Consider the following 117,269-nt stretch of genomic DNA (forward strand, 5'->3'; position numbering starts at 1 on the left):
AGACCAGCCAAAGACCACCCAAGGACCAGCCAAGGACCAACCAAAGACCAGCCAAAGACCAGCCAAAGACCAGCCAAGGACCAGCCAAGGACCAACCAAAGACCAGCCAAAGACCAACCAAAGAGCAGCCAAAGACCAACCAAAGACCAGCCAAAGACCAACCAAAGACCAGCCAAAGACCAGCCAAAGACCAGCCAAGGACCAACCAAAGACCAGCCAAAGACCAGCCAAGGACCAGCCAAGGACCAACCAAAGACCAGCCAAAGACGAACCAAAGACCAGCCAAGGACCAGCCAAGGACCAACCAAAGACCAGCCAAAGACCAACCAAAGACCAGCCAAGGACCAGCTAAGGACCAACCAAAGACCAGCCAAAGACCAACCAAAGAGCAGCCAAAGACCAACCAAAGACCAGCCAAAGACCAACCAAAGAGCAGCCAAAGACCAGCCAAAGACCAACAAAGGACCAGCCAAGGACCAGCCAAAGACCAGCCAAGGACCAGCCAAAGACCAGCCAAAGACCAACCAAAGACCAGCCAAAGACCAGCCAAAGACCAACAAAGGACCAGCCAAGGACCAGCCAAAGACCAGCCAAGGACCAGCCAAAGACCAGCCAAGGACCAGCCGAGGACTAGCCAAAGACCAACCAAAGACCAGCCAAAGACCAGCCAAAGACCAACAAAGGACCAGCCAAGGACCAGCCAAAGACCAGCCAAAGACCAACCAAAGACCAACCAAAGACCAGCCAATGACCAACCAAAGACCAGCCAATGACCAACCAAAGACCAACCAAAGACCAGCCAATGACCCATCAAAGAAAGTGGGAACATTTTGAATAGCTGTTACTATAAGCTCTCTATTGTTCACAGTTTCTCATCAGATCCACGTCCGTTACGCTCGTGTGTCACTTCAATCCTCTCTTACTAATTCAGCAACTAGAAGGATTTATTTCAGCTATCATAGGGAGCCATGCAGGTTCTGACCAATCGGGGTCAGGATGGGTTTGAAGAAGCAACAACCTGCCTGAACTCTTAGCTTCTTGAAGCTAAATGTCTATTTTATAGATCCTGCTCTGGAAAAAAAATCGAAATCTAGATATAGATATAGGTAATTTTTTCTTAAAATAAGTGCATTTGTTCTTGGATTGAGGAGGTAAAATAGGCATATTACCAAAGGAACAAGACTATTTAGATTTAGAATAAGAAAACACAATTACAGTGTCTTATTTCAAGTGCATAATATCTAATTATTAAAATACCAAATCCATTGGCAAACTATCTCATTTACCTACTCAAATTAAGGATAAATACACTTAATTTAAGTCTTATTTCAGGTCATTTTTCCAGCGTATCAGTTAGATCTGTGGAATTTAATCCTCAGTTTGCTTGTTTTTGCTAAATCTCCTCTTTTAAAACCTTTAAAATGGTCCAAACAGCCTTTTATTGAAGCAGCCTGTTAAATACTGTTACTGGCTGTTGTGGTGCTGGTTTACTATTTCCAACTATGTCAGGTATTCTGTAATTGTGTTTAATTTCTCTAATCCCTCCCTGTTGGTGGATGTAGGGGTGATGAAGCCCAGGCCTCAACAGCAGAAGCAAACTGCTGCGGTTTTGGAAGGAACGCGCAGGAGAAGTTCTGCCTGTAAATAACTTCCCTAAAATGCAGAGGAAGCGTAAATCATGTGTGCTGGGGAACCGAAAGGAGAAGGACAAGAGTTTGACATCAATGAAAACACTTCTAAGAAGAAAAAAAAGAAACGTGTAGAAAGAAGATCCTCGCTCCATTTCCCAGATAATCCCTTCATTCAGATCAGTGCTGGCGGTCTCCTCTGGCGGCGTCGTTAAAAGTGATCCATGGGGTGATTGCTGGTAGAAACCTCTCTCAGCCCCGGCGGCGGGGCGGGGGGGGAGGCTGGGGTCCAGGCGTGCTGCTCTCCATCGTCCTGTCTGCTTTTAGGAGGTGCTGGGTGATGGCTGAAACAGGAGGAATGCTCGCTGGAGAAGACTGACCCTCTTCAGTCCACCTTAACAAGACACCCAGCTCTTCATTTAATCCTCCTCCTTCAGACCCGCCGCCCCCCCACTTCAGATCCTGACTCGGGATGCTGAGACAAGTACCTCAGTCTTTCCAGAACCTTCTCACCCCACAGAGAAACTTCAGGTTTTTCCGGTTCTACCTTCAGAGGTCAGAGTTCACTCTGGATAACCAGCCTCTGATTGAGCCTCGGAGGAAGTTCAACTGAATAAACTGAATACTCACCTTCATCCGCCTCCGACACCAGATAACCAGCTGTTAACCACGTCTCCATGAAGCCCAGTCAGCATCTAAAGTTCATCTGAACCCCTTCAGCCCTGCGGGCGTGGTACAGCGCCCAACTGAGGTCTAAAACATGTTTCAAAAATCATTTTTTGACAAATACTTTTAGTTTTATAGCTGCGTAAACAAATAAAATGAGATTTAAAATCCCACCTGACATGTGTGACTCTGCAACAGCAGGTATTCATCTTTAGCCCCGCCCCCTAATGGCCGCCATCATTGGAAACTAGGGCTCAGACCTTGTTGGAGGTCATTGTGCGACCATTTCAGGTGATGGAACCGGCATGCGTTACATTAGCTGCTCTGTTACTCTTATTTTCTATTCAGTTTGGTGATTTTATTGGTAAATTTCAATGAACTAACAGCTAAAGCTAAGGAGCAAAGCTTTGCCTCATGCAGAAGGTCTCCTATAATGGAAAACAGCATATTTGTCTGACCAGATTCCCTTTTATGAGTGGAAAAATGCATTTATGCATAATTTTGGCCTCTTTTGGCGCCATTGTGCTAAAATCCCATTTCCTCCTAACTCTCTGCTCACTAAAACCTTTGTGGAACAAACATGCTTCAACTGATTCAGTCCAGATTAGCTTGAGTTCTAGTCCAGATGTGGATCTTTTTGATAAAGCTTCTAGTTAGAGTGGCTCAGGTTATCCTGATCTATCTCTATAGTTCTGCTGCTATAGGCTTAGACTGCTGGAGGACATAGGGACCCCTTTTTCATCATTCTGCTTCATTCTAGCGCTATTCACTCCCATTTTGCTTGAGTTCTAGTCTAGATGTGGATCTATAAAGTCTGAGGGTTCATCCAGAGTTTCAAATGGGCTTTCAAGAAGTTTATTTTGGAAAATTTGCTAATTTTCTTTTTCATTTTTTCTTTGTTTAATCACCAATAAATCAGACCTGGTGACATTTAAAACAGTTTATTATTACTAAATGTCTTTCTGTCAAACAAATACAAACAATTTTATTTCCAATGTGTAGTTTGGGAGCTGAACTTGCTTTAATTCACAGATGGAATTTCAGGTAGAATTTGCTCCTAAGACCCTCTGAGCTTAAGGGGTTAAAGGTCTCCAATCCAAGGTGCAGGTAGCGGTTACGGTACGTCTGACTGTAATTCAGATGACCCTGATTCAACCCTCCTCCACCATCTTAGCTAAAGCTTCATCGGTCGGCAGCAGACCGCCATGTTGAGCCTGGTTCTGCCAGAGGTTTGTTCCTATGTGGAGTTTTTCCTCTCCACTGTCGCTCCATGCTTGCTCATCATGGACAGGTTCTAACAACCTGTGTTATCCATCTTCCATCTTCCAGGTCCCTGAGTGAAGCTAAATGCAGCTCAGCAGACCATCTCTCCAACCAGCAGTCTATAGACTGACCCAACATAGATCTCCACTCCACCACCAGTTTCAGGCCTGGGGGGGAAACAGCCCCGTTCTTTAATCCTGTTCATGCAGATCAAACATAATTCAGCGCTAATGTTTCCTGCCGAGGTCTGAGCGCCAAACACTAAAGTAATTGTATCAATAAAATTTTCTTTCTGTGTGAGTTTAAGTCTTTCTTATCGAGCTCGTTTTCAGCCTCTCAGTCCGGTTAATTCGTTGAAGATAAGGACACCGTTAAGACCAAAGGCTGATGGTTGGAAGAAGACGCAGGAAACAAACATAATGTTTGTTTAAACGAATGATTAGAGCAGCAAAGATCTTCTAAGCAAACAGCTGATGGAAAGCAGAGGAAACCTCTGATAATCCTTATCTCCACCAGATTATAAAACCTCCTTCTGCTGCAGACTGGAGGCGTCTGGACCACGTATGAACATCATGTCCTAATCTCACAGATTAAGAACCTTTTCTGCTGAGAACCTCTGGATTCAGACTTTATCTCCGTCTCCTGCTTCTTCTTCATTCCCCACATTGGAAGACGTTGAAGATTAACTTCTGTTTCTGGGACCCAGACTGAAGACTCAGAACCAGATGGCTGAGCTCCAGTTAGGACCGGGTCAGACGGGGCCTGGAGTCCATCCCGCCTGCTTTGAGATGCCAGCGGCGATGCGGACGCCGGCCCTCGAATGGCCCATCTGCTACCTGGAAGCGTTTCTCCTTCCAGCTGATCCTCTGAAGTGTTCGCTGACACGCGTTACAGGATGTTCTTGTTTTTTGATGTCTGTGCACGCTCGCCACAGCAGAGCCTCTGACTCAGACCCAAAAAAGAGCGGTGCACCATCAGAAGCTGCGGCTGGAGCCGTTCTTCCAGAAGAACGTTTTCCCACATGGCGGCGCCTCTGATGTGAATCTGCAGGCTTTCATCTTTGGTTCCAGCAAACAGTTTTCTCCACGACAGAAGCCATGATCAGCGTTAACATTATCAGCGTTCTGATGGAATTTTAGCAGAATGATTTTTATCCAGAACCAGGAACTGCCTAGTATGGCCTGATGGTGAATCGTCCAGAACAGGGCTGATTACGTGCAATAAGATGAACTGTTCTCTCTCTACCAAAGATTAAATCCATCGATCTTCGTTTAATTAACAGGAGCAAACAGTTAAATAATCTTTTCCCACTGGGAATAAAGATGAAGGCAGCTTTAACCCTAAAATCCGCCTCCATCCAGCTGCTGACCGTGTTCAGCTTATATCATCTGCAGCTCAAACGCGCTGCAGGTTCTTATCTACATGTCTGCACCACCTCATCAGTTTCCTTCCTGGACCCTAACTGCTGTTTTCCTTTTAGAGCCACTTGGCGGAGCAACATTTCTGCTCCTAGCATCAACATTTTGACAGGCCGCTCTCTAAATCTGCGCCGGTGGCCGGGCCGACCGCCGGGCAGCTGGACGCCGCAGAAGGTCGTGGGTTAAATCCTGCAGAGGGAAGGAACTTCTCTACAGGCTGCAGAGCTCCTCTGTTCCTCAGACAACAAATATTTATAATTTTTTCTAAATAAAAGGACATTTCTTTCTGATAAAATGAGGTTTTTGTGTAAATGGATCCTAAATCCCTCCAATCCAAAGCAAAGTAGGATAAAATCTGATTTAAAGTCAGAGGAACTGGATCCCTACAGACGCAGGCAGGTGTGAGGGGCTGCAGGGAGGTCAGGGGTCAAGCAGAGGTGGATGGGCTGGTTAAAGCTCCAGAGATGGGTGGAGATAACGCCGCTGATCCTGCCTATGATACGGTGCGTGGCCCCGGGGTCAGCGCTCTCGGGTTACTCGGCTTGTTTGAAGGTAAACACCGACAGCCTTGGACGTGGACTTGAAGCTGCTGGATTGTCTTTAATGGCGTCTACTTCATCAAGGAGAAACCATTTCTGTCTCTAGACAAACATCCTCTGCTGCTCCTTTGTTCTCCAACCTGATGATCTTTAAAAGGCTCCAACATTTCTATACAATCTGAAACTAAAAACATCACAATTACCACAGAAGTCCTGCTCAGTAGGATGGAGGTCAGGGCTCCTAGGGGCCCCTCAGATCAGTCCAATGTGTTCCTCTCTGACCTTTGACCTACTGCTGAGACCCTCTACGATCCCTGATAGTCTGGAGATTTCACTGGACCCTGCAGAGGTCCAGAAGATGTAAAAGGGCCCTGAGCATGACAGAGCCTCCTCCATGTTGAAGGGACGTCCAGAGGACGTTCTCACAGAAACGTGTTTGTTGTCAACAAGTAGTTTGGTTCCTTCCAGTCTGGTTTACATCAATGGAGACCAAAAAGCTAACGCTACGTTCAGAGACGCTACGATCAGAGACGCTACGTTCAGAGACGCTACGTTCAGACCAGAAGCAGCAGGAGCAGCTAAAACGCGTCTGCTGCTTCGTTTTTTATGCTTTTACCAGTTTAGTTTTGATGCGCGACTGAAGCATCTAGCTGCACGGTGGTAAAGTGGGTCTGATGCACGGTGGGCGGAGCTACCTACCCTTTCTCTGCCTGGAACAATGGCGGCTATATTAGCTGTGATCAGCGGGTAGAAAGTAGTTAGAATCTATGTTGAAGTGAGAAAGTCCTCCTGAAAACATGGTCTGTGCAGTCAGTTCATCCAGATTACCATCCTGCCTTCAGAGATTATTTCTCAGACGCGCGGCTGGACCTTTTGTTGCGCCTTGATGAGCGTCAACCATTGACTTTGGGTGTAGACTTGCTGCCTCTGCTGCGTGCGGTCTGAACGCAGCATTAGAGGTCCGTTCCTTAGCTGTAGGCCGATTGTGGCTTTAGATGTTGAGAACATCAGGCAGAGCTAGCTACTCTGAGGTTATTACATCCCAGGAGACCCAGTTGGTGAGGCCAACCTCCTCTCTGCTCTTCATCAGAACCTCTGACCTCCATGTTGGACTGACTGTGAGCTAAAGTGTTTCTCCTCCTTGTCCTCCTGAGAACTTGTTCCTTCTCTCTGAACCATCAGAGCTAACATCTCGGACCTTCATCTGGCCGAGATGATCCACTGATCCACTCAGGGGAAAACTTCCAGAAAGAACCGCCGTTAAACTCCGATCCCTGGTTCTCTGCTCATCTTCAGACCAGGCGCAGCTCTCCCAGTCCTCCAAGTTCAGACGATGGATTCATCCTCCTACTTTCCATATCATGTGTCCCACAGGTGAAGCAGCGATAAGGTGCAACAGCAGCTTATCTCTGACCTTTGACCCATGCTCCTACCATTTGACCCTCAGGTTAAATGGTAAAGCAGGCGGGGTGGCGGCCAGACGACGTTGACATGTCCGAGTGGCGTGCTGCAGCTGCCTGTCATCAGACACATCTATCAGAGAGGAAGGTGGGGCCGGCGGGGGCCGGCGGGGGCCCAGCGCCTTCCCTTCAAAGCGACCTCCCGTGTGAAGGTGATTCATCACCGTCACGGCGTGGGAGGAGCAGGACAACGTGAGGCGAAAGAGAAACAAAGGAGGCATGCTGACATTTTCTCTGCACAAACTGCCACCTACTCCTTCCAAACATCCACAGCATCTCTGCAGCGCTTCCACTCATCCTGGACCGCAGCTTCTTCACAGGAATGTTTCTGTGTTTGTTAAGCCTCTCAGCTCTGACCTATGACTCAGCCGGGCTGAAATAGAAACGCAGAGACTCAACCAGTCCTGCTGTGTCTCATAGAAAACCAGTTTGATCCCCGCTGTCAGAAAGGACGACAGGAGGACATCAGCGACTGACCAAACGACAGGAGGGTCATAGGGAGACCGCTGAGCTGCCATGCCTTCAAACCGCCACTAGAGGGCACATTTAAAAACCAGAACCCAGAGGAAGCTCGATGGGTTTCCCAGAGCATCAGAGTTGGTCGCCACCGTCTTCTGATGGGTACTGATGCATCAGATCCAGAACCTCAGGTGTGTTCAGACCCGCTGCGTTTCTGGCGTCAAAAAGGCCTCTAGTGATGATGATGATGATGATGATGAGACGCCCTGTTCCTGTCGTTGTCCAGATGAATCCAGAGTCAGAACCTGGTGAGACTTTGGTGAATTTGCTCTAGAAGCTCCCCGGTTGGCGTCTTCCTCTCTGGATGCAGGTCAGATGCCTGAAAGAGCTGCACCCGACACGCCAAACGCAAAAATGGCGCAGTGAACACGTAAACTAGCCTGCGGGACCTCGGACCGCCGTACATTCAGCCTGCAGGCCCCACCTAACAGAACTAGAACCACCATCATGTGCTGATGTCTTTCAGATCACTGCGGGTTGCAGCATCCACGCCTCCTTCGGTCCGGGCCATCGAACGGCGCCTCCTCATGGCGCGGTGGGGTTCCATTAGTTTGGTGTTTAAGTAGAAACTCCACTGAAGGAGGACGGGTCCATCAGGTTCTGGTTCTGATTTGGATCAATCTGGACAGCAGACGGTACCAGATGTCCACTTACCTCATTTCTAAGTCAAGAAAGGAAAACCAACCATAAACGGAGGAGGTGGACTTTTTAAAACCTCCAATGCAGCGATAGAGTTGATTCCTTCCCACAACCCCATACAGGAGAACAGAAGACCTCACCTGTTCAGCCAGGCCAACAACTCCCTCTAACGACCCCCCTTTCAGAGACATAGACAGGTATGGGGCATTGCAGGCTAACAAAGACGCCAAACGACCCCCATTCCAAAGGGGGGGACCCGTTCATCCGTTTCTATTTGCATGTTTTCTAAACTAAAACCAGGCTTAGTTGGGCTGCTGCGGAGGATTAGCGGACCGCGGTCCAGATCCGGACCCAAACTGATTTAAAACATTTATAAATCATTGCATGTGTCTAACAACAGTGTCTAATTTCCCTTGCTCCTCTTCTCCTGTTAATACGGTAAAGCCCTGGGGAGCGTCCGGCTCCAGGCTGCACGTGATCCAAATGAGCCAATCAGCTGCTTTCTAGAAGACAATGAAGTCTGACACCGCTTTTTGTTTTGGGAGAGAAATTAGTTTTGGGTTGAACTCAATGTATTAGTCATTAATTTAAATTCTATGCAGTTTATTTCTGTAGCTCCAATTCACATCATGTCATCTCAGGTCACTTTCCAGTTCACCAGATCATCCAGTCAGATTGATTCAAAGTTTTCTATCTAAGGAAAACCAGCTGATTGCATCGACTCCTTGACTCTTCAGCAATCCCTCACACTAAGCATGCTTGTAGCGACAGTGGAGAGGAAAAACTCCCTTTGAACAGGAAGAAACCTCCAGCAGAACCAGGCTCAGTGTGAGCGGCCATCTGCTGAGGCCCACTGGGGTTCAAGGAGACAGAAGCAGACATAGAAAAAGGAAATGGGGGTCCCTATGTCCTCCAGCAGTCTAAGCCTATAGCAGCAGAACTATAGAGATAGATCAGGATAACCTGAGCCACTCTAACTAGAAGCTTTATCAAAAAGGAAAGTTTTAAGCCTAGCCTTAAAAGTAGACAGGGTGTCTGCCTCACGGACTAACTTTTATTACAATAAAAACATTTCCTTCATTAGTAAATCTGTTCTTTAAGGTCTTCTGGGAAGAATCAGAACTTATCAGAACTTCTTCAGAACCACCTGAAAGGGAACCTTTTCCACATGTTCTACCAGAACCCCGATTTGTTCTGCAGAAACAGGAGATCTGGAAGCTTTGGGTTCATCTTCCCTGTCGGTTCTGATCCGTAGAATCCTCCAGAACCCCGGAGGGATCAGAGGACTGACTCGTCCTCCTCTGAGCCGCCGCCACCGCCGTCCGTCCGGGTTTATGGGCTCCAGAGGAAATGCCTGGACCTTCCAGGCCTGGGCTGGATTACTCCATGGTTGGGACACATCTGGACGGACGGGTCGGTGGGCGGTTCCGTCTCCTCTCTCCTTACAGAAACATCTGCGCGGCGCTTTACTGGCAGACGTTCCTCGCACACTGAGCCTCTGTGCTGCTGCGTCTGGAATGCAGAGGAAGCTGCTAACAGGACAGCTGCAGGGTCAAGTGTCTCAGGATAAAACGCACATGATCCGCGGCGAGGCAAATAAAACCCAGAGACTTTTATGAGTGTCCAGGCGCGGCTGGGAGTCCTGTATAAATAAAAGCTTTTTTATTTGGACACGGGAACACATGATTCTGCACTGAGGCGCCTTTATTGGAAGCACCGCGAGGAGGAATGTCAGGAGAAACATGGCCGCTCCGCTGCTTCCTGATGAAGGCCTCCATCTTTGGTCAGACTGAAGCCAGCCCCTCTGATCAGCCACAGATCCTCAGAAGTTTAATCCTCTCCAGGAGGTTTCTGGGTTTCAGATGAAAGGACGTAAACAGAGCCACTCTTGTTGTTCCAGATCTATGAGGACGTTTGTTTCCTGCTTTCAGGTCCCAAAGCAGAACAACCCGTTCAGACCTCAGAGGCTCGGATGGGACGTCTGAGAAGAGAACAACATGTCCTCCTGTGGTCTGAACATCCCAAACAACAACGCTCGGATGGCATGAGTGACATTCAGAGCAAAGGATTCTGGGAAAAAAGATGAAGGTCCTCAGAGATTCTGGAGACTGGCTCCAAAACCACTGAAACCAGTCTGCTCTTCACCTCCTGCGCTGGTTGGAGTCTAAAGCTTTTAACTCATGATTATCTAGGCAATAAATATCTGGAAAACCTTCAAATAAAACCGAGTCTTTAAACCAGGTTCATTAAAAACTGCTATGAGGCTGAGATTGAATGATGAAAAAGGGGTCCCTATGTCCTCCAGCAGTCTAAGCCTATAGCAGCAGATCTATAGAGATAGCTCTGGTAATCACTGGGGAAAATAACCAGTCATAGATCTACTGAGCAGATCTATAATCTGATACTTATTCTCCGTTTCTCCTCAGAGACGTCGCCTCCAACCAAACAGCTGCTTACATCTCGTCAGTTTAGATGTTTCGTCCACATTTGTCTTCAATTAGAGGTTTGATCATTTGATTTGATCTAAATTATGTTTTTATTGGTAAAGAAGGAAGGAACTGTAAATGTGGAGACGTTCGGGGTCAAAGTTCGGTGTCTGAAGAAGAGAAACGTCTAAAATATGACGGACTGAACATCATGGAGCTCGTTTCCTTCACATCAATCATCCTCTTGCTTTTGTTTAGACCTCCTTCTCCTGCTCCTCTCTCCTCGGGTCGTGCATCATAACTGACCGCTGAAGGTCACGGGGAGATCTGGTTACATCTGCTGACCTCTGACCCTTCCGCTATTAGTCGCCTGTAACTCTGGAATGGAAATAAACGGAGGAAATGAAACCACGGTTCTGTCTTTGGAGGGAACGCGCTCCGTCCTCGCCGTCCGGTGATGGATGAAGGAGGCGGTTACATGATCCGCTCCCAGACAGGAGGCGCAGCCAGAGGGCTCCTCCCTGGGTTGGCTTTGCTCCAGGCCTCCATCCTCCTGAAGGAGACGCTGGTGACAGCGTGTTGCTTGGTTCTTCTGGAGTCTGACCCGTCTGACCTCAGGAGGCGTCTCTTCTGGACGATTCCAGCCATGAATACGTCCACCTTCAGGAGTCTTCTCCACTCTTTGAACCTTGTTAGTCTTTACCTTTTTCTTTCCTTCCTTCCTTCCTTCCTTCCTTCCTTCCTTCCTTCCTTCCTTCCTTCCTTCCTGCCTTCCTTCCTTCCTGCCTTCCTTCCTTCCTTCCTTGAGGCTGGATCTGTTTGAATTCACAGCCTAAACTCTTCTGTCTCCTTATTTTCATGGACTTAGAAGGATCCAGTCCAGGTAGAGCGCGTCGTTGGAAGGATCTAGTCCAGGTAGAGCGCGACGTTGGAGGATCTAGTCCAGGTAGAGCGCGACGTTGGAGGATCTAGTCCAGGTAGAGCGCGTCGTTGGAAGGATCTAGTCCAGGTAGAGCGCGACGTTGGAGGATCTAGTCCAGGTAGAGCGCGTCGTTGGAAGGATCTAGTCCAGGTAGAGCGCGACGTTGGAGGATCTAGTCCAGGTAGAGCGCGTCGTTGGAGGATCTAGTCCAGGTAGAGCGCGACGTTGGAGGATCTAGTCCAGGTAGAGCGCGTCGTTGGAGGATCTAGTCCAGGTAGAGCGCGTCGTTGGAGGATCTAGTCCAGGTAGAGCGCGTCGTTGGAGGATCTAGTCCAGGTAGAGCGCGACGTTGGAGGATCTAGTCCAGGTAGAGCGCGACGTTGGAGGATCTAGTCCAGGTAGAGCGCGACGTTGGAGGATCTAGTCCAGGTAGAGCGCGTCGTAGGAAGGATCTAGTCCAGGTAGAGCGCGACGTTGGAGGATCTAGTCCAGGTAGAGCGCGACGTTGGAGGATCTAGTCCAGGTAGAGCGCGACGTTGGAGGATCTAGTCCAGGTAGAGCGCGTCGTTGGAAGGATCTAGTCCAGGTAGAGCGCGACGTTGGAGGATCTAGTCCAGGTAGAGCGCGTCGTTGGAAGGATCTAGTCCAGGTAGAGCGCGTCGTTGGAGGATCTAGTCCAGGTAGACCGTGTCCTTGGAGGATTTAGTCCAGGTAGACCGCGTCCTTGGAGGATCTAGTCCAGGTAGAGCGCGTCCTTGAAGGATCTAGTCCAGGTAGACCGCGTCCTTGGAGGATCTAGTCCAGGTAGACCGCGTCCTTGGAGGATCTAGTCCAGGTAGACCGCGTCCTTGGAGGATCTAGTCCAGGTAGAGCGCGTCGTAGGAAGGATCTAGTCCAGGTAGAGCGCGACGTTGGAGGATCTAGTCCAGGTAGAGCGCGACGTTGGAGGATCTATTCCAGGTAGAGCGCGACGTTGGAGGATCTAGTCCAGGTAGACCGTGTCTTTGGAGGATTTAGTCCAGGTAGACCGCGTCCTTGAAGGATCTAGTCCAGGTAGAGTGCGTCCTTGAAGGATCTAGTCCAGGTAGAGTGCGTCCTTGAAGGATCTAGTCCAGGTAGAGCGCGTCCTTGGAGGATCTAGTCCAGGTAGAGCGCATCCTTGAAGGATCTAGTATATGTAGAGAACGTCCTTGGAGGATCTAGTCCAGGTAGAGAACGTCCTTGGAGGATCTAGTCCAGGTAGAGCGCGTCCTTGGAGGATCTAGTCCAGGTAGACCGCGTCCTTGAAGGATCTAGTCCAGGTAGACCGCGTCCTTGGAGGATCTAGTCCAGGTAGACCGCGTCCTTGGAAGGATCTAGTCCAGGTAGACCGCGTCCTTGGAGGATCTAGTCCAGGTAGAGCGCGTCCTTGGAGGATCTAGTCCAGGTAGAGCGCGTCCTTGGAGGATCTAGTCCAGGTAGACCGCGTCCTTGGAGGATCTAGTCCAGGTAGACCGCGTCCTTGGAAGGATCTAGTCCAGGTAGACCGCGTCCTTGGAGGATCTAGTCCAGGTAGAGCGCGTCCTTGGAGGATCTAGTCCAGGTAGACCGCGTCCTTGGAGGATCTAGTCCAGGTAGAGCGCGTCCTTGGAGGATCTAGTCCAGGTAGAGCGCGTCCTTGGAGGATCTAGTCCAGGTAGAGCGCGTCCTTGGAGGATCTAGTCCAGTTAGAGAACGTCCTTGGAGGATCTAGTCCAGGTAGACCGCGTCCTTGGAGGATCTAGTCCAGTTAGAGAACGTCCTTGGAGGATCTAGTCCAGTTAGAGAACGTCCTTGGAGGATCTAGTCCAGGTAGAGCGTGTCCTTGGAGGATCTAGTCCAGGTAGAGAACGTCCTTGGAGGATCTAGTCCAGGTAGAGCGCGTCCTTGGAGGATCTAGTCCAGTTAGAGAATGTCCTTGGAGGATCTAGTCCAGGTAGAGCGCGTCCTTGGAGGATCTAGTCCAGGTAGAGAACGTCCTTGGAGGATCTAGTCCAGGTAGACCGTGTCCTTGGAGGATCTAGTCCAGGTAGACCGTGTCCTTGGAGGATCTAGTCCAGGTAGACCGTGTCCTTGGAGGATCTAGTCCAGGTAGACCGTGTCCTTGGAGGATCTAGTCCAGGTAGACCGTGTCCTTGGAGGATCTAGTCCAGGTAGACCGCGTCGTTGGAGGATCTAGTCCAGGTAGAGAACGTCCTTGGAGGATCTAGTCCAGGTAGAGAACGTCCTTGGAGGATCTAGTCCAGGTAGAGAACGTCCTTGGAGGATCTAGTCCAGGTAGAGAACGTCCTTGGAGGATCTAGTCCAGGTAGACTGCGTCCTTGGAGGATCTAGTCCAGGTAGACTGCGTCCTTGGAGGATCTAGTCCAGGTAGAGCGCGTCCTTGGAGGATCTAGTCCAGGTAGAGCGCGTCCTTGGAGGATCTAGTCCAGGTAGAGCGCGTCCTTGGAGGATCTAGTCCAGGTAGAGAACGTCCTTGGAGGATCTATTCCAGGTAGAGCGCGTCGTTGGATAAAAGAATCTGAACACAGATCATTTTACTAACTGTAGCAACATTTTCACATGAAGCTTGATGAACTGTGGGATCATTGAAGCATTTTTGCTTCATCTCACCATCACTATCTAGGACGGTTCTTCATGATGTTCTCTGGGAAGGTGTCGCTGTAGGGTCTGATGGGGGGCCCCGGCCCCCTCCCTGTGGCCCTCCGCTGCTGCAGCAGAACCAGAGGAAAGTCCAGAACTTCTCAAGACGACGGTTGGAGGCGGAGCTTTTCATTCTCACACCTTTGAAGGAAGAAGATTGACTGAAAACAGGATCTGTGGAAATGTGGATGTTTTCCTCATCAGGTGGAACATCTGGTTCCACGGCGTTCCCAGGATTCCTGTCCCTGCTTATAAAAAGGCGACCTGATGTTTAGCCCGTCTGTGGGAAGCCGTCCACATTCCTGCTGCTGTATATAAAGCTCTAAAAGGCTCATGTTTGCTCTCAAACTATCAGACACTTAGCTCTGCTGCTCTCCACATTCTTGATGCTCTCCTATGTGTATAAAAAGCAGCGACTGACGGACGGAAATATGCCTCTCTGTAAACAAGACGCCGTCCTGTGGCGAGGAATCCACTTACGATAATGTCCCCGATTCCTGCCAAATACCTTGGAGGAAAACATGGGAGCGGATCGTCTGGGAACCTGCAGGAGAGAAACATCCAGAAACCTTCAGCCGGCCAGGAGCGGCGGAGAACCGCAGAAATCCCTGTTTCCAGGGGGAAGGGATACACCGTGACACCGCCGCCTTCATTAAACCACTGTTCCAGGTTAAAAAGCAAAAACTAACAGGCTGGGCAGCCAGGAGGCCATAGTGACTCTGGAGGAGCTGCAGCTCCTTCATAGAGGAGGAGAGGAGTCCTGTTAGCAGGTCTACTGGCAGCCAGAGAGACGGACAGTGGCAGCATCATGCTGTGGGACAGGAAGCTGCTCAGGGAAGATGGATTAACCCCTTAGCTTCCACGTTTATATACCCTGTTTACAAACATACTGCAAACCCAAATGCCACTGGCCAGTAGATATAATAAATATATAAATCACACGTGTGATGCATCTCATTTGAAAGCTAAGATCTTCTAGTTTCTACAGAACTTGAGCTAGTTAATTTCAAACATGTCCTAAAATATCTTTTTTTCTTCGCTCATATTAAATAAACCAATTTTTTATTTTCTATATCTTATAGTTTAACTCTTTAAATCACTGCACTTCCTGTTCATGTTGTGGAAAACAACTGTGTAAAAACTCATGAATCAGAACCAGAACCGGAATCTGAACGAGAATTTGAACTGAAACCAGTTTTGAACCTAAATCAGAACCTGAATTAGAACCTGAACCTGAATCAGAACCAGAACCGGAATCTGAACGAGAATTTGAACTAGAACCAGTTTTGAACCTGAACCAGAACCTGAATTAGAAACTGAACCTGAATCAGAATCAGAACCTGAATCTGAACGAGAATTTGAACTGTAACCAGTTTTGAACCTAAATCAGAACCTGAACCAGAACCTGAATTATAACCTGAATCAGAATCAGAACCTGAATCTGAACGAGAATTTGAAATGAAACCAGTTTTGAACCTAAATCAGAACCTGAACCAGAACCTGAATTAGAACCTGAACCTGAACCTGAATCAGAACCAGAACCGGAATCTGAACGAGAATTTGAACTAGAACCAGTTTTGAACCTGAATCAGAACCTGAATTAGAAACTGAACCTGAATCAGAATCAGAATCAGAACCTGAATCTGAACGAGAATTTGAACTGTAACCAGTTTTGAACCTAAATCAGAACCTGAACCAGAACCTGAATTATAACCAGAACCTGAATCTGAACGAGAATTTGAACTGAAACCAGTTTTGAACCTAAATCAGAACCTGAACCAGAACCTGAATTAGAACCTGAACCTGAATCAGTACCAGAACCGGAATCTGAACGAGAATTTGAACTAGAACCAGTTTTGAACCTGAACCAGAACCTGAATTAGAAACTGAATCTGAATCAGAATCAGAACCTGAATCTGAACGAGAATTTGAACTAGAACCAGTTTTGAACCTGAACCAGAACCTGAACCTGAATCAGAATCAGAACCTGAATCTGAACGAGAATTTGAACTAGAACCAGTTTTGAACCTAAATCAGAACCCGAATCAGAACCAGACGGTCAGACTGATAATGTGAAGCGTTCAGGTTCCATTCTATGCATCATGATTCTAGGATCCCAGTGACCCTGATGTGGGACGTTCAGCAGAAGCTTAGAGCTGATTGGGCGAATAGATCCATAGATCCCGCCTACCGAGGTTTTGGGTCGATCTAATATGGATCCCGGCGCGTTGATGATCGCACAAACTCCACGAGAACTCAGCTTAGAGTTCAGGTCACCAGAACCTGCTGGTTCCAGAACTTACAGTGTAGATCTACAATATTAGAAACAGTAATAAATCTATAAATAAATCTCACAGCTGCACAGCACTCTGTGTCGGTCGGCCATGATGACGTCATGAAGGCAAATAAAAACCTTCCTTATAGAAGTTTCCCACCAGGAAATGAAGCTCGTTCTAGAAAAGTAGCTCTACATTTTTCTAAAGATCATCCTCATTTCCAGGTAATGATGCAAATTAGGTTAAAAATCCAGATTAACTTTTTTTATTTTTTTATTCTCTATTTGTGCGACTTTCTAGACGCCCAGCAGCTCTGCTAACCCGATGAAAATTAGAAACTTGATCTTATTCAGGGATATTTGGCTGATTTCTGTATTTTTCAGGACCGATTGATGCCATAAATCTGGAGGAACTGCTGAAAACTCTGTAAAACTCAGCAGAATCATGAACATCCAGAGCTTCCATGACCTTCAGGCCCCACAGTGAGGCTCCTTCTCCATGGATGCAGGAGGAATAAGATCTGAACTTCAGACCACAGCAGCTCCTCGCTGACCTCTAGTGGCGGCGCTGCTCCTCTGCCTCAGGTTGACCTCGCCTTCCTCTCAGAGGATGAAGCTGAGCTCCTTCTCTCCCTGCAGAGCATCAGTTTTCTTGTCTGATGTCATCTGCTGGGCGGAGCTCCAAGCTTTCTTTCTGAAACGGGTTGTTGTATAACGACTTAATTCTCGTAATATTATGATTTTATTAACGAAATACAAAAAACTCTCCATCCTGGCCCTAATACTCCGTTGTACAAATGCATTTAGAATCTGCATGAAGTGACGTTTCTATTAAATTAGGTGTATTAATCGGCCGCCGCAGGTGAGCTAACGTTAGCGGCGCTCTCTCTGCATAGCCATGTTTGAAGTTTTTTGTTTTATTTAGTAAAATGTTCATTTGGTTTGTGTTTATCCGACTGTGTTCAGTATTATTCCCGCAATAAAAGAAAAAGTTATAATTTATTATTATCTAGAGACTTTTAATAACAGGACATAATTAATAACAGGCTCCTAGCTCTGAATGTGGTGATGTCACAAGGTGATGTCACATGGTGATGTCACTTGGCGAGGAGTCCGTACTCACGTTCCGGTGAATTGAGAAACATTAATTCACTGATTCACGCAGCAGATGAGTGTGATTCAGTGTGACATCACAGGCTGGTGGATCTGGTTAAGAAGGGAAAAAAAATCCCTCAGAATCCAACATGGCCGCCGCGGTGCGCCGTAAACGTTGCAGAAATGAACGTTAGTCCCGCAGTACTAACATGTTGCTGTTAAACCGCCATGCTAGTAATGCTAACAGCATTTAGCCTGCTGGCTAACCAGCAGCTTTACTGCTGTGATGCGACTTCATGAACCTGGTTCTGATTTTTCAGGATTTTCATGAAGGCATCGTTAAAAAAAACCTGCTCAACTTTATGGATTATTTTTGCAGAAACGATCTTCAAAAAAAAAACACCTAATGATCAACATTTGAGGTAAAACTGGACCTGAGTGACAGTCAAGCTCCAGCCCGACCTTTGACCCCTGAAAGGTAAGGCTGTAAACGAAGGCAGCGGTTATAAACCCAGAGGTTTCCTCAGCAATTCCCCGCAGTCGCAGCACAAAGGGACCAAATTCCTCCCAGGACTCTAATCTCCTTCCTTCCCTCCTCTCAGCCCTTCATTCACACCCAGAGCGCGGGAGCGCCGGCCCGCCGCGCCGCGCCGCGCACGGGTGGCACAAAGGCGCCGGCTCCTGACCGCAGGCCTGAATAACAGATCTAATTAAAACACAATGCAGCAATTACTGCACTTCCTGCTCCCAGCGGGGCGGACCGGCAGGAAAGGCATCGACTCACAGGTGGGGATAGAATAAAAGAGGAAAAATGAAACCTTTTGGCTGCTTTCACTCCAAACGAGGCGCCATCTTTTCTCCGTTTAATGCGCCTTTATTTGATAACTGGAATCATTTCTACTTCGACCCTCTAACTTCCTGTTGGCTCTGCGGCTCAGAGCTGGAAGAAAAGGATCGTTGTTCCATCAGGTAGCTGAGAACCACGGACAGCCAGAACCGACCCGATGGGACCGCTCAGTGTGAGCCGACCTCCGCCGCTGAATCCCGCTCTGCTCTTGACATTCATCTCCTCTCAGATCACTTGAGCGTGACTTTCCCTCGCCTCGGCCCAGCGTGGAGCCCGAGGGGGGTCCTGGCCAACCGCACTGACATGCATTGTTGGCGTGTCAGCGCGTTCTGGAGAGGGCCACGTGCGTCCAGCCGTCTGGGATGAGAAAAACACGCCGCAGCGCCTGACGGCCTCAAAGAGACTTATCTGGGAGTCAGATTAGAGGCTTTGTGCGCGGAGTGACGTCTTGCTATTCTCAGAGGAATTAACATTTTTCCAGCTCTCTCACAGCGAGAACAGTTCTGCTCAAGGACACTTGAGCAAGAAAAATAGCAAAGGCTGAAGCATCTGCAGGATTATCCCTGAATGCAACAACTTTAGCCGTTAGCATCTAGCACGGCAGGGAGGAAAAGCTGCAGAGAGGAAACGAATAATTTCTGAGAATAAACCAGAAAACATTCCTCACCGTCTCCATGGACAGCTACCTGTTAGTAATCCCAGTCTAAACTGGTTCCCAGTTAGCATCCTGGTGGGGCTGCCTCTTCATGCAGATGATGGAGATCTGGTGCCTTCAAACCCTGAAGCTGAAGGTCTTATCTAGTCACCCAATGAAGCTCCGCCCCTTTTCTGAACAATCCAAAAATGGGAGGAGCCTGAAGGTACAGTCCTCCTGAGTTCTGGGTTCGGTTCGATTGATGTGACAGGAACATCTGGATGTAAGAGTAGAAAGGTGGATCCAGTTACTGATCTACAGAAATGTTCCCTAGATTGTATCCTGCTGACGTGCTAACAGTCCTTCACTGCAGCGTCTGGTTTTGTTGCTCTAATAATCGTTCAAACTAACTTCCTGGTTTTTCAGGGACTGAGCAACCAAAGCAAAGCTGCAGTAATTAAACCCTCAGACCACACAGGGAGCTACATCCACCGCTGGTTTCACCTTCACTCTACTTTTGATTTTCTTCTGTAGATCCATGAACAACTGAAAGACGCTAAGCTAACCAGAGACAAACCATTGGAGCAGCTGCTGTCAGTGAATGGATGACGGACGGCTGCATTAGTGAAGCAAAAACCTCCATCGTTTATTTCTCTTTTAAAAACACTGTTAGAGGCTTTTATTTTGAAAATATATGTCGGAACTGCAGAGGACAATCTGAGAAAACCGTTGGTCGGATATAATTTTTCCTCTATTGGGATAATTTTGTAGATCTGGAACTTTTATCCACTGGTTTCCTATTTTCTAATGATAAATAAATTGAGGATTTTCTTATGAAGAACCTGCTTCTAAAGCTGCATCATGTGACAAAATCTGCCTTAAATCCATAAAGTTTAAAGCAGTAAAGAAAAAAAAATCATTTTTGGCAAATCAAGAAAATTAAAAACAAAACAATTCATGTTTTTTTAATTAAAGATCTGATTCAATTTCTTCTGAAAAAAACAGCAGCTGATTTACTGACTCGACATAAAAAGCTTCATTTTCTGATGCTGAATATTTAAAAACATCTTTAAAAATACAGAAAAAATTAAAATACCAGGATAATGACGAACTATTGAAGTTTGCCTAAAGTCAAGAAGTTTGGATCAGCGATAGTTTTTAAAAAAATAAATACTTTAAGAATCTAATGAAACAGATCATTTGTTAAAATATTTAAGTTTTTCTAAAGAACATTTTTTTTTTATTTGATGATTTGATCATTTTAAAAAATGTAAAACCTAAAGTAAGCTTAAAGAAATAAAAAAGTAGCTTAACTCCCTTGTTATTTATAAAATGACTGATAACTTTAAATCTATGAACTGCATTCGCTTGTTTGTTCCAACGCATTTAAATGCCTGAAATGAATAAATAAATAAAAACAGTGAATAATCCTTCGTTTCTTCAGAGACATGAACTCTTCCAGCTTCTGACTGAACTCAATTGTTGGTTTTAGTGAAGAACCAAACATCGGACTGAGGAATGTCGCTGCTCTGCCTCTGCGTCTGTTTTCCTCTTTAAATCCGATAATAATCTGCTCTCCTGTATCGGGGTCACGAAGAAACGGGCGTCTAAATGAATTTAGAGGGGAAACCTGGGGGTCAGTGGGGGTTAAGTAGGGCGGCGTTGCTCATACGGTCAGCATATCTGATTTAATACGCATCAGAGGGGGGAGGTGGGGGGAGCAAATAAACTGAGCGGATATTAAAGGTCAAAGGTCAGGGAACACATGTTCCTCTGCTGCAGACGTGATGAAGACTTTAGCAGATGAAGGCAGAGGTGCAGATTTGGAGCCGATTCACCTCAAAACATCCCAGAATTTAAACTATTTTACTTTTTAAATCAGCTTTTTATTATTAAATCCTGATTTGGTTCAGATTGTCTGTTAGATACTTTAATCATTCCTCTTTGTTTTAAGCTAACAGTAGATTTTTAGGTGATAGTCACATTAAGCTAGCATGTTAGCTGCAGGTTAGCCTGATTCTTTCATAAAACTTATATAGTATTCTATAGAGATATAGCTGACAAAATAAAGAAAGACTGATCATATACGTTTCTAATAAAGCTCCGCCCCTTTTCCTCCCCCTCCAAAACTGGGAGGAGCCTAATTTTACAAGACAAGTTTAATCAGTTCTGACAGCGACACACAGAGCTTCAAGGGAAGTTAGCTGCTCACGCTAGCATTGCTATAGCCATTAGCAGAGCATGACATGAGCAATCAATAATACTTAATTTGTTTTGCCACTTGTGTCTTTGCTGTGTGTGTTTGTATATATATATATTCTGTATTTTTAAACAAGTTATTAATAGTTATATCTGGCTTTATTTTTTTTATATTTCACTGTAAAATTCTTACTGTTGTGTTTTTAGGTTTAGATCATTTTAAGGTCTGTCCAGGAAAAAACAGATGAAAAGTAGCCTTTTGGTTAATTCTGGTGCCTGTGAAATAAATAAATATATTTATACTTTGAACGTACTCAATTATTGGATGTCATGGTAACCAAACTGTCTGAGTCATCTCCTATTCAGCTGCTCCGAGTTTAATCGTGTGAAAATCATAATAAAATTAAAATGTTACTCAAATTATGTTTAAAGTGAAAGAAATTATTTGTGAAATAATCCTATCGACTGTGAGAAAACGGAAACTTTATTCTCATAATTTGGTCTACTGGCTTTTATTAAAAAAAAGAAAATCTTAATTGGTCTTAAGGAAAAGAAAAAAAAGGGTTAAGACTCTTTAATGTCAGGGTTTGGTTGAGGTTTGACGACCCCGATGCAGAGGCAGGTGAGTTCTTGAAGGCTTAATTGAAAAGACTTTGTACTCACAGGTAACTGAGGAAGGAATCCAAAAAATCATCTTAAAATGCAACACAAACCAGAACCATGGAGTCATCAGGGGAAACAAACGCTGGGAACCAGGAAAAGACGAGGAGAGACGAGGAACCAGCCCTGAGGAACTAAACGGAGAGAATTTATGGCTGACTGAACAAAGAGAGGATGAACGAGCTGATTGGGAGCAGGTGGGAACAGAGGACAACACCAGAGGGCAGCAGAGGGCAACAAATAAAACCTAAGAACTCAAATACGTCCAAAATCGCAACAAAAAAAGAAAAAAGAAAAACATGATTCGAACTGAAAACTCAATGAAAAATTAACAGAACCAACTCTGTGACATTTAATGATCCGTCTTTGTTAAACCATTAATGTTCCTAATTAAGGTCAATAAAATGCAGGTAGAAAGAAAGAATATTTCGATTTTTTTTAATCATATTTGTTGATGTATTCCAATAAAATATAGATTTAAACCCTGATCAGTCTGATTTCTTCCATTTTCCTCCCTGGAGACCGAAGGGTTTAATGAGGATCAGAGGCCCAGTGATTCTCAGGTACAACTTTTAAAACATTTTCAGTATTATAGCTGCTTGGGGCAGAGATGAGATCCACATGGCAACGCTTTAACCTTCAAATCCTGGTTTCTATTTTCCTTTCTTTAAATTATTTTATTAATTTTAGCTGAAGCTTTTAAGCAGAAACAAGAACATTGTTTTTTTCCACTATGCATCAAAATATGCCTCAAAATAACCCATGAAAATAAAACTACTGTGGAAAAATGTAGAGCTGAGATTCTCCCATTTCTCCAGGAGGGGGCAGCAGATACATCTTTATGCTTCATTTAGGTCTTAGAAAACCAAATGAATCAATAAAATACATCTAGTGGTAAATTAAACTAAAATTTAACAGATTTTAAGTTGCTCCCATATTTAATCATATTTGCTTAAATATTTTCTCTGCTTTAAACTTAGAACTTTTACCAAAGTTTTAAAGTTTGATCAATTTCTGAAAAAACTCAGCAAAGCATGAAGTCTAAAATTATCTCCTTATCTTTTTACCCGGTAGTTTAAATTTTACATTATTCTTTATATCTGTTATCTTTTAATACATTTCATTAAAGTGTTTAGTATTTATTTGCTGTCATGTAAACACTGTAATTTAAACCCACTCAAATGAGTTTGAATAAGATCCCATTGCGCAGCCATGCTTCTGTCTATAAAAAAGCATGGCTGCGCAATGGGATCTCCAGTGTCACCAATTGTAGCCAATCTTTACATGGAAGAAATGGAAAAGAGAGCTTTAGACACTTTCAATGGAATACCACCAAGCCACTGGTTTAGATACATGGATGACACTTTTATCAAAATCCAGCTAGAGGAAGTGGAAGATTTCACCAAACACATCAACTCTGTTGAACGTAACATCACCCTTTCTAGACTGTCTGGTGAGCATGGAAGGAGATGGAAGCCTAAACATTGAAGTGTATAGGAAACCTACTCACACAGACCAGTATCTTCTTTTTGACTCACACCACCCACTGGAACACAAACTCTCAGTCATCAGAACCTTACAACACCGGGCAGAACATGTCCCTACTAAAACAGATGGGAAGCAAAAAGAACAGAAACACATCAAAGATGCTCTCCGAAACTGTGGATATCCAAACTGGGTTTTTGTCAAATCAGCAAGGAAATCCAAAAGACACGCAACAGAAGACAGCGATGGGAAAATTAAACGCAAAAACATCACAATCCCTTATGTTGCTGGAGCGTCTGAAAAGCTCAAGAGGATTTTCTCCAAACACAAGATCCCAGTACATTTCAAGCCAAACCAAACCCTTAAACAGAGGCTAGTGCATCCGAAAGATAAAACCCCCAGACCGAATATGAGCGGAGTGGTATATGCTGTTCAGTGCAGCGAGGAATGCTCTGATCTTTATATTGGCGAAACAAAACAACCTCTCCACAGACGCATGGCCCAACACAGAAGAGCGGCCGCCTCTGGACAAGACTCCGCAGTACACCTACACCTTATGGACAAAGGACATTCTTTTGAGGACCAGAATGTCCATATTCTGGATAAAGAAAATAGGTGGTTTGAGAGGGGCGTGAAGGAAGCCATCTATGTTAAGAGAGAAAAACCTACTTTAAACAGAGGTGGTGGACTCAGATTCCAGCTTCCAAAAACATACAATTCAATCATAGACATGATCCCTTCCAGATATCAGCAAACCCCCCACCCCATCACAGAGGAACGAGGGACTCACCCGCCCCAGCCGGTGAACAATACCTCCTTAACGACCGACCCCTAGAATCATAGACAGGTTCAGGTATTACAGGCTAACGATGGAACTAAACGACCCATTCATCGGTTACCATTGCATGTTTCCAAGCGATACAAGGCCTTGTCCATATAAGACTCAAACTCACTGCGGATCCAGACATTTGAATTGAGAAAGCTTCCTGGAGAGGTGGAGAAACGTCTTCAGATCTTGGAAACCAAGTCCAGTGGATATTTTTTGAATTTAGTCATTCCTTTTTACGGAATGATTATGACCTGGATGACTGAGAACCTTCATCAGCATATAACAAAGAGAGGACTAATGAGCTGATTGGGAGCAGGTGGGAACAGAGGACAAGACTAGAGGGCAGCAGAGGGCAACAAAAAACCTAAGAACTCAAATACGTCCAGAAAACACAGCAAAATAGGAATTAAACCAATAAAAAATGGAGCAAGGAAAAACTGAATACTCAAAGGAAAACCGAACAGAACCATCAGACTGGAGATGCTTCTTTAACTGTTAATCACTTCCTGATCAGTGAGCCCAGAGGGGAGCAGCTGCCTTCTGTAACTCTGAGGAACTTCTCTGATCTGAGAAAGATTATAATTCCTATCAGAATCTGTTGTCGTGTCTCCTGGTTATTTACTATAGAGTTTTAGGGCCAGAGATTTTTTATTTATTCATTTATTTATTTTCATTTTGAGAATATAGTCGTAATATTATGTGAATTAAGTCATCATTCATCAACCCAAAGATTTCCTGATTTGTCAAACCGATGCTAAAGTATAACTTCCCATGATGCTCAACATTCCTCATTTAGGGAAGAAAGGGATTCTGGGAAGAGTTGGTATAAAATATGACTTGTTTCTCGTAATTTTAGGACTTTATTCTCATAATTTTATGATTTTATTCTCGAAATAGAAAGCAATTCTCTAGCTTTGCCTAATACTACATCGTAGTGATTTAATGCGTTATAAAGTGTTATTTAAAGTTTTCTTTTCAGGAAATCGATGCAGAGAGAAGGAGCTTGAAGGTGGAAACACAGATTTCTTCTTTAACTAATTAAACATGGAGAGTTTTTCTCCCTCATGAATCCAACCTAATAAACTTCTAAGTAAAATTTTTTCTAAACTGCTTCAAATTGCTAAACTATTTGTATTACTATCATATTTTAATCTCTTCTCGCTTTTATTTTCCTTCTATTTTACTGTTTAACTCACATAAAGCGCTGCAGAGAACAGCTGCAGTTCAGCCAGTCCTCCGCTAGAGGTCAGCGCTGCACAGGACTGAGAGGGGGGGCAGTGAGGATCCGCAAAGCAACCGACAGGAGGAAGTTTTCCAGGAAAGCAAACAGATCCAGTTGATCATCAGCTGCTCAGGTTCTAGATGAGCGGAGCTGAGAGGTCAAAGGTCAAAGATTCTGCTCTGATTTTCAGCTTTTTGCTCAATTTTCTCTAAATAACTTTAGAGGCTTTGATCTTTAGGAAACTGCCGGTAAAGAAGAAAACTGCATTTATTGGTCAGAGGAGGAGCAGGAGGAGGAGCGGGAGGAGGAGGAGGAGCAGCCCCGCATCCTGGAAGCTCCGCAGCAGCATCCCGGTGAAACTTTCTCCTCCTCTCTGCTCCAGTCTTCAAACTTTCCCTCCTCCTCCTGCTCCTCCTCCTCCTCCTCCCCCCCAGGCTGCGCGGAGCTGCGCCTCTCGGAACTTCTCCTCACTTTGCGTGTCTCTGCGCTGCGTGGAGGTGAAACTTTTCTCCCTTCAGCCGCCGCGCGCCGCGCGCCTCCGATGGCTTTCCACGTGCTTGGAGGCGCTTCTCCTCACTGAGAGCAAAGTTGAGGAGCTGAGGAGGAAGGAGTCAGAGAGAGGAGCGATCGGGGTGAGTCTGCAGACCATGTGCTGTTTGCTCTTTATTTCTATCACCTTTTTATAACAAATTTATTCAATTAAATTAAAATTTTAATCTATTTATGTTGGATCCATTTGAGAAAATGAGAAAAATTTATCCTTAAAAATCCATCAAATCTTTTCATATTTTTAAATTTAAAGGATAAATTTATTTTTTTCTTTGTCATTTATATTTCTGCTTATTTTAAATTAGCTGAAAATCTCCAACTGTTATAATAATTAAAACCTCCTTTATCTATTTTAACATTAATTCAGAATTGTTTTTGCAGCAGTTAATTAATCATCTTTTTGTATTAGATAAATCAGCATTTTTAAACCTTAAATCCGCAGAAGAAGAAGAAAGTAAATGTTTGCAGTTTTATTAAAAATGAAGCGCAGCCTCCTTCCTCTCCTTTCTGGCCTCACTCTGGATTTTTCTTTTTTGTTATTTCTGATCCTGAATGCTCTCTGCGTTCATTTGCATCAGAAGAAAAGTTTTAGTGCGTTTGCTTTTGTGCGGGATGAAGAGTTCCAGCAGTCAGGAGGAGGAGGAGGAGGAGGAGGAATAATGGGGCCCTCCACATTATTCACCGTGACATTCCCAAACCTGGGATGGGGATGTCACTTTCATCCTTCCCCCACGAGCGCCTGTCACTTTCACACATCCTGGCGGGAATTTCTGGGAAAATCACTGCAGAGTGTAATGAGTGAAAAAGAAAATAAAAGTCTGGAAACGATGGATCTACTGGGGGGGGCGTGGGGGAGCAGGCATGCAAGCCATGAAGGGGGGGGGGGATTTAAGAGAGTAAAACTCCCTGCTGTGAGGACTCAAAAGTCTCTTATCCCACAACACAACAAGTCCACAGCAATTACAGCTCAGCGTGGCCCCCGGGGGCCGCGGGTGCTTTCTGAGAAAAGGCCCCAAACCTGCTTCAACATTAACTAAACAAACCCGTTTAAATGTTTTTCACTTCTGGAACCAAACATCCTTTAAGTTTTTCATTTTAGGATTTTCGGCTGGTTTTCCAGCTGTCTGGGGGGGGGGGATGATTAAACGCTGCTGAGCTTCCAGGCTGCAGCTGCATCATCATTCAGTTATTCAGAGTTAGAAAATTAAAGCCGATTGTTTCCGGTTCTTCACTCTTTATAAGGAAATATCTTAAAAAATGTAAATTTCAGCCAATAGTTTTATTGGAATCCAGGTTAAAAATTAATATCAGTGGAATAACAAGAACTTCCCCGAATAGATTAAGAAAAATAACCAAAGTGCTTCTAGAAAAACACTCAGAGAGAAAGAAACACATTTTATTTTGTTCCAACATTAATGCTGATTCTGACAGTTTTTAGTTTATAAACATAAATAGAATTGTTAACGAGGCTTATTCACTTTTTAATTAGCTTTTTACCTTTTTTTCTTGAAAATCAATCAAGTCATTTCTTCTCCAGATAAGTGTTTTTGTTCTTGAATTGAGGAAATAAATGAGACATTTTGCCAAATGAACAAGATAATTTACATTTAAAATAAGGAAACACAATTACATCAAAGTGAATTTTATCTAAATATCTTATTTTAAGAGTAAAAATCCTCATTCCATTGGCAGATCATCTCATTTACCTGCTCAAATTAAGGGGAAATACATTTAATTTAAGAAATGTTTACTTGTTTCTACATCATTTTTTTTCAGGTAATATATCCTCAATCTTTGTTAAAATAAGTGAATTTTTTTCTTGAATTAAGCAGGTAAGTGAGACAGTTTACCGATGTGTCTTATTTCACGTGCATAATATCTTATTTTAGGAGTAAAATCTTCTATCAGCAGATCATCTCATTTAGCTGCTCAAATACTTTTAATTTAATACATTTTTACTTATTTTTAGATCGTTTTTTCAGTTTAATTGATCAAATGCTAAAATCAGACGTGCAGCCATGTAGCAGCATCTTTGCTGAATAGCTGGATATAGATCTAGTGCTTCTAGTTTCACTGAGGGACGGGGGGCTCCGTTTGTAAGGGGGGTGCAGGTGATCTAAAACGCTAACTTGTCCTTTAAAGGGTTAAATATCTTTGTTGAAGCTTCGTCAGGTTTAATCTGAGACGCTCTGATTGATGGAAACGTTAAAGAATAAAAACATTCTAGTTCTTTATATAAAATGATTTATTTTAATTTATTTTTAATTGTTAGACTGATTTAAATCAAAGCTTTAGTTGTAATTTAGTTATAATCACTACGGTATATTTCTGTGAAAATTTTATAAATTTCTCAAGATTTTTTGGTGATTTAATGAAAGTTTTAATTTTCTAAACAGGTTAGAAATGTTTTTATTTGTTAGTTGGATTTTTTTTTAATCGGAAGCGTGAGGAAAAAAATCGGGTTCCTGGGTCTGAACGGCGTCTCTCCTCTCGCTTCCTGTAGCCGGTTTGAACTCTGACCTCTGCGGCTGCTAATGTGTGACTGGATATCACTGGCGGCTCCAATAACCTCGGATCCTTTGGATGGGAACACGGGGCCGTGGAGCTGGGGGGCCGTGGGGCCGTGGTTAAGTGATGTCACGCGCGGGGATGAACATCCTCCTCCAGCAGATCCGCCATCAGCAGCAGTAATTAAACTGGATGAGAACAGATCTGAGTTCAGGGAAACCTCAGCAGAACTGACAGGAGGAATCAAAGGTTTGGGGAGGGGGGGCCCCCACTGGGGGTCCACTAGGGGCCCAATGGGGGACTGCAGTCCCTCCTCTGTGCCGTGTTGGGATCAGCTTTGATGGGGCTGTTAATTAACTCCTGAAGGGGCGGCGGGATCGCCACCGTCAGGCCGCTCTCTGATCTGAGGGAGCGGCGGCGGCGGCGATGGGAGGATCAGAGATCAGGGACGGTCTGAGGGGTCAGAGCCGCCGGCGACCCGGGCCTTTTCCCGCCCCCCCCTCTGGGACGGAGCGGACCTTTCAGACCCCCATAGGGTCACACCGAGGGGGGCGTTTATACGCTGCTCTAACGGTGTTTTAACGTCATAAAATCGGACAAATAAATAAAAAACATAAAAAAGTCTCTAAACTTCACACATTTAGAATAAAAAACTTATTGAGCAAAACTATAAAGCATATATAAAAAGCAAAATAAAATACGGCAAACTAACAGAACCGCAGCAATCAAGCTTTACCGAGTCGTTCCAAAACTATTCATTCATTTCCTGCTAGTTTGATGGATTAATTAGATTCACATGATTCTATTCTATTCAGTCTATTTCTATAGCTCCAATTCACATCATGTCATCTCAGGTCACTTTCCAGTTCACCAGATCATCCAGTCAGATTGATTCAAAGTTTTCTATCTAAGGAAAACCAGCTGATTGCATCGACTCATTGACTCTTCAGCAATCCCTCACACTAAGCATGCTTGTAGCGACAGTGGAGAGGAAAAGCTCCCTTTGAACAGGAAGAAACCTCCAGCAGAACCAGGCTCAGTGTGAGCGGCCATCTGCTGAGGAATTTTGACAACAGCAAGTCAAATGGTTACTAGCCAAGGACCAGCTAAGGCTCAACCACTGACCATCCAAGGATCATCCAAGGACCATACAAGGACCAGCCAATGACCAGCCAAGGACTAGCCAAGGACCAGCCAAGGACCATCCAAGGACCAGCCAATGACCAGCCAAGGACTAGCCAGGAACTAGCCAAGGACCATCCAAGGACCATCCAAGGACCATACAAGGACCAGCCAATGACCAGCCAAGGACTAGCCAAGGACAAGCCAAGGACCATCCAAGGACCAGCCAAAGACTAGCCAATGACCATCCAAGGACTAGCCAAGGACCAGCCAAGGACTAGCCAAGGACCAGCCAAGGCTCAACCACTAACCAGCCAATGACCATCCAAGGACCAGCCAAGGACTAGCCAATGACCATCCAAGGACTAGCCAAGGACCAACCAAGGACTAGCCAATGACCAGCCAAGGACCAGCCAATGACCAGCCAAAGACCAGCCAATGACCAGCCAAAGACTAGCCAATGACCAGCCAATGACCAGCCAATGACCAGCCAAAGACTAGCCAATGACCATCCAAGGACTAGCCAAGGACCAGCCAAGGACTAGCCAAGGACCAGCCAAGGCTCAACCACTAACCAGCCAATGACCATCCAAGGACCAGCCAAGGACTAGCCAATGACCATCCAAGGACTAGCCAAGGACCAACCAAGGACTAGCCAATGACCAGCCAAGGACCAGCCAATGACCATCCAAGGACCAGCCAAGGACCATCCAAGGACCAGCCAATGACCATCCAAGGACCAGCCAAGGACCATCCAAGGACCAGCCAATGACCAGCCAAAGACCAGCCAAGGACCATCCAAGGACCAGCCAAGGACCATCCAAGGACCAGCCAATGACCAGCCAAGGACTAGCCAGGAACTAGCCAAGGACCATCCAAGGACCATCCAAGGACCATACAAGGACCAGCCAATGACCAGCCAAGGACTAGCCAAGGACAAGCCAAGGACCATCCAAGGACCAGCCAATGACCAGCCAATGACCAGCCAAAGACTAGCCAATGACCATCCAAGGACTAGCCAAGGACCAGCCAAGGACTAGCCAAGGACCAGCCAAGGCTCAACCACTAACCAGCCAATGACTATCCAAGGACCAGCCAAGGACTAGCCAATGACCATCCAAGGACTAGCCAAGGACCAACCAAGGACTAGCCAATGACCAGCCAAGGACCAGCCAATGACCAGCCAAAGACCAGCCAATGACCAGCCAAAGACTAGCCAATGACCAGCCAATGACCAGCCAATGACCAGCCAAAGACTAGCCAATGACCATCCAAGGACTAGCCAAGGACCAGCCAAGGACTAGCCAAGGACCAGCCAAGGCTCAACCACTAACCAGCCAATGACCATCCAAGGACCAGCCAAGGACTAGCCAATGACCATCCAAGGACTAGCCAAGGACCAACCAAGGACTAGCCAATGACCAGCCAAGGACCAGCCAATGACCATCCAAGGACCAGCCAAGGACCATCCAAGGACCAGCCAATGACCATCCAAGGACCAGCCAAGGACCATCCAAGGACCAGCCAATGACCAGCCAAAGACCAGCCAAGGACCATCCAAGGACCAGCCAATGACCAGCCAATGACCAGCCAATGACCAGCCAAAGACTAGCCAATGACCATCCAAGGACTAGCCAAGGACCAGCCAAGGACTAGCCAAGGACCAGCCAAGGCTCAACCACTAACCAGCCAATGACCATCCAAGGACCAGCCAAGGACTAGCCAATGACCATCCAAGGACTAGCCAAGGACCAACCAAGGACTAGCCAATGACCAGCCAAGGACCAGCCAATGACCATCCAAGGACCAGCCAAGGACTAGCCAATGACCATCCAAGGACTAGCCAAGGACCAACCAAGGACTAGCCAAGGACCATCCAAGGACCAGCCAATGACCCATAAAGGAAAGTGGGTAGATGCTGAATGGCTACCACTGTAGCGCTCCACCTGAATAGCATTTAAAGCTTTAATTAAAGTATCGCGATCTTTCGTCTGGGATCCTGATGATCAAAGACGTTCATAAAGTTTTCATCCATGCTGTGACTTTAAGTGGCGAGTAGCAGTGGCGTCTGATGGAGGCTGGTTTCCCTCTCTGTACGTGAGGAGGTGGCTAATAATGATGAAGGAATGCCTGGAATGCCTTCCTGCAGCCACACAGGCCTGGCAGGAAGCTTTAGGCTACCTCAAAGAGAGGTCAAGGTCCGCTGAGGCCCACAGGTGGGCGGCGCTCATTCATTTCACCCCATAGGGGTCGGAGAGGGGGGGCTCTGAACCCACCCGTCACATCTGTTGGCCGTTGCAGAGGCCAGGAGGAGATCAGCCACAGGATATTGAACATCCAGGCTCATTCCTCTGAGGGAAATCAGCCTCTTCGTCTTCATGGAGGAGCTGAAAGCGTTGAAACTCCAGGCTGGATCCAGTTCTCCTGGGACTACCTCCCGGTTCCCCCCTGCGTTCTGTTTCTTCCAGCACATACATCAGGGACGTTGGGTCTCATTTGCTTTTCTTGAAGTTTAGAGGAACCCGTTGGTATAAATTCAGATGTCACCGTTAGCCTCTATTTGTGCCTCCTTGGCTCGTACAATAAACAACCCCGTCTCCACTTGAAGCCGCATTCTATTTTAGAGTAACCACCGACCCGGGCTGCTTTTACACCACGGCTATTATTCAAAGGGAGAATAGGTGCGAGGCCCCGCCATAAATTCCAGCAAGTGGTCCTTGGTAAGGGGGTGCCTCACCGAGGAATTGACTGCGTGCTCCGTGATTTTACTCGGCTATGCGGTGACCTTTCAGGCTTAGACAGAATCGTTTGTTTGCTTGACAAGAGCCGTTCTAAAAAACAGGGAGACACTTGCTGCCGGTTGTAGCCGTTGATGAGCCGAGGTCTGGTCTGTTACACCTGAGCACCTGACGGAGGGGATGTCGTCACCCTAACAGCTCTGATATCAGGAGCTGGTTGGATTTCATCACGGACACACATCCATGCTCCCTCTGAGCGTTAGCTGGTCTGTCATTAACATCACGTACGTTTTGGACCTTCAGCTACCTCAGATCAGCGCGTCCATCAAACCTACGGTTGAATCAGCGATCGGCTGCTTAATAATTCGGAATATGTTTCGTTTGATAAAGCAGCTCCGACCGCGCACCCGGGGGGGGCTACTTAAACATGCATTCATGCAGAAAAGTCTTAATGAACAGCTGAGAGGGTCGAAAGAAGAGAAGAAGAGACTGAAGTTGAGGCAAGTTTCTGTGAGCAGAAACATTCATTGACTTCGTCACAATGAGTCAGCAGAAAGAGGTGGGGGTGGGGGCTTATTGTAGAGCCCTTTGTCATCTGTTACCCCCAGATAAATGGATGTTAGGGTTTGTGAAAGGATCCTCAGTCAGCAGCAGGAGGCCTGGTTAATGCACTCAACTATTGACTTGCTAACCGGGTTGTTAGAAACTCCTGCTGGTTAGTTTATGGAGGTTTGAACAACCAAACAGGAACAGACCAGATGGAGCTACTATGAGGAAAAGCAGAGAGAGCAGAACGTTAGAGATTGAACTAACAGATTCTGCAGAGTGGGAGAATAGAGATAGAATGAAGCAGAATGATGAAAAAGGGGTCCCTATGTCCTCCAGCAGTCTAAGCCTATAGCAGCAGAACTATAGAGATAGATCAGGATAACCTGAGCCACTCTAACTAGAAGCTTTATCAAAAAGGAAAGTTTTAAGCCTAGCCTTAAAAGTAGACAGGGTGTCTGCCTCACGGACTAAAACTGGTAGTTGGTTCCACAGGAGAGGAGCCTGAGAACTAAAAGATCTGCCTCCCATTCTGCTTTCAGAATGGCTAAAGTTGGTTAGAGCTTTAGGAAACCAAGCGTCATAAAATGAGCCGTTGTTTCAGGCTGCAGGCAGCGCTCTGCTAAGCAGCAAACGTTAAGCCTGACTAATATTGATTTGCGAGGACAGATCAGAGAGCCGTAGGCGTGGAGGACGCCCATTATGGTCCTCGTATATCACCTCCACTAAAAGCGGCGTTTTGAATGCGTGCCTGCGTGCGGTGAAGGGCTTCCCAGGAGGCCGCGGCGCCGGGCGCTAACACCTGTTCCACCGATTCATCCTTCGGCTATAAAGACAACGGCAGGCAGGAGTGTCAGTCAGACGTTCTGCTTTGTTAGAGGCAGTAAAGATGGCTTCCAGTCACTCAGCAACTCAATGAACGGGGGTTCATCAAAGCTGGAAACCGTCAGCTGCTGAACTCTAGGCTGGTGGCGCTACTTGGGAGGGGAGAGGGGGAGGGGGGCAACTAGACCTGAGGTCTGGATGGAGCTCTGAGCTCCCTGAGCTTTACTTCAGATTAATAATTACATCAAATCAGGACAAGAGTAATGAATAAAAAGGCGAGGAAGTAATCACCCCCCTAAACCCGACAGGCAGGCAGCACCAGTGGTGCTCTGTGAGCGTTGACTTTGACTAGGCCGTTCTAAAGCAATCATTCTGATTCTTCTACTGTCCACATAAGATGCAGTAAAGCAGCCCACACCATCACACCACCACCTCCATGTTTGACAGTTTTATCGGGATTTAAAGCCTAAAGGTGTGAATTTTCAGTCCAAGGAGTAGAAACCTCCCCTGGCCAAAGGCGGAGCCTCCTGTTAGATCCAAACGCCAAATTAAAAATCTATAAAAATACCAAAATAAAACCCTTAAAAGTACAAAAGAAGAATTTATATTCAGTTAAATGTTATCTTGTTTTAAAATTTCCGCTCAGCTGGTCCTTGTTTTTAATGTCGGTGCATAAACTGCTTTTATTTTGAGGAAAACGGCTCCAAACTGGGATGTAATGGTATCGGACCAGTATGAGACCCAGCCTCGTGAGACCATCCTGATCTTGCGAGCTTTCAAGGTTTCACTCGCAGATCAGTCTGGAGACTCTCCGTTAAAGAAAATTTGGAGCCGTTCACCAAACGAACGTCCAATCAGCGTTGGCTTTGAGGCGGGTTGAGGTGTGACGCAACGAAAAGCGCGACAGTTCAGTCTAAAGAACATGGCGGCTTCAGCCGATGAAACTAGCATTAGCGTGGCTATCGAGCAAGTTATATCGGAATTACAGAGTATTTCTTCACTGAAAGAAGAGCAAAACACTGCTCTGGAGGCTTTTCTCAGAGGAAAATATGTTTTTGCTCTTCTCCCGACTGGTTTCGCCAAGAGTTTGATCTATCAATCGGCTCCTCTTCGTCGTCGCTCTGTTAGTACGTCATATGCTTCGTTGATCTGATTGGTTTATTTGGCCCGTCTATCACCAACATAGGCCAATCAGCTAACCAGCATTTTCCCCCCTTCCCAAAATTACTTCAACAGAAGGTTTTATGAGACCATGACACAATCCCAAACCCACCCCTAAACACTAACCCTCCCTTCCTGTGGAGGCAGTGTTGTCACCAGGGGGTGGCCACCTCATTGACCCCCCCACTGGCCAGTGTAAATTGCAGTTTCCCTAACCCTGAGTAGGTGTTTACGTAAGTCTTTCTACTTTAAGGATTTCTACTGGTAGATTTACCACAATATTAGATCCAAACCCTGAAATTATGGTCTGGATGTTCTGGGAGCTCTGGGAGGCTTTGGGTCAGACCAGTGATGCTTTCTGGTTCTCAGGCAGGAATCCGATCTGGTTGTCAAACTGAACCAGTTTTTACTGGTTTAGCCAGTGATTCCATGTCACATGTCCACATACGGAAAGCATGGTTTGGAGAATATGCAGTCATCCAGGTCAGAGTCACTCTAAAAAAAGTTAAAATCAATCCTCTGGACTTTGTTTCCAAGTTTGAAGACGTTTCGCTTCCCATCCAGGAAGATTTTTCATTTCAAAATGTCAGAAATAGTGTTTTAGCAGCTCAACAAAGCCTAGCTTTGGTTTAGAAACATGCAAATTGAACCTGAAAAATGGGTCCATCTCTTTGGAATGGGGGTCGTTTGGCTTCTTTGTTAGTCTGCAATGCCCCATACCTGTCTATGTCTCTAAAGGGGGGGTCGTTAGAGGGAATTGTTGGCCTGGCTAAATAGGTGAGGTCTTTTTCCCCCCTTACTTAGAACCATTTTTGTAAGTAAGGTGGAACGAACGCTGCCCAGATCAGAACTGGGCTGATTACCGCGCAATAAGGACCGTACGATGAACTGTTCTCTCTTTGCAAAGATAAAATAAAGCGCCGACTGAGTGAAATCCATTGATCTCTATTTATTTAACTAGGGTGAATACTGCTGAACACTTCCTAAAACTTTATCTTTTTATCTCTGTAATGGTAAAGAACCTTTAAAGGTTTAAAGTCTGATCCGTTGGTTATTTCTGACATTTTAAATTTAAGAATCTTCCTGGATGGGAAGAGAAACGTCTTCAAACTTGGAAACAGAGTCTTTTTTTACTTTTTTGGAAGAGTTTGGAGAATGTTTCTGTTTGAGATCATGAGTAATGCAGGAAAAACTACTTGAAGGTAGAAATAAAAACTTTCAAACCAGCTTTCATTTGTTGCAGCTGCAGAAAACATGAAAGAAAAACGATGAACTTCAGCTTAAAAAATCCAAACGATAATTTTCCAGGTTAGAAATCAGAAAATGCTTCAGTTCTTGGTTTTTTTTAAATGTTTCTAATTGCTTTATCTGCAGACTTTAGAGCAGAAGGCTTTGAAAGGAGAAACTTTAAAGATGCTCCTCCTTATCTCTACTTAGAGAGTCTTCATTTCCCTCCCAGCTTTGAAGATCAAGTCGTATTGTTCTAACCATTCAGGCCCCAAAGCCTCCCTGAATGGCGGCGTGGAAAGGTCAACAGCCAAATAAACTTTGATGACATGCAGCCAGGACCCCCACCTCCTTATCCCCCGTCCCCTTTAACCCCTGTAACCCCCCCCCCCGCCGCTCCCCCTGCAGCGGATTGAGCTGTGAGGGGCGGCGCTTGCAGCAGGAGAGCAAACTGCACAACAAGGTTTGCGGTTTGTGAGCAAATCCTCCGACATGTTTGCTCAGCCCTCCAGGATAATCTCCCAGATTCCTGCAGAGTGAAGAGGTGCCAGCGGGCCGCGTGCCAGGCGGGAACCGCACCGAGGTTTCAGGTTCACGCCAAGTTTATGTAAATACAGAAACCACGCTCACGCCACAGACGCTCAGCCCGTTCTGATGATCTGATGAAAAGGAAGATCTAGTCTCAGTTTTAATCGTTTTAATCTGGTTGTTCCAGATCAGATTTATGGGGATTTAAAGCCTGAAGGTGCGAGTTTCTGGTCCAGGAAGTAGAAACCTGCCCTGGCTAAAGGCAGAACCTTCTGCTGGATCCAAAATTAAAAAATCTATAGAAATGCTAAAATAAAACCATTAAAAGTACAAAGAAGAATTTATATTCAGTTACATTTTATCTTGTTTTAAATTTTACGCTTAGCTGGTCCTTGGATGGTCCTTGGATGGTCCTTGGATGGTCCTTGGCTGGTCCTTGGCTGGTCCTTGGATGGTCCTTTCGTCTGTGCTTGGCTGGTCCTTGGCTAGTCCTTGGCTGGTCCTTGGATGGTCCTTGGCTAGTCCTTGGCTGGTCCTTGGATGGTCCTTGGTGGGTTTCTTGGCTGGTCCTTGGCTGGTCCTTGGCTGGTCCTTGGCTGGTCCTTGGATGGTCCTTTCGTCTGTGCTTGGCTGGTCCTTGGCTAGTCCTTGGCTGGTCCTTGGCTGGTCCTTGGCTGGTCCTTGGATGGTCCTTGGTGGGTTTCTTGGCTGGTCCTTGGCTGGTCCTTGGTGGGTGCTTGGCTGGTCCCTGCCTAGTCCTTGGCTGGTCCTTGGCTGGTCCTTGGCTGGTCCTTGGCTGGTCCTTGGTTGGTCCTTGGCTGGTCCTTGGTTGGTCCTTGGCTGGTCCTTGGCTGGTCCTTGTCTGGTCCTTTTGTCGGTCCTTGGCACGTCCTTGGCTGGTCCTTGGCTGGTCCTTGGCTAGTCCTTGACTGGTCCTTGGCTGGTCCTTGGTTGGTCCTTGGCTGGTCCTTTCGTCGGTCCTTGGCACGTCCTTGGCTGGTCCTTGGTGGGTGCTTGGCTGGTCCCTGCCTAGTCCTTGGCTGGTCCTTGGCTGGTCCTTTCGCCGGTCCTTGGCTAGTCCTTGGATGGTCCTTGGCTGGTCCTTGGCTGGTCCCTGCCTAGTCCTTGGTGGGTGCTTGGCTGGTCCCTGCCTAGTCCTTGGCTGGTCCTTGGCTGGTCCTTGGCTGGTCCCTGCCTAGTCCTTGGTGGGTGCTTGGCTGGTCCCTGCCTAGTCCTTGGCTGGTCCTTGGCTGGTCCCTGCCTAGTCCTTGGTGGGTGCTTGGCTGGTCCCTGCCTAGTCCTTGGCTGGTCCTTGGCTGGTCCTTTCGCCGGTCCTTGGCTAGTCCTTGGATGGTCCTTGGCTGGTCCTTGGCTGGTCCTTGGCTGGTCCCTGCCTAGTCCTTGGCTGGTCCCTGCCTAGTCCTTGGCTGGTCCTTGGCTGGTCCTTTCGCCGGTCCTTGGCTAGTCCTTGGATGGTCCTTGGCTGGTCCTTGGTGGGTGCTTGGCTGGTCCCTGCCTAGTCCTTGGCTGGTCCTTGGCTGGTCCTTGGCTAGTCCTTGGCTGGTCCGTGGCTGGTCCTTGGCTAGTCCTTGGCTAGTCCTTGGATGGTCCTTGGCTGGACTTTGGCTGGTCCTTGGCTAGTCCTTGGCTAGTCCTTGGCTGGTCCCTGCCTAGTCCTTGGCTGGTCCTTGGCTGGTCCTTGGCTAGTCCTTGGCTAGTCCTTGGATGGTCCTTGGCTGGACTTTGGCTGGTCATTGGATGGTCTTTGGCTGTTTTTAATAAACTGCCTTTACTGTGAGGCAAATGGCTCCAAACTGGGATGTAATGGTAATAGACCAGTATGAAACCCTAACCAGTCCTAAACACTAAAGTCTGGTTTATGCTCAGAAACCAGGTGGTCTGCACCCCCCTCCCCCCGCCTCCTTCTTGTAGATGATTTCACACCTTTGTCTTTACCGCTACTTCTAGCTGCAGCTCTTTTAAAGCATTTTACCGCCCCCTAAAGGACTGGAGGGAGAAATTTAGCGTCTTACTATTAAATATAGCATGATAAGAATCTGCACCTCTGCGATTTGAAAATTGCATTTTGGTAAACAGCAATCATATTTCAAATGTAATTATTGCCCAGTCCTAGGTGTCACTGTGTGGCTATAGATAGGACTACTGTCCTTTATTCTCGTTTACACCCCCACCTTCAATCAATGCGCCTTCCACAGCTGCCAGTGGGACTTTATTGGGAGTGACACTTGATGGTTAAAGGGTTAGTCGTTAGGGTTAGTTCTGCTGAATCGTCGACCATGATCCCCCCACAGCGCCCCCTCTGGCCACCTTAGCTGCACGTCTTTTCTGCCGTTAGGCAGGCGGCGTTTTTACAGTGTTTCACAGCAGGAAATATTTACACATAATTCACTTCTTCTGTGTTTAGTTGACGTCTGTTAGCCAGCGGTTTACAGCAATAGGTCGGGGAGGGGCAGCCCGTTACTCTATGCTCCAGAGAAACAGAATTTTATGTCCTCCTCAGAGCGCTCGGCTTTAACGGCCTATCTTCTTCTCCTCTCACAGCGCCGAACCGGCCATGGAGACCCCGTCACCGAGAGCTACGGAGAAGAAGGACAAAATGGACGGCAGCAGCTTCAGCGACGTCCCAAAGAAGGCCTCGCCCTCCGAAACCAGAGGTAACCTGATGTTTAAAAGTTTCTGCAGACCCCCGGACGGACGCTTCGGGTCCGTCCGGGGGTCTGCCCGCTGTGACCTGTTTGACAATGAGTCCAGGTCTCACAGGTGCTCAGTCAGGGGGCAAAAGGGGGAGGGACTATGAAATATACATGTCAAAGAAGGTGTGCCGTCCAGGGAGCCAGGTCCCAGCTCTCCTCGGGCCTGATGAGAGACCCTCAGCAGTCAGAGGTGACTCACCGTAGGCGTCTGCCAGGAATCCTAATGGAGCCGGAGCCATGAAAGAATCATGAATGCAGATGGAACCAGTGCGAAGGCTGGGCGTCGTTCCGGTGCCGTTCGAGCGCCTAAACGGCGTGCAGCAGAAAACACGGCGTGACAGCAGAGCAGGGGGGTCGGAGCAGGTGAGGTTTGGTGTTGTTGAACTAAATGCAGAGTAGCAGTGATCCTCACTGGCTGGCAGGAAGAGAGAATACATGTTTAAAAGATGTCCGCCAGCGTGTGATGAAAGCCGGGCATAATGAGGCTGAAAGACCTTGTTCTTACCTCCAGAGTATAGAGAAGAAAAAGCAGGGAAAGCGTCTGGGGTCTGATGGAGCCGAGGACGACACGGCGCTTCAAAAACCCACAGAGATGCAAGCTGATGGGCCTCTTTGACATGCAAATTAAACGTGTGATTTAGTGACATTTTTACTCATTCATGGAGGACTTGGTGGCCTGCCATTACAAAGAAACGCTCATTAATTGGTAAAGAGGAGACGGCCTCGTTCCAAAGGAGCAGCAGAGTTTGCAAAAAAACTCACAGGCGTCAACTTTTAGCTTGTAGGAGAAGATTTCTGACCAAAACTAACCGTTTTATCGCTTCTTACCCAGAAATGTCTCCAAGAAAGTCAAAGAAATAACATATAAATACCAGAGGAAGCTTTCATGTGACCGTTGCCGTTATGGAGAGAGCAGAGCTGTAGGAAAGTCTGATCAGAACTTCCACCGTCCGCTTCCTGGTCTTTGGCTCCAGGCAACCAACGTTTGCAGATGATCTGAAGCTCTGCAGCAATACAACAGGAATCACTCAGAGCGGCCTAATCAAAGTCTGTCAGGGGTTTTAAACCCCAAAAAAGTCCAAATGGACCCGGTTCGACCCGAGTGGACCAAAATGGATCAGAATGGACCAAGATAGACCAATTTGGACCAAGATGGAGCAAATTGGACCAAAATGTACCAGGTTGGACCAAGATAGACCAGATTGGACCAAAATGGACCAGGTTGGACCGAGATGGAGTAGGTTGGACCAAGATGGAGCAAATTGGACCAAAATAGACCAGATTGGACCAAAATGGACCAGGTTGGACCGAGATGGAGCAAATTGGTCCAAAATAGACCAGGTTGGACCAACATGGACCAGCTTGGACCAAGATAGACCAGATTGGACCAAAATGGACCAGGTTGGACCAAAATGGACCAGGTTGGACCGAGATGGAGCAAATTGGACCAATATGGACCAGGTTGGACCAATATGGACACTGGCAGATTGTTTGGAAGTTTATCCCCCATTTAACATCTAAATAAACTCATCCTGTGTGTTTAATCTGTTGATCTTTGGTCTGAGTGTTGGAGATGAAACATCTGAGCCTGATTCTGAAGACAAACACGTCTACTGGGTTTTTTTTTGGTTGAACAGCTTTATGTTTCCTCACTTTCAGCTCGAAGCTGCAGAGTTTTCCTTTGCTCAGTCAGAAGGCGTTTGATCTGGAGGGAACGGTTCCCTTCACTTGGTTCTGCTGTGGTTCTGATGGACCGCTCCTATCGTTCATTTCACTGGAGGCAAAGGAAAAGCGACTATAGTTAGAACCACGATGCGACCACAATCCAATTATGATGCAGACAAGATAACAGATTATTTATTTTATTAAAAGCCTCAAATATCATTTCCTTCAATATTTAGATTTACTAAACAATGATTTATAGTTTCAGATGCTAAGATGCTACATTTTTATTTCTTTCAATCAGCCATTTCAGCTAAACCTGTTACTTCATGTCATTTAGAAACTATAACTAGAATAGAATTCAACTTTATTGTCATTCCACTGTCACAAGTACAGAGCAATGAAATGAATTCTCTGCAGCGCCGGGGAGCAGTGTGGGGTTAAGGGTCTTGCTCAGGGACCCAGAGTGGCAGTCTGTGGGAGTGGGGGATCAAACTCACAACCTCAGGATTCAAAGCCCTATGCCCTACGCTAGGCCGCCACTTCTAGCAACTAAATGCATGAGAAGAGATTTATGATGGAAAACTACAAAAGAATGAAATAGATGCTTGGCTTTTATGGAATGAAAAAAATAAAGATTTGGGTTTTTAATCGATCTGGATTCATGAGTCAGACTTTAAATTCCCTGAAAATAAACTCTTTAGTTTGATTTAAATTTTGGCAAAGGTCAAAGGTCAAAAGCAGCTCCTTTTGTTTCGACGATCGCTTTAAAAAAAAACAGATCTTTCCATCTTTATGTCTCAGGTTGGTCTTGATAACATCCGTATTTCCCAACTTTCTGCTCGTGTCGTTGGAATATAGAGAATTAAAATATGAACAGGATCAATGTTTGATGGAATGGGGTCCGTCAGGATGGACTGAAGGTTCTGTTGTTCTGAAGGGTCCGGTTGTTCTGAAGGTTCTGTTGTTCTGAAGGGTCTGGTTGTTCCCAAGGGTCCGGTTGTTCTGAAGGTTCTGTTGTTCCGAAGGGCCCGGTTGTTCCGAAGGGCCTGGTTGTTCTGAAGGTTCTGTTGTTCCGAAGGGCCCAGTCTTTCCGAAGGGTCAGTTTTTCCGAACGGTCCGTTTGTTCCGAAGGGTCCGTTTGTTCCGAAGGGTCCGTTTGTTCTGGAGGGTTCTATTGTTCTGAAGGGTCCAGTTGTGTCCAAGGGTCCGATTTTTCTCAAGGGTCAGGTTGTTCTGAAGGGTCCGTTTGTTCCAAAGGGTCCGGTTGTTCTGGAGGATTCTGTTGTCCTGAAGGGTCCAGTTGTTTCCAAGGGTCCATATGTTCCCAGGGGCCTGGTTGTTTTGAAGATTCTGTTGTTCCGAAGGGCCCAGTCTTTCCGAAGGGTTCGGTTGTTCGGAAGGGTCCGTTTTTTCTGAAGGGTCTGGTTGTTCTGGAGGATTCTGTTGTCCTGAAGGGTCCAGTTGTTTCGAAGGGTCCAGTTGTTCCGAAGGGCCCGGTTGTTCCGAAGGGTTCGGTTGTTCGGAAGGGTCCGGTCCAGATGTTGGGCCTAGTGTGAGCGTCCCAGCATGGAACTGAGGCTGACAGGCAGGGAGGCCGTTTGTTTCAGAGATGTCAGCGATCCTCTGATGAAAGGCGCCTTTAATGAGGTTAAAAGACCTCGTTCTCACCTCCAGAGTAAAGACGATGGTTCTGACGGAGAGGACGGCGCTGAAGAGTGCTGACACGGATGCAGAGCGACAGGCCACTTTGAAATGCAAATGGCTGCAGCGGTTCTGTGGCAGACCTCCAGTCTAATGAAAGTTGGTGGCCTGCCACGCTGCAGAACCAACGCTAATTGTTCAGAGGAGAACATCAATGTGGGACACGGCTCTGGGTCCGGAGCTGCCACTGCTCCACCTCTTTCCTCGGCCCTCTTCAATATTTGAACAAAGCCGACTCTTCCCGGCTCCTATAATAATTCCCACAGAGCCTCTGCCGCCTGATTGGGTGGACTTTCCAGATGTTCTGGTTAGCCGCTCGCCTCAGAACCATAAGATGTCGGAGGCGATGGAGTCGCGCTGCAGGCGGTTTAAGGACGTTCTGGGGAGGTTCTCCAGAACCAGCTGATTTGGTCTCCAGGAGGACCTGGGTGGTTCTGGTCCCGGTTTTATTTGATGGAACCAAACTTCCTTAAAACTGTTTTTGAGTCAAGTTCTTGCACCATTTTTCTCCCTGAAGCTGATTTTTTATTTACTTTCCCGTTTCATCAATGTTCGACCCTCTGCCTCTGGGTCTGAATCTCCCAGCAGCTAAAACTAAGAGCCTCTCCATAACTCTTCCTCCCTATCGGCACCGACCGCTTTAATCTGAAATAAACAAGCAGCGTCGTTTGGCGGCGGCCGTCCCAGCCAATCAGATAGCGGAGAAGCTTAAAAGCGTGTGCCACGCCGATGAGACAAAGCAATTACTTATCTCCGTAATATGCATTATTATTCCAGTTGCCCGCTCCTGATAAGTCAATCTGCAGCTGAGAGCGAGGCAGACCCAGAAAGGTCCTTGAACCTGAAGGCCTTTTTCCATGGAAAAGTACCCAGTGGTGATATACGGCTGCAGGCCCCGTTTATTGTCTGGCTTTGGTTTACTGTTGGCTGCAGGATTCCCGTCACCTAAGTCATGCCCACCTCTGAGCCCCCGACAGCAGCTGTATAACAGCCCGCCCTGTTTTATATTCCCGTCCGGCTTTATTTATTTAGAACAATTTCCTCTCTATCAAAGGACACGGCTAATGCAGAGTTTTAATATGTTATTTACACATAAAAAAACAAGCTATTTACAGCAGCGTCTGTGTGCAGAAGGAGGGGGAAATGAATGGGCCCCGGTTGCACCTCTCCGATCGGTTATATCACAGTTTAACAATCTGGATTGCTAATAGAACCATTTATCATGGAGCGGTCATTTATTTCACGCGGGCAGCGCGGGGTCCTGTTCCCAGAGGCCTATGGAAATGGGCTGCGCATATAATGAAGCTGGAGTGAGACTTGTTTAAAACACGGATGCGTCGCTCTACGAGTCAATTAGAGGGACTCAGGTGTTCCTGCTGCTCCTATCTGCCGCGTCCTGATCCTCCTCCAACCTCTTTGTTCAGAACCTAATGGTGGCACGCTGCTTTTTGGACGCGGATCGCTGTCATTTAGCAGGAAATCAACCCCAGCAGCAGCTTTTCACCAACTCAAGTCCTCCATCCTCCCCTGACCGAGCTCTGCCGCTCTGCTAATAGATTCAAATGAGCGCTTGTATTTCCTCTGACAGCTCGCATCTGTCTGCTTATGCCACAGCGCTGCGATTTACGCCGTGCCCGGGACCTTGGTGATTCCCGGCCCATTGGCAATAACCCAGGGTATTTAGATGGAAAATATTATTGGGAAAAGCAGGAAAATGACAAAGAATCCGCTGAATCTTATTGATGCGCGTGTCAGTCTGCAGACGTCGGCCGTGGAGAAATGATGTCGCCATGAATTAGGGATGAAGCTTTTCCCCTCCGATTTTTATACATATGCGTTCAGAGGATTGATTCAAATCCGATTTATTCTGGATTAGTTAAATTTAGAGTTATTGCCTTTTTTTAAAATAACCTTTCTTCATTCAGAGACTGAAACACATCACAGGTGATCCTTAAAGGCAAAGCCCTTTTTCTCCATTAGAAACTTTCACACATTTGACTTGAAGGAAAGTTGGATCAACAATAAACTGAAAAAAGAAACGTTGGTAGAAAAAACACTTAATAAAAAGAAAATCTTTTTTTCGGGTCAATTATACAAGAGGATTAGGGTCACTGAAGAAATAAAAAAAAACTTAACTAATTTTTAAATATTTCAGTTTAAGATGGAAATACATTCTGACTTTAATCTCAGAATTTTGATTTTAATCTCAGAATTCTGACTTTTTTCTCAGAACTTTGATTTTAATCTCAGAATTCTGACTTTTTTCTCAGAACTTTGATTTTAATCTCAGAATTCTGACTTTTATTTCGGAATTTTGATTTTAATCTGAGAATTCGGACTTTTATCTCGGAATTCTGACTTTTTTTTTCAGAATTCTGACTTTAATCTCGGAATTCTGACTATTTTTTTCAGAATTCTGACTTTAATCTTGGAATTCTGACTTTTTTCTCAGAATTCTGACTTTAATCTCAGAATTATGACTTTAATCTTGGAATTCTGACTTTTTTCTCAGAATTTTGATTTTAATCTCAGAATTCTAACTTTAATCTTGGAATTCTGACTTTTTTCTCAGAACTTTGATTTTAATCTCAGAATTCTGACTTTTATTTCGGAATTTTGATTTTAATCTGAGAATTCTGACTTTTATCTCGGAATTCTGACTTTTTTCTCAGAATTCTGACTTTAATCTCAGAATTCTGACTTTTATCTTGGAATTCTGACTTTTTTCTCAGAATTCTGACTTTAATCTCGGAATTCTGACTTTTTTTTTCAGAATTCTGACTTTAATCTCAGAATTCTGACTTTTATCTTGGAATTCTGACTTTTTTCTCAGAATTCTGACTTTAATCTCAGAATTCTGACTTTAATCTCAGAATTCTGACTTTAATCTTGGAATTCTGACTTTTTTCTCAGAATTCTGACTTTAATCTTGGAATTCTGACTTTTTTCTCAGAATTCTGACTTTAATCTTGGAATTCTGACTTTTTTCTCAGAATTCTGACTTTAATCTTGGAATTCTGACTTTTTTCTCAGAATTCTGACTTTAATCTTGGAATTCTGACTTTTTTCTCAGAATTCTGACTTTAATCTTGGAATTCTGACTTTTTTCTCAGAATTCTGACTTCAATCTGAGAATTGTGGATCTTACTGTAGATTGGCCCCATGAAGGCAGAGATGTGGAGCACTCAGCTTCACTGACAAAGATGTGAGATGTTTGAGAGAAACAGGAACACATTGGTGGAAAATTATGGAATTAGGAGACTTTTCCATCCCTGAGGGTCCCTGCTGATGCTATTTGATTAATGGAAGAGCTGGAGATTAAAACCAGAGAGCTAGACTCTAAAACAGACATGGCTACGGCTGGATGCTAACATGTTTGTTAGCTGTCAGAATTCAGTCAGAATTCTCAAATTAAAGTCAGAATTCTGACTTTTTCCTCACATTATGCTGAAATAAAATTAAAAAATCGGTTAACTTTATTTTTTCAGTGGCCCTAATCCTCTTGGCGTAGTTTATTGGACTGTTTTACCGGATGAAACCAAAGCTCCATTTTTCATCCAGTCGCTAATCTTCTAGTCGGATAGATATTCACACACAATCAGGTCCGTTCACATTTAATTAGAAACTGAACAAAAAAGATAAACCTTTACACAAGATGAACTCTTCCGATTCATTTAAATGATACGGCTACCTAGCTATACGGCTAACTGTTCCATTACAGATGAAAAACAGCTAGCGAATGCTAAGCTACGTAGCTTTTACAGTTCTCAGCTGTTTTTTATCAACTTTAACTACTTTTATTATTCCAATTTAAAATAAAATATGATAAATTTAGCACTTTAGTCTACTTTGCCTGTTTGATGGCTTATGATTATAAGTGAAAGGTAAAAGAAAAGAGGGCTAACTCGGAGGAATTTAAGGAATTAGTGATTTATATAAGGATTTTTTATTTGAAGTAAAATTTAGATAGTTTTAGTTATTAGATACAATTTCTGTAAAAGTTTTAATTCATTTACTTGTTGATTTAATTCAATAAGTCAATAAAAAGGCCTAAAATCTGATGCTAACTAGTTAGCTTTGGCAGTTTGCTGTAGTCAGAAAATTTGTTTTTCTTTAGATTAAATCCTTAGTAAACTGGCACAAAAAGTAAAATCCTTCATGGTTTTCACTAGCTGCTGTTTATTTTATGCTTTTGTTGAAGTAATTTGGAACAAATTGTCATATTTTCTACAATCTAAATAAAAATACTATATGGTTTATTTTATTAGTATTAATCAATTAATGTTAGCTAGCCTGCTAGCTTTGGTCATTTTAAGCATTTTCTTTGAGTTTTAGCCAGAAAAAACAGTCGGCCATCTTAGTATTTACATTTAATTGTGTTTAAAGTCACAGAAATCACAGAATAGATCATATCCTTTATCTTCACTGAAAACCTTCAAAATAAATGCATTTCGTTTAGTTTTTATTTTTATCTGGGTTGCATTTTGAGGGATATCTGCTAATGAACTTGGCTTCCATGCAGATGATCTCATGGTAAATGTTTGACAGGAGGTTTATCTTTTCTCTTTTTCTCTCTGCTTTTCGTCAGCGTGTGTAAACTAGGCCAGAGGAGGCTGCCGCTAATGATTTGATTAACTGGCTTTGGTGGCTCCTGACATACATCTTGCTGAGAGTGAGTTTGTCGTTGGAGAAGGAGATTGATGAGGGCGGCGCTCCCCGACCCGCAGTTCCTCCCTTTTTGTGCCTCCCAGGTCTTTCTGCTGAGTCTGGCCGGTTCGCAGGGGAGGACCGAAAGTACTTAGCACCTCCGAGGCTGTCCCAGGACACAATAAGTGGGGGGTTGAGACCTAAACAGGCGTAGCATTCCCATATATATCAAAAGAAAGAAGAATACATCTGATCTGAAAGGAAAATGCTCTTAGCTGCAGCTTTGGATCCAAATATGGGAAGTTTTCTTTATTGAAAAAGGATGGAGGTTCTACAAATACCTCAATATAAATCTACTAATTAATACTAATTCATTTTCTCAAGGTTGAGCTTCAAACTGGGAGTCAATTAGAAACTGGAAAAATGCTGGGATTAGCTGGAATGTGGCGACTCCTGTTAGCATGCCCTGTCAGACCAGCATACATATAGTCAATACGCATTCGCACGACGTCAGATTTGAGTTTATCCCTTTAGTTTTGTACAAAAAATAAAAATTAAACTACCTCAACGGGCGTGTATCCCTTCAGTAAGTAATTAAATAGTTTTTTTGTACATGATTAAAGGTATACACGCCCGTTAAGGGAGTTTAAAATCTACTTTTTGTACAAAACTAAAGGGATAAACAGGTATTAACTGCGGGTTTGCTGGTCTGACGGGGTATGCTGGTCTGACAGAACCCAGTAAATGGTATTTTAGGCGCAGCAGATCAGCGATAAGGACAGATTTCTTTATCACGCAGGTGGACAGTGAGTAATTGATGGCGGCCCTCTGTGTTTGTGTGTGTGGGGGGGGCTCTGTGGGGGTCAGGGCCCGCTGGCAGAGAAAAATGCCGCCGCAAACGGCTCAGCGTCCACCTCCCGACTCCAAAAGGACGGCCACTAATCTTCCTGAGAAGGAGCGGATGAAGAAGAAGAGGGGGCGGTGGTTCTTTTCTCCTTTCCTGCCTTTAAATGAGGCCCTGCCCGGGGAGGCCTCAGAGGGCCCCCCCCCCTACAGATTTAACACAGGCTTTTTTTTTCCAGACCCAAACTGGCTTTTAATGCTGGTATTTCAGAAGAAAAGAAGGATGAACTGCTGAAAAAAAACATCTTTGGGTTTCCAAAAATAAACCTAAACCCAGTATTTAGATTTTAACGTTTCTAAAATGTTTTTTTTTTAGCTCAGACATTTTTTCAGATGCAGACTCGGTTTTGCTCCATTAGCTCAGAACTGCTCTGATGCCAAAAAACCAGCAACAACTGGAACCAGTTAGGGCTGAATTACGGAAGATGACGATGATGATGATGTTCGTTTTGATGGAGTCAGATAAACATGTTCAGAGGCGCATTTAGGAAATGTGGGGCCCTAGGCAAAGACAGGCAAGGGGGCCCTCTAAAACTGAATACACATAAAACAGCCCCGTTATCCAGATAGAGAAATGTTAATAGAATAGACATCCACTCTCTGTTCTAGGTTTTGTCCCTCTCTTCTTGTCCTTCTTCTCCATTTTCTCCATAACCGGCCCAAACCAGAACAGGGCTGATTAAATGCAGTAAGGGCCGAACTTTATTTCTTTGCAAAGTTAAAAATAAATTTCAGACGGAGTGAAATCCATCAATGTCCGATTATTTAACGGGAGTAAATAGTTTTCATTTGGATGAAATAATAGCTGCATGAATCATGACAGCAGACAAGATAGAGGAGAGCAGGAGGCGGGGTTACCAATCTACTCGCTCTGGAGAGCAGAGTTCGCTGCTTTTAGATGTTGTCTCCAAAGTCTCCAGTAGTGTTTTGATGGCATTGTAGCCAAAGGATTTTTATCAAAAATATAATTAATGAGAATAAATAAGGAATAGTTGTATTAACCATACATAGAGACAGAGTTTTATGGGGCCCCAGAAACTTGGGGCCCTAGGCACCTGCCTAGTGTTGCCTAATGGTAAATCCGCCCCTGTCAAGTTAAAGGTTCAGCCATTAAAAGCTTATTTGGTCCCAAAAAGTTTGATTATTGGTTCTCCTCTACTGGGTGGTGTTTACTGGTCTAGGGGGCGCTACTGGGTCGCCTTCCTCTGAAACCACAACAACACAAACATTTTAGTGACTGTTGCTGAATAAGAATGTTGGAAGAAACAAACGTCCTTCAGATTCCCAGAGAAAAGGAGGAACCTGATCCGTCCTTCTGGGATAAATTCATCTGAGGAACAAATATTTCCCTGTAATTGAGAAAATTCCTCCTAAAACCCTCTGATCCAGGAAGTGTTTCATCTTTCCAATAGAAACATGCATTTCCAGCTCTGATCCGTTCGCTCCGGGATGCGTTTCTTTCCCGGATCCTGAGACGTTCCAGAGCGTCCCAGCTCGTCGGACGTTCCCTGATCTCCGATGTTTGCTCAGTTTCCGCTTCATTATTTCTTCCCTCTGCGATCAAAGAACAAACATTTTATTTACTCTGGGCGTGCAGAGACGTGGATCAGCATGAAGTGGTCGTTTCCTCCTGTTGTCCGGGTTGCTCCTCTCGTTGAGTGCTTCAGAATGTGGCCCCTGCACGCGGCCCCTGCACCCCCCCCGTTATCGGAGCGTCTCTCAGACCATATGTGAGACACAATCATCCTGGATAATGGGCTTTCTGCAGCTCTTTGTAAACATTTAGCTTGATGACTTTCCAAGATGCCCTGATCCTGGTTTATCTGAAGTTCCTCCTCAAACGCTCAGATTAGACGGACTAAGTGAAAACAGAACCGCCGCTTTTCCTAAACCTGCTCTATTTATAGCGGCTGGTAGATTAGAGGAGCTTCGGCCCTGGGACTCTGCTGCCTTGTTAGTAGTTTTCAGGCTCTGAGTCATTAGAGCGGCTCCCACTAACATGGCCTAAATATTTCAGATGAATCACACAAACAAACATGAAACCTGAGTTCTGGACGGCGAGATGTGAAGAGGAGCTAAAATGATGGCGATTGGGAGCAGATTTACGGAGTAAATGTTTAATCAGAGGAACACAGATGGAGTTATTGTGTTTGGTTCTGCAGCTCGCCGTTGGCCGAGCTTCAGCGGCGTCCAAAAACAACACGCTACATTCCTGCAGATTTACAGCGCGGCGTTTGGGAGCCATGAACGAGTGTTCCTGAGGATTACTAACTCCTCTCCTCGTCTTCTTCTGCAGCTTTGTCCTGCACGCCGTCCCTCCTTTACCGGTTGGTAAATCAGGCCGGGGCTGCAGGCTCGTGTTGAAATAAACCAGATTTCATTCTAAATTAGATGAATCTTTCTGCCTTAAAGTTGCAGATTTGAAGCAAAGAGCTGAAACGTGAAGCTGCCGCGGCGTTTGGAGCATCTTCCATGAGGTTAAATGTTGCTGGATGAGTGTGAAGGAAAACTGTGACGCTGTGTGTCGGAGTGTGTGTTGGTTTAACTTGTGACCTGCTGAGCAAACAGAGGAATGAAGGAATAAACCAAAGCCCAGATCAGGAGGGGAGGCTCTATCCTCCGGATCAGATCCCATTCAAATGGCCCTTCCCAGTCAAAAGCCATGAAATGGCAGCAAAATCCCCTCCAACTTCCAGCCACTGGCCTTCTCCTGGGCGTGCATATTTTTTTACTCTGACTCCATCCTTTCACTGAATTACAGGGTCTGACCAGGAGATGGCGCTTCCCTTTAGATCTTAATGTCCACAAATCAGGACAGAAAGAATATTTTAGTACAAAGTTTGATGTTTAAAAATCAATTGTAGGGGACCAGCCAAGGACCAACCAAGGACTAGCCAATGACTGCCCAAGGACCAGCGAAGAACTAGCCAAAGACTAGCCAAGGACTAGCCAAAGACCAACCAATGACCAACCAGGGACTAGCCAATGACCTGCCAAGGACCAGCCAAGGACCAGCCAAGGACCAACCAATGACTAGCCAATGACCAGCCAAGGAACAACCAACGACTAGCCAATGACCAGCCAAGGAACAACCAATGACTAGCCAATGACCAGCCAAGGACCAACCAATGACTAGCCAATGACCAGCCAAGGACCAACCAATGACTAGCCAATGACCAGCCAAGGAACAACCAATGACTAGCCAATGACCAGCCAAGGACAAACCAATGACCAGACAATGACGAGCCAAGGAACAACCAACGACTAGCCAATGACCAGCCAAGGACCAACCAATGACTAGCCAATGACCAGCCAAGGACCAACCAATGACCAGACAATGACCAGCCAAGGACCAACCAATGACTAGCCAATGACCAGCCAAGGACCAACCAACGACTAGCCAATGACCAGCCAAGGAACAACCAACGACTAGCCAATGACCAGCCAAGGACCAACCAATGACTAGCCAATGACCAGCCAAGGACCAACCAATGACTAGCCAATGACCAGCCAAGGACCAACCAATGACTAGCCAATGACCAGCCAAGGACCAACCAATGACTAGCCAATGACCAGCCAAGGACCAACCAATGACTAGCCAATGACCAGCCAAGGACCAACCAATGACCAGACAATGACGAGCCAAGGAACAACCAACGACTAGCCAATGACCAGCCAATGACTAGCCAATGACCAGCCAGGGACTAGCCAAGGACCAACCAATGACTAGCCAATGACCAGCCAAGGAACAACCAACGACTAGCCAATGACCAGCCAAGGACCAACCAATGACTAGCCAATGACCAGCCAAGGACCAACCAATGACCAGACAATGACGAGCCAAGGAACAACCAACGACTAGCCAATGACCAGCCAATGACTAGCCAATGACCAGCCAGGGACTAGCCAATGAACAGCCAATGACCAGCCAATGACCAGCCAAGGAACAACCAACGACTAGCCAATGACTAGCCAAAGACCAGCCAAAGAAAAACCAATGACTAGCCAAGGACCAACCAATGATCAGCCAGGTACTAGCAAGGAAAGTGGGGAAATTTTCAATGTCTACTTCTGTAGCTCTGAAAGCTGAGCGTTACTAAACTCAGATCCCTGGTAGAGATGGATAAAAAATGATGAGCAGAGGTGGAGAAGCAGAGCAGATCAGACTGGAAGCGGGTCGACCTGCGTGGGCAGAAGTAGGGGGAGCCCACCTCCATCCTAATCAGATTGGAGGCTGCCATGATGGTTCCTCCTCACCAGGTTGGAGCTGCAGCCTCCACCTGACGGTGAAATTAAAGGAGGCTCACTAATTGCCTTGTAAGTATTGCAGAAAGCAGCTGGAGATTAGCAATAACAGCTAATTAGCTGCTCTGCAGAGGAAACCAAAGCTCAACACACAGTCTGCTGTTTGTCTGCCGTCATAAATCCTAACAAAGCTCCAGGTTGTCACATTCATGGATTTTAAAGGCAGGAGAGACGTGTTGTGTTTCATCAAGCTGCAGACTTTCCCCGTAAGGCTGCCAGTGGCGCTGCGCGTCTGCAGCGACCTGTAGCCGCTAATAAACCGCTGCGACGTGCGGCCGGGCGGCGTCCGAGGAGCGATGAGGAATATTTTCCCTCATAAACACGTCGAGCCGGCCCCGGGCCCCCGGCCCCGGCGCTCTGCAGGCCAATGAAAGCCATTAGAGCCTCATTAGGAACCGTTTCTGACACGGAAAGCACAGCGTCTACATCAGCAGAGCGCCGTTACAGTGATGCTGGGAAATTCAGACGCCATTAAATCTGGTTTTCATCAAAGTTTTTCCTCTAAATAAAAAATTTATTTTCAAACCAAGATTTGAGTTTTTAACCGGAGAGAAACGTTTAGAAGACCCTATATGTCATAACCGTATAATCTGCACTGAATCTAAACACGTCTTTTTGTTTTGCTTGGTTTTTCCTGATGACGGTTTTTAGAATCGCTGCGATGACGCTTTGGAGGAGAGCTGGTTTGGAAAAGCATCTCCAGTTGAAGCTGGTGGCACTGGTTTGGGTTCTGATGGTGAATACGGTAACAAAGGGCAGCGCTCCGAAATAAGGGACCAACGGACCAGACTGTCCTTTAAAGGTTGTTTATCATTAGAGATAGAGAAATATGATGTTTTATGAGGTATAATGGGGGAAAAGTATTCAACTATTTACTTAATAAATGGATTTCACTTTATTTTATCTTTGCAAAGAGAGAGCAGTTGCTGATTATTTCATGGTGATCAGGCAGTTCTGATCGGATCAGTTCACCAGCAGTCATGGTTCATGTCATCCAGTAATATTCAGCCATTGATGGGAGGTCGTTTTAACGCGATCAGATCGGGAGCCTTTCTGGGTCTGCATTTCTATCTGATTGATGTTCCTGGATGTTTTCCTCTTCATGCAACACGTCTGAGCGGCGGCGTGGAGAGCAGAGGTGACTCTGCAGGTGTTCTGACGGCGCTTCCAGCCCCCCGCAGCGTCGGCATAATGCATGCAAACTGTCAGGATGTGGGAGTAATGACACGTCTGCGGGGGCCTTGCTCTGAAAGCGCCGACGGCTCCGGCTGTAACGTGAGCCTAAGTGACGAACGGGGCCGACACGGATCCTCGGCGGGCGGTCGCCCGCTCGCCCCCGCTAGCCGGGGGAGGGAGGCCTTCAGCCGAGCTCTGGTTTCCTGGTCAGGGGCTTCCCTGTCTGCGGCTGACTGAGGAGCAGTCAGGAGCCGCCGTCTCCTGATCATGGAGACGCTGGAGCTTCAGAGCTGAAACTTTCCAGGCGGGAAGAAGTTCAGCAGGCGGCTGAGCCGGTTGGAGGCTGATGAATTCCTCAGGAAGGAGGACGCTCTCCGACTCCGGCCGGTTTATCTCCGCTCTCCTCCGGGGGCTAATGGCTCCTGGAGACTAATTGTTGTTCGGATGCTCTCCGTCTTCCAGCCGCCGTTTGCTGAAGGTAATCAGGCCAAGAAGGACTGGAATAAGGTCAGAGCAGACCTGCTCTCATTTATTCAGCGTACCGGACTCTTCTGAGGAAGTTCTGAGGCTCTGCCTGCGCCGCTCCAAGGCGGCTCATGGGGAACGTTCTGGAGCAGAAGGTCCGTTCGATCTGGACCCAGTTAGACCCATGAACCCTCCTGATGCTGCATGGAGGAAAGAGGGGGAGGAGCCTGAGGCTCCGAGGTGGAGCAGCAGACGGCGAGGCCCAGGTCCTCCAGTCGAGTCCAGAACCGATTATATGAAGTGTTTATTATAAGAGCAATCAAATGTTTTTTCTTTAAGAAGAAAGTTAAATTCATGAGGAAAAAGTTTATTTTCTTTTGGGGTTTTTTTATGATCAGTCTATCCAGACCTCGATAGATCAGAACAAAGACATATTTCCTCATCTCAGATTTTAGCTCACAGTCAACACTTGCTTCCAGCTTTATATTGAATTTAACAGCGGACTTTAGGGATGCACGATATTGGGATTTTGGCCGATATCCGATATGCCGATATTTTAAAACTCATGTAGCCGATAACCGATATCGATACCGATGTTAAAGCTGGACAAAAATAAGTAGTCATTGAAAATAGCAGTTTTGTTATCCATTTCTGACACTTATTTAACTAAACTTACTAAATTATAAACTCAAATATATTTTCATATGCTGATATCAAATAGATTTTTAAAAACGCGGTATCGATCTATTTTACTTTCAAAATCTGGTGAAATTTCATCTTTCTGTTACAAACTCTCGTGATATTTTGCAAATTCTTGTGAGATTTTGTTAGTAAAATAGATCGATACCGCGTCAATATATCAACATATAAAAATATGGCAACATTTGGTGAATTTTCGGAGGATTTCGTAGCATAACGATGACATATAGCAATATTTCATTAGTAAAAGAGATTGATATGGTGTTTTTAAATGGCAATATATCAGCATATGAAGATATTGGGATATTTTAATGGATCAATATTTTTTCCCTCGTCTTTAGAAGTTTTTAAGTCTGTAAAAAAGAAGTTTTTGAGGAAGAAAAAGAAGTATTTTATTTATTTTTTTTTTTAGACTTTAGAAACTCAGAAGCTGATCAAATATCGGGTTAAATATCGGTGGGGGGGCCGATGTCCGATATTCATTTTTAAGGCCGATACCGATAGGGGGCCGATTATATTGCGCATCCCTAGTGGAGTTGAGTGTTTTAGACCCTTTAAGTCGGATCTCAGTGATATTCCGTGTTGGACGTCATTTAGGCTCCCCCCCCTAACCTGCCTCAGTCGTGCTCTTTGACCCCTGATTGTTGTGAACAGCTGTTCTGGTCCGTTCCCGCCGCACGCTTCACCTCCCATTAAAGATCAGCAGTTTGGACTCAGCTCTGTCCCTCCGGAGCAGCTGCTCCTCCTCTTCCTCCTCTTCCTCGCTTTAACCCCGACTGTGATCCTCCTCACCTGCGCTCAGCTTCTATTCTTAGCCTCTGATTTTAGGAGAGAAACTGGGTCTCTGGTTCCCCCCCCGCCCCGGTGTCTGCAGGGCCGAGCTGTCCTCCCAGAAGCCCTCCTAGCAGGGGGGGGGGCTGTAAATGGATGTTAGCCCCAGTAGAGACTCTTTAATTCGCTGCATGTTAATTATGGATCATATCTCCTTCATCAGAGGGAGAATAAAGCTCAGCTTTGAGGTGATCGCTTCATCCGGACAAACCTGGGTGTTAAGCAGAGCTATTAGCAGGCAGGGCGATAAATCAGGGCGATCATCATCCGTCTCTGGACCCTCACCGTCTTTATGGGAGCTAAATTACCCAAACAGCGTGCAGCGAGCCGCAGAGACCGACCTACTGCTGCAGGGAGGCCGTTAGGATAGCAGCTGATAGTTATAAAAAGATACTTTTAAATAGAGACTTCTCTGTTTATTAATGCTGTTTGGAAATGTTTGATCCAAGCCTCCAGCTGAGCTTCTGAAGCCGATATTCAGGAACCTCCCTGCAGGGATCTTCTACAATTTAATTTTCTTTGTTTATGCAGAGCAAATTCACAACACTTGTCATCCGAAGGCTCCTTAGAGACGACGAAGAGATGCTGACGATGAAACGCCACGTTATCCAATAGAATAAGTTTTCCTGATCTATCTCTATAGTTCTGCTGCTATAGGCTTAGACTGCTGGAGGACATAGGGACCCCTTTTTCATCATTCTGCTTCATTCTATCTCTATTCTCCCACTCTGCAGAATCTGTTAGTTCAATCTGCTTCTTTTTCTATGTCTGTTTCTGTCTCCTTGAACCCCAGTGGGCCTCAGCAGATGGCCGCTCACACTGAGCCTGGTTCTGCTGGAGGTTTCTTCCTGTTCAAAGGGAGTTTTTCCTCTCCACTGTCGCTACAAGCATGCTTAGTGTGAGGGATTGCTGAAGAGTCAATGAGTCGATGCAATCAGCTGGTTTTCCTTAGATAGAAAACTTTGAATCAATCTGACTGGATGATCTGGTGAACTGGAAAGTGACCTGAGATGACATGATGGGAATTGGAGCTATAGAAATAAACTGAATAGAATTGAACTGGCCGTGGAACCGATGTTCTGTCAGACCAGCATAGCCGTAGTCAATATCCGTTTATCCCTTTAGTCATGTACCAAAAAAAAACTATTTAGCCCCTTAAGCCCAGAAGGTCTTAGGAGCAATTTCCACCTGAAATTCCTTAAGTGAATAAAAGCAAGTTCAGCTCCCAAACTATAAATTGGAAATACAATTGTTTGTATTTGTGTGACAGAAAGGCATTTAGGAATATTTTCCAGGTGGAACCACTGTTTTAAATGTCACCATGTCTGATTTATAGGTGATTAAACAAAGAGAAAATGAAAAAGATTTAGTAAAATTTTCCAAAATAAGCATCTTGAAAGTCCATTGGAAATTCTGGATGAACCCTCAAACTTTATAGATCCACATCCTGACTATAAGTCAAGCAAAATGGGAGTGGAAGAAGAGAGATAGAATGAAGCAGAATGATGAAAAAGGGGTCCCTATGTCCTCCAGCAGTCTAAGCCTATAGCAGCAGAACTATAGAGATAGATCAGGATAACCTGAGCCACTCTAACTAGAAGCTTTATCAAATAGATCCACATCTTGACTAGAACACAAGCTAATCTGGACTGAATCAGTTGAAACATGTTTGTTTCACAAAGGTTGGTCAAGCAAATTTGCTTATTTCTATTATCTGAGACCTTCTGCATGAGGCAAAGCTTTGCTCCTTAGCTTTAGCCGTTGGTTCATTGAAATTTACCAATAAAATCAGCAAACTGGATAGAAAATAAGAATAACAGAGCAGCTTATGGAAGGCATGCTGGTTCCATCACCTGAAACGGTCGCACAATGACCTCTGACCCCTCCTTGGAAAGGTCTGAGACTCTAGTTTCTAATGATGGCGGCCATTAGGGGGCGGGGCTAAAGATGAATGCTTGCTGTTGCAGAGTCACACATGTCAGGTGGGATTTTAAATCTCATTTTATTTATTTACGCAGCTATAAAACAATTTTCAGATCACCATTTGAAAGGCGTGAGGATGAAACACCATGTGACTGTGCTTTTAGATAAACAATGGTGTCAGTTGGGCCCCGTACCGGGCCCGCCAGGCTCGCTAAAAGGTTCACGCCCATAGAGGTAGTTTGAAATTTACTTTTCATACAAAACTAAACAGATAAACGCAAATCTGACGTCTTGTGAATAAATATTGACTATGAGTATGCTGGTCTGACGGGGTATGCTGGTCTGACGGGGTATGCTGGTCTGATGGGGTATGCTGGTCTGACGGGGTATGCTGGTCTGACGGGGTATGCTGGTCTGATGGGGTATGCTGGTCTGACATGGTCTGGGGCATGAAGCGCCGTCATCCAGATGAACGTGAACTCCGACTCATCGGATGCTGTATTCCACGGATTTAAAGGCCGCTGCTGAAGCGCCACTTTAATGGATTTCCTGCTTCTGTCTGGTATCGTTAGGAACCGTTCCTCTGTGATAAAAAGACTTTGCTGCCCTTTGAGTTCGGGACCAGATCCAAGTTTTCAGGCTGCAGATTCCAGGCCAACATCTCCGAATTCCCGCCTCGCTGCGTGAGTCAGACAGAAAGGATTTGAGGGAACAGCTCTGCTGAGAACAGGCTGTTACAGTTAGCCACGATCTGCTGACATGGAAGGTCACCGCATCTCCCAGGGAATGAAAGGGAGATGGAAAACAAATGCCTGACAGGTTTCAGAATCAGATCAAAGAGCAGGAATCCAGCAGACATGCCAGCCTGTATTTCAGTCTTAAAGATGTAAACACAAACCCTCGCAAAGATTAAAGGATCCGTTTGTTTAAAGTTGGACTCCTGGCAGAAGTTTGGGTCGTCGTTCTGCTTCTCAGAGGAGAAAGTCCGCCCGTCCTGCTGCATAGCAGCAAAAAATGTGATCAACCAAAAACTAATAGATGGCTGGTGCCTCAGGGGGCCCTCAGAGGAGGACGGGGGCCTCAGGGTGCCCACAGAGGGGCGGGCGGGGGCCAGTGATTCAGGTGAACGCGGCTCTGAACTCTCCTGGGCGCTCGCCTTTTGTTCTTCGCGTGGCGCCAGAACAATGGAGCTGTCTCAGTGATGGAATAAGCCTTCCTGGCCGTTTCCAGAACCGGGCCCTCAGAGGGAGGTTGCAGCCGGGATCAGGGGCCGGAGAACTTTATCCAGGTGGGAGGCTGGTTTCTGCCGAGAAACAGGAGGCCAAGCTCCTCCTCTGATCTGTGACTCAGCCTGAAACCAGAAACTCTGTTCTGCTTTCTTTCTTCTTGTTAAATATTTTCACCCTTCATCGTCTGGTTTAGAGGCACAGGGACCATCTGGGGGAAAATCTCTTCTTAGGTTTATCTAAACTTTGTTCATCAGGATTTAACAGAAAGGATGAAGATGGATCATCCTGAGAGGCTGAAGTGAACCGTTAGCACAGAGGAGGGAGTATGATGGTTCCAGTTTGATCAGAAACACGTACTGGTTTCATCTAGAAGGTCAGGGATTCGTCTTAGAGGAGAAATAAAAGCTAAAGATTATCGAAAAACATTTGAATCCAGGAGTCTGACCTGCTTTGAAGAACTTTCAGAAACTGTCCTGAGTCATAGAATAGCAGAAAACTGGACAGACGGTGGTTAAAGGTCTGGATAGACTGTGGTTGGAGGTCTGGATTGATGATGATTAGAGGTCTGGATTGATGATGGTTAGTGGTCTGGATTGACAATGGTTAGAGGTCTGGATTGACAATGGTTAGAGGTCTGGATTGACGATGGTTAGTGGTCTGGATTGACGATGGTTAGAGGTCTGGATTGACAATGGTTAGAGGTCTGGATTGACGATGGTTGGAGGTCTGGATTGACGATGATTAGAGGTCTGGACAGAAGATGTTTAGAGGTCTGGTTTGACGATGGTTAGTGGTCTGGACAGAAGATGTTTAGAGGTCTGGATTGACAATGGTTAGAGGTCTGGATTGATGATGATTAGAGGTCTGGACAGAAGATGGTTAGAGGTCTGGATTGACGATGATTAGAGGTCTGGACAGAAGATGTTTAGAGGTCTGGATTGACGATGGTTGGAGGTCTGGACAGACGATGGTTAGAGGTCTGGATTGACGATGATTAGAGGTCTGGACAGAAGATGTTTAGAGGTCTGGATTGACGATGGTTGGAGGTCTGGACAGAAGATGTTTAGAGGTCTGGATTGACAATGGTTAGAGGTCTGGATTGACAATGATTAGAGGTCTGGACAGAAGATGTTTAGAGGTCTGGATTGACGATGGTTGGAGGTCTGGACAGACGATGGTTGGAGGTCTGGATTGACAATGGTTAGAGGTCTGGATTGACGATGATTAGAGGTCTGGACAGAAGATGTTTAGAGGTCTGGATTGACGATGGTTGGAGGTCTGGACAGACGATGGTTAGAGGTCTGGATTGACGATGATTAGAGGTCTGGACAGAAGATGTTTAGAGGTCTGGACAGAAGATGTTTAGAGGTCTGGATTGACGATGGTTGGAGGTCTGGACAGACGATGGTTAGAGGTCTGGACAGACGATGGTTAGAGGTCTGGATTGACGATGATTAGAGGTCTGGACAGAAGATGTTTAGAGGTCTGGATTGACGATGGTTAGGGGTCTGGACAGACGATGGTTGGAGGTCTGGATTGACGACAGTTAGAGGTCTGGATTGACGATGGTTGGAGGTCTTAATAGATAGTGGTTAATTTTTCGCATAGATTTTATCTTTAGTATCAAATCAATTTAGATTTGGTGTTGATCCGGTTCTGTTTCTCTTGACCATATTTAGCTCCACTTTGCCCCCCCAACTATCATGAATGGGGACTTAACTTGAGCTCATCTGCCAATGCGGCCCTTCATCTCACCATGCATACAGAGGCTGGCTGTGGGTGGGGGTGGGGGTGGACGTCCTAATGTGGAGGAAAGGAGACCTTAGAGGACCTGCGGTTCCTTCAGGTTTCCAGCAAACATCTAGTTTCTGTTTGTTAACTGGAGTTAACCAAACAAGGTGGAACCATTATCATCCATTAAGGCTACCAGTCCGGCTTCATCATCATCATCCTCATCATCATCATCATCATCATGACTCCATAAGGTGCAGTTATGAAGGCAGTGAACTCCATCCAGGTGGATCGGGACGGGAATCATTATCTTACAGTCGTCCACCTCCTGCATCCCTGGTTTGGAGCCATGTTTGTCCATCAGTGTTAAATTAAGCTCAGGTTTCAATTCAGACTGAAGCTAAAGCTAAAACCTGACTATGATTGGACGCTGGCCAGAAAAGCTGGCTGGAAAAGAGGCCCAGGTGCAGTCAGACAGTTCAGTTCAGAATGGTTCTCTAAGTATGCCACCGGGTTCTGGGGTCCACTCTGAGTGGGGCGTGGCCTAAAAAGCCTAAAGTCCAGGAGGCAGTCCAGTTTCCTTCACTGGATAAGAGCAGCACTTGGTTGGGGTACCGTCAGACCTCCTGAACCCATCTCTCAATCTGCAACAGACCTCTGGGTCGGAACATGGATGGACCAGTAAACCAAGCTCCTGTTTATGGCTTTTCACCCCTGGATCTACTGACCCATCCTCCACCGCACCCCCCTTCATTACCAAGACACTTGAACTCCTTGGCTTGAGGCAAAGACTGACCTTTGACCTTGGAGGAACGGTCCGGGTTGTTTAGCTTCAGCTTCAGACCCGTGGCATTTAGACGGCGGAGCTGACGGATGCTTCCTGCTTCTAGTAGAATGGGAGGCAGATCTTTTAGTTCTCAGGCTCCTCTCCTGTGGAACCAACTACCAGTTTTAGTCCGTGAGGCAGACACCCTGTCTACTTTTAAGGCTAGGCTTAAAACTTTCCTTTTTGATAAAGCTTCTAGTTAGAGTGGCTCAGGTTATCCTGATCTATCTCTATAGTTCTGCTGCTATAGGCTTAGACTGCTGGAGGACATAGGGACCCCTTTTTCCTTTTTCTATGTCTGCTTCTGTCTCCTTGAACCCCAGTGGGCCTCAGCAGATGGCCGCTCACACTGAGCCTGGTTCTGCTGGAGGTTCCTTCCTGTTCAAAGGGAGTTTTTCCTCTCCACTGTCGCTACAAGCATGCTTAGTGTGAGGGATTGCTGAAGAGTCAATGAGTCGATGCAATCAGCTGGTTTTCCTTAGATAGAAAACTTTGAATCAATCTGTCTGGATGATCTGGTGAACTGGAAAGTGACCTGAGATGACATGATGTGAATTGGAGCTATAGAAATAAAATGAATAGAATTTAATTGAAAGCTTTATGTCCCAAACCATCAGAACCATTTGGCTCTAACTAAACTGAAAGAAGGAAATATTCCCAGTGACTAAGGGATTAAAGTAAACATTGTGCAAAGCCTGAAATTATGAAATGTTGAAAAGAGAAACCTAGAAATGCTTAAATTTATAGATCCGTTTTTTGGTTCTGTTTGTGGGACGTAGAGAAATGAAGACGAGGGAAGGAGGCGGATGACTTCCTCCGACAGCTGCTCGGCATCAGGCATCGTTTCCCACCTTCATTACGGAACCTCGCATCAATAAACCAGACGACCTCCAGGCTTTTTCCAAGACAAACGGAGCAGCAGAACACCCGAGCTGTTTCCGCGCTCCGCTCCACCAGGACCTTTGAACTTCTCCGTCTAAACCAGGATCCGTCTGAAACCTAAAAACCGGCCAACCGCCGGAGAAACCGTGTGCGTTAGCTAAAAACAGAGCAAAGCTGCATCTTCCAGTGAGACGGGCCGTGATTCATGTCTTCTATCAACCTGACATTACAAACGGACCGCCGGCGGGTCGTCATGAGCGGGAAGAAATCCAGGCGGGTCCCGGCAGACCGACAGGGAAGCAAAGCGAGCTATTCCTGCCGCCGTTCAGGGACCGGCTCTGTCCGTCACGTTGTCAGAGTGTAGAGTGAGAGGAATGACCTGGAATGCTGACTCACTCGGGTCGGAGGCCCCCGGAGCCGCCCGGGAGGCCCCCCCGTTACCCCATCCCCTGGCTGGATGGAGAGCAGATAATGATCCGTGGCCCTGACCCCTCTGCTCCTAAATCTCAGGTCAGCCCGAGAGATTCCCACCAGAGGGAACACGTGCGACAGCGCAGGAATTTTAATTCAGTCCAGGAATCAGCTGGCTCCCCCCCCCCCATCCTGCCTTCCTCTTTGTCTCCAACAAAGACGAGACGCACCAGGTTACAATAAAAAGATCTGAACGCTCTACTGTAGGCCAAAGACGGGGAGAACGACGACGCCCTCATGGAGGCCTTCCAGGTTAAAAAACCTGAGAAAAATGTTAACGAGAAACACAACTCCATAAAGTCAACATTAAAAGCCCAAAGACTTCATTTAATGCGGCGGTTAAAGAGAGACGGGGCATCTTCTGTGGTTCGCCGCTCGCCAAGGCCTAATTAGTTCTGATGTTTTGGGTAAACTTCCCAGATCCCAGAAAAAAGGCGGCAATAAAAGATAAAAACGGCCCATTAAAAGGATGCATGAAGATACGCGGAGCGCTAGTAAAACCTGCTAGCTCAGGAGCATCAAACACCGAAGCTTCACGCCGCAAAGATTGAATAAACTGCAGCTTCCAGAACAAAACTCCTCAAATTATTAAATTAAAACCTTTAGAAAGCTGTTGGCTTTAGATTTTAGCCTCTTGTTTAAACTTCCCCTTTAACAAGCTGATTACTTCCAACGTTTGGTTACCGAGGAAACAGAAAACAACCGGTCAGACCAGCATACACATAGTCAAAAACTGTTTCAAATTTATTTTTCTTACAAAATTAAAGTAATAAACTCCCTCAACGGGCGCCTATCCCTTTAGTCATGTTCAAAAAAATATTTGAATTACCCTAATTTTTGGTGTTTTTTGAAGCGTATGGCGATCTGACATTAAATAGTTTTTTTTGTACGCGAAGAAAGAGATAAACGCAAATCTGACGTCTTGCAAATGCGTATTACCTATGAATACGCTGGTTTGACGGGGTTTTCTATCTAAGGAAAACCAGCTGATTGCATCGACTCATTGACTCTTCAGCAATCCCTCACACTAAGCATGCTTGTAGCGACAGTGGAGAGGAAAAACTCCCTTTGAACAGGAAGAAACCTCCAGCAGAACCAGGCTCAGTGTGAGCGGCCATCTGCTGAGGCCCACTGGGGTTCAAGGAGACAGAAGCAGACATAGAAAAAGGAAAAAAGGGGTCCCTATGTCCTCCAGCAGTCTAAGCCTATAGCAGCAGAACTATAGAGATAGATCGGGATAACCTGAGCCACTCTAACTAGAAGCTTTATCAAAAAGGAAAGTTTTAAGCCTAGCCTTAAAAGTAGACAGGGTGTCTGCCTCACGGACTAAAACTGGTAGTTGGTTCCACAGGAGAGGAGCCTGAGAACTAAAAGATCTGCCTTCCATTCTACTTTTAGAAGTTCTAGGAACCACTAGTAAACCTGCAGATTGAGAGCGAAGTGCTCTGTTAGGAACATGGGAATTGGTGCCTTTGAGATTTGAAAATTGCGATTTGCAAATGCGATTAATGGGCTAACCCTAATAACGATTTCTCATTGCCCCCCCCTGTCTCTGACCTTGTGTGTAAACATCTTGAGTCAGTGAGGAGGTTTCTCAGCGCGGCTGTGCTTCTCCAGAGGAGTTGTTTGGATAGAGGAGCAGAGGAAAGCTTTTCCCGGAGCTGTCAGTCCCGCTTTGAGTCTGGGCTGCGGTCTCCCTTCACACGCTCCATCACCCTGTCTAGTTCAAAGCCCTTCTAGCTGCAGGTCTTTGTCAAAAGCTTGGTTGGAGACCTTTTATGTCCAAGATGTAGGATTTCTTAGCACGACTTTGATTATTTATTTATTCCACTTCTCTTGTGTGATAGTGCCAATACTTTACACGAAAGCGCTCGGCTTGCTCTGAAATTCCCGCTGCTTTATTGTAGCCCCCTTTTTTTTCCTTTGAAATTCCTCTCAGTTCCTCACTTCTGCTCTTCCCGTTTGTCTTTGCAGCCCCCCAGCACCTCTTCCCCACCTTCCACACGCCGATCCCCATCGACATCCGGCACCATGAAGGACGGTACCACTACGAGCCCCACGCTCTGCACGCCATGCACAGGTACGCCAGCCTTTCTACGAGCAGCTTCAGAGGCTGGATCTGATCCGCTCTGAGGTCTTTAAAGCTTTCTGAGTCAAATCTAAACATCACATCTAATTTCTACTGTACAGAACAAAGCTTGTTTTCTCCTCTTAACTCTGGAGCGTTTGTAAGCCGACGCTGATTGGAGTTGAGCGTTTGCCAACTCCAGTATGAAAAGAAGACGACGCACGCTGATTCCAAAGTGAATAAGCAATTCCTCCTCTGCAGCTCCTGTTTCCGATAGGAGCGCTGCTCTTTGGGCTCCATCCGTCAGCGGTTCAAACGCCTCGGAGAACTCTGCAGCTTGGCTGCAGGAATCTGAACCTTAGAGGGAAAACTCCTTGTTATGTGATCAAGGTGCCATGATAGATCTTTTTAACAGTCGTCATGTTTTGGTTCAAGGAGACTTGCCTGAAACTTTTACTGGATTAAAGCGTTTTTATGGGTCCAAACTATGCCGTTTGCTTTGATATTAGAACAAACATGTTCCAATCCTAACAGTAGCAGCCATTTAGAACGGTCATTCCCAGTCAAAAAGCAGCCGAATCCACTCCAACTTCCAGCCACTGGCCTTCTCCTGGGCCTGCATATTTTTTTACTGACTCCACCCTTTCAAAGAATTTCACCAGGGTCTGACCAGGAGATGATGCTTCTCTTTAGAATTAAATGACCAAAAATTATGACAGAAAGGAATATTTTTGTACAAAGATTGATGATTGAAAAGGAATTGTAGGGGACCAGCCAAGGACCAGCCAAGGACCAGTCAAGAACCATCAAAGGACCAGCCAAGAATGAGCCAAGAACCATCAAAGGATCAGCCAAGAATGAGCCAAGAACCATCAAAGGACCAGCCAAGAACCATCAAAGGATCATCCAAGAACCAGCCAAGGACCAGCCAAGGATCAGCCAAGAACCATCAAAGGACCAGCCAAGAACCAGCCAAGAACCATCAAAGGACCAGCCAAGGATCAGCCAAGAACCATCAAAGGATCAGCCAAGAACCAGCCAAGGACCAGCCAAGGATCAGCCAAGAACCATCAAAGGATCAGCCAAGAACCGTCAAAGGACCAGCCAAGGACCAGCCAAGAACCAGCCAAGAACCATCAAAGGACCAGCCAAGGATCAGCCAAGAACCATCAAATGACCAGCCAAGAACCAGCCAAGAACCATCAAAGGACCAGCCAAGAACCAGCCAAGGACCAGCCAAGAACCATCAAAGGATCAGCCAAGAACCATCAAAGGACCAGCCAAGAACCATCAAAGGATCAGCCAAGAACCAGCCAAGGATCAGCCAAGAACCATCAAAGGATCAGCCAAGAACCATCAAAGGACCAGCCAAGGACCAGCCAAGAACCAGCCAAGAACCATCAAAGGACCAGCCAAGGATCAGCCAAGAACCATCAAAGGACCAGCCAAGAACCAGCCAAGAACCATCAAAGGACCAGCCAAGAACCAGCCAAGAACCATCAAAGGACCAGCCAAGGATCAGCCAAGAAACATCAAAGGATCAACCAAGAACCAGCCAAGGACCAGCCAAGGATCAGCCAAGAACCATCAAAGGATCAGCCAAGAACCAGCCAAGGACCAGCCAAGAACCAGCCAAGAACCATCAAAGGACCAGCCAAGGATCAGCCAAGAACCATCAAAGGACCAGCCAAGAACCAGCCAAGAACTATCAAAGGACCAGCCAAGAACCAGCCAAGGACCAGCCAAGAACCATCAAAGGATCAGCCAAGAACCATCAAAGGACCAGCCAAGAACCAGCCAAGGACCAGCCAAGAACCATCAAAGGATCAGCCAAGAACCAGCCAAGGATCAGCCAAGAACCATCAAAGGATCAGCCAAGAACCATCAAAGGACCAGCCAAGGACCAGCCAAGAACCAGCCAAGAACCATCAAAGGACCAGCCAAGGATCAGCCAAGAACCATCAAAGGACCAGCCAAGAACCAGCCAAGAACCATCAAAGGACCAGCCAAGAACCATCAAAGGACCAGCCAAGGATCAGCCAAGAACCATCAAAGGATCAACCAAGAACCAGCCAAGGACCAGCCAAGGATCAGCCAAGAACCATCAAAGGATCAGCCAAGAACCATCAAAGGATCAGCCAAGAACCATCAAAGGATCAACCAAGAACCAGCCAAGGACCAGCCAAGGATCAGCCAAGAACCATCAAAGGATCAGCCAAGAACCATCAAAGGATCAACCAAGAACCATCAAAGGATCAACCAAGAACCAGCCAAGGACCAGCCAAGGATCAGCCAAGAACCATCAAAGGACCAGCCAAGAACCAGCCAAGGAAAGAGGGGAAGTTTTGAATGGCTTCTACTGTATTTGATAAATGGAAATTTTTGGAATTTTACCCACAGAAACCAGGATGTAGGGATAAGGTATGAGTCTCATGGCTCATCTCCTTTGAGAACTGGAAAGGAATCTCTACTTGAGTGTTCATCTGGGTCAGCAGTGGTTCTGGACTGGGAACTCTGCCATTCTGTCCAGTCTCTCGATGATGGTCTGTGATGGGCGAATCCTGACCTCTGACCCTAAGTAAGGTCGAAAGATCCCTCGGCTGTTCCGCGTTCCCTCCATATTGAGAAATCATTCTGTAACCCAGACTGATCAAAGCCAGAGACGTTTCTAATCTGTTTATTAATTTCTCCAGATTAAGTCATGGTGCGTCCCCTTTGAAGTTGGCCTACTTCATGCTGTTAGGCAGGTTCCAGGTGGTGATTCAGAATATATTTTTTTTAGTGCTGTCAATCGATTAAATTTTTTTAATCGCGATTAATCGCATCAATGCCTGAGTTAACTCGCGATTAATCGCATTTTAATCGCAAATTTTTTTTCTGATTGAAAATCATTTAAATACTCTCGATGACATACAAAAAATACATACAGGCTAGGTTTGTGCCAATGTTCTTTTTTTTAAATGAGAACAGGTCACAGATACTGATTTATGCCATAGAACATATGGCAGGAAGATGGGGAGGCATGTAGCAAAAAATAACAAATATGTAGCCAAAAAAAAAGGCCCTGAAAACAGGCTGATGTAAAAGACAGTCTTTACAGTTAATACAGTCTTTTGAACAAAGACAAGCATTTTACCCTACTGCTATAAAATGTAGTACAGTTAACATTAGATGTTAATTAACCAAGATAATAATGAACAATTTTCAATCAATACATCAAAATCAATAGACCGACATCACTAGATGGAGGTAGTCTATGAAAGTTACTTTTCAGCCTCTTAACAAAAATGAGAACACACACACACACACACACACCCACCCACACACAGACACACCCACCCACACACACACACGATACCGACCTGTGACAGCAAGAGTGCCGTAGCAGATTCCATTTAACCTCAGTAATCTGTTTTCTCAGCGTATTTCAGGTTGCTACTAGTTACCAGACACTCAACTTGTTTGTTGGTGGTGGGGCTTAAAGAAAAGGCACTAGCGTCACCCAGTGTATGAGCGTCTTTTTCCCTTGAGGAGCTCCGCTCTAGAAGCCTATGAGAAATGCATACACTGGGGTAAAATAGCCCCGCCTTCCCGCAGGCTGCAGCGGGATGTACTTGGAAAATTTTACCATAAAACCACATAGCGTTAATCTCACGTTAAAAAAATTATCGCCGTTAAAATGGCCTCGCGTTAACGCGATAATAACGCGATAATTTTGACAGCACTAATTTTTTTCTAAATTGTTCTGGAGTTGCAGTCTCAGTGGTTGTTAGAGGCCTGTTAAGCACTGGTTAAACTGGTTCCAGTCTCAGCGAAGTCTTGAGACTGGAAATCGTGCTTCAAAGCCAAAGCTAGAGCTTCTCTAAATGCTACATGTGTGTATTTGCTCAGATCGTGCACCTTTAAAGGTCAAAGCTACAGTACGGCCCACCTGTTCTCCCTCTACTGGTGTCCAGCCAGCTGTCTTGTCCGTGTGGTCGGGGAATTTAGTTTCTCTTATTTCATACATTAATTTATTCTATTTCCTCACTATAAAAGTTTTCAATCTGCCTGTTTCACCTGCAAGGCTAAACAATGCCTGCCTGAGGGAGTTTGTAGACCAGTTATAGCTTCTTCCATAACAAACCAGATTCTTTCTCAGGTTTATTCATAAAATGTTACTGTTTAACCAAAGTGTCTGTAATTAGTTTTGACTCTGACTACTTTCCATTATTGTAAGTAAGGAGGAACGAACGCTGCTCAGGCAGAACAGGGCTGATTACCGTGCAATAAGTGCCGTATGATGAACCGTTCTCAAAGATGAAATAAGTGCTGACTGAGTGAAATTCATTGATCTCCATTTATTTAACCGGAGCAAATAGCCGAATACTTTTTTCCCATGACATCCGTTTATGCTAATGCTAACCAAAGCAAACGTATCTATTTAGAGGAACCTCTGAGTTTCTTTGCTAGTTCCCATTGGTTTTCCTAGATGGCAGGAGTGAGTCGTTGCTATATTTGGGCAAAAATGGCCGCTCACAGACAAAAATGATTATTTGTTCACTGATTAACGATAATTTCATGAATTAGTTTTAGGTCTAAATAATGATCCATTGATTATTCCTCGCTGACCGGACATTTCCTATCGGAGGAACATAAACCAGAGAAGAAGAACTCCAGCCTGCTCTTCCTTTAACGTCGATGTTGGCATCATAACCAGAAGTTAATAGCTTTTGATTTTAGACCCGTCAAAAGTTAGTAAACAATTATAAATGAAACCTTTTAATGAAAAAACTAAAGTTATGACCTTTAAATTTATAGCTTGAAATGAAATTATCTCCCCTATTTTATCTCCTTTTATAAATTGTACATTTTTAACGTCAGTTGAAACCTTAAATTATGTTTGTTTGTTTCTTTTAACGATCCGGTTCCCAGAAACGGCTCATATTTTACTGATGGGGCCTAATTGCTCCCTTCTCTGTGAAAGAATTTATTTGCTCATGTTTCCATATAAAAATTCTGTCATAAACGAAGATGAAACGCGTTATTGAACGAATCTGCAGCAGCGTTTTGCTTTTATTATGAACTTTCTGGTTAATGGAGTCCAGCCTGGAAGGTTGCAGCTGTTAATTACTGGGAATAACAGGTGTTTTTGCTCCCATATCAAAGACGGTGGGATGTTTGTTTGGTATCAATCTGCAGCTCGCTCCATTAGCAGCGATCGACAGCTCCAGGTCCATCACCGATGACACGAGCCTGCCCGCCTCTTTTCTGTTCATTAACAGGCTGTTTGTGGAGCTAATCTGCGCTGTGCAGGCCTGCTGCCCCGGGGTGACGCCGTAATTAAACTCCCAGGGGTCAGAGGTCATGACTGCTGCTGCAGCGGCGGTTCAAACGTGGACATTTTTTCCCACTCATGGCTTCAGCTCCTGCTGAACCAAACTTACTTTATCACAGAGGAAAAAACTGGCGCCGCGACGAGAAGTCAATAGAATCCTGCGAGTGGTGCTCTTACATTTAAATTCACAGATTTGATGGTGATGCATACTTCGCGCCTGGCGGCAGCAGGGCTATTCATCACCGCGGCTGAGGGAGATGAGGGGCGGGGAGGGGGGGCTGTCCGTGGACTTGGCCACCTTGATTAATGTGATTTGATCTTGACAGTGGACCCCTAATTCATCAAGACCTTGATCTGGCTGTCGCTCGCCCCTGCCTGCGCCAAATTCACCTAATTACAGGAACATTGCGCAGCAAATTAAGTGCGCTGTCATTTGTCGCCCTGCGCGGCACTTTATTATCCACCGGTGGCGGCGTGTCAGAGGTCCCCTCCTTGATTGTCTAACATGACATCCAGGCACCGTCCCCTTTATCATTGTTTGCATATACTGTAATGAGAGGGCTGCTTGTTTTGTCAGGCCTGTCATAAAAGCAGCCGAAGGGACGCCTCGTCGTTCTCCTGACGGCGAGCAGAGGGAGGGAAACCTTCTCCTCTTCCTTTATGAGGGTGTTTCAGTGGGTTATGGTTAAAAGTTAGTCAAGAGGGACGTTTGCTCATAACCTCATTTAGAGGTTGGTTTTTAGGCTGGATTCAGTCCAAAAACCGGTTTGGTTGGTCTGATTTTGTCCAAATTTAGTCCAATAATAGACGTTGAAAAGACGTTACAAACCTCGCTTTTAACTTCTTTTTAATGACCTGAAAATTACTTTAACTATTCAACCAAACTTAGACGTCGGTTGGATCAACTAATTTTGGTTCGGTAGGTTGGATGTAAACTCGTCTTTAAGCAGAACCAGAGACGATGTTGATGAAAATGACCGAAACCAAAGGAAAAACTCTTACAGACTTCGGCTTCCTGGAAGGTTTTACTCTCGGTTGTTGTTGCCGGTTTGAGCCTCTAGAGGTCACTGCAGCTGTCCCTTTATGAACAGGTCAGCCGCTTGGGTACGATGATGGCCGCTTGTTAGTCATCATCATCATTCGTCTCCACCACCCAGCAGATGATCCAGACTTTTTTCCGTACGGTTCCGTGACGGCGGACGAAGTGCGACCAGAAGAGGCCGGACCTTATCGGTTTAAGCTGCTCAGAACTCCCTCCTCATCGGCTTCTCCTTTCTACTCCGGCCTCTCCGACAGAACAGCTCTTCATTCTAGTTTCTTTCTTTCTTATATAAACTCGATTGCTCATCATATTGTCCATTAAATGCAGTAAGAAAACCAGCAAACCTTCTTCAATGGACAGGATGTGTCCGCAGATAAAGGCCTAACGGGATTTGTACCAAAGGTACAAATTGAATGGAAATGAACGGATCCATGAGTAGAAACTGTTTACCGCTCTGCCAATGCATCAGACCTCTTTGTCCTCTCCCTGTTGGACAGTCCAGATCCTTCCCTACAGCAGGCAGCTCATAACGGGACTGGATGATGCTCAGCAGCAGAGAACCTTTATTCGGACATCTAACCTCCTGCTGGCTCAGGTAGATGTTTGATATCAGACTCTGGGTTAGAATTCTAGAAAGGCTCGTTTAATTTATCGAATCTTTGGCGTCTCGTTTCCCGACGGCTGTTAAAATAAAAGTCATTTTAAGGTGGAGCTCTGATTCCATCCTTTTAAAGGGTGCGTTTGATTAATCGACCAGGGACGGCTGAGGAGCACATGATTGGTTCACAGAAACATCTTTGCTTTATTTAGCATCATTACCATCAAACCTACATCTTCAGGTCATTAGGAACAAAACAAAAACCTACAAAACTTGGTTTTATTACAAAATAAAAGCACATTCTGTCAAAACATTGCTTGTTTTTTTAGTTGGAAGAATTTTAATTCATAAATCGAGGAAATAGAGAAGATAAGAAGGAATCTGTTTTTAGTTATTAGAGAGGAGTTCACCTTTTCTGTCAGGTGCTTGGCCACGCCCCTTTCTAGAGCTTTAATTCTGACAAACTGCAGGTTTTACAAAGTTTAACTTGAGAAACTCTGTTTGCATCCGCAGCTCTGAAATGTTTTCCTTTATTGTGCATTTGGTTGCATCCGTATGAACAGAAGATTCATGGGACAGCATTCCCGCTGCTGGACTGAGTGGACATGATTTGCAGCTCAGCGTTGTTTGTTTGTATCTGGGTCAGACGGCGTTCGGAGAGATCCGCTTCACGCGGCAGGCCTGGACGCCTACGGTGGGAGTTCCTTCAGCAGCGAGCTGGATGCGTGATTTATCTAAATCACAGAGCCCCCCCTCCCCGACTCCCCCAGCCCGACACCAGAGACGGGAAGAGATGGGAGTCACTGTCACGCTGTAATTCATCTCCGGTGTCAGCCAGACGCAGCACGCTCACAAATATATACAGAAATACTCACCCTGAGAGAAGCGGACCATCAAGTTCAGGATGCTGGAAAAGAAAAACGCTGATGCTTCCAATAAGAGCAGAAGATCCCGTCCTATTCCTCTTCTGGTGGAGAGGAACCGCCGGGACTCTGCCGCCGGGGTCTGAAAGCTTCTCATTAGCTGAGCTGATGGCCTGTTAGTGGCTGCTGCAGCCATTAGGAGGCCATCATGCCTCACTTACCTCATTAAACCTCCATCATGACGCTTCTAGGCTCCAACTTCCAACAAGGAGGTTCAGTTTGTTGCTGAAGCCATCGGGGTTGTCGGTTCTGGTTCCTGACGAAGTGAAAACAGTTCTGGACTCTGATGAAGACGTCTGTTAACGACCGAAACTCTGACGACATCTGCTGTAAACATGCTGTTTTAATAAGAGATAACAAGACGCCATCTCTAAAGTCGCTTTGACTCCTTTCTGCAAACTTAAAGACAAAGATGTGAGATAAAAATTTTAACTTGAAGGGTTTCACTGATTCCAATCATGAAGCAAAAAGACTAAAAGCCCTCAGCGACAGCCAGTGACTCCTGGTTCCCACCCAGAGACACCTGAAGGCTGTTACACGCTGAGAACATGAATTATTCCTGCAGATCTGGATGCAGATCTGCTGCCCGGACAGACAAACAGACAAACGTTGCCTCATCATCTCAGCTGAACACGCTTTCAGGATAACAGAGGCCTTCTTGGCTTCAGATGGTTGAGGAAGTGCATTTTTTATCTGAGGTGAGGTAAGAGAGCCGTAATCTGAACTCAGCTGCATCATCCAGCATCTATTAGAACATTTATAACAGAGTCTTCAACACAGAGAGACATTTCTAGAATCCAACCAATGAAAGCATCCCTCCAGGACGCGTTCCGATCCAGTCAGCTGGTTTATAGTGGACGTCCTGTAGGTGGCGCTTCTGATCGAAGGTCTGAAGGTTGCAGACGTTCATCTTGACCCCAGAGGAACCGTTGGTCTCTGTAGCTAAAGTCCAGTTTTTGTTTTCCAGCCCTGCAGGACTGACGGGCAGCCCCGTCATCTCAGACATCTCTCTGATTCGCCTGTCGCCCGCTGCCATGACGACCGGCGAGTCTCCGTTCAGCCAGCCCCACCCGTACGTCACGCCCCACATGGAGCACTACCTGCGCTCCGTCCACGGCAGCCCCACCCTGTCCATGATCTCCGCGGCCCGCGGACTCAGCCCAGCGGACCGTAAGTTCCCCAGTAATACCAGCATTAACCAGTTTAACCAGCAGAAACATCTGACCAGGCCAGTAAGGTGGTATTAATCAGCATCTCTACATACATATCTAAATATGAACATTTCTAAGGAAGCGAGATTTAAGGATTTTACTCAATAGAGAAGTTTTAAAAACATCAAACCAACGCTGCCATATTTATACATTTAATTCAAGGCATTAAAGGTTTATAACTTTAGAGAATATAGATTGTAGAGATCTGAACAGTTTCAGAATTATTCAGACCGTTTCAGATGGTTTCACACTGTTTTGAAATGTTTCGAGCTGTTTCACACCGTTTTGGACCAGTTTAGACTTGTTGGACCATTTTAAATCGCACCAGACCGTTACACACAGTTACTGAACGTTTCAAACCGTTTCAGATCGTTTTAGACTGTTTCACAATGTTTCAAACCTTATTGTACTGGTTGAAACTGTTTTGGATAGATTCAGACAGTCTCACACCATTTGAGATTGTTTAACACCGCTTTGGACTGGTATAGACTAGTTCTGACCATTTTGGAAAGTTTCAGACCGTTTCAGAATATTTCAGACAGCTTTGGAATGTTTCAGACCGTTTCACATGTTTTCAACTAATTTCACACTATTTCAAACCATATTGGACCAGTTTAGACTTGTCTGGACCATTTGGAATCATTTCAGATAGTTTCACACAGTTACGGAATGTTTCGAACTGTTTTAGACCATTTTGGAATGTTTCAGACCGTTTCACAGCGTTTCAAACTGTTTTGGACCGGTTTAGATTTGTTTGGACCTTTTCAGATAGTTTCACACTGTTTCAGACCGTTTCAAACCGCATTGGACTGGTTTGATGTTTTTGAACCGTTTTAGATAGTTTCACACTGTTTCAGATCGTTTCACACCGTTTTGGAATGTTACAGACTTTTTGGAATGTTTCAAGCCGTTTCAAACTGTTTAAAATTGTTTTGGACCAGTTTAGACTTATTCGGACCATTTTGAATCATTTCAGAGCGTTTCACACAGTTTCGGAACGTTTCAAACCGTTTCAGATTGTTTCAGAACATTTCAGACCGTTTCAAACCGCATTGGACTGGTTTGATGTGTTTGGACCGTTTTAGATAGTTTCAGACCGCTTCAGACCATTTCACACAGTTACATAATGTTTCAAACCATTTCTGATCGTTTTAGACAATTTCACATCGTTATGGGAAGTCTCTGACCCTTTCACACCATTTCACACCGTTTTGGACTGATTTGGAAAGTTTCAGACAGCTTTGGAATGTTTCACACCGTTTTAGATGCTTTCAAACCGTTTCGGACCGCTTCAGACTTGTTCTGACCATTTTGAATCGTTTCCGACTCTTTCACACAGTGATGAACGTTTCAAACCTTTTCAGATTGTTTCAGGCCATTTCACATTGTTTTCGACCAGTTGAGACTCGTTTGGACCGTTTTGGATTGTTTCAAACCACTTCAGACCATTTCACATCAATTTGGAACTTTTCAGACCATTTCAGATTGTTTCACACCGTCTTGGACCAGTTTAGACTTGTTCAGAACATTTAGAATCGTTTCAGACTGTTTCACACAGTAACGGAACGTTTCAAACCTTTTCAGATAATTTCAGGCGATTGTTTCAGACCGTTTCAAAGCGTTCCAACCTGTTTTTGACCGATTTAGACTTGATTGGACCATTTTGGATCGTTTCAAACTGCTTCAGATCATTTTAAATAATTTCGGAACTTTTCAGACCGTTTCACAGCGTTTTAAACCGTTTGACTGGTTTAGACTTGTTTGGACCATTTCAGATCGTTTCACATTATTTTAGAACTTTTAGGACCGTTTCAGTACGTTTCACACCTTTTCGGACCGGTTTAGACTGGTTCAGATTGTTTTGGAAAGTTTGAGACCGTTTCAAACCGTTTTGGACCGGTTTAGACTGGTTCAGATTGTTTTGGAATGTTTCAGACCGTTTCAAACCGTTTTCGACTGGTTTAGACTTGTTTGGACCATTTCAGATCGTTTCACATTATTTTAGAACTTTTAGGACCGTTTCAGTACGTTTCACACCTTTTCGGACCGGTTTAGACTGGTTCAGATTGTTTTGGAAAGTTTGAGACCGTTTCAAACCGTTTTGGACCGGTTTAGACTGGTTCAGATTGTTTTGGAATGTTTCAGACCGTTTCAAACCGTTTTCGACTGGTTTAGACTTGTTTGGACCATTTCAGATCGTTTCACATTATTTTAGAACTTTTAGGACCGTTTCAGTACGTTTCACACCTTTTCGGACCGGTTTAGACTGGTTCAGATTGTTTTGGAAAGTTTGAGACCGTTTCAAACCGTTTTGGACCGGTTTAGACTGGTTCAGATTGTTTTGGAATGTTTCAGACCGTTTCAAACCGTTTTCGACTGGTTTAGACTTGTTTGGACCATTTCAGATCGTTTCACATTATTTTAGAACTTTTAGGACCGTTTCAGTACGTTTCACACCTTTTCGGACCGGTTTAGACTGGTTCAGATTGTTTCGGAATGTTTCAGTCTCGTTAACTTTCCTCAAATAATTTTTTCTTTATAACTTCTAGTGTTTCCTTCCTCACCATCCTTTCCTCGTCTCCTCTCACAGTGGCTCATGAGCATCTGAAGGAGAGGGGTCTCTTTGGTCTTCCTCCTCCGCCCCCCCCTCCTCCTCCTCCTCCAGGGGCCGGGGCAGCAGAGTACTACCATCTGATGGCGAGCCACCGGAGCCCCTACAGCGAGCTCCTGATGCAGGGGGCGGGGGCCCCGCCGGGGGCCCACCTCTCCGACTACATCTCTCCCATTGACGGTGAGTCACGGAGCCTGCAGAGTTCATCCAGGGTTCGGTTTGTAGAACAAAGACGCCATGAATCAACGTCCCTCAGAGGGAGAGAAGCAGCATGTTTACATTTCTTCTAGCTGACTACTTCACCCAGCGGGTATGGAGCAGTCCATCTCCTCAGTCCCGCCTCCAGACGCCTTCCATAAACACAGGGGACTTATGGTGACACCTCCAGCGCGGGGCCCAGCAGGTATACTCCATCTACTGATGGCGGCTTTGATCCGACGCTTCGCTCGGCTCCTTAAAAGGGCGTAGATGTCTGAGAGGGGGGGGCTGATGGTGGCAGGAGCTCCAGCTGATGAACCGCAGACCGTTTCCTCCAGGTGACCCTCAGGTCTCCAGCAAAGGCCCGTTTCCAGATGCCTTGTTGCAGCTGGTAAAGCTGTGAATGAGTTGGCCAGCAGAGGGAACACAGCCAGCCAGACTCTGTAAAGCTGTCAGAGTCCAGGCCGCTGGCGCTGCAGCCAAAACAAACCCGGGAAGGCGGGGGTCTGGGAAGTTCTCCATAAGGAGCTGCTGTAGAGATGAATGACGGGATAAAGCTCCGGGCCCTGGGAGCCGAGGAACACTTTTATTTCCTTTAGATAAACCTTTTTTTTAATCAGCTTTGGAAATCCTTCTCTTCTGTTCAGGCCTGCATCAGGTCCATCATCCCGGAACAGCTTCGTTCGTCTGATCGTCATTCCTTCATTTTTAATCTAGATATTTCAGATCAAACTCGTTTTAAAATAAAACAAGATAATAGATGAAGGAGGAAGAGGTTGGTGGTTCCCCCCATGGAGGCACCAACTTCTACCAAACATCAGGAGATCCCAGCTTTAGCCCTGCTTCGGTCACCCTAGTGTGTTTGACTATTAAAACTTTGACTAGGCCACTTCCAAACTTTCATTTTGTACCAGTTTAGACTGGTTCAGATCGTTTTGGAATGTTTTAGACCGTTGCAAACCGTTTTGGACCGGTTTAGACTGGTTCAGATCGTTTCGGGATGTTTTAGACCGTTGCAAACCGCTTTGGACCGGTTTAGACTTCTTCGGACTGTTTCAGATTGTTTCAGACCATTTCACATCATTTTGGAACGTTTAAGACCTTTTCCCACGGTTTTGGACCGGTTTAGACTGGTTCAGATCGTTTCGGGATGTTTTAGACCGTTGCAAACCGTTTTGGACCGGTTTAGACTGGTTCAGATCGTTTCGGGATGTTTTAGACCGTTGCAAACCGCTTTGGACCGGTTTAGACTTCTTCGGACTGTTTCAGATTGTTTCAGACCATTTCACATCATTTTGGAACGTTTAAGACCTTTTCCCACGGTTTTGGACCGGTTTAGACTGGTTCAGATCGTTTTGGGATGTTTTAGACCGTTTTAAACCGTTTTGGACCGGTTTAGACTGGTTCAGATCGTTTCGGAATGTTTTAGACCGTTGCAAACCGCTTTGGACCGGTTTAGACTTCTTCGGACTGTTTCAGATTGTTTCAGACCATTTCACATCATTTCGGAACGTTTAAGACCTTTTCCCACGGTTTTGGACCGGTTTAGACTGGTTCAGATCGTTTTGGGATGTTTTAGACCGTTGCAAACCGCTTTGGACCGGTTTAGACTTCTTCGGACTGTTTCAGATTGTTTCAGACCATTTCACATCATTTCGGAACGTTTAAGACCTTTTCCCACGGTTTTGGACCGGTTTAGACTGGTTCAGATCGTTTCGGGATGTTTTAGACCGTTGCAAACCGTTTTGGACCGGTTTAGACTGGTTCAGATCGTTTCGGGATGTTTTAGACCGTTGCAAACCGCTTTGGACCGGTTTAGACTTCTTCGGACTGTTTCAGATTGTTTCAGACCATTTCACATCATTTTGGAACGTTTAAGACCTTTTCCCACGGTTTTGGACCGGTTTAGACTGGTTCAGATCGTTTTGGGATGTTTTAGACCGTTGCAAACCGCTTTGGACCGGTTTAGACTTCTTCGGACTGTTTCAGATTGTTTCAGACCATTTCACATCATTTCGGAACGTTTAAGACCTTTTCCCACGGTTTTGGACCGGTTTAGACTGGTTCAGATCGTTTCGGGATGTTTTAGACCGTTGCAAACCGCTTTGGACCGGTTTAGACTGGTTCGGACCATTTTGGATCGTTTCAGAGTGTTTTCATGAAGTTCTGAAGTTCTCCTGACTCTGTTGGAACTTCAAACTTTCCCAGGGTTGGTCTAATGGGGGCAGGAAGAAACAGCACAGCTCCAGATCATGACACTTCCACCACCATGCTTTACCAGAGTGAAGATGTTCTAGTTTGGAGTCGTCAGCCTTACAGATGATCTAAGTCAAACCTTCCAGAACATTCTGTCGTCTCCTCGCTCCGAGCATCGTCCCGTCTCTGATGATCCGGCTAAATCAACACCAGAACCAAATCACTGAATCCTGTCAGCCCTCCGTCCCCCACGGTGGCGGCTCGATAAATTACTGTGGAGAAAAGGAAGTGGTGGCAGGGTTTTCTATCGCATTAATAAACTCGTCTCCCCAGAGTCGGGAGGAAGTAGCAGAGATAAATCCGGCTGCCAGCGCTGAGCGGCGGCGGACGTAAAAACCAACACCTGATCTCTGGAATCGTCACTTCAGCTGCTTAAGTGAACAATTAGTGTCCCATGACGACAACCGCCCCCCCACCCCCGTAGACCGAGACGTCTACAGTAATAAGCAGAGACTCCCTGGAGGAACACACTATGTTCTGCAGGTTGTTTACATCATCATTTAAACGCCATACGTCCCATAATGAGCCCCGCCCCCCGGGACCAGCCATGGAGGAGACCCAGAACCGAGTGGATCCTTCAGGGAGAGCGTGTGGAATTACAACCAGTGTCAGACCAAAAGACAGAACCACAGTCAGAACCAAATCAGAACTAGAGTCAGAACTAGAGTCAGAACCAGAATCAGAACCACAGTCAGAACCAGAACCAGAATCTCAACTAGAGTCAGAACCAGAATCAGAACCAGAATCACAACTAGAGTCAGAACCAGAATCAGAACTAGAGTCAGAACTAGAGTCAGAACCAGAATCAGAACCAGAGTCAGAACCAAAATCAGAACTAGAGTCAGAACCACAGTCAGAACCAGAATCAGAACTAGAGTCAGAACTAGAGTCAGAACCAGAATCAGAACCACAGTCAGAACCAGAACCAGAACCAGAATCTCAACTAGAGTCAGAACCAGAATCAGAACCAGAATCACAACTAGAGTCAGAACCAGAATCAGAACTAGAGTCAGAACTAGAGTCAGAACCAGAATCAGAACCACAGTCAGAACCAGAGTCAGAACCAGAATCTCAACTAGAGTCAGAACCAGAATCAGAACCAGAATCACAACTAGAGTCAGAACCAGAATCAGAACTAGAGTCAGAACTAGAGTCAGAACCAGAATCAGAACCAGAGTCAGAACCAAAATCAGAACTAGAGTCAGAACCACAGTCAGAACCAGAATCAGAACTAGATTCAGAACCAGAATCTGAACTAGAATCAGAACCAGAATCAGAACTAGATTCAGAACCAGAATCTGAACTAGAATCAGAACCAGAATCAGAACTAGAGTTAGAACCACAGTCAGTACCACAATCAGAACTAAAGTCAGAACTAGAGTCAGAACCAAAATCAGACCCAAAGTCAGAACCAGAGTCAGACCCAAAGTCAGAATAAGAATCAGAACCACAGTCAGTACCAGAATCAGAACTAGAGTCGGAACTAAAGTCAGAACTAGAGTAAGAACCAGAGTCAGAACCAGAAACGGAGTCAGAACCAGAATCAGAACCAGAACCACATTCAGATCAGCATTGAGGTGGAAATGATGAGTTCAGTCTCCTCACTACAGAAGATCAGTGTTCATAGAGGCAGAGCTCCAACATGGCTTACATCTATTGGTTCTGGGATGGTACCAGTTGTCCAAACAGCCAGCGGTTTAGGTTCAGGTTGGGATTACTTCCCTCCCAGATGTAATAACCACTCTAGTTCACCATTTTCTGGTCTGTTTTGTCTGTTTGTCTAGTCTGTTGTAGTCTGTTTATCTCTGCCCGACGCTGAAACTAAAACCCTTTCTAAGTCGTCTGGTTCTGTGTTTCAGTAGAAATATGTTAATCTGCATGCTAAGCAGTTAGTTAGCGAGTCTGAAGACCCAAAGTCGGCTGAAAGTCGCCGTTTCTGGAGCTCCCTGGAAACTGGCTGATAAACTGCGGCGGACCTCACGCTCTGCAGGGAATCAGGATTTCCGTTTAAAAAGCTCGCCTCAATTTACATCTCAGAGCTGAAATCGATCCGATGCTCTGAATACATTTCCATGCAGCGCAGAATCGATTCCCCCGGTAAATTGGCCTCATTTAACATGTGAAGCGGGCCGATGTTTATCTGAGCTGATTAGGGGCGGTTATGGGGGACAGATTGATTCGTCATGCTGGATCTTAATGGGGCCAGAACATCTGGGCAGATGTCAGCACCGTGCCGCTCTGCCGGCCTTCAGACACAAACGCTTTTTGGACGTTGGAGTTGAAATCGTCTAAATCTTCTGTCATCATCAACTTTATTTATAGATCATCTGAGAAGTCACCTCAGATTAAATCTAATCTTCCTGATTTGCTATCAAGCTTTGATTTGTTTAAATTTCAAACCTTAAAGAGAAAAAAAAGCCGAATGAAGGAACAGCAGAAGAAACTGTGACGCTCGCGTTCCTGCAGGTTTACAGTTCTTTTTTTACCTCGTTATCGACTGGCTGAACCCGCTCCTCCTCGTCTCGTGTAAATTTGTGTCAGTGGGACGGATTGCAGCCAGATGTAGGTTACTGCCTCGCTACAGCGTCTCCATGAGACCTGCCCTTATTCTGCACCCGCTCTGCAGGTTGGCTTTCCCTCACTGTAAGCTTAGAGCTGCTCCTGCTGCTGTTTCTGGGCGCCTGAATGATGCAATAAATGCATCAACCTCTCGTTGCTGAGGCAACGCCTCCATCCCATGATAATAAGAGGACTGTTTGGATGGACAGAAGTCAGAACCTGGCCCTCGGACCCCTAACTAAAGGACATACGGACAGAGGGACAGAGCAAGGGTCCGATTTCCCATGAGCCAGGCTGAATTCCTGACCATGAAGAACCGTTTAGAACCTCTTTATCGTGCCAAGCTATGACTCGTCTAAACATGGCGTCCACCACCTACTGTGTCCACAGTGTCCCGCTTCTCCAGCCCCAGACTGACGCCCAGACTCAGCAGGAAGAGGGCGCTGTCCATCTCGCCGCTGTCTGATGCCAGCATCGACCTCCAGACCATGATCAGGACTTCACCGAACTCCTTGGTGGCGTACATCAACAATTCACGGTCCAGTTCAGCCGCCAGCAGCTCGTATGGACACCTGTCGGTCGGCGGACTGAGGTACTGAGACCATCTACCTACGCCATGACAGAAATCCCTTTCAGGTTTCATCTTTTCTAACATTTTTGCACTTTTATCCTGCCTCTTTCTTTCTTATGTACTAGTTGCTTTTGTTTCTTGCCTTTCTTTTTTTGTGGTTGCTTTTGTTTCTTGCCTTTCTTAGGTCCTGGTTGCTTTTGTTTCTTGCCTTTCTTAAAGGGATAGTTCGGTATTTTTGACATGAATCTGTATGGCATCCCCATCACCAGCGGCATGCAATCACACTGACTTACCCCTGGCAGCGTCCTGTGAGCAGAGTTATCGTCCAGTTTTGGTCAAGCCAAAAGTAGTCCGGCAGGTTTTTAGGAACAGCGAAATAAAACTTTTCTCTTCCCAAAACATTATGTGTTCAAAAGAGCGATATTTTTGCATCCCAAAAAGATTGTAGTGGAAAAAGTCACACGTCGTTATCAATTGGTCCTATTTTCTCTCTGTTCGTATCAGTGCGCGCCGTCATTCAGACAGCGAGCCCAACAACAGCCATGTCTCCCTCGGCGGCGGAAGGACACATAATGTTTTGGGAAGAGAAAAGTTTTATTTCGCTGTTCCTAAAAACCTGCCGGACTACTTTTGGCTTGACCAAAACTGGACGATAACTCTGCTCACAGGACGCTGCCAGGGGTAAGTCAGTGTGATTGCATGCCGCTGGTGATGGGGATGCCATACAGATTCATGTCAAAAATACCGAACTATCGCTTTAAGTGCTAGTTGCTTTTCTTTCTTGCCTTTCTTAGGTCCTAGTTGCTTTTCTTTCTTGCCTTTCTTAGGTCCTAGTTGCTTTTGTTTCTTGCCTTTCTTAGGTCCTGGTTACTTTTGTTTCTTGCCTTTCTTAGGTCCTACTTGCTTTTGTTTCTTGCCTTTATTAGGTGCTAGTTGCTTTTGTTTCTTGGCTTTCTTAGGTCCTTGCCTTTCTTAGGCCCTGGTTGCTTTTGTTTCTTTCCTTTCTTAGGCCCTAATTGCTTTTCTTTCTTGCCTTTCCCATCGCTGATATTGTCCTTTAGCTCTTTGGTTTCATCTCCACCAGTTTGTTCTTCCTCCTGTTCTCCAACACATCCCTCCCCGTCCCTTTCAATCATTTTGGCCATTTTCCTCATCGGCTCTCTTTCCTGCCTTGGTTATCAGTTTACTGGAACTTGTTTCTGTGCGGTTGTTGAGTGGATTCTTTCTCGTAATGCCAGTGAACGCTCTAATGAAGTTTGTCTTTCATTGGTTGCAGCCCGTCCTTTCCCTTCCCCCACCCCATCAACTCCATGGCCTACCAGCAGCTCCTGTCCCAGCAGCGCGGCCTCAGTGCCTTCGGCCACAATCCGCCCCTCATACACCCTCCACCCCCTTTCTCCAGCCGCCCGTCGGGCCTCAGCCTCTCCTCCCTGCCCACCTCCACCCACAACAACGACATGTCGTCCAAGGTAACGCAAAAAAGCCCCGTTTGAGGGAAAATACAGAAAATTATTTGTATTTGATTTGCAGGAATTGCAGCCATTTGTCCAAGCCTTGAATCTTGCAGCTCTGGTTACCAAATGTTTGTTCTCACTTCAAATTCTGTTTGTCCTCGTCCCTTTGATGTCAGCACCCCCCCACCCCTGAACCCAGGCTAAGTGTTATGATTTGTGGTGTAAGAGTACCACCCCACCCACCCACCTTGGGGGCAAACTCTCAGCAGGGGGGGGCGCGTGATTTCTTTCCTCCCACGCAGTTGGTTTTCATATCCTAACCTGTGATTCAGTCAGAATATAATGTGAGGGCTGAACGAGGAAATGAAAGCCTGAGGATTGAGTCAGTGTTTCTGGTAAAGCTGCTCTAAGATGGATCCCTAAAATAACAGAGTTAATCAAAGCATACAGAGAAATAAATATGAACCTTATCATATAAAATACTAAAACAGAATTATGCTTTAATTAAAGGTATAGAGGACCTTCTTTTATTTCTGGGTGGATCATCTCAATCAGTGGTCCTCCTAACTGTCAATCATGGTGATATGTTTACGTAAGGCCGTCCTACGTGCTCGTCCCGTTAGCGATCTTTTTCTGTGCACTTTCAGGCGTATCTCTGTGGTGAGCTACGGTTTAAGACGGTCATTGAAGCTCACCTTTCTCACCACGGTTCTTTGAAAAAAGGCCAGAGGGTCGGAAGAGAAAAAGTGTCTACGAAGTTTACGAGAAGAAAAGAAAGGACGCAGAAGAGGCAGATATATCCCAGAATTGTGGCTCTTAATGTTGGTGTTTGAGAGAAACAGGAACACATTGGTGGAAAAATGGTGGAATTTAGCGACTTTTTCCGTCCCTGAGGGTCCCTGCTGATGATGCTTGATTACTGGAAGAGCAGAAGGTGATTAAAACCAGAAAGCTAGTCTCTAAAACAGACATGGCTACGGCTGGATGCTAACATGTTTGTTAGCTGTCAGAATTCACCCAGAATTCTGAGATTAAAGTCAGAATTCTGACTTTTTTCCCATATTAAACTGAAATATTTTAAAATCTCTTAACTTTTTAAGTATTTTATTCAGTGGCCCTAATCCTCTTCCGTACGTGTCTTTTAAAACATTTGCAAAAATCCTCCCCTATACCTTTAAAGACTTTTTTTCTTTAAATAATGACAGATTGGAGACATTGAAATTACGGAAGAATCTGTCATTAAGCAAAGAGTTCAGGAGCTTAATTACTGAAGCAGGAATGGAAGAATAAAGGCCTCCACAAACTCCTGTGTCTGCAAACGTCTGCATGGACTCTAGACTCTGCACAGACAAGTAAGCGCGAAGCTAAGTTATCATGGTTACCGTTACCGGTTACTATGGTTTCAAAAAGGGTAAATGGGGCTTCTGTTGGTAGAGTGGTCTTTGCTTCTTCCCGGCTAACAATCATTTAAAGCAAATTTTTAACGTCGGAGGGAAGCGGCTGTTTGAACTGCCGCAGTTCTGAATTCTCCCGAGTGGTGCCCGACTTTGAACGAGTGAATAAAGTGAATGTGATTGGTCGATTATCAAGGGGGCGGGATTGTTGTGGTGGAAGGTTCGCAAGCATGTTTCGGTGTGGCCGGTTTGTCGTAAGCATCATGCTAACCAGTTAGCAACTTAGTTCTAGCAGGTTCCCAATGGGAAATTCCATTGGGACCAAGTAGCACTAAATTGGTGACTTAGAAACGACGCTGTCAAGGAACGCTATGGACAGCGGAAACATGCAAGAGGAGGAGAGTTTAGTGTCGGAGGTCGTGGATGAGTCTCCTCCGTCATCCATTTTTTATTTAGAGGAGGAAAGCGGGGACGAAGATGTTGTGGAAGAGGACGCCAGGGCGGCAGAAGCTTGGTTTGGTGTAGAAGGCTTCCAGCCGTACATGTTTGAGCCCTTGCCTCGCAACGCTGCCAGTTCTGTTAGCTCTACGCCTGCCGAAGACACGGACGTCCATCCCCGTGAACACTGGGACGCAACTCAATGGGAAAGGAAAGGATTCTGATTTCAACCGTTGCGTATATTAGCTGCGACACATGAATCAAGATGCTATGACCGAAAACATTTGATGACCGCTGATATATGATTGGCCGAATTTAGGTGTTCAGGCTGACGGAGAACTAACTGTGTGTTTCTTACCGTTTCTTAGTCAATCCGTTGTGTCGTACCTCACCAGGTATTCAACAGGTTTTAAGTTTTAGCAAATGCTAAAGACGTTTAAACCTTCTGCATCTGGGGAGGCAGACTTCTGCTGCTCTGCAGTTATGGTCAGACCGTCCAGATGTTTATGGGTCATTTCACAGCCTTTATACAATGAGGTAATGTAATCTATTCTGGCTCTATGGAAACGGTTGTCATGGAAATAATGCATAGTGTTGCATATCTAGTTCTTCAATCATGATGCCATGAAGAAACAGCAAATTAAAGAGGCTGTAAAGACGGATTAGACGATTAAAAGGTGAGATTATCAATGGTTGGTTCAAACATCAGACGGGTTCACAGATGTGGAGATACTGAATTATGCTGCTCGGGTGTAACTGGGGGTGAAACATGGGAGGTCTAAGGTGGAAAGGATCATTTTCTCCAATCTAAATATTTGATTGAAACTACCAAGTTGGAGTCATTGTTGGTTTGAGTTTGTTGTTCTTCGTCAAACACAGACAGACGGGTCATCTTAGGTAACGTTATACAGTCGGTTCTCTCATTCTGTGGAGGATGTTTTAACTCCACAGCTTCCAGTTAAAGGGAAGCTTCCAGTCAGTGCACTCCCTGGTGAGGATGGAGGTTATACTGGGAGCTATGGTGAAGGAGGAAGACTTAACCTGGCACTGGTTTACCTTAGAGGCAGGAAGTCACCGCCACTATTCAGCAGACTGTGGTTGGAACTGGTCAGTGTTAGCTGGAACCAGTGTTCCCAGTGTTCCCAGCCTCAATGAGGCATTACAGCTACCACCAAACCAACACCATCAATCTCTTGGACCTTTGCCAATACCTGAGGGACAGTTGGGGTTAAAATTCCCAGTAGATCAACCATTTCTGAATAAAACAAAACGGACCATCATCTACTGTAGCATCGTTAGCAAGCCGTCTTCTAACGAAATGGTTAGCTTGGACAGAGTTACAGGCTAATGTTCAGTAAGTCTGAAATGTTCTCTGGGAGTTGATGGATTGTAGGAAGAGTTGCCATAAATGCATAAAACGGCCCTGAAGCTACTAAATGCTAATAAACGAGTGAAACCGTGCGGCCCACAGAGCGAACTCTGACCCCTCCTCTGAACGCGTATTCTGGACGGCGGGTGGAAAGGGCGACACACGTGATCAGATTGCATCATCATTCCTCTCAGACAATCCGGTTTACTCAAAGTGAGACTTAATTTAATCCTAGATTTACTTCATGGGATCTGAAACCACGGTGCGAATATTCTCAACATTAGCTTCATCTCACCGATGCGTAGCCGGGCGACTCGTACCAGAGATCAACACGGAGGAAGGTGCGTCTCGCTCCGATGAATGTTTTAAACATTTAAAGGGCTTTTTAATTTTATCTGATATTGAAAATGGAAGAACTAAGGAAGGAACGCATTCCTAGCTCTTTTAATCGTGTGAAGGACTGAGTGGGTTTGGTCAACATGTTCATTGAGTTACGATCTTGGCGAGATCAGTTAACAGTACCGAGTTAAAATGAGTTAGCGAGCCAAAGTTGGGCGTACACTGTACAATTTTTTCAATCTTTGCACGCAGCTACAACTTAAACTGTACCATGAATCCGCAGGGTTTAAAAGTTCCAAGCTCACGACGTTTGTTCTCACACTGTGCGACCCGACGCTCTGATGCGATCTACCTGCTCACACTGAACGTCTAAAAACCATGTCGGACTCAACGAGTCGGCGCTACTCGAAAAGGGTAAAAAATTCATACAGTTTTTGCGTTGCTGAAGTTAACTAATATAAAAACCCACTGATCTTTTCAGGTAAGTTGGTGGAAGAAGTCGGATTCAAACTCAGACCTCCTCCTACCCGATAGCAAATTTTCTAGAACTTGACAGAATGCACGTTCCTCCTGTGTGTGCTTTAAAAAAATTAGTTACTCATTAACTGGAGTATAGAAGCTCTGAAACGTGCGACTCACTTAGTACGACAGAGTATTAGGGCCAGGCTAGAGATTTATTTATTTTATTTTGTTTCAAGAATGAAGTCGTTATATTAACGAGAATAAAGTCATCAAACATCAACCCGTTTCAGAAAGAAAGCTTGGAGCTCCGCCCAGCAGATGACATCAGACCAGCTCCACCAATCAGCAACCAGAGTCCACTTTGACATCCTGCCCAGTTTGATGCTGCTGCTAAAAGATTTCCTGATTTGTCAAACCGATGCTAAAGTAGAACTTCCCATGATGCTCCACATTACTCATTTTAGGGAAGGAAGGGATTCTGGGAAGAGTTGTTATAAAATATAACTTTATTCTCATATGTTACAACTTTATTCTCGTTATTTTACGACTTTATTCTCGTTATTTTACGACTTCATTCTCGTTATTTTACGACTTCATTCTCGTTATTTTACGACTTCATTCTCGTTATTTTACGACTTTACTCTCGCAATTTGACGACTTTATTCTCGCAATTTGACGACTTTATTCTCGTCATTTGACGACTTTATTCTCGTCATTTGACGACTTTATTCTCGTCATTTGACGACTTTATTCTCGTCATTTGACGACTTTATTCTCGTCATTTTACGACTTTATTCTCGTCATTTTACGACTTTATTCTCGTCATTTTACGACTTTATTCTCGTCATTTTACGACTTCATTCTCGTCATTTTACGACTTCATTCTCGTTATTTTACGACTTTACTGTCATAATGTTACGACTTTGTCACAATTTTTACGACTTTATTCTCGCAATGTTACGACTTTCTTCTCGCAATTTTACAACTTCATTCTCGTAATTTTACGACATTCTCAAAATGTTACGACTTATTCTCGCAATGTTACAACTTACTTATTCTCGCAATGTTACGACTTATCCTCGCAATGTTACGACTTTATTCTTGCAATGTTACGACTTATTCTTGCAATGTTATGACTCACTTATTCTCGCAATGTTACCACTTATTCTCGCAATGTTAAGACTTATTCTCGCAATGTTACGACTTACTTATTCTCGCAATGTTACGACTTTATTCTCGCAATGTTACGACTTTGTCGCAATTTTACGACTTTATTGTCGTAATTTCACGACTTTATTCTCGCAAAGTTACGACTTTATTCTCGCAAAGTTACGACTTTATTCTGGTAATTTTACGACTTTATTCTGGTAATTTTATGACTTTATTCTTGATATTTATATATTGATATTTCCAGGTAAGTTGGTGGAAGTGGTGGGATTGGAACTCTGCCCCCCAGCAGACCTCCTGACAGAACGCCCGTTCCTCCTGTCTCTTCTTTAAAAATGGATTTTCTTGCGTTTTCTCTTCTCAGAACCACGGAGGAGATTCTGCCGTCAGCAGCTCGGTGGATCCCATCAGCAAACGCTCTAAAGTGAAGGCGGAGCTGGACGGACTGAAGCCGGGATCTCCGCAGTCACCGGTAGGAAGGAGAGAACTCCCCTATTGGTCAATCCTCTGGGCGGCGTCGCCAGGTTTACCTTTAGACGGCGTTTAGGACGGCGCTGATCCTCTGCGGCACCTGGCCCCCAGGAGCCACAGCCTTTGGTGACCTCCATGTAGAGCTGGTCTCCGATAAGAAAAAACTTCACATGATAAGAGCTTTGCATCCATTTGTTTACACCCCCCCCCCGGTAAACTGTGCCAGAGCACTTCATTTCCATGAAATATTGGCCCGGCTTTATTGTCATCTGAGGAGACTTTTTCTTCTTCTTTTGACAAATTTGCGGCCGCTCTCCGGCAGCGAGGCAGCTTTGGTGGTGATGCATGGGGACGGCGCCGAGCGCAGTCGTCTGGGGGCCACCAGAATTGATGAAGAGGGGAGCGTGTGTGGGGCAGAAACAAACACGCCGCCGTCAGCACATTGTGTTCCCGTGTGTAGCTGCAGAGGAGCCGTACGGGAACCCTAATGGGACAAACTGCGCCGCCGTGTTCAGACACTGCGGACAGGATTTTAAAAAAAAAGGAAAGAAACAATAGAGACCGTTTCTTTTTTTAGAAAGTTAAAAAAAGTTACATTTTTGCACCAAAACCAGAGAAAAAAAAACAATTTTCTTCATTATCCGAGAAGAATTTTAAAGTTTTTTTAATAGAAGAAAATGTTTAAAAATGTTAGACTTTTAGTAAAGATTTTATTACAGTCTATTGAAGATGTCTGGTTATTAAATACCGTCACAATTTAAACTGCTTTAAATGATTTATTCAGTTTATAAAAACCTGTTTGGTTTTTTTCCTTTCAGAGGGAAAAAAATGCATTATTTAAATATTTTAATAGTTTATTAAACTTGTTTAGAAACAGCTGTTGTTCCTCTGAACGCCTCTAATAAAGTTGTTTTTTTTTCCTGTTTGCCAGAGAAATAAAAACCTTAAAATGTCTGCAGGACTTTGCTGCAGCCTCCGTCCGTCTTGCAGAACCTCAGTTGCAAGATTTCTGCGTTTGGTTTATTTGCATCGCGTCGCCAAATTATAAAGCGCTTGCAGTCCTAAACTAAAGTCCCAGTGTGTTTATTTGCATGATCCAAACAAAGGTTTAACCTTCCCTGGAGCGCCGCAGAGATGCTTCCAGCTCAATCTGTAATTTAGAGGAGCCTGCAGCTCACGGCTGAAGGTGGCGGCTCCTCTGCTTCAGGGAAATCTTTAACACATGCTGGGCCTTCCTTTTTTTTTTGCAGAACCGTTACGGCGCCGTGCACGACCTGAAGGAGGACACGGACCGGGACGAGTGCAAGCAGGAGCCCGAGGCCGTTTATGAAACCAACTGTCACTGGGAGGGCTGCAGCAAGGAGTACGACAGCCAGGAGCAGCTGGTGCATGTAGGTCCATGCATGTTCTAGGGAGGAGAGAAGGAGCGTTTTCCCATCATAGTGAGAGCTCTGCAGCATTCCTCAGCTTCACTGAAGCAGAGAGAGAAAAGAAGCAGCAGAGTGAGGGGGATTATGGGGGCCCCGGGGGGCCGCAGAGAAGCAGCCATCAGATTCCTTTCTCTCCTTCTTCAGTTTAATAATTACAAAATAAGAAGAATTTGATGTTTTTCTCATCTGCTTCTACTGAGGATCCTTCCATCTCTAAACATCCAAGTTAATTCAAATCTATTCAGTTTATTTCTATAGCTCCAATTCCCATCATGTCATCTCAGGTCACTTTCCAGTTCACCAGATCATCCAGTCAGATTGATTCAAAGTTTTCTATCTAAGGAAAACCAGCTGATTGCATCGACTCATTGACTCTTCAGCAATCCCTCACACTAAGCATGCTTGTAGCGACAGTGGAGAGGAAAAACTCCCTTTGAACAGGAAGAAACCTCCAGCAGAACCAGGCTCAGTGTGAGCGACCATCTGCTGAGGCCCACTGGGGTTCAAGGAGACAGAAGCAGACATAGAAAAAGAAGCATAGATACAAAAGGCAACATAACAGATTCTGCAGAGTGGGAGAATAGAGATAGAATGAAGCAGAATGATGAAAAAGGGGTCCCTATGTCCTCCAGCAGTCTAAGCCTATAGCAGCAGAACTATAGAGATAGATCAGGATAACCTGAGCCACTCTAACTAGAAGCTCTATCAAAAAGGAAAGTTTTAAGCATAGCCTTAAAGTTGGTGATTAACTATGTACAGGGCACTCAGTGAAATACTTAAAATCAAAATTTTAAGCCATTAGTGTTACTGGAATCCAACAAAAAACAATTTTGTTTTGGGTACAACATCACCTTACAGCAGAGGTTTGCAACCTGCGGCTCCAGAGCCACATGTGGCTCCTTGGATCCTCTCCGGCGGCTCTTAAGATGTATATAAAGAGCTAAATAATATACTCTAATAAATACCAGCATTAAAAGCTTTTTTTATTTTAATAAGATGGAAAAGAATGATATTAAAATAACCAGAAATATGTTTTTAGAGCATCTTTCTTTGAATTAGGGTGGAAATTATGTGTTTTAATATTATTTTACAAGCTAAAAATACATAAATTTCCTTTACCAGCTAATAAAAAAATATATATATTTATTTTTTTTTAAGTCATGTTATATTTTGCGGCTCTAAAAAACTTGGACTTGGTTGTACTCGAAGCAAAATGACTCCTTGGATATGAAAGGTTGCAGACCCCTGCCTTAGAGGCATTAATGCTGATACTGGCACTTACATTTTTAATTTATAAACCTAAATATAAATGTTAACTTTATTCTCTTAATTTTATTACTTTATTTGTCAGGTTGGGAGGTTTTGAGGAGCCAAATGCACAGATGAGTTATCGATGATTGATGAAAGTCCAAGGGGAAAAGAGGCAAAAATACAAAAAAAGCAAACAAACACCAATAAAGATCAGTGAAAATACTGGAAGGAAGCAAAAGACTAGAAAGCTATGAAACAACATCAACAACACGAGAAACCAGCACTGAGTGACGCTCTGCTGATCTTTAAAGCTCAGCACTCTGATGAGAAAGATTATCTTCACCTTTATAGGCGACCCAGGTTCCCCCCAAAGATCCTCTAATGCAGAGATGCATCACTCGCACTCACTGACACACAGGAACCCTGACATTACTCTAGTAATGTTACAGCTTTATTCTCGTAACTTTATGACTTTGTTCTCATAATTATATGACTTTATTCTCGTAATATTAAGACCTTATTGTCGAAAAAGAAAAGAATTAGGGGTATGCAATGGATCAAAAACACTAACTTTCCCTATAAAGGGCTAAAGATCAGAACAAATCAAATATTAGAACGTCTCTAATCACTCGATGATCCGCCTCTGATCTTTGCTGGAAAGCCTCCCTGATGACTTTAGAGAAACTCCAGTTCTGCTTTTATATTTATTCTCAAATCATCAGAAAACATCTTATTGTTCTTGTTCTCCATCAGAGCTCTGACCTCTCTTAAAGGGATAGCATCGTTATTCTGAAACCTTCGCCTCAAACAGGGTGAAGAAACTAACAACACTTCCAGATTGTTCCTATAACACCAGGAATGCAAGTTGACAGCAGCTGCACTATGATATATAAAATCCAGCATGTTTAAAAGGATTTTTAAAGGAACTATCTGATTTATTTCACATCTAGATCAATTGTTTACATTTTTTTATTGGTTTTAATTTTTAGAAAAATAAAACTAGACTAAAGAGGTTAGATTCATGTATAATTAGTTTTTCCATTCTCAGTTGACTCCAGGCTCTGATTGGTCCAAATCGTTTCAAATGTATCCTCTAATGAATTCCTGCATAAAGGAACCAGGTTCTGCTGGAGGTTTCTTCCTGTTCAAAGGGAGTTTTTCCTCTCCACTGTCGCTACAAGCATGCTTAGTGTGAGGGATTGCTGAAGAGTCAATGAGTCGATGCAATCAGCTGGTTTTCCTTAGATAGAAAACTTTGAATCAATCTGACTGGATGATCTGGTGAACTGGAAAGTGACCTGAGATGACATGATGTGAATGGGAGCTATAGAAATAAACTGGATAGAATTGAATTTTGGATTTGATGTTAACTTTGATTTATTTGAGAAAAGTTAAAGAAACTCTGAGCAACAGAAGTTCCCAATAAAAGCTCCAAACTTTCTACGCCGTCAGATTTTAGCAAAGGAGAGTTTTTAATTAGCAGGACTGATCTGATACAGAGCAACATGAGAAGTCCTCATTTCTTCCTGACTTTGTGTCCCTCAGCACATCAATAACGACCACATCCACGGAGAGAAGAAGGAGTTCGTGTGCCGCTGGGACGACTGTTCGCGGGAGCAGAAGCCCTTCAAAGCTCAGTACATGCTGGTGGTTCACATGCGCCGGCACACCGGGGAGAAGCCGCACAAGTGCACGGTGGGTAGCTGATTACTCCCGGACGAGCCCCCAACGAGTCCCTGGGGGGGGATCAGTGCCTTAAATCCTGCTAGAAACTCCAACATGGGGTTTAAAGCTAATAAACAGCATGGCTGAACCCCCCCCCCCCCCCTGCATTTTTATTACAACTGGGCATCAATCCATTTTATCCTCGTGTATAAGGCTGAAACTATTTATCATGACTAATTGATTATTGAAAGACTGAACTAATTTAGTTAATCGCTAACTGGAGTAAAAAGGTTCTGAAACGCGCCTTTAGCTGACAAACCAATAAGGCTAGCAAATAGGCTACCCAGGTTCTCCCCAAAGATCCTTTCTGGAAGGGACGCATCACTCGCACTCACACACAGGAACCCTGACATTACTCTAGTAACGTTATGACTTTATTCTCGTCATTTTCCGACTTTATTCTCGTCATTTTCCGACTTTATTCTCGTCATTTTAAGACTTTATTCTCGTCATTTTAAGACTTTATGCTCGTCATGATACGACTTTATTCTCGTCATGTTGCGACTTTATTCTCGTCATGTTGCGACTTTATTCTCGTCATGTTGCGACTTTATTCTCGTCATTTTCCGACTTTATTCTCGTAATTTTCCGATTTTATTCTCGTCATTTTCCGACTTTATTCTCGTCATTTTCCGACTTTATTCTCGTCATTTTCCGACTTTATTCTCGTCATTTTCCGACTTTATTCTTGTCATGTTACGACTTTATTCTCGTCATGTTACGACTTTATTCTCGTCATTTTCCGACTTTATTCTCGTCATTTTCCGACTTTATTCTCGTCATGTTAAGACTTTATTCTCGTCATGTTAAGACTTTATTCTCGTCATTTTCCGACTTTATTCTCGTCATTTTCCGACTTTATTCTCATCATTTTCCGACTTTATTCTCGTCATGTTACGACTTTATTCTCGTCATATTCCGACTTTATTCTCGTCATGTTACGACTTTATTCTCGTCATATTCCGACTTTATTCTCGTCATTTTCCGACTTTATTCTCGTCATTTTCCGACGTTATTCTCGTCATGTTACGACTTTATTCTCGTCATATTCCGACTTTATTCTCGTCATTTTCCGACTTTATTCTCGTAATTTTATGACTTTCTTTTTGCAATTTTACGACTTTATTCTCGTAATATTAAGACTTTATTGCTGAAATAGAAAAAAAAACTCTCTAGCCTGGCCCTGATACTCCGTTGTAACTTAGAGCAGGAATTAGACCAAGATTGTAAAAAATATATAAATGTTTTTCTTTTAAGATTAAAAATAAGTTCTTGTCCGTCAGTCCGCTCTATCCAGAACTCCTCAAGTGGAAATTTTTTTATTTCATCTGATTTAATTTAGTAAAAAGTCTCCTTTAAGGAACCTTTGGCTGTGTGATTAATAATTGAAACAATAATCCACAGATTAAACTATTTGCAAGATAATCTTTAGTTGGAGTCCCACTTGTGACGTAACCATGGCAACCTGGTTTATTTGATCATCTTCAGGTTGCCAATTAATCATGCAGAAAAAAATTAATGAAAAGTAAAAGAATTGATTTTCCTATAATTTTAGAAAACATTTTCAGTTTGAATCATTTTTAGTTTACTAAAAAAAAAAACATCTTTTAGGCTGGAACCAAAAGGATCCGATCATATTGGAAGCAGATTTCTACATAAATGTGTCTGAATTTGACAGGAAGTCAGTATTTTAAAACGTCTCTTTTTTTATAGTGGATGTTTTTTAAGAGCAGAACAAACATGAAGCCAGAGGTAATTGGCCTCTGGAATCATGGCGGACGCCTAACGAGGTAAATAAAGAGGCTGGAAAACAGAATATTTAATCCTTCTCCCAGAAAATAATGTCAATTATTTAAACAGCAGTTGTTGTTTGTTGTTTGTTGGATGAAAAGGGAAGAAATGGGCGAACGGATTCATGTCTGATCTTTGGTCTTGCCGATCCCTCGCCTCATTGTTCCCGCAGAGAAAACATGAAAAACAGACCAGATAAACATTCTGCTGGTTCCCCTCCATCAAACGGGTCTAAAAATGTTTCCTTCATCCGAACCTTGAATATTTAACGGCAGAACCGGATTTAACCGGCTCCTCCTTCCCCTGCAGTTCGAGGGCTGCTCCAAGGCCTACTCCCGCCTGGAGAACCTGAAGACCCACCTGCGCTCTCACACCGGGGAGAAACCGTATGTCTGCGAGCACGAGGGATGCAATAAGGCGTTCTCCAATGCGTCAGATCGAGCCAAGCACCAGAACCGGACTCACTCCAACGAGGTAAAGGCGGTTTGAGTTCACACAGAATTCCTAATTTCTTCCAGAGGAGCTGAAGTTCAGGAAATGCTGTTCATCCGTATGACCTGAAAGTTCGGATCAGAACCACAGTTAGAGTTCACATCTGTCAGCTCTCAGTGACATCATCAGTATTAATTCTCCCAGAGTACGCCTATAGATAACGTCCCACAATGCATCAGCGCCCGTTCTGCTCTCTACCTGCAGCTGTCGCTTCACAAATCCAACATTATTAATAAAATCTTCCAAATTTGGTCGAGAATCAAACTGATTTTCAGCACATCGATTATTTCTTGGTTTTGGGTAAAAAAATCTAATCTGGATGATTTATCCAAATGTTTAATGATAAAGAACCATCCACCCCATCGCTACTAACGATACCAGCAGAGCAACATTGTTGATTACTTCCTGGACGTTGATGAGGCCTTTCAGTTACCTCGTTTTCTTCCCCAGTCTGGGTCAGTCTGCTGCTACCGAACAGATTAGCTGTAATACTTTGGTTTTAGGTGCAAAAGCAGAGCATGCGCCACAGTCCTATGGCTGCAAAGTAATGCTACGTTCAGACCGAACGCGATGGAAGCAGCAAAAGCAGCTGGTTTACATGCAAAGTCGATGGTTGATGCGCATCAAAAGGTCCTGCAGCGCGTCTAGAGCAGTGGGAGCGGCCCATCTTGACGCATCTGAGGCGTTTGACGCCACATCCACCAATGAGAGAAGCTGATCTGGGAGCTGGCAGGGAGTCAGACGCAGCACTGCTGATGCAGAGGGCTATGATCACTCCTCTGAAACAGTTTATTAACGCCTAAATTAACTTAAAATCTAGAAACCTGCCGGCAGAATATGTTGGCTTTTATTATATTGGTGCCTGCAGTTTGGATTACGTACATTAAAAAATCGCTAACATCTCCTTCCAGCTGCGAACAGTAGGGGAAAACCCCCAAGGGCGTCCAGGTCTGAGGCAGCTGCTGCTGGGGATTCCCAGTTACCCGCTGATCACAGCTAATATAGCAAGGCTGCTCTCTGCATTGAACACAGGAGCAGCAGAAGCATCTGGACTCACTTTACTGGACGGCTGACCTTAATGAGGATCAAAAATGACGCAGTAAAACGTTCTTTGCTACTTCCATCACTTGCGGTCTTAACGTAGCATTAGACCAATTCATCACACTTTCACCTCCGATCTCTGCAGATACGGGGAGTTTCTGCTGATTGTTTTGTTTTTCCAAACAGCCACATTTGTTCAGGCTATGTTTGACCTGTGAACAATGATTACTTTAACCTGACCCCGCCAGATGGATTTGCTCCACATATCCATCTGGAAACCTTCAGTTGAAGTAATTTTGGGAAGGGGCGAAAATACTGGTTAGCTTATTGGCCTATGTTGGTGATAGACGGGCCAAATAAACCAATCAGAACGAAGCATATGACGTACTAACAGAGCGACGACGAAGAGGAGCCAATTGATAGATCAAACTCTTGCTGAAACCAGTCGGGAGAAGAGCAAAAACATCTTTTCCTCTGAGAAAAGCCTCCAGAGCAGTGTTTTGCTCTTCTTTCAGTGAAGAAATACTCTGTAATTCCCATAAAACTTGCACGATAGCCACGCTAACGCTAGTTTCATCGGCTGAAGCCGCCATGTTCTTTAGACTGAACTGTGGCGCTTCTCGTTGCGTCACACCTCAACCTGCCTCAAAGCCAACGCTGATTGGACGTTCGTTTGGTGAACGGCTCCAAATTTTCTTTAACGGAGAGTCTCCAGACTGATCTGCGAGTGAAACCTTGAAAGCTCGCGAGATCAGGACGGTCTCACGAGGCTATGATTACTTCAGTAGGATTATATAATCAAGTATTTTCCTGCTGACTCATCCGGTTGACTCTCAGGTAACTGAAGCCACTAAAGAAGTGTGTCAGCGTCTCTGTTTTCCATCTGTACCAACAGAAACCGTACGTTTGCAAGATCCCGGGCTGTACCAAACGCTACACGGACCCCAGCTCGCTCAGGAAGCACGTGAAAACGGTTCATGGCCCAGAGGCCCACATCACCAAGAAGCAACGCGGCGACCCGCCGCCCAGGCCGCCAGTGCCCAGGGAGAACGGAGAGAACGAGAAAGGCGGTCAGCTCCACAGGGAGGACAAGCTGTCAGAGAACGGCTCCCCCAGAGTCCCGGAGGACTACCTGCACGTTAAATCCATCAAGACGGAAAACTCAGTGGTGAGAACAAATGGTCTGAGATATTCGATTCGATTTGAATCAACTCTTTGTTCCGCAAACCGATGCAGTTTACTAAACCAGCATGCAGTTTGTTTCTTTGATTCTCTGCTTGATGGTTTCCATCTCTTTCTCCTTCCATCCTTTCCTACTGGACAGACTTTACTAAGGTGAGCTAACCTATAGATCCACATCATCATGACCATTTCATCCCATATTTAACACATTTCACTCAGAAATCACTCCATCAACACTCAGTTGGTCGTCTTAGTCTGGGTCACCAGGGTATCTGGTCTAGGAACGTTCTCCTGGTGTTCCCAAACCCAGAGGCAGTTAGAGACCCTCTAGGAAGCCATAAGTGTGTCCTGGGATCTTCACCTTTAAATTCCAGGAGTCAAGGACCAGCTCTATCCTGAGCCGCCTCCATCTCTACCAACATGTCAGCCAATCGGATCCAGGATCTCGATGTTTTGGCACACCTCAGACACTATCCCGGACACCGTGCAGGACGCTAGTTTCTCTGTTGGTTTGCACCCAAAGCCAAAACACACAGCGCGGCCAGTCTTTGGGGAACACTCACGGGTGAACCGTGTTTCGTCCGGCGTTGGATGAAGGGTTGTAGACGCCGAACAAACTGGTCAGACTGACACACGGACACCCACAGTCCTAGCTAGTTGGTGGTTGTCCCTCTTGTGTTCTGGCATGGAATAACATATAGTATTAGCCATTCAAAATTTCCCCACTTTTCTTGATGGGTTCTTTGCTAGTCCTTGGCTGGTTCTTTGCTGGTCCTTGGCTAGTTCTTTGCTGGTCCTTGGCTAGTTCTTTACTGGTCCTTGGCTAGTTCTTTACTAGTCCTTGGCTAGTTCTTTACTAGTCCTTGGCTGGTCCTTGGCTGGTTCTTTGCTGGTCCTTGGCTAGTTATTTGCTAGTCCTTGGCTAGTTCTTTACTAGTCCTTGGCTGGTCCTTGGCTGGTTCTTTGCTGGTCCTTGGCTAGTTATTTGCTAGTCCTTGGCTGGTTCTTTGATAGTCCTTGGCTGGTTCTTTGCTAGTCCTTGGCTAGTTCTTTGCTGATCCTTGGCTGGTCCTTGGCTAGTTCTTTGCTAGACCTTGGCTAGTTCTTTGCTGATCCTTGGCTGGTCCTTGGCTGGTTCTTTGCTGGTCCTTGGCTAGTTCTTTGCTGGTCCTTGGCTGGTTCTTTGCTGGTCCTTGGCTAGTTATTTGCTAGTCCTTGGCTAGTTCTTTACTAGTCCTTGGCTGGTCCTTGGCTGGTTCTTTGCTGGTCCTTGGCTAGTTATTTGCTAGTCCTTGGCTGGTTCTTTGATAGTCCTTGGCTGGTTCTTTGATAGTCCTTGGCTGGTTCTTTGCTAGTCCTTGGCTAGTTCTTTGCTGATCCTTGGCTGGTCCTTGGCTGGTTCTTTGCTGGTCCTTGGCTAGTTCTTTGCTAGACCTTGGCTAGTTCTTTGCTGATCCTTGGCTGGTTCTTGGCTGGTCCTTGGCTGGTCCTTGGCTGGTTCTTTGCTGGTCCTTGGCTGGTCCTTGGCTGGTTCTTGGCTGGTTCTTTGCTGGTCCTTGGCTGGTCCTTGGCTAGTCCCCTATGATTCCTTATTAAACATCTAAAATACTCTGTCCTGATTTGTGGACATTAAGACCTAAAGAGAAGCGCCATCTCCTGGTCAGACCTTGTAATTCAGTGAGAGGTTGGAGTCAGAGTAAATATGCTTGCCCTGGAGAAGGCCAGCGGTGGGAACTTGTAGGGGATATTGCTGCCATTCGGTGGCTTTTGACTGGTAAAGGCCATTTTGAATGGCTGCTACTGTAGCGCAGACCATGCTTCAAAATTGGTCATAAATCAAAAATACTTGCATCAAGCTAACTGCGACACAATGCTGCAGGAGGATAACCAGCCCTTTAGTCTCCAGTTGGAAGCTTGGACTTTCACTGCCTTGCTCAGGGGAACTGGAATCAGACCCATAACTGTTGCTAGAACAACTGTTCATGCCTATATGGCTGCGATCCCGTGTAGGACAGACCCAGCGGCGGATTGCTCCAGGAAATTAGCAACGCCTCTGTTAGCGTCTCTGTGTGCAAAGCAACAGTTTGACTTTGTGCAGAAAGTACTGATGTGGATTAAAGCTAAATATTCACATCATCCATGCATTGTTATTGTTTCCCATGTAGAAGAGGGTCAGGACTCCTTTAACCAGACCAAGTCCCTGCCTCCTACAGGTCTCTTTCTTCTAATCCTTTATATCCAGCTGATAAAGGTCTGTGTTTCACCCAGAAATTCATTTTAAATAAAGAATTTCTTTTTTATAAAGAGCTTTTAATGTGTTTTAGGGCAGCAGGAAGTTAAAGTGTCGTCTTTTCCATCCATCACTCATCCAAGTTTACTAATTCCTGCTAACGACGGCCTTGGTTCTCCGAAAATGAAAAACCTCACAAATAAAAAAGCAGATGTGTGTTTAGAAAGAACAGAGCCGATGAGATCAGCGGCGTTAGAGTAAAACCTGAGAGCGAAGCGAGGCCTTGAAGCTCCAGAAGCTTCCAGCCTCGCCGTGGAGGGTTGGCTTTAACCATCTCATGGTGATTGCCCCGCTCCTTTCATCCTGGACATTTTTAATTCACAGACAGACTCAGAGAGCCTGTAATCTGCGGAGCCCCCACCACTCCCACCCCAGAAAACACTCATTATTTACAATTAAGCCGGGGGAGGATAAAAGGCCGGGTGATTCACTCCTCAACATGCCGCATTACCCACTCTTCCACTGTTGTTTTGCAAAAGGAAAACAGTTTTTAGGACAAGATGTTCCCGTTTCCTCCAGCCTCTCTAATTCCCTGCCTCCCCCCCCCCTAGATGTATCAGTCCAGTCCTGGCGGTCAGTCATCGTGTAGCAGCGAACCATCACCGCTTGGCACCAACAATGACAGTGGAGTAGAAACGGCGGCGCACAGCGGGGGAAGCCTGGGGGACCTCAGCACCCTGGACGACCTGCCGTTCGTGGACTCGCTGGGATTCGAGGACTCCTCCGGTGGGGGTGCAGCGGTGGGCCTCCATCTAAGAAAGCAGCTGAGCACCAGCCAGTGCCTGGAGAACCTGAAGAAGGAGAAACTGAAGGCCGTGAGGGACTCATGTTGGTGGGCTAGCAACCCAACGCCCGCTGGCCATCGGGGCGTTACGCTGCCGCCCATACCGACCAGCGGTGAGTTTGGAGATGCGGCAGACGCTCTTACCTTTTGTACATTATGATGTAATCGATCAACCAACCAATCATAAGAAAGATAAAACACCAGCTAAATGATCCCATTTTCCCAGAGCCAAATGTTCAACTTTCTAGCCAATCTAGTTCTAAATTAACTCTTTGACACGAACATCGTACGCCATCAGTAATGGGTCATTTCTCTGTCTGCCTACAGGGTCCCTGGTGGAAAGTTCGACCATGTGTGAGGATCCCGCTTCCTTCCCGGGCTCTGGCTTAGGTCTGCTGAGCTCTGACAAGATAACCCTGTTGGCAAACCTCTCCGAGCGCCGTGACAGCACCTCCAGCACCCTGAGCTCAGTCTACACGCTCAGCCGGCGGTCCTCGGGCATCTCCCCGGGTTTCTCCAGTAGACGCTCCAGCCAGACGTCTCAGTTTGGCGCCAACCGCCTGACAAACATCAGCTCGGCCGGCTCCTATGACCCCATCTCTGCGGATATTTCTCGCCGTTCCAGTCAGACCAGCCAGTTTGGGGGGAATGCCTGCGGCCCCGGAGGGGGTGGGCTTGGCCTTCCCGGTCCCCTGAGCCTGACCCCAGCCCAGCACTACAGACTAAAGGCAAAGTACGCTGCTGCAACTGGAGGCGCTCCTCCTACACCGCTTCCATACTTGGATCAATCATGTCATGATTTCAGTGAACACTCGTCCAAAAACAGCCTGAGATCCGCTCAGTTCAACCAGGAACGAAGCATTTTCCCCCACGAAGTTCCGTCCCACGTCCCCCGGCGAGCCAGTGAACCTGTGAGACCTTTAGATCCGCTCAGCCAGCCGCAGATGCAGCGGTACAACAGCATGGTCACCCTAAACAGAAGGGTGTCCCTGCAGCCCCATCCTCCGCCCGATCGCAGACGCTTATCGCAGCAGGGATGCGTCCAAACAGGCGGCAGTCACTGCTACCCCTACAGCCAACGGCCGCCGAGCATCTCAGAGAATATCACCACAGAAACACGAAGCTACAGAGGAAACTCATCCGGGCTGGAAGGTGTCCAAGGAGCTCCAAGCGCACAGCAGCTGTACCGCCAGAGCGGGATGGACGGTCTGAACCCGAGCCCAGGACGGCACCGACACATGGGTTCATCCTCCCCCCACAGTGGCGCTGCTAACCCACAGTGGAACAGGTTTTCCTCAGGACTCCCGGGGGCCACTCAGCAGTACTGCAGACTAGAAGGACATGGGAATCTAGCTGTGGTCCAGCAGAGCCAGAATGTCGGACCGTACAGTGTGACCTCCCATCAACAGATGGTCCAAACCTTGTCCAACAGAGGCGTCCAGCTCAGCTCTGAAGCAGGACCGGTCCTCCTCCAGCAATCTAACCTCAATGAACCTGCCAGCTGTCGGTTTGGGTTCAGCCCCGGTTCCTACGACAGGAACGGTAACCTCCCGTACTCGCCCTGCGGCACCATGGCGCTGCACTGCAAGGAGGAGCCCAACGACGTGGAGCTCTGCCGGTTCCAGCCAGTCCAGATAAAAATGGAGAGCAGTGACGCTTCGGCTGTGATGTTGGACCAGCAGAACTGTAACACCAGGACCCAGAATGGCTTCCAAACGGGGATTCAGAACCACCTCCAGCGAAGACCACCAGCAGAACCAAAGTCTCCAAACCTGTCCAGCCCAACGCTGGTGCCGTCAGATGATTCCCAACTAGCCAAAGCTTCAGGACTTCCTTACAATTCCGATGACAATGCTCTGTTCTACAGGGGCCAGATCCAAGTCCTGGAGCCCAACGGGAACCTGGACTGCCAGGTGTCCCTGTCGGTTGGCTCGCCTTCAGCGGCTCCAGGCTCAGCAGACAACCAGGCAGACGGGACAGCCGCCGTGGAGCACGCTCAGATAGACTTTGATAGCATGCTTGATGATGGGGATCACTCCAGCCTGATGTCAGGAAACCTGAGTCCAGGGTTGCTGCTGGGCTTTTCGCCGGGTTCCTCCCGCCTGACCACGCCCAGGAACTCTGTGACGCTACCCTCGGTTCCGGCAGGAACGGGGAACATGGCCATCGGGGACATGAGCTCACTGCTGACGGCGCTGGCAGAGGAGAACAAGTTCCTCAACCTGATCGCTTAAGCGACATGAACCATCTGGGTGTAACATTCATTACTGTTCGTAAAGCCATACTTCTGTTTGCCTTAGGGTGTGAAAAGCTGCCGCTGAGCCGTCCTGGATAAGATCTAACTAAGTGCCTGTTGGTGGAAATCAGCCGGTGTGTCGGTGTTTGGACTGCGGCTCAGACAGGGACACGTTCCAGGATCTGTAGCGTTTTCATAGCTAAACGGTGACAGCTTGGCGCCGAAGGCCGGATCTGTGACTGGAATTAGAAAGCGGCGCCTCACAGCAGAGGATCTGAATATTATTATCTCACCAAACTCGACTCCTTCTCTTGTATATTGTCCTGGTTTCTTTGTAAATAGAATTTGTACATTTTTAATAAACAAGAATTATGGATTTTTTAAAAAGCTTTAGTCCTGCTTCTTTTCTTCGCAGCAGTTTCCAGATGTTCTGTGGTCTATAGAGGAAGCCTCCAGCTGGTGCTCCGCCCCCTCCTGATGCATCCGAAGCTCCTCTGTTTTATAGTTTTAGATTCATGAGATGCATCTGATCCAAGGATTCAAGTGAAATGTTTCTCAAAAATCAAAGATGAAGACAGTAACGGGGAACTAAAATAAAAACAAAGTGCACCCCTTACCCATCGGGGTACGAAGCAGCTCATTGGATGGACGTTCTCCCAGAACCGGTTCTTCGGTTCACTGAGGTCTGCAGACATTTGGTCAGACCACAGCATAGTGAGGGGGAGGTCTTTTCTTTGACTTCAGTCCCACCGCTGTACAGCAGCAGCCATTAAAGATGGCCCTTCCCATTCAAAAGCTAGCCGAATAGTAGCACAATCTCCAATACAGGGTCTGACCAGGAGATGGCGCTTCTCTTTAGATCTTAATGTTCACAAATCATGACAGAAAGAATATTTTAGATGTTTAAAAAAGAATTGTTGGGGACCAGCCAAGGACAAGCCTAGGACTAGCCAACGAGTAGCCAAGTTCACTTTTCAGTAGCCGTTCTTCTATAAAAGTATGTTTTAAGATCATTTGAGGCGAGAACATCTTACGTTGAGTTTCACTATATGGACCATTTACTGATTTAGAGCGTAATTGAAAAAAAATCTTCGAATGTTGAGAGGACGGCAGCAACCAGCAGAGCTCCGAGGGTAACGGCAGCCGGGGCTAATGTTAGCATGTCTGCAGCGGTCAGGCCTAACGATAGCCCGTCTGCAGCGGCCAGGGCTAAAGGTAGCTCGTCTGCAGCGACCAGGGCTAACGTTAGCCCGTCTGCAGCAGCCAGGGCTAACGTTAGCTCGTCTGCAGCGGCCAGGGCTAACGTTAGCCCGTCTGCAGCGGCGAGGGCTAAAGGTAGCCAGTCTGCAGCGGCCAGGGCTAACGTTAGCCAGTCTGCAGCAGCGGCCAGGGCTAACGTTAGCCCATCTGCAGCGGCCAGGGCTAACATTAGCTCGTCTGCAGCGGCCAGGGCTAACGTTAGCCTGTCTGCAGTGGCCAGGGCTAACATTAGCTCGTCTACAGTGGCCAGGACTAACGTTAGCACGTCTGCAGCGGCCAGGGCTAACGTTAGCTCGTCTACAGTGGCCAGGACTAACGTTAGCTCGTCTAAAGTGGCCAGGACTAACGTTAGCTCGTCTACAGCGGCCAGGGATAACGTTAGCTCGTCTAAAGTGGCCAGGACTAACGTTAGCTCGTCTACAGCGGCCAGGGATAACGTTAGCTCGTCTAAAGTGGCCAGGGCTAACGTTAGCTCGTATACAGTGGCCAGGGCTTAAATTAGCTTGTCTACAGTAGCCAGGCCTAATGTTAGCCCATCTGCAACGGCCAGGGCTAACATTAGCTCGTTTGCAGCGGCCAGGACTAACGTTAGCACGTCTGCAGCGGCCAGGGCTAACGTTAGCTCGTCTGCAGCGGCCAGGTTTACTGTCTACGGGCTAACGTTAGCCCTGGCCACTGTCTACGGGCTAACGTTAGCCCTGGCCACTGCAGACGTGCTAACGTTAGTTCTGGCCACTGTAAACAAGCTATTGTTAGCCCTGGCCACTGCAGATGGGCTAACGTTAGCCCTGGCCGCTGCAGACGGGCTAACGTTAGCCCATCTGCAGCGGCCAGGGCTAACGTTAGCTCGTCTGCAGCGGCCAGGGCTAACGTTAGCCCATCTGCAGTGGCCAGGGCTAACAATAGCTTGTTTACAGTGGCCAGAACTAACGTTAGCACGTCTGCAGTGGCCAGGGCTAACGTTAGCCCGTAGACAGTGGCCAGGCCTAATGTTAGCCCATCTGCAGTGGCCAGGGCTAACATTAGCTTGTTTACAGTGGCCAGAACTAACGTTAGCACGTCTGCAGTGGCCAGGGCTAACGTTAGCCCGTAGACAGTGGCCAGGCCTAATGTTAGCCCATCTGCAGCAGCCCTCTCAGCATAGCTGTGTGAAGGACCGCTGGCTCTCATTTTTGGGGTTTAATTTGGCAAAATGTTAATTTGATTTGTGTTTATCTGAATGTGTTCATTATTATTCCCCCAATAAATTAAATAAAATAAGAATTTATTATCTAGAGACTATTAATAACAGTTGAAATGCAGCTCCAGACTCGCTTTGAATGTGGTGATGTCATCAGTACGCTGCTGTTCCAGTTGACCCAGATTTATTCTGCTCCCGTTCTCCCCGAGTCCAGACTCTACTGGGTTCTAGTCAAGAACAGACTTGCCGAGAACACGAGTCCGTTCTCGCGTTCTTGTGAATTGAGAAATTGCCAGATTTTCTATCCACTGCTTCAGGTTCTGAGTCTGACCTTTGAACTCCTATGGTATAACTATAAACAGATCATAGCTGCCAGGTAAAAACGCTGGAGGACCTGCTTTCTGCTCTTCCTGTCAGCGTTTCTCTCTCTAATCCAGCAGTGAAGCTGAGCTCCGTCTGCTTCGCTCAGCATCAGACTAAATATTCTCCATCAGTTCCTCCTCTGATCGCTTCCTGTGGAGAAAAAAAATTGTGTTGATGGCTTCAATAATTCAGGAGGAAAACTTTGGCGTTTGAAGCCGCGCTCCTGCGGCCCGTGCGGGAAAAACGCACTTTCCTCTCCTTTCTTGTCCAACATCAGCGTGCGACCTCTTTGAAATAAGTTCCCTGACCTCGGCTTCCCTCGGCTGCAGGAGCAGCTGATGAAAAAGGATGCTAACCGGAGAGGAAGCGGCTCGGCGCGAGCGGAGCTGCTCTCAGCATCACTGTTGTCCAATATTAGCTCTGACAGAGCGGCCCAGAGGACTCCGCTGCTGAAACCACATAAAACAAACCAGCTGAGAGGAGCGAGGGCGCGGAGGGGGCCGCTGAGCGCTCGCAGGAACAAATGATTTTACTCTGTCAGGGAATTCAGCCGAGGATACGTTTGATGTGCAGGGGGTGATTGCTCCTGCCACCAGATTTCCTTATTCTCTCAGAGATGTGGAGTGGGAGGGAAAACAGCCTGAGGCTGGAAATCAGAGCAAGGAGAAGGAGATGATGAGGAGGAGGAGGAGGAGGCCAGTGGAGGTCCTGCATTAGCAGCAGCAGGGCGTGGGGAGGACTAACCGAGAGAGAGCCATGGAGGACGGCTGACCTGCAGCTGTCTGCCAGCAGGGGGCGACACCTGCAGAAATTTCAGGATTTTAACTGGATAAAAATCGGATCGACCAGAACCATCATCGTCCTACAGTTACTACATAAAGTCATAACATTATAAAATAAACTCATGAAATTACAAGAAAAAAAGTCTTAAATTTACAAGAATTTGTAACATTAAGAGAATACATTTTAACATTTATGAGAATAAAGTAATAACATTATAAAATAAAGTCATGAAATTCCAAGAATAAAGTCATAAATTTATGAGAATAAAGTTCTAAAATCACAAACATCCAGACTCTGTTACAGGAAGTTGTTCATTCATGTTCAGAATCGGATCTTTTTCATTCGGATCGCAGCCTCAAACATCGGAACTGATTCCTTTGGATCAGAAACTTCTGGGTCTTTTTTGATAAAAAATTTAAACCACATTAAAAGGGTCACTAAAAGCAGAACAGGACGGATTACTGCGACTTTCAGCTCCTTCAGCTGCAGGAACACCGATGAAGATCAGAGAGCAAGCTTTCATCATCGTCATCATGGTTTTAAGGGCTCTACCAGTCAGCTTCAAACTGGTTTTAAGGTCGTCTTACTGGTTCCTGGAACTCTCCATGGTCTTCTGTTCTTACAAGTCTTAAAATTATGTGAAAAAGGAACATCAGGAAAATAAAGTCGTAAAATTGTGAAAATAAAGTTGTAAATTTACGAGAAAAAAGTCATATAACTAAAAGAATAAAGTCCTAAAATTATGTGAATAATGTAACATCAGGAGAATTAGGAGAATAAAGTCATCAAACATCAACCAGTTTCAGAAAGAAAGCTTGGAGCTCCGCCCAGCAGATGACATCAGACCAGCTCCACCAATCAGCAACCAGAGTCCACTTTGACATCCTGCCCAGTTTGATGCTGCTGCTAAAAGATTTCCTGATTCATCAAACTGATGCTAAAGTAGAACTTCACACGATGCTCCACATTCCTCATTTTAGGGAAGAAAGGGATTCTGGGAAGAGTTAGCATAAAATACAACTTTATTGTCATAATTTTAGGATTTTATTCTTGTAATGTTACAACTTCGCTCTCGTAATGTTGCGACTTTACTCTCGTAATGTTGCGACTTTACTCTCGTAATGTTGCGACTTTACTCTCGTAATGTTGCGACTTTACTCTCGTAATGTTGCGACTTTGTTCTCGTAATGTTGCGACTTTGCTTTTGTTATGTTGCGACTTCGCTCTCGTAATGTTGCGACTTCATACTCGTAATGTTGCGACTTCATACTCGTAATGTTGCGACTTCATACTCGTAATGTTGCCACTTCATACTCGTAATGTTGCGACTTTACTCTCGTAATGTTGCGACTTTACTCTCGTAATGTTGCGACTTTACACTCGTAATGTTGCGACTTCATTCTCGTAATGTTAAGACTTTACTCTCGTAATGTTGCGACTTCATTCTCGTAATGTTGCGACTTCATTCTCGTAATGTTGCGACTTCATTCTCGTAATGTTGCGACTTTACTCTCGTAATGTTGCGACTTTACTCTCGTAATGTTGCGACTTCATTCTCGTAATGTTACGACTTTATTCTCGTAATGTTGCGACTTTACTCTCGTAATGTTGCGACTTTACTCTCGTAATGTTGCGACTTTACTCTCGTAATGTTGCGACTTCATTCTCGTAATGTTACGACTTTATTCTCGTAATGTTGCGACTTTACTCTCGTAATGTTGCGACTTTACTCTCGTAATGTTGCGACTTTACACTCGTAATGTTGCGACTTCATTCTCGTAATGTTAAGACTTTACTCTCGTAATGTTAAGACTTTACTCTCGTAATGTTGCGACTTCATTCTCGTAATGTTGCGACTTCATTCTCGTAATGTTGCGACTTTGCTCTCGTAATGTTGCGACTTCATTCTCGTAATGTTGCGACTTCATTCTCGTAATGTTGCGACTTTACTCTCGTAATGTTGCGACTTTACTCTCGTAATGTTGCGACTTCATACTCGTAATGTTGCGACTTTATTCTCGTAATGTTGCGACTTTACTCTCGTAATGTTGCGACTTTACTCTCGTAATGTTGCGACTTCATTCTCGTAATGTTAAGACTTTACTCTCGTAATGTTGCGACTTCATTCTCGTAATGTTGCGACTTCATTCTCGTAATGTTGCGACTTCATTCTCGTAATGTTGCGACTTCATTCTCGTAATGTTGCGACTTTACTCTCGTAATGTTGCGACTTTACTCTCGTAATGTTGCGACTTCATTCTCGTAATGTTACGACTTTATTCTCGTAATGTTGCGACTTTACTCTCGTAATGTTGCGACTTTACTCTCGTAATGTTGCGACTTTACTCTCGTAATGTTGCGACTTTATTCTCGTAATGTTAAGACTTTACTCTCGTAATGTTAAGACTTCATTCTCGTAATGTTGCGACTTCATTCTCGTAATGTTGCGACTTCATTCTCGTAATGTTGCGACTTCATTCTCGTAATGTTGCGACTTCATTCTCGTAATGTTACGACTTCATTCTCGTAATGTTGCGACTTTACTCTCGTAATGTTGCGACTTTACTCTCGTAATGTTGCGACTTTACACTCGTAATGTTGCGACTTCATTCTCGTAATGTTAAGACTTTACTCTCGTAATGTTAAGACTTTACTCTCGTAATGTTGCGACTTCATTCTCGTAATGTTGCGACTTCATTCTCGTAATGTTAAGACTTCATTCTCGTAATGTTGCGACTTCATTCTCGTAATGTTGCGACTTCATTCTCGTAATGTTGCGACTTTACTCTCGTAATGTTGCGACTTTACTCTCGTAATGTTGCGACTTCATACTCGTAATGTTGCGACTTCATACTCGTAATGTTGCCACTTCATTCTCGTAATGTTGCGACTTTACTCTCGTAATGTTGCGACTTTACTCTCGTAATGTTGCGACTTTACACTCGTAATGTTGCGACTTCATTCTCGTAATGTTAAGACTTTACTCTCGTAATGTTAAGACTTTACTCTCGTAATGTTGCGACTTCATTCTCGTAATGTTGCGACTTCATTCTCGTAATGTTGCGACTTCATTCTCGTAATGTTGCGACTTCATTCTCGTAATGTTGCGACTTTACTCTCGTAATGTTGCGACTTTACTCTCGTAATGTTGCGACTTCATTCTCGTAATGTTACGACTTCATTCTCGTAATGTTGCGACTTTACTCTCGTAATGTTGCGACTTTACTCTCGTAATGTTGCGACTTCATTCTCGTAATGTTGCGACTTTACTCTCGTAATGTTGCGACTTTACTCTCGTAATGTTGCGACTTCATTCTCGTAATGTTACGACTTTATTCTCGTAATGTTGCGACTTTACTCTCGTAATGTTGCGACTTTACTCTCGTAATGTTGCGACTTTACACTCGTAATGTTGCGACTTCATTCTCGTAATGTTAAGACTTTACTCTCGTAATGTTAAGACTTTACTCTCGTAATGTTGCGACTTCATTCTCGTAATGTTGCGACTTCATTCTCGTAATGTTGCGACTTCATTCTCGTAATGTTGCGACTTCATTCTCGTAATGTTGCGACTTCATTCTCGTAATGTTGCGACTTTACTCTCGTAATGTTGCGACTTTACTCTCGTAATGTTGCGACTTCATTCTCGTAATGTTACGACTTTATTCTCGTAATGTTGCGACTTTACTCTCGTAATGTTGCGACTTTACTCTCGTAATGTTGCGACTTTACTCTCGTAATGTTGCGACTTCATTCTCGTAATGTTAAGACTTTACTCTCGTAATGTTAAGACTTCATTCTCGTAATGTTGCGACTTCATTCTCGTAATGTTGCGACTTCATTCTCGTAATGTTGCGACTTCATTCTCGTAATGTTGCGACTTTACTCTCGTAATGTTGCGACTTTACTCTCGTAATGTTGCGACTTCATTCTCGTAATGTTACGACTTTATTCTCGTAATGTTGCGACTTTACTCTCGTAATGTTACGACTTTATTCTCGTAATGTTGCGACTTTACTCTCGTAATGTTGCGACTTTATTCTCGTAATGTTGCGACTTTACTCTCGTAATGTTACGACTTCATTCTCGTAATGTTGCGACTTTACTCTCGTAATGTTGTGACTTTACTCTCGTAATGTTGCGACTTTACTCTCGTAATTTTGCGACTTTACTCTCGTAATGTTGCGACTTCATTCTCGTAATGTTGCGACTTTATTCTTGTAATGTTACAATTTTATTCTATAAATAGAAATCCTCCGTCATAGTTGCATATTATGCATAAGATGTTTTTTTTAGATGCTTACGGTTAATTGGCTAGCAGGTGGTATCTACGTAGAGCTAGGCTTATAGAACAAGCACTACAGAGAACAACAGTTGATATTGTATAAATCAGCTGACTGGCCGGCGCTCTGCAGGACTGTTGAAGCCAGATTAGTTTTCTTTGGTTTAACATTATTCTGTGTCATTAATCTGTGTTAAACTGCTAATCTGGTCTGCAGTGTTTTTCAAAAGTCTCAGGTTGGTTCTAGTCTTGTCACGGGTTCCTCTGCCTAATCGGGTTTTAAATTAGCATAATAAAGTCTATTTTTAATTGTAAAGGAATGTAGAAATAAAATATATTTGTATACTATTTCTGTTTCATCATTTTAAGTCAGACCTACATACGTACTTTAAATCAGGAGACGCTGGGCTGCTTGATGTTATGTTTCAGGTCTACCTGTTGGCCTTAGGGACGCATCCTCTGTCACTATCCAGGTTTATCCACTGGAAAAACGATCCAGAAATAATTAATAATTTCTTAAATTAAGTGTATTTACTCTTAATTTAAGCAGGTAAAGGAGGTCGTTTGTTATAGAATGAGTATTTTTACTCTTAAAATGAGATAATTAGATAAAATGCACTTGAAATAAGACAATGCTATTGTGTTTTCTAATCTTAAGTGTAAATTTTCTTGTTCTATTGGCAAAATGTCTCTTTTACCTCCTGAATCCGAGAACAAATGACTTATCTAGATTTCCTTTATTCTCATAATGTTTTGACTTTCTTCTCGTTTTAAAAAAAATATATAAATCTCTAGCCTGGCCCTAATACTAGTTCGTACGAGTATTAAGGCCAGCCTAAAGATTTTTTTGCTGTATTACGAGAATAAAGTTGTAATATAGAAATTAAATATTTAGTTTTTTAAATAAATATTTAGTTCCAAACTAAATATTTATTTAATTTTTCATAAATAAATGAATGAATGCCAGTGAAAAAATACAAATACAAATTGCGCCCGTCATCATGGATCGCGCCCAGAGCAGTAAATCTGATTAAACCATCTTTATCTGCATTTAGTTGTTTCTTTCTTTAGATTACGCGCTATATAGCATAATGCTAACATGAAAGGAAAACGTTAAACTCAAATAGACTAGATTTATATTTAAATCCAAAGCTGATAAAGTTAGCTCCTGGAACTAGCGTAGCATCACATTTCCTCTACAGATCAGGAACAGAAAGATAAACAGAAAAGATTTTATGAATTTATTTTCTAAGGAAATACATTATTAACCTTTAATATATTATATTTTAGCACGCTGGCCGTTTCTAAGGAGGGAAAACTTAGTTTAGGTCTTTTTTATAAAGTAAAATGGAGGGCGACCCAGATGATGATGATGGTACGGATCGGTTAGCGACTGTCAGAGGGTTCGGTTAGCGCCTGCTGACCCTCCCTCTCTCTCGGCGCCCTCCTCTGGCCGTTGGAGGATCAGCGGCTCATATGAACCGATTATTTCTCCAGAACAGAGATCGGAACATTAATCGGAAGCAGAACTTCCTGCCCTGCGTGACGCAGTCAGTGATGAAGACGTCTCCTCTTCCTCCTGCCAGCTCCGATCAGCCTTATTATCACACATGTGACGGCGAAACGCAGCCGCCTCCTGCTGCCCGTGTCACGCCGATGATGGATAACGCCGCCGCTCGCTGATGTCTCATTCATTTCTATTAGCGCCGTATGTAAATTGGCTCCGGGGCCCCAGAAGCTGTGAGAGGCGTTAATCTGGGAATCAATTTCAGAGGCTGGTGGTCAAACCGGCAGCTGAGGAGTCTGTCCGTCTCCATTTGGATCTGCTGCTGTCAGGAAGGAGCTGGGGGGGCATGTACGACATCCCCCAGACCTGAAACATCAGCTACAGGAGGTCAAAGGTCAGAGGAGGGGCTGCAGGTGATTAAAACTAAAGACAGACCTGCTCCTTAAATGAAGACGTCTCCTGGCCCGGGGCCCCCGAGGGCCCGATGTTTTATTAAGGCCTCATTTAATACGGCTGGCAGTCAGACGCGGGCCCTGAGGGTCGCCGCCCGCCGCCGTTAGCTGAATAACCCAGAGGAGGAGAGACATTCTGGATCAGCAGGTTCCTCCTGCTGCAGGTGGAGGATGGAGACCTTCCTTCAGCTTCCAGAATGATCCATCAACCAGCAGGATGAAGCTACATCTGAAACATCAGGAGGTCCGGAAACCAGGAAGGAAGCAGAGAACCAACCAGAACTTTAGAGCTGAGCTCAGAGTCGGAACCAGAAGAAGATAAAATCATCATCTTCATTTACGAATGTTTTATTGATGTTTCTTCGTATCGTTTTGATAAAGCTTCTAGTTAGAGTGGCTCAGGTTATCCTGATCTATCTCTATAGATCTGCTGCTATAGGCTTAGACTGCTGGAGGACATAGGGACCCCTTTTTCCTTTTTCTATGTCTGCTTCTGTCTCCTTGAACCCCAGTGGGCCTCAGCAGATGGCCGCTCACACTGAGCCTGGTTCTGCTGGAGGTTTCCTTCCTGTTCAAAGGGAGTTTTTCCTCTCCACTGTCGCTACAAGCATGCTTAGTGTGAGGGATTGCTGAAGAGTCAATGAGTCGATGCAATCAGCTGGTTTTCCTTAGATAGAAAACTTTGAATCAATCTGACTGGATGATCTGGTTGATGTGGATCTATAAAGTGACCTGAGATGACATGATGTGAATTGGAGCTATAGAAATAAACTGAATAGAATTGAATTTCCTGTTTATTCCTAATAAACAGGATAGCAGCTTCATATTCATCTGTTTTTCAGCATTTTTGGACATTTTGCTGCTTTCTGTGGTGGGGAAATGTAGTTTCTTTTATTTCATATATTAATTTATGAGATTTCCTCACTATAAAAGTTTCCACTCAGCCTGTTTCACCTGAAAGGCCACAAAGTTCCCCTGACTGAGGATGTTTGTAGACCAGATATATTTATTTTCCCATAACCAACCAGATTTTTCCAAAGTGTCTGTAATTTGTTTTGACTCTGAAAACTGTCCATAATTATTGATTGATGAACTGTAAGAAAATAAAGTTCCCACTGAGTGAAATCCATTAACTTCTGTTTATTTAATTGGAGTAAATAACTTTTTTCCTCTATATTTCAGGACATACATTTCTAGATGTTATAGAGCCTTCCACCCTCCTCCTCTCTGTTCTCATACATCTATAATAGGATCTCCTGACATTTCATTTCCATTTCTACCTTCCTTCTTTCTCACCTTTCTCCCACTTAGAGGAAATGTTCCTTCCTGCATCTCTCATCATTTTCTGCAGGAACTTTTCTTCCAGCTGCGGTGTTAATATTCGTCCCGTCGCCTGACACCTGCGCTGGGGTGTGAATGCATTCCGCGCGGCGCTCTCAGGGTTTAAGGACACGGCGGGTTGGAGCTCTCCAGCTGACAGGAAGAGGTGGATCCCGGCGGCAGCTGACTGAGGTCAGAGCCGCCGCCTCGCCGCGCGCCGGGGCCCTTCAGGTCTCGGCTCTCCGGAGGTTTTAAGGATGGAGGTCCTCATTAAAGCCGCCCCCCCCTCCCCTCTGAGGATGCGGGGGGGTCCAGGTGTCATCCGGCAGGTGTCTCCTAACAGCTGGGCGTTAGGATCTGGACCCGCAGAGGTTTGGCGGTGTTTGGTCAGAACCTGCAGGATGTTTTATTGGGCTGTGAGTTTGGAGCCGGTTCTGCTGCAGCGGCGCCAGAACCCATTGGGCCCGGTGTTCCGACTCTCCCTCCAACCTTTGAATGACCCGCAGCGCCAACAGGAGCAGAGAGGCTCCACATTATGCAGGGCGGCGGCCGCCTGTCAGCGGCTAATGGCGGCGAGGATGATGGATGGTGTTTATCCTGTGATGATCAGCCGCATCGGGCCGGACGCCTTATTGAATTATCGCAGCATAATTTGCATTAATGCGGCTGCAGGGACCCCGGATGGGCCGCTGGCTGTTAGAGAGTCCACCTTGAGCGGCGCCGCCTGTCCTTGGACCCCCGCCGACAGGACCGTGATGGACAGCTCCGGTCCAGATGGACCAGAACCGCTTCAGACTGACAGGTTCTGATCAGATCGTCTGACGCGTCAAAGTCCTGCTTCCATCCACACCATGACGCCACCACCGCCGTGTTTAACTGTGACCTTTAAAGGTCAGCGAGCCCACACCATGACGCCACCACCGCCGTGTTTAACTGTGACCTTTAAAGGTCAGCGAGCCCACACCATGACACAACCACCGCCGTGTTTAACTGTGACCTTTAAAGGTCAGCGAGCCCACACCATGACGCCACCACCGCCGTGTTTAACTGTGACCTTTAAAGGTCAGCGAGCCCACACCATGACACAACCACCGCCGTGTTTAACTGTGACCTTTAAAGGTCAACGAGCCCACACCATGACACAACCACCGCCGTGTTTAACTGTGACCTTTAAAGGTCAGCGAGCCCACACCATGACGCCACCACCGCCGTGTTTAACTGTGACCTTTAAAGGTCAGCGAGCCCACACCATGACGCCACCACCGCCGTGTTTAACTGTGACCTTTAAAGGTCAGCGAGCCCACACCATGATGCCACCACCGCCGTGTTTAACTGTGACCTTTTAAGGTCAGCGAGCCCACACCATGACGCCACCACCGCCGTGTTTAACTGTGACCTTTAAAGGTCAACGAGCCCACACCATGACACAACCACCGCCGTGTTTAACTGTGACCTTTAAAGGTCAGCGAGCCCACACCATGACGCCACCACCGCCGTGTTTAACTGTGACCTTTTAAGGTCAGCGAGCCCACACCATGACGCCACCACCGCCGTGTTTAACTGTGACCTTTAAGGTCAGCGAGCCCACACCATGACGCCACCACCGCCGTGTTTAACTGTGACCTTTAAAGGTCAACGAGCCCACACCATGACACAACCACCGCCGTGTTTAACTGTGACCTTTAAAGGTCAACGAGCCCACACCATGACACAACCACCGCCGTGTTTAACTGTGACCTTTTAAGGTCAACGAGCCCACACCATGACACAACCACCGCCGTGTTTAACTGTGACCTTTTAAGGTCAACGAGCCCACACCATGACACAACCACCGCCGTGTTTAACTGTGACCTTTTAAGGTCAGCGAGCCCACACCATGACGCCACCACCGCAGTGTTTAACTGTGACCTTTTAAGGTCAACGAGCCCACACCATGACACAACCACCGCCGTGTTTAACTGTGACCTTTAAAGGTCAACGAGCCCACACCATGACGCCACCACCGCCGTGTTGACCTCTGACCTTTTAAGGTCAGTGAGCCCACACCATGACGCCTCCACCGCCGTGTTGACCTCTGACCTTTTAAGGTCAGTGAGCCCACACCATGACGCCACCACCGCCGTGTTTAACTGTGACCTTTTAAGGTCAACGAGCCCACACCATGACGCCTCCACCGCCGTGTTGACCTCTGACCTTTTAAGGTCAGTGAGCCCACACCATAACGCCACCACCGCCGTGTTTAACTGTGACCTTTTAAGGTCAACGAGCCCACACCATGACGCCACCACCGCAGTGTTTAACTGTGACCTTTTAAGGTCAACGAGCCCACACCATGACGCCACCACCGCCGTGTTTAACTGTGACCTTTTAAGGTCAACGAGCCCACACCATGACGCCACCACCGCAGTGTTTAACTGTGACCTTTTAAGGTCAACGAGCCCACACCATGACACAACCACCGCCGTGTTTAACTGTGACCTTTAAAGGTCAACGAGCCCACACCATGACGCCACCACCGCCGTGTTGACCTCTGACCTTTTAAGGTCAGTGAGCCCACACCATGACGCCACCACCTTTATGGATCATTTGGATCCATGTCGATCAGCAGACGGACACACAGAACCAGAGAAGAAGTTTTGCTCAACAGGTGAGAAACTTTCATCTCCCTCCGATCCCAGTGCTGCCAGTCCAAA

General features: G+C 45.5%; 1 protein-coding gene across 1 annotated transcript; it reads left to right on the forward strand.

The window, feature by feature from the left end:
• Positions 1–25,857: 25,857 nt before the first annotated feature.
• On the forward strand, positions 25,858–103,816 carry LOC119771615 (zinc finger protein GLI2-like). Its single transcript, XM_038267708.1, has 14 exons — positions 25,858–26,019; positions 39,154–39,266; positions 64,734–64,839; positions 73,675–73,877; positions 76,509–76,709; positions 81,933–82,134; positions 83,390–83,582; positions 89,101–89,208; positions 90,458–90,598; positions 93,434–93,583; positions 95,714–95,878; positions 97,833–98,105; positions 100,961–101,306; positions 101,521–103,816. The coding sequence occupies exons 2-14, from the start codon at positions 39,167–39,169 to the stop codon at positions 103,425–103,427; spliced, it is 4,095 nt and encodes a 1,364-aa protein (XP_038123636.1). The 5' UTR covers positions 25,858–26,019; positions 39,154–39,166; the 3' UTR covers positions 103,428–103,816.
• The last annotated feature ends 13,453 nt before the right edge of the window (positions 103,817–117,269 follow it).

Source organism: Cyprinodon tularosa, unplaced genomic scaffold (assembly GCF_016077235.1).
Source record: "Cyprinodon tularosa strain WSP-4 unplaced genomic scaffold, ASM1607723v1 ctg681, whole genome shotgun sequence".
NCBI classification, from domain to species: Eukaryota; Metazoa; Chordata; class Actinopteri; order Cyprinodontiformes; family Cyprinodontidae; genus Cyprinodon; species Cyprinodon tularosa.

What these genes read in the sequence shown, in the direction of transcription:
- LOC119771615 (XM_038267708.1), top strand. Translation starts at nt 39,167, where the DNA reads ATGGAGACCCCGTCACCGAGAGCTACGGAGAAGAAGGACAAAATGGAC. An exon ending in ACCGGACTCACTCCAACGAG is followed by an intron (nt 95,879 to 97,832) that starts GTAAAGGCGGTT and finishes CTGTACCAACAG; the next exon opens with AAACCGTACGTTTGCAAGAT. An exon ending in GCCGCCCATACCGACCAGCG is followed by an intron (nt 101,307 to 101,520) that starts GTGAGTTTGGAG and finishes GTCTGCCTACAG; the next exon opens with GGTCCCTGGTGGAAAGTTCG.